The sequence below is a fragment of the Pinus tabuliformis genome, chromosome 6, assembly GCF_031772625.1.
Source record: "Pinus tabuliformis cultivar Carrire ecotype Pingquan chromosome 6, CPIR1, whole genome shotgun sequence".
NCBI lineage: Eukaryota > Viridiplantae > Streptophyta > Pinopsida > Pinales > Pinaceae > Pinus > Pinus tabuliformis.
The window spans coordinates 442,148,887-442,293,065 of NC_142292.1; positions in this window are offsets into that span (position 1 = coordinate 442,148,887).

Genomic DNA, 144,179 nt, shown 5'->3' on the forward strand with positions numbered 1-144,179 from the left:
ATTTTATCAGCAGTGGACTTCCAATATAGATGTCCTCCACAGTCACCTGCATGGAATTCTTTCATGACATTGTTAGTTTCACTCATGGTTAAACAATTAAGAAATATACCTTCATGATTTCTCCAAAATAATGCACCATCTATGACACAAAACTTTAAAGCTTTCATTTTCAAAAATCTTTTCTTGGTTCTAGAAAATCCTGGGGGAGCAAACAGGTTTAACAATACAAAACATATATCAGCATACCATGGGGATTGCAAAAAGGTCTCACTGATCTATGGAGTCACCAACTCCTGTTCATTGTCCAGTTGGTTAATGTCTAAGGCTTGAAAGTTTGTTTTGGACATCAGTTTGGCTAAAACTTGCCCCTTTATCAGCTTGGTTGGTTTTATTTCTATGTCATACTCAAGGATGTTTGCTATCCACTTGCCTCTTTTGCCTTCTAATCCCTCTTGGGTTAGTATGTCTTTTACAACAGCATTTGGGACATAGGCAATCACATGTGAATATAAAATGTACACTCTGAAATCCTTGATGGCCTTAACGAGCGCATAGGCCTGCTTTTCCATGATTGGGTACTTCAAAGGGGCGTCTCTTAAGGCTCGGTTGAAAAATGCAATCGGCTTTTCAACTCCCTGTTCATCCTTTTGCAAAAGGATAGCAGCTATAGTATGATCAGATGCAAAAGAAAAAATGATAAAATCTTTGTCAAATTGTGGGCTGGTGAGGACAGGGGTTTGGGTTAAGGCCGTTTTGATACTCTCAAATGCTTTCTTGGTTTCAAGAGTCCATTTTACCTTGGCATCCTTTTTTTACATATTGTTTAACAATCATATCAGTTCAGCTAGATTTGGGATAAATCTTCATAAGAAGTTGATTTTTCCAAGGAATGCTTGCAGCTCTTTTATGTTTCTGGGATATGGGATTTGGAGGATGGCTTGGATTCTTTCAGGATCTATTCTAATCCCATCTTTTGATATGATGTGGCCAAGTAGTTTGCCTTCTTCAAGGCCAAACAGGGACTTCTTTGGATTTAAGGAAATGCCATATTTCCTACATGTTATGAATATTTGCCTCAAGTGCTTGAGGTGTTCTTCATCAGATTTGGAAAATGGGGCGAGATCATCCAGATAGACAACTAGGAAGTCATGTATTTCTTTGGCAAAAGCAATATTCATTGCTCTTTGAAAGGTAGCACCAGCGTTTTTAAGTCCGAGTGGCATCTTAACATACTTAAATGTTCCCCACGGTGTGGTAAAGGCTGTCTTGTCTTGGTCATCCGGGTGAACAAGTATTTGATTGAAACCTGAAAAGCCATCTAGCAAAGAGATTCTAGATGACCCCACTACTCTTTGTAGGATGTGATCCATGTTGGGCAAAGGATAGTGGTCTTTTAGGGAGACTTGGTTTAAATTTCTCAGATCTACACAGAGTCTAATCTCACCTGTCTTCTTTCTTGTGGGAACCAGATTGGATACCCATTCAGAAAATCTGATGGCTGCTATTATGCCTGCTTCAAGCATCCTCTTTACTTCCTTCTCAATCATGGGAAGAAGCATAGGGTTAATTCTTCTAAGTTTCTATTTGAAAGGTTTCTGGTTTGGTTTTAAGGGAATGGTGTGTTGAATTATTGAAGTGTCATAGGACTTCAAGTCCTCATAACTCCGAGCAAATACATCTTGGAACTCTTTAAACAAATCAATGTACTTGGGCTTTTGATCGGGCGGTAAATTTTTGGAAAATTTGATCATTTTGGGATTCTCTGCTGTCCCAATGTTGTGTTCTTCTATAGCAGTGTTCAATGGTTGTAATTTTGGCTTTCTAGGAACATCATTAGCGTCAAACATGTCTTCTAATGGGGTTAGGCCAGCAGGCAGAAAATTGTCCTTTAAGTCAATGCTCTCTGCCTCTGTTTTGGCAATTTTTTCCAAATGCATTTGTTTTAGTCGTTCTATGTTTGTTTTGTCAAAAGCAGTCAGGTTTAGGATTTGTTTGGATGTTGCAGCTATTATAGCCTGTTGGTTTTCATTTGTTTGTTGTTGGACATCGTTCATAGCATCCATGTCAATGTTGATATTCGAAAACTCCTGCTCAAGGGTGAGGAAATTGTTGATCTGGGCATCATTTTCAAAAACCTGCCAGTCTTTAACGTTATTTGGGACAGCAGACCTATGTTTTATTTCAACAGTAAAGTGATGGTTTGGCTCCAAAGGAAGCTTACATGTACTAGCAAAGGTGGCTAGGCTGTGTGCATGAATGTTATGCTCTCTTGAAATCTTGGCCAGCTTGAATTCTGTGAACACATTAAGTATATTAGTTGCAGCAGTCCTATAGGCCCTCATTCTATTGTCATTGGTTACAAAATTACCTTTCATCTGCTGTATGATTAATTCAGAGTCCCCTAAAATAGACACTTTTCTAGCTCCTAGAGCTTTGAGCAGTTTAAGGCCTAAAAGCAGAGCCTCATATTCTGCCATGTTATTTGTGCATTTGAAATTCAGTCTGTAGGAATGACCTTCCGCATGATTGTTATATGTATTGTGAATCCATACGCCTGCCCCTGCTCCTAACTTGTTGACCAAACTCTAAATACCATGTGATTTCTTGCTTGTGTTTAGTACTGAGAGTTTCAGTCATTCTTGTAGCGGGCAGATTTGAAATTTCTATTTGGGGAGGTTGTTCTAGGGTGCTGGTTGCATTAACTGTTGTGACAGTCTCATGGGTATGTGCAACCGATTCTTCGTTGATTTGTGTTTGTTGTTCTAGAGCCAAAGGCTCATCATCAGTTGGAGAATTTGTATTGTCATTAAACAGAATAAAGGAATCCATATCAGAATGGATTGAGTAAATGGGAAAATTTTCAGGCTTACTCTCACTACTTACCACATATTTCATGAGTGTTTCTCTGTATAATCTCTTTGGTTGCCCAAAGACTGAAATAGTAGCATAGGAGAGGTCTAGTTGAAGGGATCCTTGGAGCTTTGCTCCCCATGATCTTGACAGGAGCATACCATATTTTGGTGGGATGTCAGCCACCACCACATCCATGAGGATGGTCTTATTGGGATATTGGACTAAGGAGACACACAAGTCTTTAATGAGGCCTAAACACTTGACTTGACTTGAGTCAAATGAGTACAAATCTTTGTAGGATCTTGTAATATCAAGGTTCAGCTTTTCCATCACTACTTTGGGCATCAGATTGTGTGATGCTCCTGAATCAAACATAGCATTGTGCAAAACTTTGTCATGTATATGCAAACTGACATAAAAGGGTGGAATAGGTCCATATGTTGTTTTTCCATTAACTTCTAGGCCAAACAACAGTTCAGGGGTATCATCCAGAACATTTACATCATCCTTATTCTCTGGTATTTGAAGTGATCTTTGAATTTGTTGCCTATATACATCGTGCTTAGCAAGTTCTAAGAGGGGGATGGATATCTTCAACTTAGCTATTTCTGCCTCTAAATTAAATGGCTTTTCCAATGGAGTCTTAGTGTTGATAATGGCAGTTTTTTCTGTTTCATTTGGATTATCTGCTATTTGCTCTTGTTCATCAGCGTTATGGGAATTGATTGCTTGCAGTTTTTCAACTTTAGGAGGGCTTTTTGGAACGCTGTTCAAGTTTTTCTCAGAGGAAGAAGGTGGTAAAAACTGATCTATAGAAGGCTGCGCTTCTGTAATGTCTTCTATAGTCACTTGATGTGGGTTTGGGACAATTGTATCAGCTGGTTCTGTTATGACAACCTTGCTCTTAGTCTTGTTGGGCTGTTTGCCATCCTTTGTTTTGCTAGGTTCAGAAATGTCAATGGTCCTAGTTCTCAGCTTGTATTGTTTGTGTACTTCATACACAGCAGTATCATAACCTTGTTTAAAATCAAAAGACTCACCAGATTTAGTCTGAAATTGACTTAGGTTATGCTCATCTTGGTCTTCTTGGCTTAGGAAAGTCTGATGCTCACCCTTTAGATCCATCAGATTCATGTGAGTGTCTTCTGTTTTCTCGTTGGATGTAGATCCTTCAACATAGTTATCTTGAAAAGGGGGTCTTATGTCATGGTCTGGGCTTGACCTACCAACATTTGTGTTTTGCGTTTTCCTAAAATTTGGGTTCCTTATGGTATTGGACTATTGTCCTTCCCATGATGATCTCCTCTCAATGCTTTCTACTCTTTCTCCCAGCCTTTGTAGGCCACTGATAATAGCATCAAGCTTTTGATCAAAGGCTGAGGGTTCTTCCTTAAAGGTGGTTCTTCTTTCCACTCTAGCTCTGTTTCTTTTGGCAATTAGGTTGGCCTCCATGCTAACAGCAACATTTTGCATATCTGCAAGGGTCTGAGGAGCTCTTTCTTTTAACTGGTATGCCATATCCAGGTCGAATCTGTTAGGGAATTTATACAAGGCAAGGTCAGGTGGGGGTCTTAAGTTCTGTGGTATTGCATTATAGACATTGTTGAACCTTGCACAATATTCCAAAATAATCTCCTGAGGACCTCTTTTAATTGTATCATATTCAGCTAGTATGTGCAAAGGATCTTTCTTTTTCTCCCATTTGTTGGTAAAGGATTGGTAAAGCTCATCCAGAGTAGTTATGGAATTTGTAGCAAGTAATCTAAACCAAGTTCTTACATCACCTGTTAAACTTTGAACAAAAATTCTCATTCTCACACTGTCATCATCTATTTCGTAGTTTTCAAAATAGTCTTGCATCTTTTTGGTATGCTAAAGGGCTGTGAAAGGACCGGTGTTGTCAAAATAGGTAATTTTAGATTGGTACTCCTGAGGTAAAGCCCTAGGATTAGCGGCTAGTTGCAGGGGTGCATATCTATTAGCCATATTGGCAGGGATAAGTGGGACAACGGGGATAACAAGAACAACAAAGATAACAGGGATAACAGAAGTAACTGGAACAACAGTTGTGGTATTTGTAGTATGTGCAGTGAATGGAGGTGTGGATGGAGTGCTTTGAGATGTGGATGATGAAAAAGGGGAAGTAGGGGTTGAACGAAATAAAACCTTAACAGGAGTTGGAACACAACTTGGGAGATCTGTTTCAGGACTCAACTCAGCAAAATCTTCTTGTCTTTCTTGCATCCTAAGAATCTTTGGGATTAAGTTCGGATTGTCCAAAGCAACTGGGGGATTTGGGTCTGGATTTGACCTTGTGTATCGTGGATTCTTCTTAGGAGCCAGCTTCTGAATTTGTTTTTTGGTATTTTTCTGGGAATGCTTTTAGAATCGGCAAGGGACTGATCAAATTTTCGAATGGCTGTGTATAGCTTAAAACTAGCATGAAGATTGATTGAAGCAGCTTTTTTCTACTTCTGTCAGTGCAAAGCGAAAACAGTTTCAAAGGCTACCTGGTTGACATTCAGGCTTCACCTGTAGTTTTAAGGAATATACAGCAATTAGAAAATTTATTTCTCAGTGGATCCTTCCAACCTGTTACGTGAATTTAACTGAGGAGTTCCCCAGTGGAGTCGCCCCATTATGTTATCACTCAAGTTGTCCCTCAGGTTGGAGTAAAGGGATACGGCCGAGGTAACCACAAACCAACTTTGGACTGCAGGTTCTAGCCCACCTGCAATCAGAGAGGGCTCTCTCTTCTGATTTAACTATGTTGATGATGATTTTAGGCTAGTTATTGAGTTTTGGGGTTTCGTTTGTGTTTTGGTGGGAAGATTGATGTTTTCAGGTAAAGAGGCAAGTATAGTGTGAAAGTTTCAAACCATTGGGCATGGAGTCGAGGTGTAAGACTGCTGGTGCGTTTTCTTGGTCACAAGAGGAATAAGGAGCAAGGTAGCTGCACACGGAACAATTTTCAAAGTCTAAAGGATGGAAAGAATTCTAAGGAAGGAGAGGCAATTAAGAATCTCTCAGTCAGCTTAACAGAGAAGGGCGGATGAGCTCTATCTAAGGGCAGTAAAGAATCCCTAGATAACTGTCAAACACATGTGAATTAGGGTAAATATGAGCCAGGGGGAATTCGTATTCATGTCCAATTCATTTTAGATGAAAACATAATGAAACAACAGAAATTGAGCCTAGGGTGTAGTTAAACAAGTTCTAAGATAATCTTTCTTTTAGATATTTAGATGGTGAAAAATGAAAGCAGAGGTAAGAGGCACTTATTGATTCATGTTGCAGCACAAGAATTCCATCATTCAGTCTCCAGAGACCATTAACAACACATCAGATAGTCATTCCTCCAATCTCCTCAGCAATCTTTGATTAAATAAAAAGTCTCAGACATACAGTGCGAGTCTCTAATGAAAAGTTATCAATCGACCAACCCTTGAAACAATACAGAGGGTGGTATATATAGGGAAAATTCTCCAAAAAAAAATTTCACAGCTGTGACCTAAACAGGTCTAAAAGTAAAAGATTACTTTAACCTAAACCTGTCAAAAATAAATGCAAGAAAATATCTCTGGGCTGCGCTGAGGGCAGCCGTATCAAAACTGAATTAATCCGTTGTCCTTGGTGGCTTGGTGCAATGCTTCTGCAATAACTGTGCATGGACTTCTGCTCCATTGTAGTTCGGTGGCTTTAAGTGCTTTGACTGTGATTTGAGAGCTGGGATGGGCTTCCACCTCCTAATTTGACTTTGTTGGAGGCCATTCAATGTTGACCTTCTTTGGGAATTGAAGATTTTCATTAAAAAATTTAACTGATACTCTTTGCCGCTTCATCCTTCCTCTGATACTCTTTGAAAAATGAATCGGGCCGGTTCTCTCGTTCGCTATGGGTCAAATCAAAACTTAATGGCTGCTATTCGGCCCTCTGTTTCCTTTAGAACTGTCTTTTGATCCTTTCTGCATGCCTCGCGAAGAAAAACGGGTCATTCGGCGCCTTTTGGGCTTGCTGGGGGCTACGCAATGAGGGGCTTTCCACTTCGGCCCTTTTCCCGTAGCCATGCGCGATTAGCGCTAGGCGCTAATCACGCATGAAAAACTGCCTCGGAATTTGAATCCGGGCTTCCTAAGCACGATTTTCGCCTTTCGCCTCAAAATTGATGATGACGTCAGCATGACGTCAGCAGGTGGGACCATGGTACGGTGGATGATGTGGCAGGATGACGTCAGCAGGGTGATGTCAGCATGTACGGCAGATGACATGGTAGGGGTGACTCGGCAGGAGGCTGATGTTGCGTAGATAACGTGGCGCGGTGACGAGGCAGACACGTAGAACTGGATAAGTGACGTGGGGCACGTATACCGAACGCGGAAAGCTGTTTCATCGGACCGCTTTCTGTACGGGAGCAGTATTTGTGAGAGCCCTCTCGATGCAATAGAAAGTGGACAGGTGTCTTTTGTATGGCGGAGAAACCGCCTCGCCATCGGAAGCTAACGGCCGAGCAGCGGAGCGCCTCCGAAATCGCCAAGAGCCGTCGGATGGGGAGGGCCCGATCCAACGATGGACAGAACAGGTGAATCGGCGGGGGAATAATGGACGGGCATGCAAATATTCGGATCTTCATAAACGCCGCGGGGAGGGTTTATATTTTGGTTTTGTGGGTTTATACAAGCGGGGCAGAACAAAATTTAATGTTTAATAACACTTTAAACATTATCTTTGCGCAAATGAATGTGGAGGGGTAAAGTTATAGGGTTTCGAGGACAACGAGGTGGGTAAAGGTTCTTGGTCTAACCAGAGGTTTAGATCAATCCCAGTTTCATGACACGGATGGGTTCACAATAGTCCCAGGTGGACTATCGTGTCCCAGAACTATAAAAATACATAGCTATAGTGCTATGAGGTGGGGTATGTACATAGGGGAGTTGTTAACATAGATTTAGTAGGGGAAGGGAAAAACAGATAGGGATTTACATAATAGAGTTAGTGGTTACTATGAAGATGATGAGAAAGCACTAAGGTAAGGAACCTTAGGCTATTTTGGGGAAATAGAACTTTGTAAAAGGAGAATGGAAATCCTTGAGTGAGGCAAATCTTCACCAAGGCCAATGTTATGGAACATGATGAGACTAAGAGGCTCAAGCAGATCTTGACCTCTTTGGGAAAATTAGTGAGTGATTTGGGGAATAAGAAGAGAGGGGAGTTAGTTATGTCTAGTTTGAGTTCCTCCAGATGAAAAACTGCATCCTGACTGTGATCTGAAAAGATATAACACTTAGAAATACAAAATTGATCATGGATCATCATTCTGCAACCTCGAAAACTGCCTATCCAGCCTACTTTCCTAACATTTTTCTTCTTTTGGTGAGTGCACTTAGACTTGCAGACCCAGCTTTACAATTTTTTCTTTTTTCTTGTCTCCTATCTAAGTCTATACTTATTTCTGCCAAGGGCCCAGATTAAGCAGTTGGGCTCCTTTGATTCTCTACCTATCTACAAATCTACCAAGATTAAGCTGTTTGGACAGATATCATTTTCTATTTTCTAAAACAGGAAATTGAAACCTATGGAGGCCAAGATTAAGCTATTTGGCCTTCCCTTTTATAGAAAATTCTTTTTAAAAATGTTTAAGTCACCAAAATTTGGGACTCAGCAGTGGCATTTGGACTAGCACACTTCATGGCTTCTTCTTTGGTCTCTTATGGAAATATGGAACATTGCAGTATGCAAAGTATGACATATTTGGCATGTAAAATGTCAATCATGAAAAATGAACACTTGTCGCAACAGGAGGCTAACATAATGCACAACAATAACTAGACCCTCGTCATTGACAATCGATGATTGCATGGGGAAGAAGAAGTAACTTATAAGTCCTTTTCCATTGATTTAAAAGGGAGAGAGAAGCTTATTTGGGAGTAGGTTATGATGGCTCAAGAAAAGGAAAGAAGGCCATTGGTCACTCATGAAAGGAGATGTGTGGAAGCATCATGAGAATTGGTGATCAATGTGGAGAAGTGATGATGTGTTACCATCAATGCCGAAGGGGGAGATTGTTGGATAGTTTCCACTACCTGAATGGTTGGTGGTAGCAAATGTGTTGGAACTGATGAAAACAGTAATGCTGGGAGATGTGTTGGAAAAGTTGGCATTGTTATATTTCTAGTGACAACAAGAGTGTTGGAATTGATTTCAACCAGACTCATGATGTCAGGAAAGACAACATTGATGTCAACTAGGCTAGTTGTGATATCAACAGATGATAGCATTGAAGTTCTTGGTGTATCAATATTAGGGGGAGTCCCATGGTTTTACAGTGCACCATAGAGAATCATCACAGTAGAAGGATTATTAGAGAACCCATAAAAAGATGACTATGATGGTTGGGAGTCCCATGATTTAGAAGATATTCTTCCTCAAGAAATCAACTTAGACATTATTATAGATAGCACAGTTAGTTATTTCTCAGAGAGAGCTTTCCAACGGTATGTGGAAGTCGATAAATGGATCTCGGGATCAAAAGTTATTGATAGCTAAAGTAAAGATCTTGAAGTCCTTAGAAGCGAGCTGAATTTAGGAACCAAGGAAGTAGGATGAATTTAAAAACCTCAGAATGAGGTGAGGAGGCTGAATTTCAGTGGGTCTTAGTCAAATAGAGGCGAGCCAAAATTTTTATCTTGAATTTTAGAACTTTGAGACCTCAGAAAGTTGGAGGCTTAGGACGCTGGAAGGTCAGAATATCGGAGCAAGTTAGATATTGGAACCAGGGTGGATATCGAAGCAGGCTGAATATTGGAAGCAGAGTAAATATTGGAACCCCAAATTTTGGAAGGAGGCTTGGGACATCGGAAGTCATGAATATCAGAGCCTTGGAGGTTCAGAACTTTGGAATCTCGGAACCTCAGAACCAGGGAAGGTTGTAACTTCGGAACTTCAGAGTTTCAGAATTTCATAACTCCTTATAAATTGAATTCATTTGAAAGCGCTAAGTGTTGTGGGGAGTAGAGATTACAAAGGAAATCATTTGCAAAACCAAGGATTGAGGGACCATTTCTCTCTCCTCGAACAAGACACATGGCAGTAATCGATTGGCCCTCAGGAGTGGATTGTGGAAGACTACATCAGCATGACATGGTTGTACAGAGGACATCTGGTGCTAAAATTCAACATTATTGAGTGGCCTAATGGGGAAAATCCTGGTGACACATGTCACCACTAAGATGTCATCCTGGAAGCATATCAGAGGTCGGGTATTTCGTAACTCTTCTATAATTACTTTTTTATAAAGTTCTGATATAGGGAGCTTTGATGTGTTTAGCACTTGGTCATGGGAGCCCAAAGAACCAAGGGCATAAACATTAGGGGAATTTTGAGGTGTAAAATGGGTCTCCTAAGAAAAATGTACAACTAAAATAAACGCTATAAGAACCAATAGGATTCAAGATGATGATGTCAACCATGGGGGGATGATTCACCATTTTTGGAGTAAAAAAAGTAACAATATTAAAAAATAATAAAATAATAAAACTACTTTTTCAACTCGTATTTTCAACTTATCTCCCTAAGTTTTTACTCAAATTTCAAGTGAGAGTACTTGTTGGATGAAAATTTTAATTCCTCATCCAAGGAGTACCCATGTTGCATACTTTCAATGGACCTTGCTACATGAAAAAGTAGAAATACATGAAAAATGTGATTTTGTAACTTCGAAACTTCAGAGTTTTAGAATTTCATAACTCCTTATAAATTGAATTCTTTTGAAAGTGCTAAGTGTTGTGGGGAGTAGAGATTACAAAGGAAATCATTTGCAAAACCAAGGATTGAGGGACCATTTCTCTCTCCTCGAACAGGACACATGGCAGTAATCGATTGGCCCTCAAGAGTGGATTGTGGAAGATTACTTCAGCATGACATGGTTGTACAGAGGACATATGGTGATAAAATTCAACATGATTGAGTGGCCTAATGGGGAAAATCCTGGTGACACATGTCACCACTAAGATGTCATCCTGGAAGCATATCAGAGGTCGGGTATTTCGTAACTCCTCTATAATTACTTTTTTATAAAGTTCTGATATAGGGAGCTTTGATGTGTTTAGCACTTGGTCATGGAAGCCCAAAGAACCAAGGGCATAAACATTAGGGGAATTTTGAGGTGTAAAATGGGTCTCCTAAGAAAAATGTACAACTAAAATAAACGCTATAAGAACCAATAGGATTCAAGATGATGATGTCAACCATGGGGGGATGATTCACCATTTTTGGAGTAAAAAAAGTAAAAATATTAAAAAATAATAAAATAATAAAACTACTTTTTCAACTCGTATTTTCAACTTATCTCCCTAAGTTTTTACTCAAATTTCAAGTGAGAGTACTCGTTGGATGAAAATTTTAATTCCTCATCCAAGGAGTACCCATGTTTCATACTTTCGATGGACCCTGCTACATGAAAAAGTAGAAATACATGAAAAATGTGATTGCAATCACATTTTTCATGTATTTCTACTTTTTCATGTAGCAGGGTCCATCGAAAGTATGAAACATGGGTACTCCTTGGATGAGGAATCAAATTCTTCATCCAACGAGTGTTTCCACTCGAAATTTTGGTAAACCCATAGGGAGATAAGTGTAAAATACGAGTTGAAAAAATATTTTTTTCTTTTCTTCCCTCTAAAATTTGATGATGTAATGTAATCTTATTTTATTATTTCCATTGTTATTTTATAAGTTCCTTAGGAGGCCCATTTTAGACCTAAAAATTCCCCTAATGGAAAGCGTTAGCACCTAAGTTCTATGAAGATGCCACATGGGTATTTTCGAAGTGAGATATTTCGAAACTCTGCTATAAATGCAATTTGAGAAAAGTTCTAATACAGGGAGCTCCAATGTTGAACGACACTTGGTCGTGGAGCCCAAAGAACTAATGGAATATAGCAAGAACATAAGGAGACAGGCCCTGAGCAGGATCTTGAAGGTATTACCACCTAAGTACTATGTCGCCGATCACAACACATGGTCTCATGGCGTAAAAAAAATAAGGGGCGAAGCAAAAGGGGCTAAAGGCCAATCAGAATCTCGCAATTTCATAACATCTCCTTAATAAAGGTATGAAATGATTGGGCTCTAAAATTGCAACATAGAGGTGTATGGTAGATGAATGAGTTGACAGATAAGTAGAATTTCTTACTAAGGTTGGTGTCGTAGGAGTTATGGTGATTGCATAGATTATTGTGTCAAGGTCCAAAGGACCACCATTGCACAAATTATTTGATGAATTCAATATCGATTGTCGTAGGAAAGAAATAGAGACAAAGAGGACCATGATTTGCAGAAGCAGAAGTTGACTCCATAATAACCATGCTTAAGATTTCTTGCACACTACAAGGAGTATGTCATGAATTGAGACAATTCATCCCTGATATTTCTTTCATGCTATGAGAAATTGAATGAAGATCAGAGCCTCAGGTATAAAGTATTTGTTCATATAAAGAACAAGAGTCTTGTTGGGTGTGCAGGATTGACTGAGGATTTATGTCTCAGCATGGGAATAGTATGGTGCCCATCCTCATGTTTATTGTAGCAACAATGGGTGAGAGAAAAATTCCCATTCTAAGTGGTTAATGAGGTTGCAATTCCTATCTATCAAACACAATAGCATGATGGAGTGCTAAGTGCAGTAGGACAATCAGGCAACATGAATGGTGAAATGATGGATAACAGAGAAAACATTGATCACAGTGGAAAAATTAAAACAATGAGACGCACCAACAAGATGGAGAAGCCATGCAGTGCCACACTCTAATAGTGTGAATGGCAGAGTGATGGCTGAAAGAGACAACATTGTTCACCGTGTTTGAGTGAAACAAAACCAAGAATTGTAGTTGAGCAATGTGCGGGGAAGCAACATTGTTCTGAGTGAGTTGTGTGGAGAGATCTATGGGTGTGTGTACACTGCTGAGGAGAGGCCAAGTCCATTGGTTTTGTAGAGGGGCTAAATGTGCCTATGCAGAGGAAAGAGACCTCAAGAGAGTTGGTGTTACTATGTGAGAGACCAAGAGAGCCTGTGCTATTGTGAGAGGTTGAGAGAGCCTGTGGAATAGAAGGGGCCGATTGTTGAATCGATGTTATTGAGAGTAGAGGTATGAGGATAATATGATGCAGTGGAATAATATGAGGCTAATAGTGACAAAGTAGAAGAAGAAGGCCGAGAGTTGAGTATATGCTATTGAGAGTAGAGGAATGAGAACAATGGATTGTTATAGAGCGAGAAGAGAATAGTAGATGGATGCATGGGTTGTATGTTAGTGAATGATGTTGATCAAAACAACAAGTTTCTACAGAGTGAGCAGAGGATAGAGTGCAACATGGGATGATTAGAGGAAACACCGTTGAGGATAGCAGAGAAAATATTAGGAAGAGTAGCTACCATCTATAAAGATCACTAGTTCCTTTTTTAGTGTGGGTTGGAACTTGCATACAAGAAGTTGGTACTTCCATCTCTAGTGGGTGTTTGAGAAGGATTTGGGGTTGGTGCCTTCTACAAGTTTGTTCTTGCATAAATACAAGGAACTACAAGTTGGTGCTTGACACAAATTCATGAATTTGGTGCTTCACATGGTGCTTCTAGTATGTTGATCAGGTGTCTACAAAATGAGGGAGTTGGTGCTTCCTACTAGTGGGTGCTAGCAAACAATACAAGGGAGTTGGTGCTTCCTGTGAGAGATGGCTCACAAATAGGTTGATGTAATAGAGTATATTGTCTTATTTTTACATCAATAACAACAAGAAGCTTTGGTGGTTTTTTCCCGGAAGGGTTTCCACATTAAACCTTTGTGTCTCATGTGTTCCTTGCTCATGATGTGTATGCTTGTATTGGTTGATATGATTGTTGTTATGTTTTTTTAATGGTTTCCATGATATAATGGATGCCAAATTTGCATGAGTAAAGATAAATTGGCATAAAAGTTAAAATTATCCTTAATACTAATTCACCCCCCCTCTTTGTATTAAAATTGTTTCCAACAAACAATCTTCCTCGCAATCCATACTTAAACATTGCTTCAACTTTAGAAAGAGGGTGATGGTTTTCTACAACAAATTCAATTATATAAACTTCCAAAGTCACTTGCACCCAAAATTCAACGTATTTGTTTAATTTAGTATCTAACTAATGCAATGCATCCAAATTAGTTGTAGTCCTGTTTCTAAATATTTGGCCATAACCTTCAAATCCTACATTGATCTGTAATATACTCAACCAATTATAGTTCCTCAAGAAGTTTACACCATAAAAACTCGTAATAATCACATGCAAGTTCTACAAATAATATTTCCTCGTTAAACTAATCTAAGTTCTTTTATCTCAACTAAGAAAGTCATAGGATAAATGAGTCATGTCTCTCATCCCACCATTCCTGAATGCTACCGTTGAGAATCCTCGAGACCATGATCTATATCCCCACTTGGTTTTCAAGGTCCCGACAATAGAACCATTGTGGTGAAATTTTTTATTATGAAGACCCAGGGTTCCACCAATAGTTTCCAACAAGTCTAGTGCAACACTAACATTTTCATTCCTTAATGAAGGAGAAAAGTATCACCTAAGGCATGCCAAGACTCTTAAATATTATAAGGGGGTCTTATATAATGACAAGATTCAAATTGTTACATAAGTAATACATTGATTTCTTAGTTATTTAGAGATCCTAAAATAGCCTTGCAAATGATGTATACATATATGGCAAACTACTTAATAAAGCATTATACAAATTTTGAAAGGGGATACATGACAACATTCAATAAAATAACTCACAACCTTTTTCATATATTATTGCTAAAGCTCAGACCATCACAATGAAAATATGAGAAGTTTTCGCAAGATCTATTTCAAAATTCCCTCAAAGTTAGATAGAAAAGGATTGGATTACACCACAATACATGCAGAAATATATCATATCTTATTTCGATAGCATGTCAACATAACTCTCTATCTCCTCTTTGTTCATCTCAATCAATTCATATTTTATATCTTTACTCCTTTTTCTTGTCTTGCGCTCACTTGATATGGTCCAACATGATCCATTTCACAAAATCCAATTGTTTTGGTCCAATTTCACTTGATTTTTCAAAACTAACATCTAGATCCTTCTTCCACAACTTTGGAAAGTCCTGAGGTAATTGATTCCTTTCTCCACTTGCCACTTTCTTCCTTTCTGGTCTTACTTTCTAGCTTGTTTTACCATTTAATTCCTTTTCTTTTGTTGGTCATCTCTATAGCCCATTTTTAGCAAAATTGATTAAAAAATCCTCTAGAAACGAAGGACCCAACATGTGGAAATGGTTTATAACTCCCTTGTCCTCTAGACAACTAAGATAGGATTTGTGAATAAGTTTCTCAACCCAATCATTAGCCAGTGTTCAGATTCCCAAGTGACCATTATTTAGGCTTTTCTTTTCAATAATTAGAATTGGGATTGCAAGATTACAATAGAGTTCGAGGAATTGAAATGATTTTGAAAGGATGAAAGTGTGAATTGAATAGCTTTGGTACCAAAATAGAGATTCATTTTTGTAGGCCTCTCTATTCTTATTTTGGCACATATTGTGTTGTGCCTCAAAGTATTTGATACTCCAAATTAACATGATAATGTTGGCTTATTAACTAACATATACTACAACCAACACAACTCGACTGACATTCACAAGTCGTATTCGAGATTTGCATGTCATAACTTTCCCTCCAACCATTTCATTGAAAAGCCCCTTTTGGGTATAACCGTAACCACACTAGAAGCAATAACTAGGAACCATATCAAGAGGTTTAATGAGCTCTAATATCACTTGACATCAAGGTCCCTACAACTACTAGACAATCACTACAACTATTTGGTCCTCTCCCATAAAGCACATATGATTATATTTCTAGTGTAACATAAATTAAAATGAACACATACAACAAGGAATTTTAGGAAATTCATAAGAGACGAGAGATCATTTTTTTCATTTCTTGTTCACATAAACAAAAAAAAGCAATTATGCATATCAAAGTACAATTCTATTTTTCATCATTTCTTAGCATATTCTCCATCCATTTCACACCATATTCAAGGATTTTTTCTCTCTCCTCTATTCCACCTATTACAGATTCAGAAGATCCTTTTGATATAGTTTCATAAGCTCCTCTTCTTTATACCACTCTTCTCTCTCTCTATCTTTGTGTCCTTCCTAGATTTCTCTTCTCCAATCACAACTACATAGTTCTAACCCTCTTCACATCCATTCATAGCTATTACATAATGGTTGGAAGGTCGAAGCATCTCTATGGTGTAGTTTTCTCAATAATTTCCATAGCCCCATCATAATGTATTCAAATGCTAAATAACTTTGCTTGACGAGTCATCACTTCTTTAGCCAATTTCTTAGCTAGTCAATGATTCTTTGTTACCTAATCATGTCTTCTATGTAGAGGTAGCGTGCCTTTCCATCACAAGACTCATGAGACATGTGGAATAATTACAAGTCATGCTTCAAAGAAGTTCAGTAAAAATGTAGCATAGAAAAACATTAGGTTGACAATAACATAAGCATAGAGTGGTGTTGCAACATCACAATAGTAGAATGGTTTCATAATGTGCTTATTTGATCTCATAAGCCACTAAATGAAATCGATTAATGCATATTACTTTTGGCCACATTTTCTCTTGCATTAATTAACAACCCCACCATGTCCCTACATCGACCATAACAACTTCTAGTATGTAGTTGCATGGAGGAACAAAAGGAATGCATGGGGATATTAAAATACATAAAGACAACAAGGAGCTAAAAGAACAACTATAATCAAGATCAAGGTTCAAGATATAAGTCGGAACAAATGTATACATTTTAGTAGGATGGATTGATGCTAGTGCTTCATAGTAGTTGGCTACTAAACAAATAATATTATATGTCTTACACACAAGTTCTAATATTGAAACATGTGACGAGGGATGAGACATAATGTACCTAGGGATAGTAATTAATGTAATATTAGGTGCATAGGGAGATATATAAGAGTGTAATGGATATAATGTGGTCATAATAATGTAATAAGGTACCTTAAGTAATTTTTGGGTAATGAATAGTCCCACTAAATAACTAGAAGGTAAGAAATATGCCCACTCGGTAGATGGACAACAATAAATTTAATAATGATGGGTAATTGGACTAAGTCCTTGTTAATACTCATGGGAGAGTATGTATACACATGAGTATCATTATATTGATATATATTGATGATTTTATTGTAACAATCATGGTTTATGGAGGTACTCCTTCCATAATGAGTAATTAATCGTGTTACCCTACCTTAAGGGTTTTCTGTATATTCTTATGTAGAAGTTTTTTGTTATTTTGAAGTTAAGTGTTTGTTTTTCATCTACTTGAGTTTAATATAAGATAATTTCTTTTATTTTGGCTATGATTCCTTTAACAAAAAATATCAAGAGGCTCCACTTGCTTCCCACCAGAAATGGAGAAGGCTCATGTTAATCGCCTCATTTTCTATCACCCTAAAGTATCTAAGGCCATAGAAAAAATGCATTTAGTCAAAATAAGATTGAGAAAGTCAGGATTCACCCCATAATATATCTAATTTGTGACTAGTTCCTCTCCTAATAGGGCACACCCTCTATTGGAGTAGTCACCTAATATTATTAACCTAGATATTATCCTTTTAATTCATGGTAGATATTTCATTGAATCAACATAGTGTAGAAATACCCCTCAACTTGATGGACACTAATGTTACCCTAACCTATAAGTGGATAGAATTTGTTTTTCACAACCATTAGAGATGCTTTGACCCTATTCTTCTTTCCTCTCTTCCATTGTTTAAGCCTCAACTTCCCTAACTCTCTCTCCCTCTTCCCTTTTCCATAACCTCTCCTCATAGACTCTAGATTTCCTTCATCGACGTCCTTAACGAATTCCCCAACAAAATGGATAAAATTATTAGGATCCTATTTTAATTCCTTCTAAATATAACTGAAGCTCAATTCCCGCCATCCAATTCACTTACTTTTCAATGCCCCTTTTGCTAAAAACATTAAAGGATAACATAGTCAACCCATTCTTTAATGCGATATTCGAAAATGACTTTATGAAAAAAAACTTATCCATAATGTCACATATACCCTTAATATCATAACAAATTCAATCTACCATTTTATTGGAACTTACTAATTAGTGTCACACTCCAACTGGTGGCAATTAATAATCAATTTCAATATTAATGAAAATAAAAAGTAACACAAGATAAATTATAAAGGTAAAATTGATATTAATAATAAGCTATATAAAATATAATAATATTTCCCAAATATACAAAATAATACTTAAATAATGCTATTGGTACTTACTAATTAATATCACACACCTAATGGTGTCAATTAATAATTAATTTCAATATTAATGGAAATAAAAAATAAGACAAACTAAATTCTAAAAGTAGAATTGATATAATTGATAAGCTATAGAAAATATCATAATATTTATCAAATATAAACAATAATATTAATATATATATTAATGGTTATGGATAAAGTTTTGGATTATGATATTATGTTATTTCCCATTTTCAATGAACCTCATTGTGACACCCCTTGATCAAATTCCCCTGTCATAAGCATTGTAACTATTTTTATTAAAAATTAAATGAATGAGAAATTTGGACACATATTCTAGAGCTTGGGGAAGGGAGATTACTTGAGGAAGATGGGATATTTAATTTTAGCACGGAGGTTGAACTTCCTGCTGCCTTAAATGGGTTGACCATGCAATTAATTGAGCTAGTAAAATAAGGATGAAGCCCATGTTTTTCTTTGGAAAAAAAATGCAAGAAAGGGGACAAAAATTTAATGCAAGAATGTGTTGTGCTAGTGGGTTGGCAGAGCATGATAAGGAGTGGCAAAGAGAGCTATCACAACAACATCCCCACAACCACACAGAAAAAAATCCCACCATCGCTGAACTAAAAAGATAGGCAATAAGACATGTATGCCCACACAAGCCAATAAAGTACAAAAAACTAATGAGTATGGGTTCCATTGTCCATGGAAGTCGGTCCACATACACCATGAGGGGAAGAGAATGGTTGGTCAGTTGTAATAGAAGGAAGTGGAGGACAAGAGGCCCAGGGGAGGGAGGGGGATTTTTCATTCACAAGTGACTCACTCATTGGGGAAATAAAAGGGAAATGGGAGGCTGAGAGGCTCCTATTTGGATTCATTCATTCATGAAGGGAAATAATTAGCAAGGGGGAAGAGGAAAATATTTCCTCACAAAGAGGAGGGGAAGAGGACAAAAAATTCTACAAGGAGCAACAACTCAGACTCAAAACAAACCAAATAAAGAAGTAAAATAGGGTTTACTAGTGGAGGATAGAGAGTAGTGGTTTTCTAAGGATTGATGAAGCCACTAAGAGTGGTTTTCCTTAGCAGTGAAGAACCCACTGGGAATTTTTTGGAATAACGAAGCTATTGGACATGAGACAAAGATACTTAGGTACTTGGGTTGGCTAAGGAAAAACTTGGTATGGCCCTAGGTAAGGATCATTACTACATGCAGTCTCTGAATAAATAACAAACAAGGGTGATCTTTGCACTTTCATGGTAGTTTGTCCAGTCAAGAAACCTTCCCATGTTGAACACTCCTCCTCCTATGGTTACCTGAGGACTGAAGAAACAACCAAGTTTGGATTTCCTGAAGAAACCATTGGATATCTTGTCATCTAAAGAACCTACTGATTTATTAGTATCTTGCCAGCTAAATAAACTCCCCATATTCTCATATTGATCTCTCCTCCTCTCGGGATTGAGAAGTGGCTTGCCTAAGGGCCGATGAGACCACCAAGAGTGGTTGTCTTAGGACTTAAGAAACCACTAGGAAGCTCATGGTCTGAAGAATCTATTTATTTATCAATAGGTTTCTAGCTAAAGAACCTTCCATTATTTGCATACTGAGCTCTCTTTCTCTCAAAATTGAGTAATGGATTGCTAAGGGATGATGAAACTGCCAAGAGTGGTTTTCCTTAGGATTGAAACCACTAGTAATATTATGGTATGAAGAAAATACTAATTCATTAGTAGCTTTTAAGTTGAGGAACCTTCCCATATATTAACAAAATTGTGCTTTTGAACTAGAGATGTCATTCTTTGTGGTTACAAAATACCCATGTGATGAAGATGACCAAGATTAGGCCCCGTGACATGACAGTGGAAATTTTTTTGAGAATAGTTGAGGGAAGTGGGTCCATGTGAATTTAATTATCTGATTGGCTATTGGGTAAATGTGGGTTACATTTGGAGGCCCTAATCTAGCTATAAGCATTGTTTTACTTCATTGAGCACTCCTCCTCAAGCTATGGAATATGGATGATGGGAGATAGCTATGAGAAAGACTTGGTTGCATCTTATCTAAGGTTGGGTGGAGAGTCAAAGAATTAATCTCAATTTCCTAATCCTTCAAATTATAAGATAAGAGTTTCTCATGCTTTATGTGCAAGCAGGTTCAATATGAATGCTTACTGTTCTATTTGAATTATAGTTAACATGTATGGAATGTGATACCATATAGGATAATGGTAAATGCATCTATCTAAGCTACAATTAAAGCAATTATGTTGATAATGAGGAACGAATGATTCCTAAATGAATGATATAACCATGCTTTCTTATGATGTATTGCATTGTCTATTATTCTATGATGGCATGGAGCTATTAATTGTTTGGATTTATGTCCAATGATGTGATTATGGCATGAAAAACATGTTGAATAAGTTGTGGTCGTTTCCTCAATAATTGGTTTATTTTGGACTCTACAATGAACTTGAAATCTGATCCCAATGGCCTAAGAATGGATAGATAGTCCTTCTCTATTGATTTAATCAATTGTTTATATTGAAATGAATTAGTTATTAGAAACTGTATTCTTGAGGTATTTAACTAGTTTGGGTCATACAACTGGTCCTATTAGTCAAGTCTATTGGTTTGGGTCATTCAATTCGTCCTATTAGTTGAGGTAAGTCTACTAATTTGGGTCGTTTGACTAGCACTATTAGTCAAATTATGTTGACTAGTTTGGCTTGTTTGACTGGTCTTCTTAGTCAAGGTAAGTCCACTAGTTTGGGTCATTTGATTGGTCTTGTTAGTTGAGGTAAGTTGACTTCTTTAGGTTAGTCATCGAAATGAATTTGACTAAGATGAGTTGGAAGGGTCGGTCATCGACCAAAATTAACAAAAATTGGTTGGTAGGGCTAGTCGATGAGTGAAGTTGACCAGAATGAGTCAGTAAGGTTGATCATCAAGTGAAACTAACCAAGATGAGTTAGTAATGTTTTTTTTTTAGTGAATTCAACTAGGATGAGTCGGCAGGGTTGGTCCTCGAGCGAATTTGACCAGGATCTAGTCGATAATGGTGTTAGAAAATTATATATTACAGAGAAATGGAACACATAAAATATTGCAGAAACACAAACACACAAAACACATAAAACAAGAGAGACACAGATATACGTGGTTCACCTATCCATAGAGAAAGAACTAGTCCTTCCTTTTATATTATCTAGCAAAATGAAGAGATACAACCTACAACATATCCGATGTAATTTCCCCTTCACTCTCACGGAATCTCCTATCTCTTTCTCACTCAGAATATACATATACACAGTCACAATACAATTCCCTCATATATTCGAAATTACAATAATTTACACGGAAATTTTACATCTATTTTTAGCTTCGGGGGAACTACTTTAGTGGAGGGGTGTATGGTCTTCCTAGGGTATACATCCGGCTGAAATAAGGACCTTTGAATCAAGAAGATAATTAGTCTCCACACGCAATAGATGGTGCACTTCATTTCTAAATAATGGTTGATTCCTATAATTTCCTAGTGAGCTCGAATATCCTTAATATATAATTGTGAGAATTAGTGAATATCTAGGTTCATTTCATTAAGATTGATTATTATGATTTCTATTATATACTTTTATTATTCTTCGATCAATGCTCTATGATATTGTGTTGTTATTAATGAGCATGATTATATCTCCTCATGTGCTTAGGAGTTGGTTGAGCTTCCTTGTAAATTGTGGTCATATTTCTAGGAATGATTCCTATGTATTTTAAGGAGCAAATCCTATAGTCTAGAGACTAGCCATAAATTAATGAAGTATTGGAAGTAAGAATTCCATGTGTGCTTTAGCAAGTGAGATTGATGGCTAAGCATGAGAAAATTAATTCTTTTGCATCTAAAGCAAGTCGGATGGGTCTGGTTGGGCATGGAACATGACCCATGAGTTCATCGTGGACAAATAAAGTTGGTTCTACAAATGGGACCTCAAGTTGGGGTTCGATAGTCACCCATAATGGTTAATCAGGTTCGATGGATGAGTTATAGCTAGTGGTATTGTTAGGAGCCAAATCGAGGTCAAGCTCAATAGACGAGTCGGTCCCAACGATATGGTCAGGTCAGTTAGCTAGATCGGGGTTGGGTCATTCGACCAAGTTAGGCTTGGGCTAGTCAACCAGATCGGGTCAATCATAGGCCAGTCATCTAGTTCTAGGTCATGAATCTAGTTAGAGTTGTGATGTGTATTTTTCATAAGAAAGCTAACCACTGACTATGAAGGAAGAACAAACTTTTCCATATGGACTTGTCCTCGATGGTAGAATAGCCACATAAGCACCACATAATGTGACATGTGGGTACTGTTTGCAATCCAAGAAGCTCTCCTAGGTCGTAGCTCGGAGATGCCTGGTAACATATAAATCTTCAATATCATTCTCAGAACTATTGGAATGGATGATGGTTTGGATCAAGTCAGATGACTGTTTCAACTCTGTTTTCACTCAAGACATGCATGAACACCCTTAGCTTTACAAGGCTTTAGACCACTAATGCTCAATATTTTATAGATTCAATGGATAGATGGAGAATACTGACTATACCAACAGATGCATACATAAACACATATGAATGGCTAGGTACAGAAAGTAAATGAAGCTTGAAAATCTAATTTATCAACGCAGAGATAAGATGATAGTTATCTGGCATTAGACACAAAAGAAAACATGAATAACCTATTTAAGTGTAAGCTTAAAACAAAGGAGAAAATGGGAATTGAACATGTAACAAAAAAATAAGCTTATATTGCTAGAATGAAGATGAGACGCTGAGAGGAGCAGAGTCTCCATAGTCTCCAAAAGTTGAACCCCTGATACTCTGAACTTTCAACCATTTATAGGCCTTTTACAATGCTCTCAAATCCTCTGAGGCTTGAGAGGTCTCAATCTATCCCCTCTGTCCTTTTAACGACTTGACACCATGACTAGACACACATGAGCTCGAAGGTCTCTTTTTCTAACAGTAGAATAACCAAATTCTGGTAATTTTGCCGCACTGTTAGGTAGCTCACTCGTGTCGGTGATGCTCCATGACCATTTCTATTGATTTGGCTATGTTGTGCTATTGTTTTTCCCCTTACGGCCATATATTCCGTTATTTCAGTTCACATGTTGACTATTAAAAAATATGAACAGAGCAAAAAATAGAGCTATCGGGTCTGCCCTCAATCGCTGTCGCATGTCGCGAATGGCCTATCCCTTTGTTCTTTTAGAAATACATTAAAACATTGGAAATACATTAAAAAATGGCTCATGATGGACTTCAAACATTATGTATTTTCATTCCCAAACCCCTTTGGGTCTAGGGTTGATCGCATCGGCGTTGTTTCATTGTATTTTGTTAAATAACGAAAATATGCAAAATACATAGGAAAATGCCTGTAGACGGATCTCAAATCTTATACAATAGCTTTAAGGAACCCTTTCGGGTCTGGTTTATCGCATCGGACATCTATATAGGTATAAACCCCGCTCCTCTATGAAGCTCTGATGCGATATCGCGATGTGATTGATCACAATCGCATATCACTATAACCCTGGGCCGTTTGGTGAGCACTCTGTTGTGTTGGCCGATTGTGATTCTATGATGCAACGTGGGTCTTCGATCTGCGCGCTTGATCAACGGTCCACATTGAATCTGCCGATCGCCTTCGCAAGTTCCACATAGTCTGTGCTGATATCCGCCGATTACCACTGCTGATTGCGATCTGCCGACTAGATCTGGACCGTTGATCAGCCAGATTTGACGGTTCCTATGCATTCACTATTGCCATCGCTGATAGCTCTATTTTTCTCTGTTTCCTTAGGTTTTTGCCTCTCGATAGTGCTTTTATTCCATTCTAAGGGCTCTTCTCATGCGGTTGTTTTGATCTTTTGAACAATCTTTAAGAAGGTTTTGAAGACTTCGAGAGTGTTTTGGATCCATTTTGGACCACATGCCAATAGGGCTAACACTGGCTCCTTCTGGGGATGAAAGCCCCCTGTGAGGTTTTAAGAACTACGAACTACTGCCTTTCCAATAACAATCAAAACAAAATTATCTCCTAGTGTTCCACTGGGCATGGAGTTTATTTGCATAGTAAACAAAAACTAAAAAAACCTATTACAATATTAAGGCCTTAAAGCCTCATATGAAGTAAAGTTTCAAAAACCGCCCATTGATTGGGCCATCAAAAACACCTCCCCCCTCCAAATTGTGTAGAATGAAAGTGTTGTTCATCTGAACTTGAGCAATGACAAACGGTCTTGTCCATAAGGCATCAAATTTACCATGGTTTCCCTTCTTTTCCTTCAACACATCGCATTTGAGAACCCAGTCACCAACCTGGAAATTGTCCCTTTTTGCCTTTCTATCAAAGGTTTCTTTGATCTTCTTCTGATGAATTCTTGACTTCTCAACCAGTTGTTCTCTGATCTACTGTAATTCAACCAAGTTATTCATTCTCATCACTATGTCATTCTCTTCATCCTGTTCTTCTTGTGAGAATTTGGCCACAGGGAGAATTAGCTGGATAGGAAAAACAACATCGGCACCATAAACCAGCTTAAATGGAGAATTTCCTATGGACTTCTTGTTGGTAACTCTGTTAGCCCATAGTGCAAACTTCAACTTGGAATCCCAGTTCTTTTTGTTGTCCTCCAATAGTTTTTTTATTATCCTTACAAGACTCTTTTTAGATGATTCTACCAGTCCATTTCCTTGAGGATAATATGAGGTAGAATGCACCAATTGAATTCCGATGGATTCACACATGCCCACCAATTCTTCTACCCTAAAAGCTGCTGCATTATTAGTGACTAGTTTGGTTGGGAAACCAAATCTAGTGAAAATATTCTCATTCAAGAACTTCATGATAACCTGATGATTAACATTTTTAGTGGGTATGACCTCAATCCATTTGGTGAAATAATCAGTGGCTACCAAGATCCATTTATGATGGTTGCTGGAATGTGGATTGATCTCACCTATGAAGTCCAAGCCCCATTGCTGGAAGGGACTGTTGACATGTACTGGCTTCAAAGGCAGAGATTGTAGATGTTGTCTTCCTGCAAACCTCTGACATTTGTCACAAGACTTCACAAAAGAAAAAACATCAGAGAACAGAGTAGGCCAATAATACCCAGCTCTTAGGATCTTGTCGGCTATGGTTTTCCAATAATGATGCCCTCCGCAGATGCTAGAATGGAACTGGTGCATGACTTCCATAGATTGTCCTTTGTCTAGACATCTTAGGAGGATCCCTGACGGTTCTTTCCAATAGAGCAGGTTTTCATTAATGCAAAATTTTGCTGATCTGAAATTAATGACCTGGGCTTGACTCGAGCTAAGCCCTGGAGGTACTTCTAGCTTTTGCAAAAAGTGAACTACACTGGAATACCATTCACAGGTGGCTAGATTTTTACCTAAAGACTGATTCAACTCTCGCTCTACTGCTGCTTCCTTTGTCCACTCACCACCTGAATTTGAACCCACACAATTTATGTCTAACAAACTGCAATTTTCCTCAGCCATAAGCTTAGCCAAGCCCTGGCCTTTGACAAGCTTGGTGGGCTTCACCTCTATGTTGAACTCTATGAATTTTGCAATCCATTTAGCTCTCTTTCCATCAATATCTGGCTGAGTTAGAACATCTTTTACTGAGGCTGACGGTACATATGCAGTCACTTTGGAATGCAGAATATAAATTCTGAATGCCTTTAAAGATTTTATGAGAGCATAAGCTTGCTTTTCAATAAGGTCATACCTTAGTTCAATGTCCCTCAGAGTTTTGCTGAAAAAGGCCACAAGGTGTTCTACGCCTTCATTGTTTTTATGCAATAGAACCACTGCAAGTGTATCATAAGAGGCAAAAGAGAAGATATAAAACTCTCTATTATAATATGGGCTGATTAGAGTGGGAGCTTCCATGATAACTTGTTTGATGGCTTCAAAAGAGCTTCTTGTACCTTCTGTCCATTTTTTTCTGATCCTTTTTTTAGCATGGAAGTGTTGTTCTTCACAAGCTCTGCAAAGTTTGGAATAAACCTCTTGAAAAAGTTAATATTACCCAAAAAATATTGAATGTCCCTTTTTGACCTTAGGATGGACAATGTCTGAATTTCTTGAACTCTTGCTCGATCGATCTTCACACCTTCAGCAGAAACAATATGTCCCAAAAGTTTGCCTTCTTCTAGAGAAAACTACAACTTCTTTGGGTTTACAGAAATTCCAAACCATCTGCACTTTAGAAACACCTTCTTCAAATGCTGCAAATGGTCCTCGTGACTATTAGAAAAGACTGTTATGTCATCAAGGTAAATAAGGACAAACTTGTCCTTCTTTCCTACAAAGGCTATGTCCATGGCCCTCTGAAAAGTAGCCCCAGCATTCATTAGTCCAAAAGGAACCTTGGAGTACATGAAAGTGCCCCAAGGAGTAGTGAAGGTGGTCTTTTCCTAATGTTCTGGATGTACAACAATCTAATTGTAACCTGGAAATCCATCTAAGAAAGACATGACTCTAGCCCCTAAAACGTTTTGCAGCAAGTGTTCCATCTTAGGCAGGGGGTAGTTATCTTTTTAAGAGCATTTATTAATATTCCTGAAGTCAACACAAAGCCTGATTTCTCCATTCTTCTTTCTTACTACCACAAGGTTAGCTATCCACTTTGAATACCTTAGGGGAACTATGATCTTAGCATCCAACAACTTCTTGTTTTCCTTTTCAATTAAAGGCACTAAGAGAGGGCTGATAGGTCTTAATTTCTGCTTAAAAGGGATGGTGTTCCTTTCCAGTAGATTCTTATGCTGAATGATGTTTATGTCATAGGTCTTAAGATCACTGTACTCCCAAGCAAAAATATCAGCAAATTGTTTCATGAGAGTGCATTACTTGGAACTATGGGCAGCAGACAAGTGAGTGGACAAATTTATGTACTTTGGATGGGATGGACTCCCTACATAATGTCTATGAACAATAGAATCATTTTCTTTTTTGGCAGGATTATAAGGTATATCATTATGATCAAAGAGCTTCTCTAGGGGCACCAATACTTTGCGTATATGGTTACTAGGCAACTGAATAATGTTGTCCTGACCAATCTCTTCCTTTAGCTTGGACTGGTTGCATTATTCAATGGTTTCGTTTTCTTGGTTGATGTGCATTTCAGAAAATTCATCAATGACTTGTAAAAACCTATTAATTTCATCATCATATTCAAAAACTTTCCAGTATTTGACATTGTCAGGTAGAGATGGTCTATATTTCACCTGAATTTCATAAGTCAATTTAGTAGGCAAAGGAGGAATAAACGTGCTAGAAGACATAGTAAGGGAATCAACAAGCTGGGTTTTCATTCTTGGGATGTAAGAAATGATAAAATATTAAAAAATTCCTTGAGCTTCCATACCTCATCTCACCCTTGGATACTTTGCTTGGAAATTTTTGTTGACCTTCTGAATAATAAGTTCTACATCTCCAAACACCTTCAGACCTTTGATGCCCATTTCTTTAGCAGCGTTTAAGCCCAGTATCAAAGCTTCATATTTTGCTATGTTATTTGTGACCTGAAAAGTTATCTTGAAAGATATATGAATGCATTCTTGTGTGGCGGACACAAGGACTAGACCCACCCCTACAGCTTCCTTAGAGCAAGCTCCATCAAAGAAAATGTCCCAAATTTGTGGGCCTTCTTCCTCTGTGATCTAGCAAACCAGTTTCTTAAGCTGCATGGAGGCGAACTGGGATTCTTCAATCTAAAGAATACAGGCTCCAAAATCAATGTTGACAACATAGATGGGATGATTAGTGGGATTCCTTTCATCACTGATGATATAAGCCAATTGAGCTTCTCTATATAATCTCCTGCTCTCACCTCCAAAAACTGGGACAATAGCATAGTATAGATCATTTTGCAATGTTCCACCTAATATCTTGATCCAACCTCTCAAGAGCAACATTCCAAACTTGGGAGGTACATCTGCTACCACAATATCCATCATCATGCTCTTCATGGGCAACTGAGACAAGGTGATGGCTAGGTCTTTGATTAATCCCGAACATTTCACTTTCCTAGAGTCAAAAGAAAAAAGGTCATGATAACACTTGGTAATGTCAAGACCCAACTCATCCATGATAGCTCTAGGCATTAGATTATGGCTGGCTCCTGTGTCCAGAAGGCAGTTGTGAAGGACTTTGTCATGAATAGTCAAAGAGACGTAGAATGATGGGGAGCTGTCATCACAATTTTCAATCATTGGGCTGAGAATGACGACTGGTTTGTCGTCTTGCAGATTTACATAGTCAGTGGAGGCTTGGATGGCTTTAGGCTCAAGGGCCTCGAGGATAGATCTCTTGAATGACTCATTCTTCACTAGTTTGATCAGAGGTATAGGTATGCTTAGCTTCTAAATTTTTGATTCAAAACTAAAAGGAGAAGGAGACTTGTCAAGGCCTCTTACCTTGTGAGCTAGAGCTTTGAGGATGATGGGATCAAGTACCAATCTTTTCTTCTTTTTAGATTGTTGTATTGCAGGAATATCAGCTCTTTGAATAGGAGTTTCCTTGGCATTATTCATCTTTGACCTTAGATCATATCTGTGCTGATCTTCAGTTTGTAAAACAACTTCACCATCCCACGCTTGGCTGATCTAGTCATTGAATAATGACTTTTCATAGGTAGCTGAGGTCAAAAAGGAGGCACTGCCTTTGTCTTCAAGATAATGGATCTCATCATCTTCTTCAAACTGCTCTTCTTCCATGACTACATTCTGGAAAGGGGTCTTTACCCTTTGGTCTTCATTGGCATCTTTGCTTCTTTGCATAATCTACAACTATTCATTAGCTCTTCTATATGGATTTGGGTTTCTAGGAGCAAAGGTATTAGGAACTCTTCCTTTCCCAAAGTGCTGCTCAACCTTTAATTTGGAGATTTCAGAGGCTAATGACTCTATCATCTTGGTCATTTTATATATCTTGGGATCTAAAGATGATGAAGATTCGCCCCTCTATCTCCTTCTATCAACATTCCCCTTGATCTTCTTTGCAGCCATGATGTTTGATTCCACTTCAAAGGCTGCATCCTGCATATCAGCCAAGGTAGCACATCGTCTCTCCCTCAACAGTAGACAGAAGTTAGAATCAAAGGCACTGGCATAGGTGAGTTTAGCAGAGGTAGTAGTGGGTTTTACTTCAGCTGGTATCTTGTTGTACATGCGGTTAAACCTCTTATTAAAATCAGACAACAAACTCACTATTTTCCCACTTTAAGTTCCCAAACTCAGTGTGGCAGTAGAGTAGATCCTTTTTATCCCCCTAATTCTTTAGGAATGCATCATCTAAAGCCTCAATATCTGTTATAGATCTTGGGGTCAGTTCTCTGAACCATTTTCTAGCCTCTCCATATAGACTTTGGAAAAAGATTCTCATCCATACATCATCTTCACTAATGTCCAGGTTATCAGCATCGCTATAGAATGATTCAAGATGTTCCTCAGTTGTAACACCCTCAGTCCCAGTGAACCTAGGCCTATATTTCTGATATTCTCTAGTAGGCATGGCATTTAAAGGAGTGTGCAGTACTAGAGTTCCATACCTAGTAGCTATGATTCTTTCCATTTTGGTTGGTGCTTGTGGTCCTGCCATAGCTGTGGTGGCTATATAGGTAATGGAAACTTGAATGACAGGGGGTTGAGGAGTGACTGATAAGACTAAAGGAGTATGAGGGATAGGAGGAGAGGTTTCCTTTGGGCTTGCAACAAAAGGAGAACCTAAAGAATAAGGAGCTATATAGATCTGTAAGATTTTTTCTTCACTGCTAGTATTAGATGCTATAATCTCAACATGTATTTGTTCTACTACAGGATTTTCTTGAAGCGATATAGAATATTGTTTAGAACTACCTGAACCTGATGTTCCTTTCTACAAAGTCTTTCTTTCTTTGATGATTCTTTCAGGGTCAAGTACTGGGTCAGCTTGTGGCTTCTGAGGATTTCTCTGTGTATGCCTCACAAACTAAGCCAACACTATGGAGTGGAGTCGCCAAGAGGTTCGTCCTTCAGTAGAGTCACCAAATAGATGATTACAACCGAAAAAGTGTCCAGACTTTGTCTATCATCAAAGCTGGATCTGTGTCGTCTCCTAGGGAAGCTGAGCTTCAGTCTCCTTTCCCCGGCAGTGACACCAATTATGTTATCACTCCAGGAAGCTCTCCTAGGTTGTAGCTCGGAGATGCCTGGTAACATATAAATCTTCAATATCGTTCTCAGAACTATTGGAATGGATGATGGTTTGGATCAAGTCAGATGACTGTTTCAACTCTGTTTTCACTCAAGACATGCATGAACACCTTCAGCTTTACAAGGCTTTAGATCAATAATGCTCAATAGTTTATAGATTCAATGGATAGATGGAGAATAATGACTATACCATCATATGCATACATAAACACATATGAATGGTTAGCTACAGAAAGTAAATGAAGCTTGCAAATCTAATGTATAAATGCAGAGATAAGATGATAGTTATTTGGAATTAGACACATAAGAAAATATGAATAACTTATTCAAGTGCAAGCTTAGAACAGAGGAGAAAATGGGAATTGAACATGTAACAACAAAAGAAGATTATATTGCCAGAATGAGGATGAGACGCTGAGAGGAGCAAAGTCTCCACAGTCTCCAAAAGTTGAATCCCTGATACTCTAAACTTTCAACCATTTATAGGCCTTTTACAATTCTCTCAAACCCTTTGAGGCTCAAGAGGTCTTAATCTATCCCCTCTGTCTTTTTAACAACTTGATGCCATGATTAGACACACATGAGCTCAGAGGTCTCTTTTTCTAACAACAGAATAACCAAATTCTGGTAATTTTGCCGCGCTGTCAGGTAGCTCGCTCGTGCCGGCGATGCTCCATGACCATTTCTATTAGTTCGGCTATGTTGTGCTATTTTTTCCCCTTACGGCCATATATTTCATTATTTCAATTCACCTATTGACTGTTAAAAAATACGAATAGAGCCAAAAATAGAGCTATCGTGTCTGTGCTCAATCGCTGTCGCATGTCGCGAATGGCCTGTCCCTTTGTTTTTTTAGAAATACATTAAAACATTGGAAATACATTAAAAAATGGCTCATGACGGACTTCAAATATTATGTATTTTCATTCCCAAACCCCTTCGGGTACGGGTTTAGTCGCATCGGCACTGTTTCATTGTATTTTATTAAATAATGAAAATATGAAAAATACATAGGAAAATGCCTTTAGGTGGATCACAAATCTTATACAATAGCTTTAAGGAACCCTTTTAGGTCCGATTTGTCGCATCTAACATCTATATAGGTATAAGCCCCACTCCTTTGTGAAGATATGATGTGATATTGCAACGTGATTGATCACAATCGCATATCGCTATACCTCAAGCCGTTTGGTGAGCGCTCTATTGTGTTGGCTGATTGCGATTCTACGATGCAGCATGGGCTGTTGATCTACGTGCTTGATCGATGGTCCACGTTGACTTCACCAATCACCATCGCAAGTTCCACATAGTCTGCACTGATATCCACTGATTGCCACTGCTGATTGAGATTCGCCGACTGGATTTGGACTGTTGATCGGCCAGATCCAACAACTCCTGTGCATTCACTGTTGCCACTGCCGATAGCTCTGTTTTTCTCTTTTTCCTTGGGTTTTTGCCTCCTGATAGTGCTTTTCTTCCATTCTAAGGGCTCTTCTCATGCGGTTGTTTTGATCTTTTGAATGATCTTTAAGAAGGTTTCGAAGATTTAGAGAGTTTTTTGGATCCATTTTGGACCACATGCCAACAAGGCTAACAGGTACCATGTGGGACCAAGGATGATGTGGTAAGATTTTATTGGACAAAGTTTAATTGGCCATATCTCATGATCCATAAGTTAGATCAAGGTGAAGCTTACATTTCCAGAGAGGTCTCAATGAGATGAACATGGTGGTGATGTATACCTTGGGTTTTGAGAAGTTTGAGAAAGGTCAAGAAACTTATGACCCCATTTCAATAACTAAACTTTGGAAGTTGGGTCATGATTTTAACAACCTTATTCTACCCTTGGTGTGGTATATGGGTGCTAATGGGTATGTCATAGAGTGGTATCGAAGATTCCAAGTTCAACACTTGGACTGGATGGGATCTATTATGATTGAAATAAAGATAAAGGTTCAACTCTTAACCTTTTTGTATAATTGAGTGCCCTATTATAAAGTTAACATAATAGAAGGTCAAGTGCTTGGACCTTTGGATATGAGTGGAGCTGAAGCTCTGAATACATTATGCTACTTACACCATCTTATTTTGGATTGCATGTTTTTTAAATGGTGTTTGAATTGTTTTGATAGATGCATTGACATTGCATGAATTGTTTGTATGCACTTTTTAAGGTCTAAACAACATTTTTCTATGAACTGGGACATTTGTCTTTGTTACATTGTTGTAGGCTACCTTCATGGCTATGTGTATGATTATTTGGAGAGTACCAGTAGTGTTGGTTAAGTGTTGTTCCCTTACATACTTGGAATGTGCATGTAAATGTTGATATGATAAGAGGGATTTGGGGAAACCTATGAGATTGGATGGTTATGTGTTGATTGCAAATTTCTTTCATACCCTTGCTGTGTTTTATAGTGCGCTATTTAAAAAGTATAAAGGTGGAAATTGTTGAAGTGTAGATTGCTTCTAATTGACCTTTTGAGATTGAAAATACCATGATTGCTAGCCTCGAAAAAGAGGATGAACTTGATGGCTATTACTGGCCTTAGAAAGAGGGTTAATCTTTAAAAATTGACAATGTCGGCTGATAACGAAAGCTAAATATTATTTCCTTTAAAATTTCCAGGATGATTTCGATTAATGCTGATAAGCCTTGGTAACAAATTGATTTTAAACTTGTGAAACCGAGATTATAAACACGCTTTCTATATACATGTGCATGTAAATTTTAATTTTTGCAAACTATGTTGAGATATAAATTTATGCTTAATTATGTCCTGGATTTGAGATATCTGACTAGAAAAATTTGAGATATATGTGTATTTGCAGGACAACACGCCTGATATAGCATGAAAACACAAAAACTATTGTGTAATTTTCATGGATGATGCTAATGGTTGAATGTATGTGGCAGCACATAAAGATACTTGATACAACAAGAAAAAGAGTAACTTGTAATAAATCTCAAAAACTCATGACAAAAATGTATAATGCTAGAAGAGAGGGAAGAAGAGGGGGATTCCCTCAAGACCCTCTAATAAACATTAGGGGAATTTATTTCAAGAGAAATTGGAGGGGTGCAACAAATTTAAAAGGTTGTCATGAAATATTGAAGAAAGCTTGGACTGAGTTTTATTCATGAAACATTAAAAATAATTGGAACCCTTTGGGTTGGGTTGTTGATATCGTTTAATAGTTTATGTTTTTTGTTTCTTGATTGGTTTTATATTTGATATACCATTTTGGTTGTTGACTTGTGCATGACTATGCTACCATGTTCATGGTTTTGTGTCATTATCATGATTTGTTGTGAATTTTTCCATTTTCTTATTTTTTCCTTCTATGTTTTGGGTCCTTGGAATCTTGTTGAGTGTGGAAGCAAGTGAATGGAGTTCTCGAAAAGATATGGGTGGAATCCAATGAGGATAGTAGACCTGAATGAATCAGTGTATAATTAAAGGGTAGATGAAGGAAGGAAGGAGGAGTATGACATCCAAGTGGGCTAGTTAAGTCCATAGGAGGAAATGGACAATAATGAAAAAGCAACCATGGAAATGGTATAAAAAGGAAATGCGTAGTAAATTCCTAGCTGAATTTGGAATAGCTCACCTCAACACCATACATGCCTTAAATGGATACAAGAGGTCCTCTCACCCTTGACCATATTGACATAAGTAATTATTTTATGAAGCATGTTGATGTATAAATAAACATGCGAAAGTCCAATGTGATTGATATGTCATTATCAATTATCATTCTTGTGAAAGAATGATTGATCATATGTCTAAGTCATATTGTAGGGATTGACTTAGTGGAGAGATGTACTCAAGAGGGTATGCTTAATTTCATTACAAATATCTTTATGAAAAAACTCATAATAGGTTGAATGATGTGATGCAGGACATTGGACTGCCCAGTTTGAGTGAATGATGTTTACTAGAAAGAGGAACAACAACTTGAAGATATAAGGTGTTATCACCCAAAAAATGATCACCTAGTCATTTCTAACTAGGTGGATCGAAATACACCAAGTAGGATTAATTTTACCATAGTAAAATCACTTTCACTATAGAAAATAATTTAGTAAATCACTTTTATTAAATTATTTTCTGATTTGAATAAAAAAACCCATGAGAATAATTAGATAAATCATTATTTATTTAATTTTCTTGAGGAATAATTATTAAATCATTATTTCAATAATTATTATTTGTCACATTTGACTAAATCCCCTAGGACTAATTAAATAAATCACTATTTATTTAATATTCCTTATTTCTATTATTGGAATAATTGTTAAATCACTATTTAATAATTATTTCAATTTTACACCATTTTTAATTCTCGCAAAATAATTAATAAATAATTTTATTTGTTAATTATTTTTAAATAAATATATTTAACCATTTTAAATGTATTTTCCCTCTCCAATAAATATAATAAAGTATTCAAAAGAGTTAGATATTGATTTGGTTAATATTATTTTATTATTCTCCATTTTTGAGATTAACTCAACACTTTGTTATAATTAAGAGGGTTTTTCATTCATTCTTCACCATGATCATAATCATCGTTACCATTATCTTTTTTTTTTTATTTCAATCTCCCATTTGAGTTCTCCACATTTTTTCTGGGTTTTTCAAATATTGAGAGAGAAAATAATTTTCTGAAGCGTCAAGGACATCAAAGGACCCATCCCATAGAGGGGGACTTACAGACCCTTTTTTATATCTCCTTCACCAAGTGTTTTTAATAAAGAATTTATTTAATTAAAGTCTTTCCATTTGGGTTATTGCGTTGGATATTTTTACTGTTGCTTTCTATTCATGATCGTCTATATGTTTGTTGCATGTTTTCAATTTTTATTTCAGATCTGAATCATAAGCAGCCATCAACTTGTTGCTAAGGTCATTTTTCACCTAGTGACTTAAGTGAAGTGTTTTTGGTAAACATTCCAATAAATTCCACACTAACAAATGATGACTCCAGTAGGTCTTTAGTTACATTTGTCGTCAACAAATGGTGACTCCACTAATGTACTAACAATGTTCTTGGGTGGCTGAAGTTTCAGTAAATTTTAGGGTTTTCTACAACTATTTTTAGCCTCTCAATTTCTATTTATAGAATTATTTCCTTTATTACCAAATATTCGGATTTTGGTAGTTTTCTGGTTCTTTCTGCACATCACAGATACTAGTTAAGTAGGATCTGGTAAAATATGTGTGACATCTGCCGACCGAGAGTCCCTAGAGAAAAATACACTTTTCAACCCCTAATATGCATTCTAGAGTGCACTATTTGGCCCAAAAACTATGTTTTCAACTGTTCCAGGTCAGTGCCTACGCTTTGGTATTTTTCTGGAAAAATTTCAGATATTTTTTTAGAATTATCAATAATGTTGTTTGCAGACTGGTTTGGGTAGTTCACCTCTATTTTCAGTCTCCCCTAGGCTTAGCTATACTTGATTTGTCTCTTTTAGGTAGGAAAAATCCCCATAGGCTTTAGAGTACACCTCCACATTGTTAGGAAGAGATTTGCTAAGTGAGGAGTCTAGGGTTTTCAACATTTTGAGCCACTGGTTTTTAGAGTTTGATCCATTACTTTTCAGCTCTTCTCGATAGGTTTCTTTTACCTTTTATCCCTTTAGAGTTTGGGTTTTTACTTTTCCCCTTAAGATCCTGTGGTGAAGTAAAATTATAGGTTCGGACACGAACGAAATCCTCTAGCCCGATAATGGGTCTAGCCACAACAGATACATTCTATGGAAGATTTCCTTAGGATAGAATCAATCAAGAGGGCCTACATCTTGGTTGCATATCCTACTTGATGATGTCCTCGCTTGCTTGCTCCAGGAATTTCTCGCTTCCTTCTTCAAGCTCCTAAAACAAGTAAACAACAACAACACACAAACATAATAATAGACAAATTGCAATTCAACCTACTCAACAAGTCAAGAAACAGTAAGCCATGAATATGTAATATTACAAAACATGTAGGAAATCAATCGATAGTTGCATATATTAATATCAAAGAGAGATGACAACCATTCATCTTAACGTCGCAATCTTCCTCTGACAAGACCAAGTTCCCACACACTTCTGCTAACATTCCATGATGGCTTCAAACAACAATAGTTTAAAGGCTCTTCCCTTTAGACTTCACTCCAAACCAAACACACTTCTCCCTCACATAACTAGATGGCTACAACTAGTAATAGCTTGCTTGTCTAATCAAAATAGTATACTCACACTTAGCCAACACTGTCACTAGCTTGTGCTTGGGAAGAAGGGAGGTTTATATAGGAAATATGGATGGGAGATGGATCCTCTTCTCATGGGAGGAGGACTTATCCCTTGAGGTAGTTCCATCATTATAGGGGAAAGGAACCCAAACTGTAATCCTCAACCCCATCCGGCGAAACCATTTACCAAACTTCCATTAAGAAGCTTCTAGAGCTGGAAGCTTTGGCTCTAATTTAAAAAAATTTCCATAACAGGACCAACTTGATTGGAACACAGCTCAGTCGCACCAATTAGCGCGGGGAATATTGCTAATCTATGCACATTGGTGCGGGGGAGACAAAGGCCATTAGCGCTGGTCTTGTAAACTAGGCAAAACAAAAGTTTTGGGGGAAATGGTGCAAAAGGGAAATGATCTTCTCAGGAAGAGGGACATAATGGGAGTTTCTTCATGAAGGCAAAGCACGTAGGATTCACTATAGAGGTCCTCCAGGATCAAGGAACGAGGAGTACAGGGACAGTGACAAAACGTTGTGTAACTGATCCCCTTGAGCATCCTAGGCTTTAGAGCTTCACTCCTATCCTTTACAACATTTTTCACCTCTAATTTTTTTTGCTTTTCTACACCATTTACAATAGATTAGAGCCTCTATATCTTAGTCCCTTAACATTATATCATTTAGGCCTTTTTATGTTTCTTTTAGTAACTTGTTTTCCCTCTCTTTATTAGCTTCTTAGTAACCCTTGTGGATGGGTTTTTGTGTGCTTGATTGGCTGTTTGGTTTCTTTCATTTTCATATTTATTTACAATATTTCAGAACTTTACTTTCAATAGCACATGGCATCATGAAACATTCTTAATTAACTCATCCGCTTGATACATTGTTTTCACACACTCACACCCTAAGAAAATGTGAGCTTGGTTAACACCACCAAGCCAAGACTTAAAACACTACACCTTAATAACTCAACAAACATATATTAGGCCCACCTAGGAACCAAGGCCAAACAATCTTTGTAGTTTTTGATGCCACGAAAATCGCTGCAACAACATCGGGGAAAACCACTCGGTCCGGACCTTAAAGGCAACTCCTTTTCCATTTGGTGTGGTGGCTCCGACTGGAAATAATGGGACCAGTTTCCCAATGATTGGTAAATAGGATGGATAAATGGTTGATTCTCTAATATCTAATGATAATGGATGAATGATTTAATCTAAAAGTAAAATTATAAACAACTACCCTATCCCAGGAAATTCTGCTTTAGTGTAACTTTTGATGATCTTTATACACAAATAGGCATATAGATGACTCTATTGGTAAACAAAGACATTTATTCATATGATAATTACTTTGTTCAAGTAGTTGAACAAAGTAATCAAGAAAACATTATTACACTATTCTTCATATATATCATAGACATAAATATGATTGAAAGAATAACAGTCCTTAGACATTCAATAGTGAAAAGTACAAGGATTGCTGTTAAAACAAATACATATATCCAATGATAGCAAGATTAAATAAATGTTGATTCACATGTAAGAATGAAACAAGAGCATAGATAATAGTACCATATGTTATTTGAATCACTCCCGATATCAATCGCATTCAAATTCCTTCTTCTAACTTAGAAACACTTCCACAACAAATCAATAGTGCACATGTCATCAAAGCTTTCTTCGTTAAAATTCAGAACACTGGCCTAGTCTTCATAAAAAATAGATCAGAAGCACAACAGTGTGACTTACTGATATGAGTTTATACAAAAACTAAGGACCCTTTCTAAATTCATGAAAGGGCCTATAAATACTAATTAGGCTAACTAATTACAAAATAAAAATGCTATTAATTGGTACAGCTACATTATGAGTATCTCCTCAAAATCGGCTTGTTCACAGTCAGCAGCATGATTCATTGTTTCGGATGATCTCCCTTTGGCTTGAGCTGGCAGATATCAAGAATTAGTTGCAATTATGGAGGACGAATTAGATGAGAATGGAGTTGGGCTGAGTATGTGGCATCATGGATTTAGGGAATCATACAACCGATTGCATCGGTTAAACATTTCAGTGCGGCCCTTTGACTGTATGGTTTAATTAAGAAAAACCAAAAGGTATCCCAAGTTAAACTTTGGATGACGACAATTAATCTCATTTTCAATAAGTTTGTGAGTGCAGGATTTCTTGAACAACTCACCTCAGCAGGTTCTGAGAAAGTAGTAGTCAACCCGAATTGCACGCAACCTGAAGTTCATGTTCAACCGAAATGCTCTCATTGTCAAAGAACCGGTCATATGGAAGATCAATGTTTTGATCTCCATCCGTGTTGCCATTGTGGCAAGCACAATCATTCCTTAGAAAAAAGTCGCAACCAACAAAAATTAGGCAGATTGAAGATACATTATGAATGGATCGATCCTTGGGAATGGTCATCCACAGTCAAACGGTTATCTCAGTTCTACAACCGACTACAATCACACATACTGCAGCCAGCAGTGAACAGATGATGCTACTCTCATGCAGTTGAATGAGGGAATACAACAGTGAAACTCTCCTACACCTGAAGGGGGGGAGTTCAAATATATTTTGGAGAAGATTGTCTCTCCTTTCAGCTGACAAAGGGGGGAAAATGTCAATGAAATTGACAAGTGGTTGTCAGACTGAAAGTCTCGACAACATCAGCGAAGTAGCCAGTGGGCATATTCATCAGCCAGTGGGCATTTGTCATCAGCAGTGAGCATCAGCAAATTCGCCAGTCGGCGATTGACAACCAAAACAGCAGTGAGCAGCTTTCATCATAGAAAAAGCAACATTGAGTTGTTTTTCGACATCTTCAGCCAGTGGGCGTTCATCAAATTGTGTCAGTGGACACCGGATGCTGTTTTCAAACAAAGGACAGTTGGATCCTTTTGTGGCTTGGCATGTGATGGAGTTGTCAAGCAACATTCAGAGATGAATCAGGCATGCAGCTGATTCATGTTCTCTTCAGATTTGAGTTTTTTCCAGCATCCAGTTTTGGCGGTTTTTTCAGGCAATGTTTTTGAGGATCAACATGAGAACTTGGAAGATGGTTCTCGTTCTTATTTTTGGATTTATCATTGATGGGGGGAATGTTAGACTCTCTCATAAAACAACAATAAATCCAAAAATAAATAAATTAATTAAATATTCCAAGTTAGGAATTTTTGCCTAACTCTTGGGTTGTTCCTCTAAGATAGGAGTTAGTTTAGGTAACTCCTATATTGGTGTGTGTCTGGTGAGAAATTATCTCAACCAAAGGAGAAATTATCTCAACCAAAGGTGTCTAAGATAGCACGCACTATCTTGAGAACACTGTCTCTCATCTATTTATTTGTAACACTATATTCAATTATTTTTGTAATGTGTAATGAGAGAGAACATGAGGCTGAAGCCTTTTTCCGCCAATATTGTGTGTCTGGTTTTTATGTCTGCTTTATCTATTTGTCTAAGTTAATCTCATTTTCAGTACATGTTTGTTCCAAGGCTTTGGCTGACGTAAATTTACCTGGAGTGCACTGTGAAATCATGTTAGACAGATAAAGAGTGTCATTGATTAACTCAATTAAATTACTGGTAGATACTCAGCATCTTGAGGTTTCTCTCTCTGCTTTCATAAGTTGTGACTGCCATTCTAGGAAAAGGATGTATTTGTGTGACTCTATAATTTTGGGCATATTCGTGGCTTGTCCTTCACTTGTGTCTTGCCAAGCAAGAAAGTTGGTTAAATTCTCATCAGCCTATTCTAAATCCTACCTGGCATCGACTGATTTATCAACTATTGATGCAGTAATCTCACAAAGGGGCTCAACCAGAGAAATGTTATGACATAGCAGTTTTAGCTGTGTAATCAATGCTTTATTGATTTGGAGAGCTTCAGTTCTAAACTCTGCTGGTTGAGGAAGACTCTTGAAATTTTCTACTTCTTATGACAGTTGAGTGATTTGGTCATCTTTCATCTTATTCATTTGTTCATTCATCGTCTTCAATATGGCCAATGCTTCGAACAATTCCTTTTTTTTTATGTGCTGCGCTTAAGTCTATCCTCTGCTTCTCCTTGAGCAATTGCTCATTTAATTAATTGTTTATTTGTTGTTGTGTTAATAGTTGCTGTTCTAACTATTCTATTTTCCATTGTGCTTTGGACACCTGTAACTGCAATGAAACAATCATTTGGTCTCTTTCCTTAAGTAGATTTCTTACTTCCAAGGCTTTATCCATGGTGGCTGCTGAATAGGCTCTTGCATACTGAGAAAGTTTTGTAAGGTCATCGGAAGGGTTAAATTCCTCCTTCCACACCACATTAGCCATCTCTGTTTGTTCTGGTAAAAGGGAAGATTGATCAAGTCTCCTCCTTTTCCTCTGTCTTTTCACCACAGCCCTGTGTTTGGGACTGTAAAAGACATCTAATGGTGGTATGTCTTCTATCTACAAAACAATCTGATTGGATGGATCTTTAGGAATTATTTCTGCATCTTTGTTGACGGATAGGCCGTTGGTCCCTTCAATTGGAACCATAGTTGTTGTTGTCTCTTGACTGACTGTTACTTGAGGTGTGCCGAACCCTTGTGAAGTCTCGGGATTGCTTATAATAGAGTCAAATTGTTGCCACTCTTTGAGGAGTTTGGGATCAATTTGAGTTTCTAGATCAATATATTCACTGTCCTGCTTCTTCTTTTTCTCCTGCTTTGTTTCTTGTTCTGGCTCTTTTCCCTTTTTGGGAATTTTCCCTGTAGCAGGAGATTTGTCAATAATTTTCAGTTCAGACTCGCTTTACTTAGTTGTTGGTGTAGTAGCTAATAAGTCTAGAGGCGGAGTTTTCAACCTCTGTTCTCCGAGTCTACTGAATTCTACCAGTCCTTCATCTTTATATTTCATTTTGGCTAATGTTTTCACCTGAAATAATGATTCTGCTGAAGAAAACAAGTCGTCAAATTCATCTTTTTCATGGTCAAATTTTGTAAGTTTGGCTTGTTCAAGCACATTATAGGCAACTTTTCTTGGATCGAATTCCCTGTTAGGAATGGTTGGAAGATTGAGCAAATTTATTTCTCCTGCCTCCTTTTTTGCATGCTTGTAATCATATAGAGTATAAACACCGCATCTCGAAGGAAATATAGGCCATGACTGCTTTTTAGAAGTCCTAAGAGTTTTGGATGTTCCTGCTATTGTTATTTGGTAGGCCAACTCTCGGGCTAATAGCTTATCAGGTATATACAAAGGAAGGACATGGGGTCTTGCAAGGCTACCAAAAACTCTTATATATGTGAACTTGTCCTCCCCGAACCAATTTCCTACAGCAGTCAAGTCAATCTCTGCCTCCTCGGAAATCTTTGGGGCAGGCTTATCAAAAATGGCATAATAGATAGGCAACATGAAACCATTACAGATTTGATACAAGTGGTCTTTATAGTGTGTCTTCCATAACATTTGATGATAAATGTGGATTGGCTTAGGGTCTTGTAGCATCCATATCCATCCAAGTACTGGGTATTCGGAATTAAAGCAAAGCATATCCATAACATAAGCACTGTAATAGAAAGGGGGAATGGTCTTGGTGGTTTTACGTGAATTTTATCTAAAATCAAGAATTGCAGAGGCTAATTTATCAGAAAATATGTTAGCCAAATCCATCACATAACTGTTAACAGCCACATCCATTAAAGGAACCATTTCAATAGTAAAATTTGCTGAATCATGCATTCCCCATATCCTACACATCATTGCCCCAGCGTAACAGTAAGGAGATGATAATGAATCCACGAAGTACTTACCCGATGATTCATGTTTGTGCTTTGTGGGATTCTGTCTCCATTGCTTAATCGGGGCCGATTCCATCTCATTCTTCGTTGTGATTTTCTCCAGAAAGGCTTTGTTGTATTTCTTTTTAGGTTCGGGCAAATGATACATCTTCCTTAAGTCATCAGGCTAAAATGAACCAAAAATTCTTCCGTCAACTGTGCAAAACATTCTGTTTGAAACTAGAATTTATTCAACCACCCATCTGACTACATCAGTGTATGGAAGAATTTTCTCCCAAGCTGCTATCCTGTGCAAATATGAGTCAGCTAAATCTTTCAGGGAGGCTTCTAATTGATTAGTTGAGTCTGCAGTGGCTTCTTCCGACACTTCCTCAAGCTCCTCTACTTCAATTAAATTATAGATGCTTTTCCAGCTTGTATTTCCAAGGCCAAGACATGTAGTGTCTGAGATTAGGGCTTTTTTACTTGGTCCTGGATCACTGGTCGGCTGCACTGTTACTGTAGGGGCCGCTGCTGCCATGGATCTCTTGGATTTCTTTCCCATTTGCTTAGAACTTGTTATTTCGGCGGAATACTGCACAAGGAATGAAAATAGCGTGATACAGGGAAATAGGTAGCATGCGCCAATATGAAAGAGTTATATATATTAACGAATAATCAAATATTATAGTGAAACTACCACAGATAGAATCTAAGTGGAACATTTTGGCATAACTGCTTCATTAATTGGCTGCTTCATCTGTCAATCATGATAAGGGAGCTTTTAAATACCCATCATAATGTTTATATGTTGAATTATTGATTCAATCGTGGCTTAGATTTTTTGGTGGATAATCGCATTTGATGAATGGTGACGTGAACGGGAAGGTTTTAATATTAGTCCAAAATATCCCTCATTCACCAAAAGGTGATACAATACATGCAAGCCTTTCAAATATGTTTCGAAACACGCGCCTTGATTTAATGTATCGCAATCGGGAATGGGCTCGGGTCATATTACTTATGCCATTGCGAAATTGCCAATCGCCGATGGCGATACGCCTTATTGCATCGGAAGATTTGAAGGTGTGACAATTCATATGCAAGGTTGTTAAGGCCAATTGCCGATGGTGATGCCTTCTATCACATCAGAGGAATGGGAGAGGTGCTTTATATATACGATGTGTTTTTGCCTTTCCCCGATATCCGATAGCGATCTCCTTTTTCGGATCGGAGTAGTTAATGGGTCTTTTATATATGTTTTTCTTATTATTACGATATGCGATCTTGCGATCGCTTTATCGTAATAATAAAGGACTTTGAAATTATTTAAAAGACATATTGTATTATTCTTCAAAAGGTTTATAATATATCATTTCCCTTAGACCTTTTGATGAGGATTTTCAAATGATGAGTTAATACCAATTTATTCACACATCTAAGTTTAAAAGGGACCCATTTCATATTATGATTTTCTAAGAAAATTTTATGAAATGGGGGGTTGTTGTATAGAACAACAATTGGCGATTCACTGGGGGAAACAGTTATCTCTGAGAAATGTTAAAATATTTAACTTTCTTAATCTGGAAACTTTAACTAGGAAAAATTCTAATATAACTACGTAATCATAAATTCTGAATATAATGATAACTCTTTCTGCTATTTTCTTCTCGTGTTAAAATTAAATACATTCTATGTTTTAAATTAGCCTTAATTGGTTGATAATAATAAAAAAAAAACTTTTCCAACTTAGCTTTATAATGACTCCTCTATCATAGGTAGAGCCTCTGCTGCCAGCAAACGTCTATAGTCTTGACAGGGATACCTTTTAACCATTTGATCATTCACTATCCCATCAATTTCAAAGTATAATTAAAAAGAATGAATCCATAAATATGTCTCCATATTTTGTATTACTTTTTCCTTTTTCCTTATTTTGTAAGATAAAAAGCCATTGTCTTGGTTTGGTGGCCAGCTGTTTGACAATGCCATTCACTGGTTGTAATTTAACTAAACAAGCTGGCTTGTGATGAGACCCCTTGTCTTATAATTATAAGCCATTACCATGTTTTGATATGCAGTATTGGTAATGTCAGTTAAACTATTCCCCTAATGATCATGGTAAGCAGGCTTGTAATAAGAAATCTTATCTTTTATATCATACATATTTTAGAATTACACTCTGAGTAATTATAACTTTGATGAATGGGATGAACAATTTTCTCCTTAAGAAAATATGGATGACAGGATAAGGGTTGAAGATGCTAAGATCGAATCAGTTTCTATTTTGTATTGATAACCATTTTTAGGCTACTTAAAAACATTAAAATGATTTACAGTAATTCTAAATCTTGAGAAGATTTCATAAAAATAAAATGGGGTTTCAGAATCTAAATCTACCTAATTTCCTAGAAAGTTTCCTTTCGTTTAAGGCTTCCATATTTAAAATCAAATATCAAAACTATTTCATTTAAGAAACTTTTTCAATATAGCAAAGACCAATGGAAAGCTTCTTACAACTTTATTTTCTAAAATCCTAAAAAGTATAAGCTATGTACATAAATTTTGCTGAAAATTGAATATTTACAAAGGGAGAAGGGGTTACCTCTTCAATTGAAGAATTTTTTCAAGATAAGGCCGTTAACAGGAAGAGAATATCTCTTCCCTGATAGATCTTGCAATATGAAAGTAGAAGGTCTTATCTTCTCATTGATTTGAAATGGTCCAAGCCACATTTTCTGGAACTTAGTGTGTTTTCCTTTATCCTCATGGGGTTTGTCCCATTTCAAAACTAGATCACCAACTTGTAATTGCTTTGAACTGGTTGAATTTGTATCAAAAGATGACTTGATAATTTGCTGATGTTTTACATGTATAATCCTAGCTTTTTCCCTTTCTTCTTCTAGTTTTAAAATCTGATCATGTCTTAGTTGAATAGAAGATGAGGGACTTTCTTTAATAAACTACACTAAAGCTAGAGATGGAAGTACTAAATTTTCTGGTATGATAGCTTCCTTTCCATACACTAGATTAAATGGAGAAGTTCCTATGGAGGCCTTTTGTGTTATTCTGTCAGCCCATAGAGCAAATATCAAAGATTTATGCCAGTTTTTATGATTCTTCTCAATAGTTCTCTTAGTAATTCTAATAAGGTTTTTATTGGTGGATTCTGCCAAACCATTACCATGGGGATAGTAATTTACAGAATACTTCAATTTAAATCCCCTTTTGATTGCAAACTCAAATATAGAATTTCCAGAGAAATAAGATGCATTATAAAAAACAAGAGCGTTTGGGACACCAAACTTGGTAATGATGAATTGATCTAAGAATTCCATGGTTGCCTCAGAGTTCGTTGTCTTCAAAGGAATTGCTTCAACCCACTTAGTAAAGTAATCAGTGGCAGTAAGGATATACTTATGCTGTTTGGAAGAATGGGGAGTGATTTCTCCAATGATGTCCAATCCCCATTGCTCAAAAGGTTGTTCAATGTTGACTGGTTGTAAAGGGAAAGCTAGCTTTCTTTGTCTTCCATTGGATGTTTGAAAACTTTGGCATTTCCTTACATATTCATGAGTATCTCTGAACAGGGTGGGCCAATAATATCCAGCATGAATGATTTTGTGAGCTGTTGTATCAGCTCCAAAATGTCCTCCTACTGGTCCATCATGTAGTTCCTGCAAAACTTTTTGTGCTTCAGGTTTTTCTAAGCATCTTAATAAAATTGAATCATAATTTCGCCTAAACAATACATCATCTATAATTATGAAGTTGTTTGATTTTAATCTAATGGCACGTTTGTTTTTATAGGAAAGTTTAGAAGGAGCGTATCCATTTTTTAAATAGAAAATCAGATCTACATATTGTGATTTAGGATCTGTGATACTTATCTAATTGATTTCTTAAATATCTTTTGTACCTTTAGGTTCTTGAATGTTGGATGCTCCTGCTAACAACCTGCAAAAACCTTGGCCTTTGAAAATCTTTGTTGGTTTTATTTCCAAGTCATATTCTTGTAATGCTGTGACCCAATTTTCTCTCTTTTCTCCTAATTCCCTTTGAACTAGTAATTGTCTTACTGCTGAAAAAGGAATTATAACTTTTGTGTGAGCTTTCAAGAGGAAGGGCCTGTAGTGTTTAATGGCTTTGTACATAGCAAAGGCTTGTTTTTCAACTTCCGAATAGTTTAGTTCAGCACCTTGGAGATTTGAGCTGTAAAATGAGATTGGTGCTTCCAAGTTTTGATCATTAATTTGAGTCAATACTGCCGCATAAGACGAAGCAGATGCGAGGGTATATAGTATGAAATGATTTGAAAAATTGGGAGTGCTTAAAGCAGGGGCATTTATGATTGATTGTTTGATAGAATCAAATGCCTCTTTTTCTACAGGTCCCCATTTGAACACCGAATTTTTCTTAATAATCATTTGCAATGGTAAAATAACTTGGGAAAAATCTGGAACAAATCTTTTGAAAAAGTTAATTTGACCCAAAAATGACTGCATGGATTTTTTATTATGAGGGAATGGAATTTCAGAAATCTCTTTAATTTTGTCTGGATCAATATAGATACCATCCTTTGAAACAATGAAGCCTAAAATATTTCCTTGATTAAGAGCAAAAAAGGACTTCTTTGGGTTAAGAGAGATACCATACCTTCTGCAACATTCAAAGATTTGTTTTAAATCATGTAAATGATTAGATCTTTTTTCAGAAAATATAGTAATATCATCTAAATAGACAACTACTGATTTATTGAGCAATCCTTTGAATGTTGTGTCCATTGCTCTCTGGAATGTAGCTCCTGCATTGATAAGTCCAAAAGGCATTTTTTGGTAAGAATAAGTTCCCCACTTAGTTCTGAAGGTAGTTTTAAGGATGTCATCGGGGTGGACCAAAATTTGGTTATAACCTGAAAAACCGTCTAAAAAAGATATTAATTCAGAACCAGCTACTGAATGGAGTGTCTATTCCATGGTAGGTAAAGGGAAGTTATCCTTTTGGCTTGCCTTATTAAGATTTCTGAAATCTATCCAAATTCTGATATCGCCATTCTTTTTTCTAACAGGCACCATATTGGACACCCAGTTTGAATGTTTGACAGGAAAAATTATCTTAGCCTTCAAGAGTTTATTTAATTTAGCCTTTATTTGACTCTCTAGAGATGAATTGTCCTTAACTTATGTTGCACTGGCTTTTGTTCGGAGAGCATTGGAATAGTATGCTGAATGATCGATGCATCGTATGTTTTTAAATCATCATATTTCCAAGCGAAGACATATTTGTTTTTTCGCAACAATCTAATGAATGTTGATCTTTCTTCTAAAGAAAGTCCTAATCCCAAATTGATGTTTTGAGGTTTTTCCTCAGTACCTAGGTTTATCAATTCAAATCTTAAAGTGGAACTCTGGAGTTTTGAATTAGTCACCTGTCTTTAATATCATAAAGATCCTCAAGTTTGACCATTGGTTTAGGTATTGAGTTTTCTTCTTGCTTTTCTTTCATTTGAAAGTCATGAGAACTTTCATCGATGATTTGATCATCATAAGACTTATCGGAAGTCAAGAAATTTAAAATGTCATCATCATGATTGAACACTCACCAATTGGTGACATTGTCAGGAATTGATGGTCTAAAAATTAATTCTACTGAAAATCTGTCCGGGCTATAATATTCAGATGGTAGGAGTTTGGAGGCCACGTTAGCTAGCAAGTCGGATGCTGCATTTTGGGACCTAGGGATGGGAGAAATGTTGAATGCTAAAAATTGAGATATGAGTTCCTGTACCAAAGACTGATAGTGTTTGAGATTACCAGAAAGGCAATGAATTGTATTTCTAACTTGTTTTATAACAATTTCTAAATCACCAAACACTTTTAAATATTGAACTTTAAGACCAATTGCTTTGTAAATTCCTTGAACTAAGGCCTCATAATCAACTGTATTGTTTGTGCATTCAAATTCCAATCTGCATGATAACATAGTTTTTCTCCCTCAGGACTAACTAAAATACATCCTGCTCCTACACCTTCACTAGATTTAGACCCATCAAATTATAGTGACCAAAATAAAGAATTATCAACAATTTTATTTACAGTTTCCTCAACAATATTAACACATCTTGACCTATCTGTTTGTGAGAAGTTTTCGATTTGAGATGTGAAATTATTAACTGGGAAAGGAGATGGTTGGGCAGTGAAATTGCCAAAGAATGATTCAGATGAATAATTCCCCAAAATATTTTTATTGAATGCTATTGGTTGATTTTCCTGTTCGAATTTGGTAACAGTATGGGTCATGTGTTTCTCCTGGTCAATTTTGATCTAATTTGGCTTTCCTTTATAAGGTAACCACATATGGGACCAATCGGTGGAAATATAACCATGGAGTTTTTCAGACCAATCTCTACTTAAAATAAACCCATAGAATTCAGGTATATTAGTGATTAAAATATCAATTCTTTGAACCACTCTTGGATGAGATGATAACCTGATAGTCACTGAGTTGATTTCCCCTAAAACATGGACCTTAGTTCTATCCAACTGTATAATATGAATTGCAGACTTTTGGGGTTCAATGTTTAGTTTGGAACAAATTGAAGCTGGCATTATATTAGAGGAAGCCCCCGAGTCAATCAAACAGTTGTGTAGATTTCTATTATAGATCTCATAGGTCAAGAGGAAAGGAGGAGTATGAGAATTTGATCTATCCCTAATTAAAACTGCATTAGTAGCTTCTACCCTACCAGGGGGTGGTTGACCTGAATCATTAGCAGCTTTGGACAACAAATCATTAGGAAGAGGTGAAGAAGGTACAACATTTAGCTCCTTAAGAAGTAATTTTTGTTGATGCTTGAGTTTGCTAAGTTCAAACATAGTAATATTTGCCTTAGTCTTCTTCATGTCTTCGATAATATTATAGTCCATAGAATCTGTAACTACTAATGTCTTAGATGTTGAAGGTGAATTTGAAGATGATGGCTGATTTTGGGATGGTATTGGTGTGGCTTTCTTTGTGGAAACCTTTTCTTTAGTAGTAGTGGTACCTGCATTCCTTTTCTTCGAAGTTGCCTGAATAGGTTCAGGAGTACCTTGACTTCTGGTAGTCACAGGAAAAGATTCTTGTTCATTTTCTGTATCGGAGTTAGGTAAAATAAAATCCCACATCCCATGGCATTCAATAGCCTCTTCTTCTTCCGGTTCCTCAGATGGTAGGACTGCTTCATCTTCTTCTTCCTCTTCAGGATCTAAGTGTGCGTTAGAGATGGCATTTGGCAGTTTTGATTCAGGTTTCTTAAAATTTCTAAATGGCCTTTTTGTTGAAGTTTCAGCTTCTTGTTTTTTGATTTCAACCATTTCATTTGACATAGTCTTGAGGAATTTTTGCAAACCTTCCATATCATATGGATCTTTAGGGGTTTTCTTCTTTGAATCATCTTTAAAAGAAACTTTTTTGGATTTCCTATCTTCAAGAGAAACTTTCTTTTCTAAAGCAATAATGTGTTTCTCTACAGCAAGTGCCTCTTTCATGTTCTCAATTAAAGTTGGTTTAGCAGCTCTGTCTACAAAAATAGCTATATTTGAAGGCAGGGATGTTATATACCATTCGCTTTTGATTTTCTCACTTGGTTTAGAGGCGGTTGGAATCTTATTCAAGAGTTTATTGAATCGTGAGTTGAATTCCTTAACAGGTTCTTTAGATTCTATCCTAAGATTTGAGAGATCATTAATTAACGTTGCTAAAAATCTATCATCGCCATACTTAGTCAAAAACTGTTCTTGGAAAATGTTCCAACTAGTAATGGATCCAGAGGGCAGGGAAAAATACCAAGACCCAGCTGATCCTTGTAATGTATAAGGGAATATCCTAACGACAACATCTTCCTCTGTCACTCCTTTCAAATTAACGGATAACATGAAATTGTTAATATGCTCCTTGGTTGGCGCCCCTGTATCTGGATTAAATTTCGGCAACCATTTTTTAGAAGAATCTGGCAATTGGTGTAGTGGTGTGGGCATATTGACCGCACCAGGACTACTCCATGGATTTTGAGCCATTTGAAAACTAATAGCAGATGATATTGCAGGTGAAGTTCCAGATGTTTGGGAAGGAGTTGATATTGAGGTTTGAGGTTGAGATGTTGAAGTTCCTGATCCCTGTTGAACAACAATATGTAATGGTGGGGTGGATGGCTGACTTTGCACTGGAGAAGATGAGATGGAGGATGATGATGAGAAAGTTTCACTGTCAGATCCTTCAGTGTTCTTTTTTTCCCTTTTCCTTTTAGGTAAAGGCAGCTCAGTAGGTTCAATACCGATCTTTCCACTTTGAAGTATGGTGAGAGGGTGAGGTAGATTGAATTGCGAAGTCTCACTGCCTTTAGATACCTCAGATTTCTGCAGTGATATCGAAAAGCCTTGAAGTTTAAGGATCAGAGACTGAACTTCAGGGGAATCAGGACTTAATCGTTTTGAAGAATTATGGGTTTGAGCAGTTGTGGTTGACTCCTCTTCTTCTTGTTTGAATATTGGTGTTCCAGTATGCAAATGGGAGGTCCGAGGTGAGGTGGAGGGAGATTTACTCTCAGAATGGGTTATAGGTTTGGGTTTGCTCTCCATTCACAGTTCATGCCCTCCTTCTAGCGCCAAAAATGTTGATGCTTCGAAAATCGCTACAACAACATCGGGGAAAACCACCCGGTCCAAACCTTAAATGCAACTCCTTTTCCGTTTGGTGTGGTGGCTCTGACTGGAAATAATGGGACCAGTTTCCCAATGATTAGTAAATAGGATGGATAAATGGTTGATTCTCTAATATCTAATGATAATGGATGAATGATTTAATCTAAAAGTAAAATTATAAACAACTATCCTATCCTGGGAAATTCTTCTTTAGTGTAACTTTTGATGATATTTATACACAAACAAGCATATAGATGACTCTATTGGTAAACAAAGACATTTATTCATATGATAATTACTTTGTTCAAGTAATTGAACAAAGTAATCAAGAAAACATTATTACACTATTCTTCATATATATCATAGACATAAATATGATTGAAAGAATAACAGTCCTTAGACATTCAATAGTGAAAAGTACAAGGATTGCTATTAAAACACATATATATATCCAATGATAGCAAGATTAAATAAATGTTGATTCACATGTAAGAATGAAACAAGAGCATAGATAATAGTACCATATGTTATTTGAATCACTCCCAATATCAATCGCATTCAAATTCCTTCTTCTAAATTAGAAACAATTCCACAATAAAGCAATAGTGCACATGTCATCAAAGCTTTCTTCATTAAGATTCAGAATACTGGCCCAGTCTTCACAAAAAATAGATCAGAAGCACAATAGTGTGACTTACTATTATAGACATTTTTGTGCCCTACAACTCCAAGCATGAAATGTCCATAAATCAAGGGCTCCTAAGTCCCTAAAATTGTTGTTCTAACCCCTAAAGGAACAAGGTCAACAGATTACAGCTTCTCCCAGAAGTTCTCCACCAGAAACTGCTCAGAATTGGTCAAAACAGGATCATTGCAGCTGCTCCACTGTCTAGGTGTGTTGCATCTCACACAAATGCACTGTGAGGGTGAGTTACATTGCAAAACTCCTTCTATGGGGTGTGATGGGCGAGAAATGACAAATGGCAGTGTCATTCCGCGAGGTGGAGAGGCAATGGAAGCTTCCAGAATCTTCTCCTGTGACACTTGCCTCACTGAATTCGACCAAGGATGAGTAAGAGGCCCTCAATCTCCAAGTGGAAGCAAGAACTGGCAGAGAGAAGACAATAATCAAATCACAAGCTGACTCATCCCCCTTACAGATATCTATATATGGATCCCTCATCCCAGAGATCAAGGAGGCTGGAATTTTGCATATTGTAAGCAATTGTTGTTGGTTTCTAGAGACAAACATCAAATTGTTGGGTGATCTATGCTTTGTTTGAGGTGAAGAGGGGCTTCTTTGCTGGGAGGTTGATGCTGGGTCAGAACCATTGGTTGTAACTCCTCCTGAATATTTTCTTGTTTATCAATAAAAGCTATTTGAGTTCTCCTCCACGCTTTTGTATCATTGATGCTTGTTACATTTGTATGGTCAATTTAAATCTGATCCTAAGTTGTTTATGAATATAGATCCATGTCTTTGTATAGTGCTATGCTTCTGTGATCTTGCAAGTACTTTGTGAAGCTGGGCATGCTAGGAAGAAGGTAGCTGGAGACTATCAAAGAAGAGAGGGATCAGATCAAAGGATTAGTGCAAGACACAGGTTGGTTCTTTCTATTCCTCTCTCTCTATAATTCATAAAGGAAATACAAAAGTAGCTTTTCTCTGTTTGTTTCTAAGGTAACTGTCACACCTTAGTGGGATAGAGCAGTTCTAAATAGACACTTTTCCCTGTAACAAAATGGCGACTCTGCTGGGGAGATAATTAGTTTGTTTGTTTATCATTCTTTGTTGTTTGTTTCATAAACTTATAAGTAGCATTCGAATTGCATTTGCCATAACAAATGCAAAGTAGATAACTGCTGCTTCAATCCATTCACTGGATCTGTTTATGATTTAAACAACTAATTCACAAACTATCTGATTGCCCTTGTGATAGCTCTTAGATCCTCCTTAGATCTACCCCTGATTGTTACATTACTGATTGCTTTTTACTCGGCCAAAAGCCAAGGACTAAACTGCAAACTGTGACCCGGAACCCGGACAGAGTCTCGTTTCTGGCCCAGCACAGGTACTGTTCAGAGATTCTGAATTTCAACGCACTTCCCGAAGGGACAACCTGCGCTGCATTTCATATTCTCTGTGTTACAGGTGCGCTGATCAGACTAGCTCTGTGCGGCTGTGGTTCCTGTGCTTCATTCTTTCTAGTTCTATCCCTGAATTTTGCTGCCTGTGATCAGTATATGTCTGTCTAAAACTCCTTTTCCTTGCTATTATTCCGCCTCCTTTGTACAAAAGAATTGTAGATGTTTTTGTGTGTTTGTTGAGTCGTTTACAGTTTTCCTTTGCAAAAGTAGAATAGTTGTACTTTCGTCCTTTGATTTGAATCTGTCGCAAGTGTCGATTTCGATCATAGGAGAAAGTTTGATTGCTGTTGATGGTCCATTATCCTGTTACTATTGCCTTTGGTCTGGATTTGTAATTTTCTAGTGTCAAGAACGAGTGTTCATTTCAAAATCGTAAGGTGTCGTAATCATCTCTATTTTTGATTTCGAAAAAGAGCTTGTTTATATTTGTCGCTTGAAAAGAAATTCAGATTTTTACATCAAATTTCTTTTTAGCATCAATACTAAGAAAGTCGAAAACAAATACATGCATGTGCATTTGCATATAGACAGTCTGTTTGGGCTTGATTTAGGAAAGTGCATTTACAGTGTGCTCTTTGCTCTTTGTGAAAAGATTCCGTCTTTCTTTTCCCTAGTAGCTAGGATTTTCATTGCACAAAAGAGATAAAAAGTTTGTTTATCATCTTTATATTGCATTTTAGGAATTACATCTACATCTCGTGGTGAACCCAAAAGGCAAACTTCATAAGCAAGATCAACTTAAAATAAATTCAATGAATCTAACAATGCTTTGGAACTTAACGCACAACATTTAGAGGTCTAGGCTAGAGACGTATTCCAGTGTCGTAAAGCTTGGTAACTGTTGTCCTCACTGATGGTTGGGTGATTCCTCCACTTTGAGACGATAAGTGCCAGTACGGACTTGTGCTCCCACGTACCGTCGAGTATATTTTGGGAGACCCCTATAGGCTTAAATCCTTTATCCATAGGAAGTCGTGTCTGCCGCCCTATCAATCGCAATGCACTGAACACAGCATTCGAGAAGATTGACTACCGTACCGTAAAAAGTATTCTACAGTTTTGCGATTGGTTTGGTACTCCCTCTACCTAGACTTCCAGCGTAGTCCCTTTCGTTCCTTTTTAGACTCCTTAACGGAAAAGGTCCATCTGAGCACTTGTCAATTCAGGCTCATTAAAAATCGAAGGAGACTAGAGTCATCTTTTGTTTTTTCTCGACTCTTAAAAACTGAAAAAACAAGTTGTGTCAAAGCGTCTAAAATTCATTTAATTCGGAAACATACTTCCCCTTTATTTTAGTTGATCGCGTAATCCACAATCGTGGAAGAAAGTCAATTGAAACCCCATCGTTCGCGGAGGCTTACGAGTCAACCGTCTTTGTCTCTGGAATCGAAGCCAGTATGGACAAAGCGAACTCATTTAACCGGTTCCAAATCTCCTATTAAAGTTAGAACAAGTGTTCCAACGACATCAGAGACTCCGGTTACTCCAAACATTTCTGGAATCCCTGCCTCTACAGAAGAAGTTCAGCAGCCACAGAAGGATAGTGATACTGATCCTAGTCTGAGAGTAAACACTTGTGTTACCGAACCAGTTCCATCTACAACCGGTTCGGAGAGTCTTGCTCTTCAAACATCTGTCGCTGCCGATTTCACACCTTCTTCGGCACCAGAAATATTTTACGGACCTGACGGTCTTCCCCTTCCACCTGGTCTGATTGCCATAGAAGAAATTGTAGAAGATCCTCAAACAAGCACTCCAACGCACTTTGGAGTCGGGATCACTCTATATCATTCTTCGTCAGAAGTTAGTCTACCACCAGCGGAAGCTCCTGTAGAATCGCTAGGTAATCTTTTGGATAGACTACAAATGTCTGAACAACCGTCAACATCTAGGACTGTGTCGTCTGACACAGCGACGACAAAACTCCCTGCTATCACTCCGACAATGTTCGCCGGTATACCATCTGTCCCGACTAGCTCTCAGCCGCTAGAAGGAGCCCACTCAGGGGCTATTTCGACAGTATGGTCCGTTCCTATTTGTTCATCCGGAATAATATCCGGAAACTCTTATGTTGAGTCTCAACAAATTGATCCATTTGGAGGTCAATTTGGGCAGTCCGGCCCCCAAGGGCAAACGATTCTATTGAGTTCTGGATTACCACCGTATGGGGGGCAGTATACCCTTTCATTATCCCCTCCGGGAGGATATCCATATGGGAGTTCACAACAACATTCAGTTTATACTGGAATTACCTCAAGTGGTTGGGTACCTATAGTACCTCAACAACCAAGAGTTGTATACTCAATGCAACAATGCGTACCTATGTCGAATATCCCGACTATGCCAGCTATTGTGACGGTGTCGCAAGTTCAAGCACTGCCTGTTGTATGCCAACCTCAGGTTTCTCAGGTTGTAATGCAACAGCCCCTTGACCCTGCGACTCAACCACAATCGCCGACTAGTGGAACGACACAGGTTCAAATGGGTACAATTACCCCTCATCTTGGTCAAACTATTAGTATAGGGCAACAACACATGGCTTCACAACCATGGCTGGTGCAATACCAACAACCGCAATTCCAACAAGTATACCAAGGTTCTGAGCAACAAATCTTTGCTAACAGTGGACAGTCGTACATTCAAAACGGTCAAAATCAACCATTTTACAATGGTCATGTCCACCAACCTTACCAAACATACCAACATCAAATGCATTATGCCGGTATGCAAAGACCAACTGCTTAGGCAATCCCATCTTACCCTGGGTATGCTTCACCTAACCTGAATCAGCAGTTACCATTTGTGGCAACTTTGGAGTTACCTGATTTAAACCGGTTAACCAACGATCCAATTGCTTACGCCCCTTGGTGGCCAACGATTCCGCATAAACTTCCATCATATATTCCTAAATTTAATGGAAATCTGGGTGAAGATCCATCGAATCATGTGATGACCTTTCATCTATGGTGTTCATCGAACACCTTAAATGATGATTCGATAAGACTTCGCCTCTTTCAGAGGACGTTAACGGGTCCGGCGGCAAAATGGTACATCGAATTGCCTAGAGCTTCGTTTGACAACTTCAGTACCTTAGCCACAACCTTTTTAACCCATTTTCAGTTACCAATAAGGTACGAAACGGGAACATAACTCCTCACCAATTTCAAACAAACAATGGCCACTCACATATTTGATCATATACATGAGTGGCGACATCATCGTAGAATGGTAAAAACGTATGTCCCCGATCAGCTATTAGCTGAATGGTTTATCAAGTCATTACTGCCTTCCATCACGGAAGATGTGGCAAAGGGGGGAGTCATAATAGAAGAGCAAGTTATCGCTCGTGCGCAATATCTGGACTTGATTTACACTCAGTCTGGCATGCTCTACGATAAAATACCTGACACCCCTAGACTGGAATTTTCAATTCCTCCTCCTCCTAAATCGAACAATGACTCTCATGTCGGCGATGGCATGATTGGCACAGCAGACACGAAATCAACAAAGGCTACATCCAAAAATGCCCGTAAGATTTCAGGTAAAAATGCAAAAGATGAACTTCTTGCTTCGGAATTAAATGTCGTATCGACAGATAAAGGCAAAGAAACCAAACAACCAGGGAGCAAGAAAAAAGGCAAAGGGAAGAAGAAGAAATAGGAGGAATCATCACCTAAAAAATCTTCTTCAAACCCTCCTGGAGATAGGAAACCAAAAAATCCATGCTTTATATGCGATGAGGATCATTGGACCGCGAATTGTCCACATAGGGCTGAGCTTAAGAAATTCTTCAAGAATTCGAAAACCTCCACAGTGTTAACTGATCTGTTTCCAAATCCAGGAACAAATCTGGTTGAAAGTGGAAATGCTTCCCCGTCTCAGGTGCTAATGTTGTCGGTTTCAAAACAGCAAAATGATGCTTTGATATCGACAAGGAACAAGGATTATGGGAATCCACAGCTGTCGAACAACAAGGATAAAGATCAACCAAGTAGTTCGACAATAACTTCGACAGAAGTTGTGCCACCCACCATTCCTGAATTTACGATCAAACTGCCAAAGGGAGTAGTACACAAGTCGACATTTAATCCCCGCGCTAGAGCGGCACAACATTATAATATAGTGGAATATTTTTCCCAATCGCCATCCGCTATGTCGACTCTTGAAGTACTACAAAATTTCCCATCCCAAAGGCAGGCTTTATTATCATCCATTGGTGGGATAGACCCAAAGGATTCCAATCTAGTATCCTTCGACCATAAAGGATACGATCCTCAATTGCCAGCTCAACTAGCTTTCCTTGTTCAAGTGAAAGCCCTCAACAGAACTGTTCATCGAACGATTATTGATGAGGGGGCATCCACATGCATTATGTCGATGAGTTGCTAGAAAACTTTAGGATCTCCAACCTTGTTGCGATCTTCGACGACATTAAAAGCATTCGACGGAAGGACATATACCCCATATGGTATCCTAAGTAACCTAAAATTTGAACTAGGAGGGAAAACGGTAGAAATAGATGTTGAAGTCATCGATGGGAATCTTGATTACAACATCCTACTAGGAGGACCATGGATATATGCCATGGCAGCTGTTGTGTCGACCTATTTTAGGAAGTTTGCATTTCCCTTTCAAGGAGGGATTACAATCGTCGATCAACAAAACTTCCTCCCCAATGGTTCTCAAGTTACTGGAAGCATTCCCATGATCCATGGAAGCCCCCATTCGCTTTAGAATATCGGAGTAGGCCTACTAAAAGATCCTATACTAATGGGAACTTTCGCTCTTCCACCTCCAATCAATCTGGCGGAAGTAGCATCGATAGGAACCTGCAACATGATATCTTCTAAAAAGATCTCAGAAAACGATATCGACATGGATCATGCAGTGGTTTTGCCCCCAAACCCAATGGAAATATTGTAGCAATCAATGTTCCTAGCGTGGGAGGCAAACCCAAATCAACGCTCATCAAGCGTTTGGGTAGATAGGTCTAGAGAATATGGTACCCCCTCAGATCCTTGGTCGCGAGTGCATGTCACCGACGAAGGAATTGTCCAATCTATGGTAATTGAAGGGACACCATGGAATGATTCCCACCATCGTTCCCTTCTTCCGGATTGTGGAGAAGATAATTAAGATGACCTGTATCATCCTTCAGTTTTTGAATTCCTATCAAATACTGTAAACACGGTGGATTCCGAGCGAAACTTGTCCAATATTGAAGAGACTATCGCCATAAATATCTCGACCAAAACAGATGTTGTAGAGAATATTTATGTCGGCAAATGTTGTTCTCCTTCAGAACTAGAGATATATAACGCTCTTTTTCATGAATTCAGAGATGTCTTTGCTTGGTCATATGATGAAATGCTAGGCATTGACTCGAGTATCGTTGAACACGAAATTAAGATGTATCCAGATGTCAAACCAGTACGACAACGGCTATGGCAGGTACACCCCAAGAAAGCCGCTACCATTAAGGCAGAAGTTGAAAAACTTCTCCATGCTGGTTTCATCTACCCGGTTCCTCTAACCGATTGGGTATCGAATATTGTCCCTATTATGAAAAAACAAGGAACAATAAGAGTGTGCGTCGATTATAGGGATGTAAATCAAGCTTGTCCAAAGGACAACTACCCTACACCCTTCATTGACCAGATAATTGATGAATGCGCCAGATGCGAAATCTTTCCATTCATGGATGGATTCTCTGGGTATAATCAAATAAATATCCACCCACAGGACCAGTCAAAGACTGCATTTATTTGTCCATGGGGCACATTCGCATATCGAAAATTACCCTTTGGTTAAAGAACACAAGGGCGACGTTTCAGAGGGCAATGAATTATGCCTTCCATGACATCAAAAGCATCGTTCAACCATACCTCAACGACCTTCTGGCTCATTCGCGAAAGCAGACTGATCACCCGCAGCATTTAAGAGCGATATTTCTACGTTACCGACACTACAAGATACGACTCAATCCACACAAATGTGTATTTTGCATCAGTTCTGGTCGATTACTTGGCTTTGTAGTCTCAAAGGACGGGATTCGTATCGACCCATGTAAGGTCCAGGCAATCATAAATTTTCCTCCACCTTCGAATTTGCTTCAGATTCAGAAACTCCAAGGGAAAGTGAACTTTCTGAGGAGATTCATTCCAAATTGCGCCGAACTTGCTAAAGGTTATACACGTCTTTTGAAAAAGGAAGTACCCTTTGTCTGGGATCAGGTTGCGCAAGCTTCCTTTGATGCTTTAAAATATTCCCTAATGAAAGCATCATTAATGTATGCTCTTGATTATCAAAAAGATTTTAACCTGTATCTGGTTGCAGCGGATACGACCATCGCAATGGTTTTAGTTCAAGAAGTCGATGGAATTGAACATCCTATATATTATTTAAGTAAAAACTTAAATGATACAAAAAGCAAATATTCTTACATTGAAAAGCTAGCACTCGCAGCTGTTCAAGCGATACAGAGATTTCGACACTATGTCCTCTTTCAGAAAACTACCATTCTGTCAGATTGGAACCCCATGACTTATATATTGTCGCGACAGTTGCTGGGGGGCAAATATTCAAAATGGATAGCAATCCTACAAGAGTTTGATATGGAATTTGTAAAATCCAAGTCAAAGAAAGCTCTAGTTTTCGCAGAATTATTGTGCGATCTCCCATCGTCGTCCAACGATGACACATCCGAAGAAACAATCGTGGATGAAAGTTTGTTTCTGATATCTGCAAGCAATGAGTGGTATGGGGATATAATCATTTATCTCCAAACCCAAAAATACAGGCCAAACACCTCCCACTCCGAACAAAAATGTATTCGATACCAAGCAAAAGACTACATGACCATCGGTGATACACTTTACCGTCGTAGTATCGATATAGTTCTGAGAAGGTGCCTCACCCATGAGGAGGCCGAAAAAGTCCTGAATGATTTTCATTCAAGCGCGTGTGGGGGGCATCAATCTGGATATGCTACAGCACAAAAAATCTTACGAGCAGGATACTTCTGGCCAACAATGTTCAAAGATTGCATAACCGCAGTTAGAAGTTGCCATGCTTGTCAAATTTTTGATAGCAAAACCAGAAGACCACCTGCACCTCTGCAACCAATAGTTGTTGTTGGGCCATTCGCCAAATGGGGCATCGATTTCATGACATGTAACCCCACCTCGACCGGGGGGCATGGGTACATCATAGTCGTAGTTGACTATTTTACCAAATGGGCCAAGGCAATGCCTACATTAGATAATACTGGTGAAACAGCTGCCCTCTTCTTTTTCAACCATGTAGTCGCCAGATTCGGAGGCGGTAGGGCAAAAGTACCCATTAAGGCAGGGTCTTTTAGGAGACCTACTCCGATATTTTGAAGCGAATGATTACTTCGATGGATCATTGGAATGCTTCCCGTTACAGGGAAAAGTCGCCAGATTCGGCGTGCCGCAGGCTATAGTCACAGATCATGGATCGCATTTTCGCAATCACATGATGGTCAAATTAGCTGCCAAACTAGGGTTGTCTCACGACAGCTCTACTCCATATTATCCGCAAGCCAACGGACAAGTTGAAGCAATCAACAAGGTCCTCAAACGCATGCTGCAAAGGATGATTGGAGTTCACTAAAGAAGATGGCACCTAATCCTGTACTCAGCTTTGTGGGCTTACCGAACATCGGTAAGGAATGCAACCGGGTTCACACCTTTCCAAGTGGTATATGGCCTGGAAGCAGTCTTACCAATCCAGTGTGAAATCTCGTCTCTCAAACTCGCAATTGATCTCCTCCCCAGAACTTCAGAAGAAGAATCTCGTTTCTTGGAATTAATCCAATTGGATGAAACCCGTCGTGATGCCGCTTTGGCTAACGAAGCCCATAAGAAACGAGTCAAGGCGCAGTTCGACAAAAATGTCAAACCCCGTGCCTTCTCAGAAGGTGACTTGGTCTTGCTTTACGACCAAGAATCCGATAAATTGGGAGCAGGTAAATTTAAGTCTTTATGGATGGGCCCCTATATTGTTAAACGAGTGTTAGCAAAAGGAGCCTACGAGTTAATGGATTATGACGGAATTCCATTGGCACAACCTCGTAATGGGTTGTACCTCAAGCGTTACTATGCGTAATGGTAACCTATGTGCTTTTGTTATGTTTTTGTTTTCGCTAAAGTGTTTATTTTGGTCAAGTAATCCACTTTTTACATTTGTTGCAGATGTCAAACCTATTAGAGTCATGTGTTGGATATGCTGACGGAGCGAGTCGTAGTTTGCGGAACCTATCCTCCGCAGCTTGGGCCATTTTTGATCCAAGCGGTGAGTTAGTAAGTTTCAGAGGTGTATGTATTGGTCGATCAACAAATAACATCGCTGAATATAGCGCGTTGATAGAACTTCTCTCTGATGCCATCACACATGGTATACGCCGACTAATTGTCAGGCTGGACTCACAACTCGTAATACTACAACTCAATGGTATATATTCTGTATGAAACCCAGCTATTTATCGCATGTTCCTAAGGGTTAAGATTTTGGAAAGACAATTTGATTTTATTCAATATCAACATATTTCCAAAAACTTAAACACATTAACTAACTCATTAGCAAACTATGTGTTAGATAGACATTTGCAACATTTATAAAAAGAAACACACCATCAATGTTTGCATGTGGATCATATAGATTAACCAAAATAAAACTTCGAAAATCAAAAATATATATAACTATTTATGGTTTACACATAATGTTCTGTAACCAAGACAAAATCGGTCAAATGACCCAAAAACTCAAAATGCTAGGGGGCACCCTAGTCTAATGATGCTCGTGATAGCAAGTCACAGCCTATGCGATCATGCGTAAGAGACAAGTCCATCGTCTGGGCACACCAGTAGTATGCCGCTGTAACCGCAAAGGTAGCTCGTCAGTCCTCACATCTGGAATACCAAGAGTGAGGCCCTCAACCTGCTCCTGTAATGCTGTGAGAGTCTCGGCCACATCGAGGTCACGAAGAATAGCCCTTCCGACGGCCTCTCCTGCTGGGGCAGTAGCTGGTACTCTCAGGTGAACTACTGGATGAACAGGACCAACATCTGCATGTACACATGAGTTTGATTAAAGTCTTGATAGAATAAAGCACAAGGACATTATAAACAAAAAATGATAAACAGGAATATGGTCAAAGATTTTACCAATGGCGCCCCACTGCTCGCCATCCGGCAGTACTAAATCTGGATCACCCCGAAAGTCCATGCCAGCATATGGATACTCAGAATAAACCATCTCCTGACGATCAAACCACCTGAAGAAGGTATCAGAAAATGAAATCTGAGACTGGCCAGCATGCCTAGACATATGGTCAACCCATCCCTGCATATGTGGTTCAGTAGGAGAAGGTAAATCGAGTGCAATGTACTGCGGCTGCATCAGTGGTATCTTCTCCAAGGCAAAGGCGGTCAAAATAGAACCATACCCAAAGTTCTTCAACCTCCCGCTCTTTATCTTGGTCAACTGTTCCTTCAACACAAGAAGTACTACGTCGCACCAGTTGAACACCTTCGGTTGGAGGCATTCCAAGGCATGCTGCATGTAAGATCGGTTGGCTACATGAAGAGCCGCACCACCGGCCATCCTACCAAAAGTAAATAGAATAGTCCTAAGGGACCTGTCAGTGACATCACGGATGATGATATTGCCGTCTTTACTCGGCTGAGATCCTTCTCTGCAGTACCGGCGGACATAATCTCTCACAGAGTCGCCTCCTCGAGCCGAACCTGACAAAGAGATGGGGGCTCCCCGCCTCGACAAGCCAGTCAAGAAATAGATGTCTACTATAGTCAAGGGGATAGATTTGCCCCTGATCTGGAAAACCTGATTGGTAGGATCCCAAGCATCGAGCAAATACTGCAGTAAGTTGATCTGCTGTCTCATGCTAGAAATGCGGAAGAACTTCAGCAAGCCACAGTTCCGCAGCGCGTTCACTGTAACTGGATCATGTAGGGCAAGCATGTCCTCTTCTTCATGCTCATGTTCTCACCATGTAATGGTCATCTTACTCCAAAGATCTCTAAAAAAAAAACAAGAGAGGAGTTAGATCCCAATTTTGGTAAGAAACAGGCAAAATTTCCATCAAAAATTGTGCATCAAATTCCCTTTTTGCGCCCAACGCACCTACAGTAGTGTTCTAGGTGCGTTGAATGTCAGATAGCCTTTAGATAGGCCAACATTCAATGCAGTTTTCGATACACTGGGGGTGCGCTGATGGCAGAACGAGTTCTTTAAACCCCAGGGACTCAGAAAAGCTAGGAATCAAGTTCAAAGTGCAAAATGGAAACCATGAAATGAAAGAGCTCAAGTTTAGCTCCTACCTGGTCCAGACGGTGCCGAGAATCATCCACAGAATCTCCCGAAATTAGCTGATGAAAATCGAGGGGGAAAAGCACCTCCAAAGCTCCAACAAACCAAGTTCAAATGAAATGGTAAAATGAGAGGTAAAAACACTTTTTCATTACTTTTACGTAGTTCAAAGTAAAATATTAGTGTTCTAACTCGTTTTCAAGCATATATTGTTCATTTCTGACTAGTTTGATGAAGCAGTTGAAAATACAGTACGATCTTTGAAAGGACAAAGCTATTTATGGTAAAATCAAAACAAGACCATCTAATCGAGCAGTGTTACTGCAAGGTTCAAGCTCGTTAAAAAATAAACCCGCATCGAGCAGTTTTAGCACATAGTTCAAGCTCGTTTAAAAATAAACATAAGACATGAGCAAATGCTTCCCCCCGTGTTTAAGCTCGTTAAAAAATGAACTATTCCCTGGTAAATAACCATCGTGAATGTAGTACTTCAGCCGTTAAAGCCTTGGTCGTGTTTGCACCGTTACCTCCACTTTTTCGTTGGCCGATCATTCACCTCCATCTGATTGTTTACCCATTTTGAGGAACAGCTGCAAAGAGTGATTTCACTAGCCATCCTTGTGACACTGCCGTGATTGGAAAATTCCAAAACTTACCTGGAATCAGCTGCTACCTGTTTTATCACTTGTTCCTCAAAAGACGAGTCTCCTTTAAGCTCTTTTCAATTGACTCGTAAAATATGAAAAGATTGCCGAGCCATTGGCCTCTCTAGCTCCTTAAAGGGACAAGAAGTGCTATCCCTCCTCTAGATTTTAATCTTTTTGGACCTGAGGGATTATTACACAAAAAGTTCGAGCGCTTGTTTTGTTCGGCTCGTTAAAACTATTGAAAATTCATCCCTTCTGTATTGTTTTATACTTTTTCGGACTTAAGCGATTAGATGACGAAAAAGGAATTTTGGAGTTATCTTTACGTTCCTTTTCAGACTCTCTAAAATTGAAAAGGACCGAGTTATCTTTGTCGTTAAACTCGTTAAAAAGATTAATAGCGACAAACTTGTCTTTATATGAGAACGAGTTTCACTATCGCTAGGCTCGTTAAAACATACCGATGGGTTTGCCCGAAGGGCAAGTTATAGAACAAGCATATGTTATCCTCCTCAAGCTTGACAAAAATAAAGAGGTACTGGTCAGCAATGACTAGGGAAAAATTGGGAAGAAAACTCAAAGAAACTTTGTTGGTAGCAAGTCGCTCTTGAACATGACACTTCCACTCCGTGTCCGAGTCGGATTGGGTTGTTTCATTCACCGGTCACATCACCATGGTCATGCCATACCATCCACATTTGGGGTTAATGGTACCATTCCATCACATCAATGTCACCGATATGTTTAAGAGAAGTCATCCAGAGAAGTCACCTGTGTCTCACCCACTACCATACATTATACTCCATTCTTTCATGACCGCCACCCTGAACCTTATATCACCAGATCGTTTTCACCTCCATCAAAATCATTTGCTCCGTTCCATGTCATTGATGTGGGATTCATTAAGGCCCTCCTGTGACGGATCACTTCTTGTCGACATCAGCTCATTATCCAAGAAGTTGATCTAGGAACACCCCATTCAGTACTTTGAAGCTTGCATGCCTAAATGGCAAGTTTCTCACTTCCGGCGACAGGTTTACATCAATGGCCTTCAACCGAAAGATTTTGCGTGGTGTTCGACGCCAAGTCCTTTATTCACACCACGTCAATTGTACTGCAGTACCTTGAGGGTCATTATCATTATCGGTGATTCCTCTCGCGCTTGTTAACAGTTTACATCATTGACTGGTAATCAAGCGATGTCTTTCCATGTTCGACTTCAGAACATTTCTCACATGGATCGACTTGTACTTCGAGTGAAGATCGGATGAGATTGAAGACCCTGGATCTAGTTTCATCCATCTGGGCTGCGATATATATTCAGGGAAATAAAGACATTAAATGTACAACATTGCAGCACAGATAATCATCCTACCAAAAGGATGATGGCTCTATCAGAATCATCAGTCTACACTCAGACGGTTGTCTGTCCTATGTACATCAAAATGAATTTATAATGCTGAGCATGGGAATTCCCGCCTCAGCTAGATCATGAAAAAATTATGAAGATAATGTATTGTATTGTATCTTATTACAGGTCTCCTCCCAGCATTGAAAGAACTTTGGATCCTCATAATAAAGCATTTCACCCGACACCAAAAGGTTAACGGCCTCATACTTTAAGGGGCAACTGTTATAGACATTTTTGTGCCCTACAACTCCAAGCATGAAATGTCCATAAATCAAGGGCTCCTAAGTCCCTAAAAGTGTTGTTCTAACCCCTAAAGGAACAAGGTCAACAGATTACAGCTTCTCCCAGAAGTTCTCCACCAGAAACTGCTCAGAATTGGTCAAAATAGGATCATTGCAGCTGCTCCACTGGCTAGGTGCATTGCATCTCACCCAAATGCACTGTGAGGGTGCGTTGCATTGCAAAAATCCCTTCTGTGGGGTGTGATGGGCGAGAAATGATAAATGGCAGTGTCATTCGGCGAGGTGGAGAGGCAATGGAAGCTTCCAGAATCTTCTCCTGTGACAATTGCCTCACTGAATTCGACCAAGGATTAGTAAGAGGCCCTCAGTCTCCAAGTGGAAGCAAGAACTAGCAGAGAGAAGACACTAATAAAATCACAAGCCGACTCATCCCCCTTACAAATATCTATATATGGATCCCTCATCCCAGAGATCAAGGAGGCTGGAATTTTGCATATTGTAAGGAATTGTTGTTGGTTTCTAGAGACAAACATCAAATTTTTGGGTGATCTATGCTTTGTTTGAGGTAAAGAGGGGCTTCTTTGCTGGGAGGTTGATGCTAGGTCGGAACCACTGGTTGTAACTCCTCTTGGATCTTTTCTTGTTTATCAATAAAAGCTATTTGAGTTCTCCTCCATGCTTTTGTATCATTGATGCTTGTTACATTTGTATGGTCAATTTAAATCTGATCCTAAGTTGTTTATGAATATAGATCCATGTATTTGTATAGTGCTATGCTTCTGTGATCTTGCAGGTACTTTGTGAAGCTAGGCATGCTAGGAAGCAGGTAGCTGGAGACTATCAAAGAAGAGAGGGATCGGATCAAAGGATTAGCGCAAGACACAGGTTGGTTCTTTCTATTCCTCTCTATCTATAATTCATAAAGGAAATACAAAAGTAGCTTTTCTCTGTTTGTTTCTAAGGTAACTGTCACACCTTAGTGGGATAGAGCAGTTCTAAATAGACACTTTTCCCTGTAACACTTACTGATATGAGTTTATACAAAAACTGAGGACCCTTTCAAAATGCATGAAAGGGCCTATAAATACTAATTAGGCTAACTAATTACAAAATAAAAATGCTATTAATTGGTACAACTACATTATGAGTATCTCCTCAAAATCGGCTTGTTCGCAGTCGGCAGCATGATTCATTGTTTTGGATGATCTCCCTTTAGCTTGAGCTGGCAGATATGAAGCATCGGTTGAAATTTCGGAGGATGAATTAGATGAGAATGCAGTTGGGCTAAGTATGTGGCATCATGGATTTCAGGAATCATACAACCGATCGCATAGGTTAAAAATTTGAGGCCAGCCCTTTGACTGTATGGTTTAATTAAGAAAAACCAAAAGGTATCCCAAGTTAAACTTTGGATGTTGGCAATTAATGTTCCATTCTTTTCCAATTCTTGATTGCATGTTTGTTCCAAGGCTTTGGCTAACGTCAATTTACCTGGAGTGCACTATGAAATCATGTTAGACAGATAAAGAGTGTCATTGATTAACTCAATTAAATTATTGGTAGATACTCAACACCTTGAGGTTTCTCTCTCTTCTTTCATCAATTGTGACTACTATTCTAGGAAAAGGATGTCTTTGTGTGACTCTAGAATTTTGGGCAGATTCGCGGCTTGTCCTTCACTTGTGTCTTGCCAAGCAAGAAAGTTATTTAAAGTCTCATCAGACTATTCTAAATCCTACCTGGAATCGATGATTTATCAACTATTGATGCAGTAATCTCACAAAGGGGCTCAACCAGAGAAATGTTATGACATAGCAGTTTTAGCTGTGTAATCAATGCTTTATTGATTTTGAGAGCTTTGGTTCTGAACTCTGCTGGTTGAGGAAGACTCTTGAACTTTTCTACTTCTTGTGACAATTGAGCAATTTTCTCATCTTTCGTCTTATTCATTCGTTCATTCATCGTCTTCAATCTGGCCAATGCTTCAGATAATTCCTTTTGTTTCTATACTGCGCTTAAGTCTATCCTCTGCTTCTCCTTGAGCAATTGCTCATTTAATTGATTGTTTATCTGCTGCTGTGTTGATAGTTTCTGTTCTAACTGTTCTATTTTCCGCTTTGCTTTGGATACTTGTGACTGCAATGAAACAATTGTTTGGTCTCTTTCCTTAAGTAGATTGCTTACTTCTGAGGCTTTATCCATGGTGGCTGCTGAATAGGCTCCTGCATACTAAGAAAGTTTTGTAAGGTCATTGGAAGGGTTAAATTCCTCCTTCCACACCACATTATCCATCTCTGTTTGTTCTGGTAAAAGGGAAGATTAATCAAGTCTCCTCCTTTTCCTCTGTCTTTTCACCATAGCCCTATGTTTGGGACTGTAAAAGACATCTAATGGTGGTATGTCTTCTATCTGAAAAACAATCTGATCGGATGGATCTTTAGGAATTATTTCTGCATCTTTGTTGATGGATAGGCCGCTGGTCCCTTCAATTGGAACCGTAGTTGTTATTGTCTCTTGACTGGCTGTTACTTGAGGTATACCGAACCCTTGTGAAGTCTCAGGATTGCTTGTAATAGAGTCAAATTGTTGCCACTCTTTGAGGAGTTTTGGATCAATTTGAGTTTCTAGATCAATATATTCACTATCCTACTTCTTCTCTTTCTCCTGCTTTGTTTCTTGTTCCGCCTCTTTTCCCTTTTCGGGAATTTTCTCTGTAGTAGGAGATTTGTCAATAATTTTCGGTTCAGGCTCGCTTGACTTAGTTTTTGGTGTAGTAGCTAATAAGTCCAAAGGCAGAGTTTGCAACCTTTGTTCTCTGAGTCTATTGAATTCTACCAATCCTTCATCTTTATATTTCATTTTGGCCAATGTTTTCACATGAAATAATGATTCTGCTGAAGAAAATAGGTCGTCAAATTCATCTTTTCATGGTCAAACATTGTAAGTTTGGCTTGTTCAAGCACATTATTGGCAACTTTTATTGGATCGAATTGCCTGTTAGGAATGGTTGGAAGATTGAGAAAATTTATTTTTCCTGCCTCCTTTTCGGCATGCTTGTAATCATGTAGATTATAAACACTACATCTCAAAGGAAATATAGGCCATGATTGCTTTTTAGAAGTCCTAAGAGTTTTGGATGTTCCCGCTGTTGTTATTTGGTAGGCCAACTCTCAGGAAAATAGCTTATCAGGTATATACAAAGGAAGGACATGGGGTCTTGCAAGGCTACCAAAAAGTCTTATATATGTGAACTTGTCCTCCCCGAACCAATTTCCTACAACAGTCAAGTCAATCTCTACCTCCTCAGAAATCTTTGGGGTAGGCTTATCAAAAATGGTATAATAGATAGGCAACATGAAACCATTACAGATTTGATACAAGTGGTCTTTATAGTGTGCCTTCCATAACATTTGATGATAAATGTGGATTGGCTTATGGTCTTGTGGTGTCCATCTCCATCCAAGTACTTCGTATTCAGAATTAAAGCAAAGCATATCCATAACATAAGCACTGTAATAGAAAGGGGGAATGGTCCTAGTGGTTTTACGTGAATTTGATCTAAAATCAAGAATTGCAGAGGCTAATTTATCGGACAATATGTTAGCCCAATCCATCACATAACTATTAACAGCCACTTCCATTAAAGGAACCATTTCAATAGTAAACTTTGCTGAATCATGCATTCCCCATATCCTACACATCATTGCCCCAGCATAACAGTAAGGAGATGATAATGAATCCACAGAGTACCTACTCGATGATTCATGTTTGTGCTTTGTGGGATTCTGTCTCCATCGCTTAATCGGGGCCGATTCCATCTCGTTCTCTGCTGCGAATTTCTCTAGAAAGGCTTTGTTGTATTTCTTTTCAGATTTGGGCAAATGATACATCTTCCTTAAGTCATCAGGCTGAAATGAACCAAAAATTCTTCCGTCAACTGTGCAAAATGATCTGTTTGAAACTAGAATTTCTTCAACCACCCATCTGACTACATCAGTGTATGGAAGAATTTTCTCCCGAGCTGCTATCCTGTGCAAATATGAGTCAGCTAAATCTTTTAGGGAGGCTTCTGATTTATTAGTTGAGTCTGCAGTGGCTTCTTCCAACACTTCCTCGGGCTCCTTTGCTTCAATTAAATTATAGATGCTTTACCAGCTTGTATTTCCAAGGCCGAGACATGTAGTGTCTGAGATCAGGCCTTTTTTACTTGGTCCTAGATCACTGGTCAGCTGCACTGTTACTGTAGGGGCCGCTGCTGCCGCAGATCTCTTGGATTTCTTTCCCATTTGCTTAAAACTTGTTATTTCGGTGGAATACTGCACAAGGAATGAAACCAGCGTGATACAGGGAAATAGGTAGCATGAGCCAATATGAAAGAGTTATATCTATTAGAGAATAATCAAAGATTATAGTGAAACTGCCGCAGATAGAATCTAAGTGACACATTTCGACAGAACTGCTTGTGAAACTGCCGTAGATAGAATCTAAGTGACACATTTCGACATAACTGCTTCATTAATTAGCTGCTTCACCTGTCAATCATGATAAGGGAGCTTTTAAATACCCATCATAATGTTTATATGGTGAATGATCGATTCAAGCATGGCTTAGATTTTTTGGCAGATAATCGCATTTGATGATTGGTGACGTGAACAGGAAGGTTTTAATAATAGTCCAAAATATCCCTCATTCACCAAAAGGTGATACAATACATGCAAGCCTTTCAAATATATTTCGAAACACACACCTTGATTTAATGTATCGCAATTGGGAATGGGCTCGGGTCATATTACTTGTGCCATTGTGAAATCGCCGATCGCCAATGGCGATATGCCTTATCACATCGGAAGATTTGAAGGTGTGACAATTCATATGTAGGGTTGTTAAGGCCGATTGCCGACGGTAATGCCTTTTATCGCATCGGAGGAATGGGAGAGGTGCTTTATATATACAATGTCTTTTTGCCTTTCCCCGATATCTGATAGCGATCTCCTTTTTCGGATCGGAGTAGTTAATGGGTCTTTTATATACGTTTTTCTTATTATTACGATATGTGATCTTGCGATCGCTTTATCGTAATAATAAAGGACTTTGCAATTATTTAAAAGACCTATTGTATTATTCTTCAAAAGGTTTATAATATATCATTTCCCTTAGACCTTTTGATGAGGATTTTCAAATGATGAGTTAATACTAATTTATTCACACATCTAAGTTTAAAAGGGACCCATTTCATATTATGATTTTTCAAGAAAATTTTATGAAATGGGGGGTTGTTGTACAACACTACAATAGTGTAGATGTAATATTGGTGGGATAGGCTTCCAATAACACCCATCGATCACTTTCATTGAGACATATAATTTGACATATTAGGGAGCTTAAAATCTTTCACCATCCCACGGTCCAAAGCCGGAGTGCATCAAAAACCTGATTCACAAGGGGTTATTCTAGGTCATCGTGTGAGAGGTTCTCCTCAAGGCTATCCAACCCGTGGTAGGGAATACCATGCGTTGGATGACTACCAAGAAGCTCAATACTTGACCACCCCCGTTGGATGAAGGTACCTGTAGTGAAAAATCTTAGGAAAACACCCTATAGGACTGGTTGTGGGAAGTAGTTGGTTCTCTACCCCATGTTTCTCTTGACAACTCTACTTGTGGGGTTCAGATTCTGTCAAGTAAGAATTTCTTTGGAAGGCCATATGAAACAATAGATCTAGGATTGTTTGAGGATTTAGATCACCTAGAGGCTAGAGGTATTTTTCTTGTGTAGTAGGTGTTTTCTTGTATTAGAGTAAGATAATTAAAATAGTTAGTTTACACTTAACACCACTGCACTAGGTGTTTGCTTGTTGTTTGTTGCTCTTTTATTCTTATCATCACCATTTATCTCTTAGATCATTATAGTATTGACATCATTGTGCCCCCTAGGAATTTGTCACGTCGAATTCGAAGTCTTCACCCTTAGTTCCCATTAGGATGTATTACTCCTCCCTGTCGGGTAAGAGTTCATCCTCCTAGTCATCCATCGAGTCATCATTCTGATTCTGATTCTGCTAATTCATCTAGTTCCTCCTTTTATTCTGTGTCTTCTCAACCCCATATCACCACCATGCCAGGCACCAATGCAGGTGCAAAAAACCAGGGTGGCTACCCAGGTACCAACTAGGGTACTCCCACTAGCATAACCCCTACTGGTGTGGTCACTCCTGCTCCCTTGCTTCCTTTTATGGCTAGTTTGAGTCTCCCCAATTTCAGCCAACTTATCAATGGTTCTCTTCTCCATGATCCCACTTGGCCAACTATGCCGACTAGAATCCCTTCAGACATCCCAAAGTTTGAAGGTAATCCTGGAGAATGTCCAACTAATCATGTTCACTCATTCCACATGTGGTGTTCATCAAATTCCATTACTGAAGACTCCATCCGTCTTCATCTGTTCCAATGCATGGTTATTGGAGTTTCTACTAAGTGGTATGTCGATCAACTTAGAGCCACTCATTCCACTTTTATGAGTCTTCCACAACTTTTATTTCATATTTCCAGTTACCTCTTTGATATGACACTGGTACCCAACTTTTGACTTCTTTCCATCAAAATTATGCTACCCACATTTCCTACCATCTTCAAGAATGGTGAAGAAGGAGGAGCATCTGTAGAGCTCCTGAAATTGAAGACTAAGTCTATATGGATTGATTCCCTATATCTTTTTTGGCTTGCATTGCTAAAGATGTCGTGTCACACTTCCCCTAGTATAAGGAAGATGCACTCCAGGTAGCCTTAAAATTCGATCTGATTTATGCCCAGTTAGGTTATGTTTACATTTTCATCCCTAATGGGCTTGGACCTAGCGCCACTAATGCACCGAGGAATCTCATGTCGTAGATGGCATAGTTGGAACCATTTCACACCCTCAACCATACACTCCACCTTAGGCTAGTTATGGTCCACCTGAGGGAGGGGCCAGTTCCACTTACAATTATCCCTCCCCTAATCCTCCACAAGGAAACCCTTATCCAGGTCCCAACATGCCATATGGATATCCCTATTTGCATCAACATGTGTCAGGGCTAGCTATTGCACTACCTATTTATCCCAATGTTTCTCCATCTCCTTATTATCAGTATGCATCACTTATCATTCCAACCCCTCCAGTACTAGCGCCTGAGCCTCCCATGCCTGCTCCCCATCTACCACAACAACCACCTCTTCCACAAGGTCAATTGTATGCTCAATAGAGGGGACCCAATTCCCCTACCCCAAGAACAGGAATGAGGGGAAGGGTAATTAGAACCAATAGTATCAAGTTAATCAACACAATCAGGGTCCTCCACCCAATTCCCCTCCGGGTCCTCAACCTAATCCCGCAGCCCAACAACAGGGTGATGAGCCCAAGAAAAGCAAGGTTCTTTGTATGAACAAACCTTCTGCCTGTTCTGAGGTATATGGTCATTAAACCCATGAGTGTCCTATTTTACCTTAGATGCATAAGGTATGGGAAGCTCAAGCAACTTCTTGAGGATTGCACCCCACCGATCCTCCTCCCTGTCTTGCTTCATCTCATCCCGTAGTGCCTACCAATCCTTTCCCTCACCAAGGATATATAGCTACATAGCCTACATGAGGTCAAACAACTCAACCAACTCCACCATATTGTCACCATGATTATCAGATTCTTATGATGAATTTTGATGAGTTTAATATCGAGCAAGTCAACCTTTAGACTCAATCATGCCAATATAGAAAGCCATCCCATAAGTCTATGACTGAGTCCCAACCCGAAGTTTCCACTAAGCCTCTGTCATCATCCAATGGTACCTTATAGATCCCTGAGCCTAAGGTTGAGGTTATTTGAAAGATCCCCAAAGGTCCATTACATCAAAATGTTTCTTCTACCAAAGCTGCTCATACATATAACATAGTAGATGACTTGGCACCGTCTCCTACTTCCATGTCAACGCTCGAAGTCCTCCAGATGTGCCCATCCTAATGGAATGCTCTACTATCCACTTTGGGTGTCGTAGATCCTCAAGATGATCATATAATTTTATTTCATGTTGATAAGTTAGAAAATCCTCGCCTACCTTCATCCGTTGCATTTCAAATACCAGTCTCCATTAGAAACACCAAAGTTTAGTGGTGTATCATCAACAAAGGCGCCTCCACCTATGTGATGGTTGCCATGTTTTGGAGGAAACTTGGTTGCCCTGACATATCCTCATCCACCATCACTCTTTGTGCATGGGATGGTCATCCTTTGTGTTGGGCATGGAATCCCCCCACAACATGTTTTGGGGCTCAAAGCCCAAGTTTTGGTCAAATGTATTGTAAGACTCTGCGTATTACGGGTGCAGAGTGCGAAGCATAGGATGAGTCATAGGGTTGTCCGCCCTAAGTATTGTAAAGTAACGTAATGTCATGTAGGCCTACCCATGGTCTGCGTACCATGGGATTGTATAAATAGAGCCGAGGCTCTAAGTTGTAAAGAGAGCGAATGCGAGAGATAGATGAGTACGCATGGTTCGAGAATAGAGTAAGAGTCTAAATGTATTGGGTCATAGTAGTAGGAAGAGGCTCTGCAGCTAAGTGCACAGAGGCCTAGTAGAGTCCGCAGCTGAGTGCGTAGACCCCTGCAACTGAGTGTGTAGGGCGGTGCCGAGACTGTAATCTTGATCAAAGAATAATAAAGAGAAGTTGATTCTAAATTTATATGTATTTGCTTGTGTATTGCCTTCTTTAGATTTATATTGTTTTGTTTATCACGCGCACTAATATTATTAGTAGATAAGCTATTAATTATCACTAGTCTTACACAAATAAGTTACGTAATCGGGTAATAATAGATTAAATAGCAAGGAACTTGGGTATAATATGGGTCGTGCCCCGAGTAGGGATGCATGGAAGGAGCATCACAGGTTGCTAAGGACTACCAGGTGCGCATAGGGCCAAACCGCGGACCTCCAGAAGCTCATTGGACATCCCCAGGGTGTGGAAACCCATACTACTTCGGGTGAGACCTCAATCCACGCTCCATGGACTATTGTCGAAAGGGCCAGTAGTACTGGGGTTTGCTTGGCTAAATCACCCATGAACCTAGGTCAAGTCCATACAAGCCAACAAATGGTTCCATTACTAGGACCGAGATCTGCATAAGGGATGTTTGATGTCGTGCCATTGGAATCCAATAAAGAAATAAATTGAAGAGTGGTTGGATAAGAAGATTCACGAGTTCGCGGCGCAGGAAAACATAAATCCATGAGTGACTAAGGAATAGTGATTGGAGCGCTACTTGTGTATGGAAATCCATGAAACGTTTTTTGCATCCTTTCCTTCTAAGCTATATGAGTGGATCACGAAGCTAGCAGAGAGTCAGGGAAGGTGTAGGCTCGACAAACCAATCGTGTGGACTCCGGAATTAGTGCGCAGACTAGAAGCATCAAGAGATAAAATCGCGCAAGATGTGGACCATTGGCTCGACCAAATTATAAGAGGATTTATCACTAAGTTCACGGTAGATACGACTATCAGCTACAGTGAGGCAGAGTGATGTTTCCTCAAGGGACCGTGAGGTAAGTATATTAAATATTTGAACACTTGGATTAAGATGCTATTGTGTGAAAAGCAGGTTATGTGAATAAATTAATGTTTGGGACTACATGAAGTGGGAAGATCTACAAAAGAAGTAGTGAAGAATTGGAAACGAATCCTTTAATTTCCCCCTTGCGGGAGAGCGAGGAAGAGCTCGCGAAAGTTTATGCGAGAAGCGCGGTCAGTTTGATAAGGTGGCACATTCCGTGTTTACCACCTCCACCCACACTGCCACCCATCTCACCCTCCTCACCTCATCTCCACCCACCCCACCTCCGCCATCACCACAGTTCAGTATGGTAAGTGTGATCAAACTACCAGTATTCAGGGGAGTAGGGAATGAAGATTCGGATCAATTCTGGTTCGTGGTAAGATCAGTATGGGAATCATAAGGCGTTGTGGATGACAATATCATGAAGGCTACGCTGGTGAGTGCATTGCAGGATCACGCATTAACATGGTACATTAATCATTCTAATTACCATCCAAACTCAGGAATCAAAGATATCTAAGCCGTGCTAAACAGGGAATTTAGCAGGCCAAATTTGGAAACACAATCAATCAACAGGTTTAAGGAGATCACGATGCTCTTGGGCGAGACCCCCTTGGGATCTAGACCAAAGACTGAAGGGTATGATTCGCCAAGCCAACATGACGTTGATAGATGGACAACACCACGCATGGTTTGTAGCATCACTAACACTGCACTTAAGGATGGTGCTGTCACAGCAAAAACTTTCCACCTAGGCCGAAGCTTTAGAAATGGTGATGAGATTGCATGAGGCCCCTATATAGGACCCTCGTCTGGGAGTCCAAAAAATCCATGTGCAATTTCAAAATCTGTGTCTAGAAATGCAAAGTTTGAAACATGACAGGACACCTCAGCTGGAGGCACGTGAGGAGGTATGGTGCATAAAATGCAAAGGCCAGGGGCATGACAAGGACCATTGTCCAGTGTTCATGAACTACTTGGTAGGAGGATGGCCGATGCCGTTAAGACTTGAGGCACAGACAAAACAGAGTGTGGTGCCTGCATTATGGTGTGCAATCTATCAAATAAGAGGAATACACACTACGAACTATTTTAATCTATTGCAAAAGTATACACAGACGTCCCAGCAACTGTTTTGTAACTTCTGCAAGTCGGTAGGCCATGATGAGTGCACTTGCAGAAGCTATGAACTAATGATGGATCAGACCCCTACCTATAGGGTGTAGATCGAAACATGAGCCCTCGACCCAAATGTAGGAATGGCATGTGCTGGATTTCAGGGGCGCGGTCAAGGTCAAGGTGGAATGGGATAGGGAAAGGGTCACGGACAGTTAATTTTTTATAATTGCGGAGGGCCAGGGCACTATGTCCACGATTGTACAAACCTGAAGAGGACATCATGTTTGTACTGTACTCAGTTTTATCAAGAGGTAGAAGACTTCCCTACACTAGTAAGTGAGACTGCGTGAAAAAGGGGTACTTCAGCCCCCTCCGACTCAGAACTTGCAGATGATGAGGTCTGAACCACGCGAAGAAGACCCGAATGTAAAAATGATGCTCAGGAGCAGTGTGAACACTGGCGATGATAAAGGGAAGTAGCCAGAAGAAAGTGTGTGGGTTTGCAACGCTCCTACAAAGGAACCCGAATTTGATTTAGAATGCGCAAAGGAGACATTCATGGAAGCTAAGAATAACTTCATGGGGGCCTCCACTTTAGGTAGTAAGGATCAGTTAGAACCAGAAATGGATCCTTCAATGCTCACTACATTTCTGCAGACATGCATGAAACTTATGCACTATAGCAAGGTGGTAAAGGGGCTACAAGAACTTATCACTAGGTGCGCGGGTTTAGGAGAACTGCACGTGGTCTAAAAACTTGGAAAGCATGCATTGCACACGGAAGGGAAATGAGGTTGATTGTGTAAATCGATGAATATGAAATGGATCAGGTAATCCTGCATATGGTATTGGACGTGAATGAACTACCAAAACAAACATGGGAATGCATGGGCAGACCCACGCTACAGTGGTCTCCTATTCAGTTATGAATGGTGAACCAACAAAAGATCTTTCCCATGGGAAGATTGCAAGGGGTGACGGTAGATATTTAAGGTGCAAGTGCACAGGCAGATTTTGAGGTGATAGAGATTGTCGATGACAGTAATCCCTATCCTGCACTACTAGGAATAGACTGAGCTACCAATATCAACGGAGTTATAAATCTGAAGAAGCACAAAATGATATTTGAGAAAATGTCACTACGCGTTGTAGTACCGCTAGATCCAGCCGAAGGAGCACGCTACACTGAACCGGTGTGTGACGATGATAGTGATGACGATCTTGATTTTATTTACAAGATAATTGTGTGAGAAGAGGATTGGGTGAATTTGACTACAGATGGAAGGATTTCATGGGAGCGGGAAAGCTCCTACATCTCAGATTCAAACGAAGAGATAGAACGATGGCAGAATCGGTTGCACGAAGTAACAATGCTTAATTGCAACATGATGGTTAGATCACTACAATGCGTCACAACAGAATTAAGGGATATGCTGACATATGATGAGTTGACAGTGGTGGATGAATTCCTGAGAAAATTTGAAAGTGAAATACTAGAACAACATTGGTTCAATGCGTTGAAGTGGGCAATACAAGTGACACCTACACAATGGTGGGGTACACATCAAGGAAATTTTCAGGATTCGCACAGATGCAGAAGAATGATGCACCTACGATTTTGGAAACCGCAGATACAGCTAGTAGACAAATATGATGGATGGGATGATCCACACACACACCTCGTGAAATGGACAAACGTCTACAAGGAAGAGCCACATCATGAATGGGTACACTTATTCTATCATACCCTAGATGTCTTACCCATGAATTGGTATACTGAGACTGAGCTACGCTATGGAACAAGCGAATGGGATGTCTTGCGTGAGGGATTTATGTTAACCTTCATGTTTGAATATCGTTGGTTAGATACTATGGACAATGCGCTATAGGTAGTAAAAGCAGCTATCTACAAAATACCCCAGAAGCCAATGGAAGTACTTCAGCCAGAATGGGCGACACAGTTGAGTTGCGCACTAGAGTGTTATAACGTAAATGTTGAGGAGGATAATGAGGACCCATGAAACATTAACATTTCAGAAATGGAGGGTTGTCACAAGATTCGTGGACCATCAGTTGAAGACCCTAACATCACCGTGTCACTAAAGATGAAGCAGGTAAACATTAGAACGGAGGTGGAGCCGAAGTACACAATGCTTGGGGACTATTGGGATGATGCCCTAGTGGATAAGGTCATTGAGTTACTTCGTGAATACAAAGACTTGTTCCCGACCAAAATTATGGACTTAAAAGGTATCGTTAGTGATTTAGGGATGATGAAGATCACCCTGAAACCCAATGCAAAGCCAGTTAAGCAGTGGCCTTACCGCTTGAATCCAAAGTATAAAGAAAAGGTTCGCAAAGAACTAGACAAAATGCTTGCAATCGGAATTATTGAACCAGTGGAAGAATCTGACTGGGTGAGTCCTATGGTAGTACAGGAGAAAAACAGAAGGGTGAAATAAGAATATTTGTAGACCTTTGGAAGCTGAATGACGCCTGTGTACACGATCCATTCTTGACACCATTCACAGATGAAGTACTGGAGAATTTTGGTGGTCAAGAAGCATACTTGTTCATAGATGGGTTCTCAAGGTACCATCAGATCAAGATCACACCAGAAGATAGGAGAAAAATGACCTTCGCAACAGAATGGGGCTACTCTCAATACACCGTTATGCTGTTTGGATTGAAGAACACGCCAGCTATATTTTCGTGCATCGTGGTGGCCGTGTTCAAAGAATACATCCACAAGTTCTTGGAGGTCTATCTGGATGATTGGACTATCTTTGGATTAGTTAAGCACCATGTAGCAAGCTTACACTTGATGCTGGATACTTGCTGCTGACACCAGATTGCACTGAACCTTAAGAAGTGCACATTCCTTGTTCCCTTTGCAAACCTACTGGGACATGTGGTTTGCAAACAAGGACTAATGGTGGACCTTGTGAAGATTGATATTATCCTAAATTTGGAAGCACCGCGAAGTGTTAAACAACTGTGCGATACCTTGGGACACACTAGATACTATAGGAATTTCATCAAAAGTTATGCCCGAATAATTCTGCCAATGGAAAAGCTATTGAAAAAAGATGTTACATATTGCTGGAATGATGATTGCATGAAGAGTTTGGATGTCATGAAGGGGAAACTGGCCTCCGCTCCAATTCTGGTCTTCCCAAAATGGGATGTGGAATTTCATGTACATGTTGATGCATTGTGTATCGCATTGGGAGCCGTATGTTGGAAATAATACTGAGAGGGGGGGTGAATCAGTATTATCAGATTAATCAAACTTTTTTAAATGCTCAGAAACATATACGCTACTTCAGTTAAGTGAACCAGCGTGTACACGCTACTGTAACGAAGTAAAACAACGTATAAGAAGAAAACCCACAATTTAGTTAGCTTATTCTTCAATTAAGTGCATCAGGACATTATTCACCACATTAACAGTAAGCAAGTGCAGTATAACAGAACAGATAAAAAGCCACACACATGAACACCAAGATATAAGGTGGAAACCCAATGTGGGTGAAAACCACCTGCTGCAAGTTGTCTCTATCTTTCTTTAATATGAAACTTCAGTTTACAATCTTTTGTACTGGTGCAGCCTTATACCAGTACGCAGGCTACAACCTGCAGAAGGCTACAACCTTCTCTCGTTCTCCAAACTTCCTTGGAAGGGAGCTCCAACCCCCTTTGTTCTTGTACTAGCCAAGATACTAGTACGTAGGTGCTGACCTACAATCTTCCTTCTTTCAGGTATCACTTTTCATACATTTTCAGACTTGGATATTCCTGAAGCACAACATTACAATCTGAAGACCACAATTCATTCAATTTCCACAACAGATCATTGAAGCATAAAACAACCAAACTTTGAATCACTGAACCACTGAACCCTGTCAATCACCAGTTACCAGAACACAGAGCAGACTACAGAACTCTGCAATAACAGTCAGACCCCACTGTAAACCCAAAGTCAAGCTTCAAAAGATATACGCTACTTCAATGAGCAAAACCCGCGTATACACGCGCTTTTACCGAATCCAACCTGCGTACAGATCTAAAAATAAACTTTCTCAATTTGCAGCTGTACTAGACATTAGTTAGACCCAGAACGTAACATTGCGACAATATGCAGATCTAGAAATACGCATAATCATCCATATCATGATAGTGCATTTCAAACCATTAGATCCCGATCTATCCTTAGATCTAGTCTTCCATCAACCGATGTGATCTCTCCTTAGCTCATATCAAGCAACCCGAACCCTGCATATCAGATCTCTTTCTCTCTTAGATATTCAAGCCTTGTCAAAAGATAAGATTGCCTAATGATCTTCTTCTCCTTATATACTCTTAGGCCTAGCTTAATACCAAGAGCCAAAACCATAGTAACACAATACCATCAACTTTAAAACTAGGGATCGACACGCCCGTCGAGACATAATGGTCCGAAATCATAGGCACAACTTCCAAGGACTAACCACCATGGACCAAAGGAACCTTTCCACATACACGCGCTTTTTCTTAATCTAACTAGCATGTACACGCGACTTGGGCTTAACGAAACGGCGTGTATGAGCTTCCTTGGCATGCTGTACAGAGATCTGTCTTCTGATTAAGTTGCCATCACCTGTACCAACCTCTGAGCACCTGTACCAACCTCTGAGTGAGTTGCCATCAAGGACAATACTTGAATCATAATGCCAACAATCTCCCCCTTTGGACTTGATGGCAACCACCACACCAAGTCACCAAGTCATTCTCCCCCTTTGACATCAAGGGCAAAGGGTGGACCAAGATATTCTCTTCCTTTGCTGAATCACACTGTCCATACTCCCCCTGAGTACCTGTTGAAATCTCTGAATGATCTCCCCCTTTGTATATGCCAAGGTATACCAATCTGTCCATGCTCCCTCTGAGTACATGCTGAATCTCTGTACCGCTGAGGTGTGTTGTACATGCTCTTCCTGACTGTAGGCAAGATCTGCAAAAGATGTTCTTCAAGAAGAACATGACTCTATACATCATAAAGGACCTTCCTATCACTTAGGACTCATACATACATCCATCTCTCAACTAAGTGAGGATATACAAAAAAAATTGACTCATTCACCCAACCAAGTGGGTATACATCAAAAATTTATAGATGACAACCAATCACATTGCATCAATCATCCCAGGCATAGTGGGGAAACCAAAAATAGGCCGTTACATGACCTTGACACCATGAAAGAGATACCACAAAAGCGATATATGACATAGAGACGAAATAACTAGACCAAGACTTATGAAAGTCACCAGCAGCATCTGATAATCACCATTCAGATCAGCAACCAAGAGATCCTTCTGTTCTCCTTTCGCCTTTGTTCCTCCTGAAATCAACACCAAATGTGAACTAGAACCAAAAGCTTTAAGATAATGCCAACAATGCATCATTGGAAGATTATCTGCTCCCCCTGAACCTGTGCCTGTTGCACTCCCTGAAACTGTGCCTGAAGAATTCTGACATTCCCATTGCTGTTCAAAACTTCATATACGCGATTTTTCCTGTATAGAACAGCGTATGTACGCGGATATACTTTCTGCAACAAGCGTCCAACATATACGTGACTTACCCATCATGAAACCGCGTGTATACGCGCATATTCCTTCCGTAACCTGCGTATACCAACTTTTCTGTAGAACAAACAAACTTCAACAACAGGATGAAGCATCAACTACTCCCAGCTTTTGTCTGAGATATTCAAAAGTTTCCCTGGGCAGTGGTTTTGTGAGAATATCAGCAACTTGCTCCTTAGAAGGAACATACTCCAACTTGACCTTCTGCTCAAGCACTTGTTCCCGAAGAAAATGGTACTTGATTGGTATGTGCTTGGTCTTTGAGTGCATGACTGGATTCTTTGAAATGCTGATTGCACTTGTATTATCACATAAGATAGAGACAGGTGGAGTGCAAGTGATTTGAAAGTCCTGCAAGGTCTGCATCATCCAAAGAAGTTGTGTGCAACAAGATGCTGCAGCCACATATTCTGCTTCAGCTGTAGATAAGGCAATCGAACTTTGTTTCTTGCTGAACCAAGATACTAATCTGGAACCCATGAAGAAAGCACCTCCACTTGTGCTTTTCCTATCATCCACACTTCCAGCCCAATCTGCATCTGTGTAAGCATGAAGAGTGAGATCTGTATTTCTAGGATACCATAAGCCATAGTTTTGGGTCCCTTGAAGATATTTGAAGATTCTTTTGACTGCCTGAAGATGAGTTTCCTTTGGGTTGGCTTGGAATCTTCCAACCATTCCTACTGCATGTGTAATATCTGGTCGAGTACCTGTCAAATAAAGCAAACTCCCAATCATGGATCTATAAGTGGGTTGGTGAACTGCTGCTGATTCATCATTTGCACTGAGGCTGCATCCTGTAACCATGGGTGTACATATTGGCTTTGACTCTTCCATGCCATACTTCTTCAAGATCTGCTTGAGGTATTTGGTTTGAGACAAGAAGATACCTCCTTCATTTTGTTGGATTTGCAATCCAAGAAAATATGTCAATTCTCCAAGAAGTGACATTTCGAATTCTTTCTGCATAACCAAGGCAAAGTTTTGACTCATGGTCTCTTCATTGCTGCCAAAAATAATATCATCTACATAAACAACAAGAATTAGCAATTTGTTATTTTCAACTTTTATATAGAGATTGCTATCTGCTGATCCTTTTGAAAAGCCTTGTTGGTGAAGATATTTGTCCAACCGATAGTACCAAGCCCTTGGAGCTTGTTTGAGCCCATAGAGTGCCTTTTTCAATCTGCATACAAGGTTTGGATCATTCCCAAGAATGAACCCATCTGGCTGCTCAATATATACTTCTTCTTCTAAGTCTCCATTCAGGAAGGCTGATTTCACGTCCATTTGAAATACCTTGAAGTTTTGAAAGCTTGAGAGAGCAAGGAACATTCGGATGGCCTCTAGTCTTGCCACAGGAGCAAAGGTCTCTTCAAAATCTATTCCTTCTTGCTGTGCATACCCTTTACAAACAAGTCTGGCCTTGTTTCTAATTACTTCTCCATTTTCATTTAACTTATTCTTGAAGACCCATTTTGTTCCTATTACATTCTTATCTTTTGGTCTAGGAACTAATTCCCAAGTGTTGTTCTTTTCGATTTGCTCAAGTTCTTCATCCATTGCTTTGACCCAACATTCATCTTTGCATGCTTCTTTCACATTTTGTGGTTCAATGGAGGAGAGTAGAGCCAAGTAGCTTGAAGCTTCTGCAAGTGTCCTTCTTGTTTGTACTCCTGCTTCTTTCTGCCCCACAATCTGAGTTTTTGGATGATTCTTTTGGACATATCTGGATGGAGTCTTCTCTTCTATTCTTGTCTGCTCCTCTGGTTCTTCTTGAGATTCTTCTTCTTCTTGAGGTTCTTCTTCTTCATCATTTCGCCTTTGAGAGTAACCTTCATCTTCTTCAATGTCTTCATGATGAACTTGCCTAGGAATATATCCCTTCTCATCAACCACTATATCAATACTGTCAACAATTCTGCCAAGTCTTTTATTGTAGCACTTGTATGCTTTGCTATGTGGAGAATAACCAAGAAGAATGCCCTCATCTGCTCTAGGTTCAAGTTTGCCAAGTTGCTCATCAGTATTCTTAATATAACATTTGCTCCCAAAGATTTTGAAATGCTTCACGGAAGGAGTTTTACCACTCCAAAGCTCATGAGGTGTTTGAGTGCTGTTTACTCGGACATTTGTTTTGTTAAGAATGATAACAGCAGCATGTGCAGCTTCACCCCAGAAGGTTGCAGGAGTACCTGATTCATCGAGCATAGCACGAGCCATTTGTTGGATAGTTCTGTTCATTCTTTCCACAACCCCATTTTGCTGAGGAGTTCTAGCTGTAGAGAATTCTCTTCTTATCCCATGTTCATCGCAGAAATCAAAAAATTCATTTGATGTGAACTCCCCACCTCTGTCAGATCTGAGGCACTTAATTTTGTGTCCTGATTCATTTTCAGCCAATGCTTTGAAGGATTTGAATTTTTCGAATGCTTCATCTTTGTGCTTCATAAGCCCTAACCAAACAAACCTTGAGAAATCATCAATGAATAATATCAGATATTCTTCTCCTCGAGGTGTCCTTTTCCTAAATGGACCACATACATCTGTATGGACTAGCTCAAGAGGCAAGCTAGCTGATCCTTCCTTCTCTGGAAAGTTAGTTCTGGTTTGCTTTCCAAACTGACAAGATTTGCATATGGTGTTGTCTGGAATTTTGATATCTGGAAGATCGCGAACTGCCTGATATTTGCATGCTTTCCTTATTTGTGAGAAGCTTAGATGTCCCAACCTTCGATGCCATAACCAGTGCTCTTCATCCTTGCTAAGATAGCATTGTTGTTGTCCTTCTTCAAATATGTACAGATTATTTGGAGTTCTTTTGCCTTTGAGAACTGTTTTACCTGTATCAAGATCACGAACAAGACATCCATTCGATCTGAAAATAACCTCGGTTTTTTGATCACACATCTGGCTGACACTTAGAAGATTATGCTTCAATCCATCAACATACAAAACATTTCCAGCCTTGACCTTTTCTTTCAAAGGAGCAATACCTTTTCCTTTTATAGTTGCAGGAGTATCATTTCCAAAAGAAACTTTCTTTCCCTTTTCTAAAGTAGAATAAGATTCAAGTTTTTCTTTATCACCTGTCATATGTTTCGAACATCCACTGTCAATGTACCATAGATTTTCCTGTCCTTCTGCATAAAACGCTATCCCACATCTTTCTGTCTGAGGTTCTTTTATTCTCCATTTTTTGGTGTTCGTGGCTTGTTCCTTTTTCTCCTGAAACCTGCTCCTGCATTCAGATTCTTTATGACCAAAATTATTGCAAATAGAACATTCAACTTCATTTTCAAGAACCGAAAAGTTGTTATAGGTCCTCTTTGTAATCCCTGTCATACTTCTTTGTTTTTGAGCTTCCCTAGTCATGATTGTTTTATATGCAACACATTGAGCTGCTTTGTGACCAAAGTTATGGCAAGAGAAGCATTGCCCATTGAAGAAGCTTCTGTGGTTATTGAATCTACCAGCCAACTGATTGTAATTTCTATTTTCATCTATTCTTGTGCCAAACTGAGAAGATTTTACCTGTGGTTGGTTGTAGCTTTTGTTCACCCTTAAGAAGGATTGTCCCTAATAGTTTCTGTTTGTAATTCGTCCCTGCTTTACCTGATTATCTTCATTGTTCTTCTGCTCATTTCTTCTTGCTGCATCAAGATAACTTTTTGAGGTGGATGCTTGAGAGGTTTCTCCATTATAGCCCAAACCTGTCTTGTTTAGAGGAGACCGCTGCACATTGATAATCTCATCCAAAGTTTCAGATCCTTTGACAAACTTAAGATTAATAGCTTTTGTTTTCTCAATTTCTTTTCTGAGACCAACAATTTCACCTTCTAGTTTTTCAAGATGTTTTTCCTTTTCATCAATTTGAAATTGCAAAGTATCAATGATCACACTCTTTTCTTCTATGCATCTCTTGAGTCTAGTAATTTCATTATAGAGATTATCCACATCTACAGCATCCTCATAATCATCATCTTCAAATGCCATTAATAGCTTATATTTATTACCTTGTTCATCTTCATCACTGTTTGATAAGCCATCACTATCTTCATGGGTGTAGTAGCTTTTCTTATTTGCACTTTGTTTCTTATTCCATCTAGCAGGTTCTTTTCCTTTATCCTTATTAGGACATTTTGCAGCATAATGACCTACTCTTCCACAAGCAAAGCATTTGAAAGGTAGCTTACCTCTGAACCTTCCAGCACCCCTTTGAAGATTTCTGACAAAATTTGATTCTTCTTCCTCTTCTTCTGGAACATGGCTTGCTTCATAGTAATCTTCTTTTCTTGATGCCTTAAAAGCAGCTTCCCTTCTGTCTGATGGACCTCCCTTTCTCATTTCATAAGCAGTTAGAATTCCATGTAGCTGAGACATAGTGAGAACTTTGAGATTTTCCTTTTCTTCTATTGCAGATACTTTAGATTCAAACTTGGGGGATAATGATCTTAGAATCTTTTGAACTACTATAGTCTCTTTTATTTCTTCACCCAAATTTTTCATACAATTAACAATCTCATCTACCCGAAGAAAATAATTAGCCACACTTTCATCATTATACATCTTGAGGGTCTCATATTGAATCCTGAGAGTTTGAAGTTTAGCTTGCTTTACCTGTTCATCTCCTTCATAGCTAGTGATCATTTTGTCCCATATCTCTTTTGCTGATTTGAAGTGCATGACCTTCATGAATTCTGTTTGAGATATACTTCCTAATAGAGTACTGACTGCTTTTGCATTTGTTTCATATGCCTTTTTCTCAGCTGGATCTGTAGGAGTAGCTGAAGGAAAAGCATAGCCTGTTTCTACAATGTCCCAAACTTCTGTACCAAGAGATTGAAGATATGCAGTAACTCTTACCTTCCAATAATTGAAATTTGTTCCATCAAAAACTGGTGGCCTGATTGATGCTTCTTTCTCGTAGTTGCTCATGATGAATGATCTTCCTTCAAGCGATCAAGCTTCTCTGAAGGACCTGCTCTGATTCCAATTGTTGGAAATAATACTGAGAGGGGGGGTGAATCAGTATTATCAGATTAATCAAACTTTTTTAAATGCTCAGAAACATATACGCTACTTCAGTTAAGTGAACCAGCGTGTACACGCTACTGTAACGAAGTAAAACAGCGTATAAGAAGAAAACCCACAATTTAGTTAGCTTATTCTTCAATTAAGTGCATCAGGACATTATTCACCACATTAACAGTAAGCAAGTGCAGTATAACAGAACAGATAAAAAGCCACACACATGAACACCAAGATATAAGGTGGAAACCCAATGTGGGTGAAAACCACCTGCTGCAAGTTGTCTCTATCTTTCTTTAATATGAAACTTCAGTTTACAATCTTTTGTACTGGTGCAGCCTTATACCAGTACGCAGGCTACAACCTGCAGAAGGCTACAACCTTCTCTCGTTCTCCAAACTTCCTTGGAAGGGAGCTCCAACCCCCTTTGTTCTTGTACTAGCCAAGATACTAGTACGTAGGTGCTGACCTACAATCTTCCTTCTTTCAGGTATCACTTTTCATACATTTTCAGACTTGGATATTCCTAAAGCACAACATTACAATCTGAAGACCACAATTCATTCAATTTCCACAACAGATCATTGAAGCATAAAACAACCAAACTTTGAATCACTGAACCACTGAACCCTGTCAATCACCAGTTACCAGAACACAGAGCAGACTACAGAACTCTGCAATAACAGTCAGACCCCACTGTAAACCCAAAGTCAAGCTTCAAAAGATATACGCTACTTCAATGAGCAAAACCCGCGTATACACGCGCTTTTACCGAATCCAACCTGCGTACAGATCTAAAAATAAACTTTCTCAATTTGCAGCTGTACCAGACATTAGTTAGACCCAGAACGTAACATTGCGACAATATGCAGATCTAGAAATACGCATAATCATCCATATCATGATAGTGCATTTCAAACCATTAGATCCCGATCTATCCTTAGATCTAGTCTTCCATCAACCGATGTGATCTCTCCTTAGCTCATATCAAGCAACCCGAACCCTGCATATCAGATCTCTTTCTCTCTTAGATATTCAAGCCTTGTCAAAAGATAAGATTGCCTAATGATCTTCTTCTCCTTATATACTCTTAGGCCTAGCTTAATACTAAGAGCCAAAACCATAGTAACACAATACCATCAACTTTAAAACTAGGGATCGACACGCCCGTCGAGACATAATGGTCCGAAATCATAGGCACAACTTCCAAGGACTAACCACCATGGACCAAAGGAACCTTTCCACATACATGCGCTTTTTCTTAATCTAACTAGCGTGTACACGCGACTTGGGCTTAACGAAACGGCGTGTATGAGCTTCCTTGGCATGCTGTACAGAGATCTGTCTTCTGATTAAGTTGCCATCACCTGTACCAACCTCTGAGCACCTGTACCAACCTCTGAGTGAGTTGCCATCAAGGACAATACTTGAATCATAATGCCAACACCGTACTCACATAGGAGGGCATAGAGGGTGTGGATCACCTAATTGCGTTTGCGAGTCAGAGATTGTCCAAAGCCAAAAATAACTATTCCACCACCGAGTGCAAGGGATTGGCAATGGTGTACGCGCTCCAAAAATACCGACACTATTTACTCAGGGGACATTTCAAGATGTACACCGACCATTCCGTGTTGAAATACCTGGTGAACAAGCTTGTGTTGGGGGGCTACATATGCAAATGGCTCTTACTATTTCAAGAGTATGATTTTGAGGTCATAGTCAAGCCAGGACACCTAAATACAGGGCTGGATCACTTGTCATGAATTGAGATGGGCAAGGAACCCACGAAATTGATAGGACAGATACCTTTTTGGTTAGTCTATGGCACAAAAGCTGTCATGCAGATGGAATACATTGTACCTAGTCTGTGAATAGCTGCACTCATAGGCATGACGGACCACGAAGCTCTGAAAGAAAGGCTAACGTAATTAGAAGAACTCAAGGAAGAATGGTTTCTGGCTAGATTTCATCAGTAGGTAAAAAAGTAGTGAGAAAAGGCCTGGCACGACCACCATATCAAGTTGCGCACCTTCAAGGTAAATGACTTAGTGCTACTGTATGACAGCAAGTTTAAAAAAATTCCGAGAAAATTTAGAAAGTACTGGCTAGGACCATGTGTGGTTAAGGAGGTCACAGACGGAGGCTCGGTCTAGCTAGTCAAACTAAATGGAGAACCCTTCCCAGGAAAAGTAAACGACAATCACTTGAAACCCTACACGGGTGGGCTGACTCTCTGACTAACTAGCTGAAGTCCAGTCTTTGCGACCTAAGGAGCCGGACAAGGGTGCGGGACTATAAACACATGCAACAGATGCCGGTACCAAGGTAAGGACACAATTTAGACGCGGATGATTCAGAAGCAAGAATGCAGTAGGTATAGCAGGCAGTGGCTCAGTGCGTTGTCGACATTCAGGCTATCGGGACCAGTTGGAGGGACTTCGTGCCAAGATCGCCGCACCAACCGAGTGACTCAAGACGAGTCACGATGATTCTGTTAGGGGCCTGTTGGGCATGGAATCCCTGCAAAACATGTTTTGGGGCTCAAAGCCCAAGTTTTGGTCAAATGTATTGTAAGACTCCGTGAATTACGGGCATAGAGTGCGAAGTATAGGATGAGTCATAGGGTTGTCTACCCTAATTATTGTAAAGTAATGTAATGTCATGTCGGCTTACCCATGGTCCACAGACCATGGGATTGTATAAATAGAGCGAGGCTCTAAGTTGTAAAGAGAGTGAATAGGAGAGATAGATGAGTATGCATGGTTCGAGAATAGAGAAAGAGTCTAAGTGTATTGGGTCATAGTAGTAGGAAGAGGCTTTGCAGCTGAGTGTGCGGACCCCTGCAGTTGAGTGTGCAGGGTAGTGTCGAGTCTGTAATCCTGATTGAAGAATAATAAGGAGAAATTGATTCCAATTTCTGTGTATCTGCTTATGTATTTCCTTCTTTACATTTATACTATTTTTTTTTATCACGCACACTGATATGATTACTGGATAAGCTATTAATTATCACTTGTCTTACACAAATAAGTTGAGTAATTAGGTAATAATAGACTAAATAGCAAGGAACTTGGGTATAATATGGGTCGCACCTTGAGTAGGGCTGTGTGGAAGCAGCATCGTAGGTTGCAAAGGAATACCAGGTGCGCATAGTGACGTGCACGTAGGTCAAACTATGGACCTCCAAAAGCTCATCAGACATCCCCAGGGTGCAGAAACCTAGTTCTAGCACCCTCCCATACTACTTCAGGTCAGACCCCAGTCTGCACTCTATGGACTATTGCCAAAAGGGCTATTAGTACCGAGGATTTCTTGGCTAAATCACCCTTGAACCTGGGTCAGGCCCATACAAGCCAAAACTTCATAGCCCCTTGGCTTATATCGCAATTGCCCAGATACAATTGTCGGAAAGACTGTTCCTATTGACATTGAAGTCATCGATTCTCCATTAGACTATAACATCCTTTTGTGTCGTAGTTATACTTAGGCCATGTTAGCTATCATATTTATGGTTCGCCATAAGATGTGCTTTCCCCACAATGGAAAGATTATCATCATTGATCAATTGATGTATTATGACCCCAAAGCCCAAACTTCACCTCAATCCAACATTTATTCTATCACTGACAATACGACTGTCTCATCCTTCACCAATGTCTCTCCAGGAGTCTACAAAGAATCCACCTTGCTTGGTTCTTACTATGGTCCACTGCCTACCCCTTCTGAGCCTAGACAATCTAGTGTTTGCATGCTCCAAGCATCACGGGATGCCCACAAATGGTCTGGTATGCCTTCACATCAAACCACACGTCTGCAACCTGCTATTCCTAACTCAACCTGACCTCTCGGTACTACTCCTTAAGGATCATTTCCTTTTGCTAGTGTCTCTCCTAATCCATTTCCACTCAGAGTCGTTCCCCCAAACCTTAACCACCTTAGAGTAGCTCCTCTAGGCCATTATCCTTCTGGTCAGATATCATTCTTCTTTCCATCTCCTGGAGTTTATTCTATACTTTTCATGGCTACATTGAGTCTACCCAACATTACCTTGGGGATCCTAGTCTGGTACATTGATCCACTTGAAAATACTCCATCCAATCAACTTAAATCTTACAATCATTTGACCCCTATCCAACCTATTATTCCTAGACCTGCCTTTCCTTACATTCCACAACAACCTCAACAGGAGCCTACTCCTATTGCAAAAGTGTCTAGTGAGGGGGGAAAAGCCTAGAAAATGGAACTAAAGGCTAGGCATCCCCAGCAACTCTGACTCCTCCTAAGTTGCCAATGTCTATTTCTCCATGTTCATTGTGTGATGTCATTGGTCATGCCACCAATAATTGTCCTGAACTCCCTCATGTTAAGGATGTGGTCACTGATACCTTCGCTAATTCTAACATTCCTGTTGGGATGGGGTCCCCTGGGTCAGTTTTGGGGAAAAAGACCAAGTTTTGGGGTAAAAGTCCAAGTTTTGATGTAAAAATATGTAAAGTCTCCGCAAATTGTGGTCGCAGAGCGTGTAGCTAGTCAAGAGTCAAAAAGGGTTTTTACCCTCCTTTATGTAAAATTGAGTCGGTTTTTGAAGATGTACGCATGGTCTATGGACCATGGGATTGTATAAATATGTGTCTTAGAGAGTCTAAGGCATAATCAGATAAAGATGATAATGTAATGGGTCGCTAGAAGATAGTTGAGATAGAAGTCTTAGAGGAGGAAAAGTCTCTACAACTGAGTACGCAGAGGCCTAAAGTAGCATTAGCAATTGAGTGTGTTGGGAAGCTTTGAGTCTATAAACCTTTACTGAGGATTAATAAAGAAGATTGTTGCATAAATTCTCGTGTCTTATCCCTTTACTTATGTTATACATGAATGAAATATATGTTGTGATGAATTGATGTCTTTATAAAATAATGATGTATTGATGAGAAAAATTACTTGATCTGTCTTATTATATGAACGCAATTAATGTTAAGTGATTACATGAAGATCATAACACTTTATGTTAAAGTTATTGAACACTTAGGTAGATCTAAGTAAATACTGATCTAAGGGCAATCTAAGGTGCACGTAAATAGCTAATCGCTTTGTTTAGGGTCCGCAAAAGCTAGTCATAAATATTCATAGAGGTCTAGAGGCCGATTAAAGGAAGTTACATCAATAAGCCGTAAAGGCTTATAGATCTGCATAGAGGTAGATCTAGGTCACAAAAGCACATCACACTGATCTTTGGGTGCGTAAAATTGGTTCCACCACCCCCCCATACTACTTTGGCTGAGACTTCAGTTCGCACTTCATGGATTGATGCCAAAAGGGCCAGTAGTGTAGGGATTTGTTTGGTGCAACTAACTATGCACGTGGATCAAGACCCACTTGTTATAGATTCATTTGGGCACATCAATCCCATCATCCAGATTAGTGTTTTAGGGCTCATCAAACCCTAATTTCATTTTCTACATGCCCTAAACAAGTCGCCCCTTTGAATGCCTCCTTCCTAGACAGTTTCATGAATTGAAGACATCTAGAAATAGCCTCTAGAGGGACTAGCATAGGTAAGCCCTTGTAAGGGTGCGCTGCAGAGCAGTTGAGTCCATTGCCAGGGTGCTCTGTAGAGCACTTAGGCTTCCTTTCACCTACGTTGGGCGATATTGAGCGAAATTCACATAGGGTTTGGGGAATATTCTTATCTCATCTAGAAGATTCCCTCACTTATCAACTCCTATGAGCTCGAAAATGGATGAGGGATTAGTTAAGGTGCATCCTATCCTCTAATCCCTTCCTCCATGGAGCTAATTCTAAGTATGGAAGGCCCTTTAATGCCACCATTTATGACAAAACCTCCTTCATCTTCCTATAAATTGACCACTCATCTAAGTGATCAGGGGCTGGATTATGTTGAATTGTAAGGAGATAATGTTGCTATGAGATTTGACTTTGAAGAAATTATTGTAATGCTACAAGTTTGTCATGCTTTTGATGTGTCATGGATGGGATCCAAGCTAGAGGAATGGCTTTGAATCAGACACCAATGGTTGTAATTCCTTCTTCTATTCAATAAAGTGTTTGAACCATTCTCCCATATGGTTGTATTGTTTCATAATGCTTATATGTGTGAATTGTATCTGATTCCTTTCACTTATATTCAATAGATCATGTGCTTTGATCGATTCGTTGTTTTCTGTTGTGTTTACAGATACTTGCCAAGAGTATTAAGTACAGGAAGGAGTGATAGGATCGATACAAGGGAGATGAGAGGAAAGCGAAACTACAAGTAGGTCTTATCATCTTCTCATCTTATATATTTCCTATACGAAAAGACTAAAACACTTTAAACTATTGTTCTAGATACAACTACTTATCTAGGGAATTAGTATTTATTCTTAGATACCAAATTATCCAAAACAAATTGGTGAATCTGCTGGGGAAGATCCTCTTTCCCAGTAGCTTATCCACCTCCTAGGACATCCTTGTAGACCTTATTTATGTCCATATATTGTAATTCAGCCCTTTGCATTGAAACATTGGTCAAAATTTTGTCAAATTGCCTCTTGAAATGACTCACTATCACCAGTGCAGGCTTGTGAGGGACACAATGCACTGTAGAGCACCCCTGGCTTAGGGACAGTGCTCTAAAGTGCATTGTCTCCCATTGAGGGTTGCACTAATCCTCCTAGGGTTAGTTTCCCACCTTTGGAAAGTGTTTTTTCCAACCTTTCTCTATTTGTTTGTTTGTTGATTGATCAATGAATGTTATGTCTTAGAGAACAAGTTTCTATCTCCTTGTCTAGCCCAACTTTGATTTGATTGATTAATGTTTCTTTTAAGTTTTCTTTGTCATTATCGATCTATAGTCAAAGTTATAATATAGTTGATTAATCTTCATTTGAAAGAAAATGTCGTAAAGTCTTCTCTTCCTTCGAATTAGAACTGTCATAAAAGTCTTTGTTCTTATGAAAGATTTATTGATTATATGTGCATATTTCTTGTTGTTCATATTCACATTAAGGAAATCAAAAAGAAATACATGCATGTTGCATTGAAAAAAAAATTGTGTGCTCATAGGAATAGTGTAGGAAAATTGCATTAGATTGTGCACTTTGCTCTTTGATCAAAAGAAATATGATTGCTCTATCCCTACGTAGCTAGGATTTTCATCGTTAAATTGAATGGAAAGAATGCTTATCATGATAGTTTCATTCCTAGGAATTTCAGAATACATCACGTGGTGAACTTGAAAGGAAAATTCCTAAGCAAGATCAACTTAAAATTAACATGAATTTACCTAATGGAGCATTGTCATTAACGAGAACATTTAGTGGTTCTAGGCCAGAGACGTGTTACGATGTCGTAAAACAAAGCAGTTGTCGCTAACTTTTCTGTAATACATCTTGAGTGTGAGAAAAGAATGCTTATCATGATAGTTGCATTCCTAGGAATTTCAAAATACATCACATGGTGAATTTGAAAGGAAAAATCCTAAGCAAGATCAACTTAAAGTTAACATCAATTTACCTAATCGAGCATTGTCATTAACGAGAACATTTAGTGCTTCTAGGCTCTAGATGTGTTCCGACGTCGTAAAACAAAGCAGTTGTCGCTAACTTGTCTGCAATACATCCTGAGTGTGATACCTCATTCCACGTACATGAGTATATTGTAGCTTGTCCATGTACCTTCGGGTATATAGGGCGGTGTTACAGTACATAAAGTATATGGGAATACTCTCCCTGTGCGATTTTTCATTAGACAACACTTACACAGATTGGGCCTCCACATACCTTCAGGTACATATGGGAGGACAAAACTAGGTTGCTATCCATCCTTAATTAATCAAGTCAGCCACCTTGTGCACTATGATACACCAAACACAACATTCGGGGAGATTGCCTGCCTGTACTTCTTGGTTCCCCAGGAGGTATTATGCAGTTCAAAGTTTCTTGCTAGACCTTTTCCCTAGCTTACCCCTTTTTGTTTATTTCTTTTTTGATAATAAAATTAATCAGCAATTGTGGAGGAACATCAACCCTTACCCCATCATTCGTGGAGAGCAGCGAGCAAACCACCTTTTCCACTCGAAGCTACACCTATTCGGTCAAAGCAGTCTCACTTAACTGAGTCAAGTACATCAAGAACTCCTAGTTCTTCATCTGAATTACCTAAATCATCTATTTCGGTAAGTAATGAGACTCCAGTTACTCCAACCATTTCTGGTACATCTGTTTCTGAAGGAGAAGTTTCACAATTACCTAAGGACATTAGCACTGATCCTAGTGAAATAATAACCAAAGTTTTTCAACAACAAGTTGATCCTCAACTTGAAGTTGCTCAACAAGAAATTACTTCTGAACTTGAATCAGTTCAACCAGAAGTTAATCCAGAACCTATCACAGTTCAAATAGAAGTTACATATGAACTTGAAGTTGCTCAAGAACCTCTTTCTGAAACTATTGTTCTTTTACCTGAACATTTGGACTTCGAATTTGAACATTCAGAAGTTGTTACTTTACTGGAAGATGATCAACCGGTTACCCCTCAGACATCAGTAACTACTGAAACTTCAACTTTATCAACACCAAAAATATTTTATGGACTAGACAGTGAAGTTCTTCCACCTGGTTTAATTGCTATAGAGGAAGAATTGGAAGAAGATTCTACACCTGGAACCCCATTCCACTTTGGAGTTGGGCTTTATCTTTACCCTCATACTCCTCATTTTACTGCTCCATTTGATCTTGCTTATTTTCAAGTACCCGTCGATTCTTTAGGACAACTTTTGGGTCAGTTAACTATGGCTGAACAACCATAAACATCATAGACTATATCATCTAATGTAGCAGCGGAAAAATCTTCTGTTGCAACTTCTTCAATGTTTTCTACCACACCTGAGTCACACCTATATGGAGAATCGTTCGTCTCAGTTGGTCACCAATCTTTTCCTGGAACCCGCTCAGGGGTTGCTTCTACACCATGGTCATCACCCATGTCCTCAACTAAAATTCTACCTGGTTCTTCCTTAACGGGAACTCAACAGTTTGATCATGCATATCAATATCAAGCTGGGAAATCTAGTCAACAAAGACCTATGTATCCATTAAATACTGGATTACCACCATATGGAGAGCAATATGCTTATTCACCTTATCCTCCCTATCCTAGAGGACCATCATATGGTAATATCCAAAAGTATTCAGGTCAACCTGGAATTCGAGTTTGTCAATGGCAACCAACAATGACAGTTCAACCAAGACTTGTGTATCTAACACAACCAATGCAAACTATGTCAGCTATTCCTATTACACCTGTTGTTACTATTGTACCACAGTCACAAGTTCAAACTGTTGTATCTCAACCAGTACAAACTAGTCCTTCTACCTCTCAATGACAAGTTTTGGGTCAAGAAGTTCAAGTTTCTCAGGTTGTTTTACAACAACCACTTGTTTCCAAGGTTCAACAACAACCTCAGGTTAGTATACCCTTATCTGGATTGACCCAAGCTTACATTGGTATAGTTTATTCACAACCTAGCCAACCTTTCATTGCTAGGCAACAACAACCGTTAAATCAACAATAGTTGTACCAACAACAACAACAGTTGATTCAACAACCGTGGCAACCTCAATTTCAACAACCTCAATTCTAGCAATTCCAACCCCAATTTGGACTTGCCCAACAGGCTCAACTTGGGTTTGGATAGTATCAAGCTTACCAAGGTCCTGGTCAACAAGGCTTTGCAGGTTATGGACAACCACAAATTCAACCTGGTTATCAACAACCACCTTATGTTGGATTTGTTCAACAACAACCTTATCAAGGTTACCAAATGCAGATGCCCTATGTTGGTATGCAAAGACCTATTTCTTAGGAAATTCCATCATATCCTGGGTATGCTCAACCTGACCTGAATCAATAGTTGCCATTTGTAGCAACTTTAAAATTACTAGATTTAAATCGGCTCACTAATGATCCAATCTTATATGCACCTTGGTTGTTGGTGATTCCGCATAATTTACCTTCTAACATTCTGAAATTCAATGGAAATCCTAGAGAAGACCCATCAAATCATGTCATGACCTTTCATTTGTGGTGTTCATCAAACTCCTTAAATTATGATTTGGTTAGACTCCATCTTTTGCAAAGAACACTTACTAGTCTGGATGCTAAATTTTATATTGAGTTACCAAGAGATTCTTTTGACAACTTTATGACTTTAGCCACCACATTTTTTGTCCACTTCCAGTTACCCATCAGATATGAGACTAGAACGTAACTCCTAACCAACTTTAAATAGACTACCACTACACATATATCAAATCATATTCATGAGTGGTGGCGTCATCATCAAATGGTTAAGACATATGTTCCTGATCAGCTTTTGGCTGAGTGGTTCATAAAATCCTTGTTGCCATCAATCACCGAGGATGTGGAAAAAGGTGGATTTGTCACAGAAGAGCAAGTAATTTCTCGTGCCCAATACTTGGATTTGATTTACACACAATCTGGCACACTCTACGACAAAATCCCCAATGAACCCCAACTAGCTTTCAGTGTTCCTCCTCCTCCACAATCGAGTAAGGACTCTCATGCCGACGATGGTGTGATCGGTTCTTCCAGCATTCAAATGGCAAGAAGACTATCTGGTCAAAATATTTCCATTACCAATCAAGCTACCAATGCATCAAAAAGCACTCTTTCTTCCGAAGTTAATGGTGTGTCATCTCACAAAGGAAAAAATCAAAAGCAACTAGGAGGAAAGAAAAAGGGGAAAAAAAGAAGAAAAAAGATAATTCCCCTAAAGAGAAATCATTTGATAACTCTACTTCGGCAAGGAAACCTAGTTATCCATGTCTAATCTATAATGACGAGCATTTTACAAGAGATTGTCCACACCACTTAGAGGTCTCTAAACTTTTAAAGACTTCAAACACATCTGCAGTGTTGAATGATCCGTTTGCAAACTTGGAGACAGATTTGGTTGTGACAGACCATGTTTCCACATCCCAAGTACTCATGTTATCCATCACAAAGCCACAAAATGAAGTTTTGGTGTCAATGAGAAACAAAGATTATGGAAATCCATCGTCATCATCAAATAATCAGGCCACTAATCAACCTAATCCTTCGACTTTGACTTCATCTGAAAATATTCCACCTACTGTACCAGAATTGACAATAAAACCACCAAAGGGATTTGTGCATAAACATAGTGGAAGATCTTGCTCAATCACTTTCAGCTATGTTGACACTCGAGGTGTTACAAAACTGTCCCTCCCAGAAGCAGGCTTTACTATCAGTAATTGGTGGAATAGACCCTACAGATTCCAATCTCGTGGTCTTTAACCATGCGGGATATATACCACAATTACCAGCGCAATTAGCTTTCCTAATTCAAGTAAAAGCTCTGAATAAGAATGTTCACCGAACTATTATTGATGAGGGGTCATCTACTTGAATTATGTCAATGAGCTATTGGAAAACACTTGGTTCACCGCCGTTGTCATGATCACCAACCACATTAAAATCTTTTGACGGATGAACATATACTCCTTGTGGGATTTTGAGTAACCTACAAATCAAACTAGGTGGAATAACAATTACTGTTGAAGTTGAGGTAGTTGATGGACCCCTCGATTACAACATTTTACTGGGAAGGCCATGGGTATATGCTATGGCTGTTGTGGTTTCCATGTAATTTCGTACTATTGTATTCCCTGATAAGGGTGGAATCATAGTCATTGATCAACTTTCCTTCTTTTCTAATAGTTCACAGGCTACGGGAAGAATTCCATTGGTACACGGACCTTTGCTATCACTTAAAAATGTTGGAGTAGGTCTCTTTAAAGATCCTTCCCTAATGGGTACTTTTACACTACCGACACCATCTGATTTGGTGGAAGTGGCAAGGGTAGAGACTTGCAACATGATTTCCTCCACCTCATCTGATTCAGGGAGGATTACCAGCAAGTTTGAAGTTGATAGTAATATTGAGGTAATGTCGCTAAGCCCCATTGAACTAGCATAGCAATCAATTTTTCGGGCTTGTGTGGAAAACCCAAATCCGCATTCACCAATTGTATGGGTAGACCATTCATTAGAATATGGTATTTATTCAAATCCTTTCTCACATATACATTATACAGATGAAGGAATGGTCCAATCAATGATGATAGGAGAAGAACCTTGAGAAGATTATCATCATTGTTCCCATTTTCCGGATGACATCAAAGATTATTCAAACGAACTAAACCACCCTTCAGTTGTTGATACACGCTGTGGTTGCATCAATGGGATTCTCTTTAAGGTAAAAATGATTAAGATCAAACCATAGCAGAAATTCTTCATCTTACCACTTTTTACCTTGGTCAGATGTTCTTTTAGTGAGAAAAGCACAACCTCACACTAGTTGAAAACTTTTGGCTCTAGACACTCCAGTGCATACTGCATATAAGATCTGTTCGCCAGATGTAGTGTCACACTGCCAGCCAATTTTGCGATTGTGAAGAGGATCATTATCAAAGGAAAATCACCTACATCCATGATGTTTATTTTCCCATCCTTGCTAGGTTGTGTACCTAGCTGAAAAAACTATATAATATAATCTCTCACCGATTCACCTCCATGGGCAAATCCATAAAGTGAGATGGGTGCACCTCGCCTGGATAGTCTGGTAAGAAAGTAAATATCATCAATGGTAATAGGGACCATCTTGTCCCTAATGTGAAAAGTCTAATCTGTCGGATCCCATGCATGAACAAGGAACTATAATAGTTCTATTTTTTTCCTCATTCCGCACAACTTTAAGTATTTGAGTAACTCGCAGTTTTTGAGGGCCTCAATTGTACTCAGATTGTTTAGGGAAACCATGTATTTTTCTTCATGTCTCTTTCTTGCCATGTAATCGACATTTTGATCTAATGAAATCCTGAAACACAATCATAATCTTAGTTAGGATCATTTCCATGCAAAAAACAGGACAAATTTTGGAGCAAACAGCTAAATCAAACTTGGGAAACTCGCCCAGCACAGCCCAGGAATAGAGACAGTGCGCTGCAAAGCACGTAGGCTTTTATCTGGGTGCTCTTCAGCAAAATTTTCGATGTGAAAGCCTACACTGATCCCAGAGCGAAAAAAAAGAAACCCCAAGGGCCCCAAAAAACCCTAAAACTTGCATGAAATGAAAAAAGAATGACCTGAAAAGAAAGAAGAGAGGTTTAGCTCCATAGCCTGGACAGCTCGAGAAATGGTTCACAGAATCTCTCACAATCAGCTGGTGAAGATTGAGGTAAAAAACTAGCTAAGAGCACAAAACTGAATGGTAAGTTCAAAATGGTAAAAATTTCATGGTAAAAACTTGTTTTATGTTTATTTCATGTTAATTAATCTAGTAAACATTAGTATTTACCTATTTTTTTCCTATGAAACAAGCATTTTTAATCCATTTGGTGGTGTTTTGAGCAGGTTTTGCAACTGACTTACAAAATTTGACGTGCTTGATTGTAAATTGTATCTTTGACCACAGAGCCACTTTTATCTCCTTTTCGAGCTCTGATAAAAATGAAAAAGGAACCCCCTTGGAGTCCTCTTTAAGCTCTTTTCATACTCTCTAAATATGAAAAGATTGTTGAGCACTTGTCCTTCCCAGCTCATTAACGGATTGGAAACAACATCTCCCTTGTATTATTTTACGCTTTTTTGGGCTTGAGAGATTAATTTATGAAAAAGAACTTGTGGATTTTTCTTTTTGTACCTTTTCAAACTCTCTAAACATGAAAAGGACCGAGTTATCTTTGTCGTTAAACTCGTTAAAACATCAAATAGCAACAAACTTGTCCATCTAGACAAGACTAAATTTCACCTTCGCTAGACTCATTAAAACATCAAATAGTGATGGATTCACCCAAAGGGTGAAATTTGACAACAAGTATATGTTATCCTCCTCAATCTTGATAAAAATAGAGAGGTACTAGTCAGAAATGACTGGGGAAAATGGGAAAAAGGGGAAAACCACTTTATGGTAGTAGGTTGCTCTTGAACATGACACTTTCACTCCATCACCGTGACTATCTGGGCTGGGTTATTAGCTTCATGGTTATCACACCATTGTTATATCATACCATCCATCATTTTGTTTTGGGTCAATGCTACCAATTCATTTTAGTGTCGCGACATGTTCAAGAGAAGTCATTCAATCAAAATTCATCCTTTGCAATACCATAAACCTTCATTTTCATAACCGCCATTCCTGAACCTTGTGTCGTTAGTCAAATTCCATCTCTAAAATCACTACACTCATTTTGTGTCGTTGATATGGGATACATCAAGGCCCTCCTGCGACGAGTCACTTCTTGTCGAAATCACCACATTATCCAAGAAGTTGACTTAGAAACACCCTTCCAGTACCTTGAGGCTTGCATGCATTAATGGCAGGTTTCTCGCTTCCGGTGATAGGCATACATCAATGGCCTTTAACCAAAAGACTTTGTATGGTGTTCGACATCAAATCATCCATTCACACCATGTACAATGTACTATAGTACCTTGATGATCATTATCGTTATCAGTGATTTCCCTCACATCTGTTAACAACTTACATCATTGGCTGGTAATCAGATGGTGTATTCCCATGTTCAACTTCAGATCACATATTCAAATGGTTAGAATCATACTTGAGTGAACAATTGAATGAGATAGAAGACCCTGGATCTAGTTTCATCCATCCAAGCTGCGATTTCAGGAGTACTAGCTCATATGTATAATGGCTTTACATCGATAGTAATTTTGATCATGGGTTTATATCTGTAGACAACTGTTTATGCACATGTAATGAAAGTTTATAAGTTGAGCATGGGTATGCCTTACCTCAGCAATTTATGTAAAATCAAATATCATGATATATATATTGTAATTGATGCAGGTCACCTTTCACTTCGATACCTCCTCATCACATTGTAAAGAATTTCATTTGACATTGGCAATTTTCCAACTTCATGCTTTAGGGGGAAGCTGTTACAAATCCATTTGGGCACATTAATCCCATCATCCAGATTAGTGTTTTAGGGCTCATCAAACCCTAATTTCAGTTGCTACATGCCCTAAACAAATCACCCCTTTGAATGCTTCCTTCCCAGACAGTTTCATGACTTGAAGACATCCAGAAATAGCCTCTAGAGGGACCAACGCAAGTAATCCCTTGTAAGGGTGTGTTGCAGAGTAGTTGAGTCCATTACCAGGGTGCTTTGCATATCACTTAGGCTTCCTTTCACCTATGTTGGGCGATATTGAGTGAAATTCACATAGGGTTTGGGTAATATTCTTATCTTTTGGAGTCATCTAGAAGGTTCCCTCACTTATCAACTCCTATGAGCTCGAAAATGGATGAGGAATGAGTTAAGGTGCATCTTATCCTCTCATCCCTTCCTCCATGGAACTAATTCTAATTATGGAAGGCCATTCATTGCCACCATTTATGACAAAACCTCCTTCATCTTCCTATAAATTGACCACTCATCTAAGTGATCAGGGGTTGGATTATGTTGAATTGTAAGGAGATAATGTTGCTATGAGATTTGACTTTGAAGCAAGTATTGTAATGCTACACGTTTGTCATGATTTTGATGTGATGTGGATGGGATCCAAGCTAGAGGAATGGCTTTGAATCAGACACCAATGGTTGTAGTTCCTGCTTCTATTTAATAAAGTGTTTGAACCTTTCTCTCATATGTTTGTATTGTTTCATAATGCTTATATGTGTGAATTGTATCTGATTCCTTTCACTTATATTCAATAGATCATGTCCTTTGATTGATTCTTTGTTTTTTGTTGTGTTTACAGGTACTTCTCAAGTGTATTAAGTACGGGAAGGAGTGACAGGATCGATACAAGGGAGACCAGAGGAAAGCGGAACTACAGGTAGGTCTTCTCATCTTCTCATCTTATCTATTGCTTATAGGAAAAGACTAAAACACTTTAAACTGTTGTTCTAGATACAACTACTTATCCAGGGAATTAGTATTTATCTGTAGATACCAAATTATCCAAAGCACCACTACGGCAAAACATGTTTCCATTGCGGAGACCTAGATCTGCATAAAGAGATGTGTGATGTCACATCACTGGAATCCGACCAAGAAGGAAATTGGGAAGTGGTTGGATAGGAAGATCCACGAATTCACGGTGTAAGAGAACATGAATTCACACCTATCCAAAGAATAGTGGTTGGACAAATATTTATACACTAAGATACACAAATTTTTCTTCTGCGCCTTCCCAGTTGAGTTGTACGAAGGGATAGCTAAATTGGCAGATGACCAAGGAAGGTGGAGGCTTGACAGTCCAATAGTGTGGACCCTGGAGCTTGTGTGGTGGTTGGAAGCTTCTAAAGATAAGGTCACACATGTTATTGATGATTGGATTGATCGCATCATAGGAGGATTTGTGACAGAGTTCACGGTTGACACCTCAGTCAGTTACAATGAAGCATAGCGACACTTCTTCAAGGAATCGCACGGTAAGTATTTGATATATTTGAGTAATTGGATTAATATTCTTTTGTGTGAAAAGCTGGTTATGTCATTGCCTTGATGATTGGATCAACGGGAAGTGGACGAAGCTTTATAAATCAAGAAAAAGGAGGTCCCAAATATATTCCATTGATCGGACCTCATTTGAGTGATGACGGGGGAGCAGTACTAGCATCAACGCAGAGCACTGTATAGTTGATAAGGCAGGGTTTTCCATGAATACATCATCCTTCCATGCCACCTCCACATTCACCTCCATAACACACACCTTCGTCCACACCACCACCACCACCATCGTTGTTCAACATGTTGAATATGATGAAGTTGCAAGTTTTTAAGGGCTTAGGAAGTGAGGATTCGGATCTGTTTTGGTTTGTTGCAAAGGCTATGTGGATAGCACAACAAACTACGGATGATAATATAAAAAATGTGGAGTTGGTAGCTATAGGGATTAATGCATGGGTGTTTGGTGATGTAGAAAACCCTCAAGGATCTTCCTGGGATCCTTGGCAGACAGTCATATTAGCTGCAGTTGTCACAAATATACATGCATATCTATGTTTAACAAATGAATATCAAAGGGAGAAGGAATTATTACCTTGAGTATTAGTGTGGTGTTGCTAGAGAGCACAATGCAGCTAGGAAGAAGACCCCTGAGTTGGCTCCAGATCAAAACCTACTCATAGAAAAGACAAGCGTAATATCAAAGCATAAAACCTTGATAAACAAATGCATGAACATATAAAAGATATCTAATTGCATATAACTAAGCCACTCATGCTAAAAGTTATTGAATAAACATATAAACAAGTTATACTACCAATATGATGGAGTGGACAACACAACTACAGTTCTATATTGATGTAGAAAGATTGATTACAACCATCAGTTGCATCAGCCTTCCGCTACCCCTCCAACTCCTCTCTCTCTCTCCCTTATTAAACTCTTCTGATGCCTTAGTCTGAGACTCTGCTCAATAGTCAAATAGGAATTCCTTTCAAATGTTTTGACCCCTTTCACAATGACCCAAGCCTTGCATATATATCATGTAGGGTTAGGGTTGCCAAGTCCTTCATGAGTTCCATTAGGCAAAAGCGGTGATTTTTCCATGCTTAAATGCTCTTTCCCATTTTCATACTCCATTAGGAATTAGTAATTCCCCCAAATAGGTTGATTTCTGATGTTTCCCTTCTTTTATGAGATGACATAGGAGAGAATATAGGGATATTTTCTCAGTCAATTCGCTCCTTTGACCCATAGAAACTAATGTAGGGTCACTAACGTTGTTCCCGAGGTAGCGAGTAGAGTTACCCTAGGCACTAACACACCCTTAGGCTTGATGAGAAGCTTTATAAAGCAGGTTGATAGTGTCTAGACATCGTTAGCTTAACATTTGGGCCTGTGAACTTGGTCAGTCCTTTAGCCATCATGTCTTTGCCTACTGAGTTAATCAGGAGGTCATTTTCTTGTATAACAGATTCCCCTTAAAGTGTCAGATTAGAGGCTGTGACAATAGCCGAAATACTTCATATTTAACTGTCCTTTTCTTTGGAAAAGAGAGAGAGAGAGGATCGGAGCTTTAGATGGTACGGGAAACTTGATACAACACATATATATAAAACAACTAAAATCATGTCCTGAGTTGGGCATTCCCACGCTCAGTAGCTATGTCATAGTGATTTTCTCAGAAAAGAGATATGACGATGCTGGCCACCGATAAGAACAATGCAGGACTTGTGTCATAATAGGATAATTATGATGAGTTGTCTCCAAGAAACAATAACTGCAACTTGGGAGAGGAAAAAAGGTTGTGATGCAAGCCTCTGCCCAAGGTCTTGATTTCCGCTACATCGAACAACATATGTGTTGACGTCGAACATGCACAAAATCTTCTGATTATCAGTTTATAATGGAGACCTTTAATAGATGCAAGGATGGCCACCAATAATGGTGATGGTCTCCAAGATGAACAATACAATATAATGAGTGCAAAAAATGTTTTTTTGTCAAACACTCGTAGAATCGTTTAACCAGGAGCCAATAATGAAAACCCCTGATCAAACACAAGGTGACCTACCATTGATGTCTGCAAGTACCAAGGCACTGATGTGTTTCTAGGTCTTCTTGCTAGATAGAGTGTTGAAGTCGATAGGAAGAGACCTGTTGAAAGGTAGGCAATAAGGTGTCCTACATCAGTCGACACGAAACAGGACAAGAATGATTGTTTTTTTCTTTACGAATCTTTTTAGCATTGGGTCAAAGCGACAGAGGGAATGATGGTAGGATATGCTTGATGGGTTGATGGATGAAATAGAAGATAAATGTTTTCCCTTGAACAATAGAAGGCGTGACAATGGTTTTAACCATGTAGCACTAGAATCATGAACACCAAAGAATGTTAGGATATAGAGATGCAAGAACATCAGGGTATATAGGCTAAACTCATAGGATGGTAAGATTCATATTGAGAGGCAACCACAAGGAAGGTTTATCTAAGGGAGTGATTGCTCCCAAAAAACTCTTTCAAAATATGAAACATAACGCAGTTGTATTGTCCACTTTGCCCATCTGATTAGTTTATTTAGTCTAGACGGGTAAACTCATCAATCTTTTCATGTTTTAAGACTCTGAAAAGGACCATAAAAGGAGAGACTCTATGCCCTATCTAATTAGTTTAATGAGTCCAGACAGGAAAACTCATCGATCTTTTCATGTTTTAAGAGTCTGAAAAGGACTATAAAAAGAGCAAATCTATGCCCTATCTAATTAGATTAATGAGTCCAGACAGGAAAACTCGTTGATCTTTTCATGTTTTAAGAGTCTGAAAAGGACCATAAAAAGAGAGACTATGTGCCCTATCTAATTAGTTTAATGAGTCCAGACAGGAAAATTCATCGATCTTTTCATGTTTTAAGAGTCTGAAAAGGATTGTAAAAAGAGACACTCTATGCCCTATCTGATTAGTTTAATGAGTCCAGACATGAAAACTCGTCGATCTTTTCATGTTTTAAGAGTCTGAAAAGGATCGTAAAAAGAGCAACTCGATACCTTGTCTGTGTAATTTAATGAGTCCAGACAAGACAAATCAGTGGTCTTTTCATATTTAGAGAGTCTGAAAAGATCATAAAGAACGACTCCAGGGTGGTCCCTTTGTCATAGGTTTTAACCAGGTGTGACAAAAGTTTAATAGTATACCCAAAATGGTTCCTTTTTCGTGAGTTAATCTACCAAGTCTGGATAAAGAGCAACCTATGCTCAATAGATGTTTACCTCTTTTTGTTACGAGTACGAGGAGATGAAGTAAACTTGATTTTCATCATGAAATTTTAGTGAGTCACGCAATGACAAACTCAATACCTTCAACGAATTTTAATGAGTCAAATGAAGAAAACTCAAGGTATATTTTTTAGTTTAGTGAGCGAGGAAAAACTAGTAAAAGAAATGCTCACTCCTTCTTCGTAGATTTGATGAGCCAGTTGGGCCCGGGATCCCCCAAGGGTAGTTTTTAGGCTTAAAGCCCATATTTTGGTCCAATTTTGTAGTCCAAGTGTAAAGACTCTACATTTTGTGGTCGCAGACTGCGTAGATGTTAATGAGTCATAGGGTTGTCCGCCCTTATTTTGATAATGTAATGTTAGTTGTAAAAATATTTACCCAGGTCCGTGGACCATGGATTGTATAAATAGAGCTAAGCTCTAAGTAGTTTAGGGCATAATAAAAAAAAAAGAAATCAATGATGAATAATTGAGTCATATCTTTGGATCAAAAGTGTAGGTTGTGGGGTAGCATAGGTAGAGGCTCTGCAGCTGAGCGCACAGAGGCCTAGGAGTATGCAGATAAGTGTGCAGACCCCTGCAATTGAGTGTGCAAGGTGAGTCGAGTCTGTAATCATTTGGGATTATCAATAAAGATAAGTATTCTATAATTTCTATGTCTTTATTTCCTGTTTATGCATCTATTATATTGGGTATTAATTTCACTTCTAATGCTTATATCATACGCGAATGTATATAACTATATTGGTTAAGTGCATGCCAGTAATAACATCTATTTATGAAAATACAAATAAGATTTGTTCAATAAGTAATTAAGATACTTAGCGTAGTTTTGGAGATATCGTAATTCTCTTCCCTAGTAGCATGAAAGGACTTCAGCCCCTAATTAGGGTTGTGCGAAACTGATTGTAACATTTCGCGAAGGTACTAAAGGGTAGAGTAGAGGGATAAGCAACATATGCGAAGGCAGGTATAATTGGAATAAACCGACATCACAACCATCTCAAGGGTGCAGAAACATGGTTCCAACATCCCCCCATACTGCTTCAGGTGAGACTTCAGTATGCGCTCCACGGGTTGATGCTGAAAGGGCCAGTAGTGTAGGGATTTGTTTGGCTAACTAACACTGAACCTAGGACAAGCCCCCACAAGCCAAAAAATGGTTTTGTTTCTGGGACTGGAATCTGCATAAAGATGTGTGATGTCATATCACTGGAATCCAACTAAAAAAGAAATCGAAGGTTGGTTGGACAAAAGGATTCACGAGTTCGTGGTGTAGGAGAACATAAACTCGCAACTGTCAAAAGAATAGTGCTTGGAGAAATACCTATATATGGAGATCCACGATATATTTTTTGCCTATTTCCCCACTAAGCTATACGAGTGGATTGCAAAGCTAGCAGATAGCCAAGGAAGGTGGAAAATTGATGGTCCTATTGTGTGGACCCCAAAGCTAGGATGAAGGTTGGAAGCATTGTAGGATAAGATCACGCAAATCGTCGATCATTGGCTCGATCACATTGCAGGAGGATTTGTTACTGAATTCGTGGTTGACACCTCAGTCAACTATAGCGAGGCAGAGTGATGCTTCTTCAAAGGACCGCGAGGTAAGTATGTGAAATCTTTGAATACTTGGATTAAAATGATGTGCAAAAAGCGGGTTATGCAGCTACCTTGATGTTTGGGTCTACATGAAGCGAAAGAATTTACAGAAACGAAGGAAATAAGGGTCCAGAGCATATCCCCTTGACTTCACCTCTACGAGGAGACGAAGAAGGGATCGCGAAGATCTCTCCACGAAGTGATATTCAGTTGATAAGACAAGGATTTCTATGAATTCCACCTCCGCACACACCACTGCCAGCTTCACTGCCATCACCTCCAACTTTACCCATACCACCTCCACCTCCACCGCAATTCAGTATCGAAAACACAATGAAGTTTCCTTTGTTCAAATGCTTGGGACATGAGGACCCAGACGAATTCTGATTCATTGTAAGGGTTGTATGGGAAGCTCAATGTGTTACAGATGATGACATAAAGAAGGCAACACTGGTTAGTGCTCTGCAAGATCATGCACTAACCTGGTATATTAATTACTCTAGCGATAACGCGAATGGTAGAGTAGCAGACATCCAAGTAGCACTGAATAGGGAATTTAGCAGGCCTAAATCTGAAGCACAATCGATTGTTGGATTCAAAGGGATCACGATGCTACTAGGCGAGATGCCTTGGGAACTAAATCAGAGGCTAAAATGTACGATCTGTGAAGCCAACATGAACTTGACAGATGGACAACATCATGAGTGGTTTGTGGCTTAGATACTACCACATTTAAGGAGTGTGTTATCGCAACAGAAGATAACAACTCTAGTAGAGGCCTTGGATATTTCCATGAGACTACATGAGACCTTGATCTAAGATCCTAATCTAGGAGTTCAGCAGATCCACGTGCAGCTAAAGAATCTGTTCCTTGAGAGGCAAAGCTTGAAGTAGGATAGGACAGTTCAGCTAGAGGTACACGAAGAAGTATGGTGTGTGAAATGCAAGATTCAGGGTCATGACAAAGATCACTGGCCGGTATTTACAAATTACCTTGTAGGAGGAGGATCGATGCCTTTAAGGCCGAAAGCTCAAGCAGGACCTAGCACAGCACCTACTTTGTGGTGCGATATCTGTCAAATATCTGGAAAGCATGCCACAGATAACTGCCACGTGTTATAGAAGTATACGCAAACTCCACAACAATTATTCTGTAACTTTTGTAGGTCAGTGGGACATGATGAGCATACTTGCAGGAGCTATGAATTGATGATGGATAGAACTCCTGCCTACGGGGTTCAGGCTAAAACTCGGCCCCTTGACCAGAATGCAGGGATGGTGCGGAAAATATTTCAGGGGCACGGACGAGGCCCAGGTGGAGGATGACTTGGTAGAGGTCACGGACAGTTGAATTGCTACAATTGCGGAGGGCCAAGACACTATGCCCATGATTTCACTAATCCAACGTGCACATCGTGAAAGTATTGCATGTTGTTTGATCATGAAACTGAATATTGTCCTATGCTGATATCTAGGATATGTGACAAAGGAGTGCTACCGCCTCTCTCAACTCAGAACCTGTAGAGGATGAGGTTTGAGCCACGCGAGGAAGATCCGAATGTAATATAGTTCTTTGAAGTGGAATTGCGATGGGAGATGATAAGGGGAACAACCAAAAGATAGCACCTGGGTTCACAAAGCCCCAATGAAAGAGGCTGAGTTTGATTTGCAACGTGCTAGGGAAACCTTCATGGAAGCTAAGAAGAGCTTCACTGAAGCCTCCACTTCAGGAAGCAAAGATAAGCCTAAGCTGGAGATGGACCCCTCTATGCTGACAAATTTCCTCGAAACTTATATGAAGTTACTGCGTGATGGTAAGGCTATGAAAGGGTTATAGGAACTCATCAACTGATGTGCTGGGACCATACCAGGAGAACCATGCATAGTCTGAAAGATCGGAAAGCATAAAACAACGACGGGGCATGAAATGAGACTTACTGTGGAAATTTGAGAATACGAGATGGATCAAGTCATTCTGGATTTGGGATCAAATGTAAATGTTTTACCGAAATAGACATGGTAGAATTTAGTTGAGGATGGTGAATCAACAGAAAATCATACCCATGGGGCGACTACAGGGAGTAACTATGGATATTGAGGGAGCGAGCACGCTCGCAAATTTTGAAGTAATAGAGATTGTTGATGACAACAATCCCTACCCTGCGCTCTTGGGAATTGACTAGGCTACTGATATGAATAGGGTAATCAATCTGAAGAAGCAAAAGTTGATCTTTGAGAAGAAATCCCTGCGCGCAATAATACCCCTGGATCTTGCTGAAGGATCACACTATACGGAACCAGTCTGCGACTATGAAAGTGATGATGATCTGGACTGCATATATAAGATAATAGCACGAGGCCAAGACTGGGTGAATCCCACTGCAGATGGGTGGATTACATGGGAGTGTGAAAGTTCATGTACTTCGGATTCCAATGAAGAAATAGAATGTTGGAAGAATCAATTACACGAAGTAACTATGTTGAATTGCAATATGATGACCTGATCACTACATTGTGTGTCGTCAGAAGAAAGAAATTTTCCTACTTATGATGGTCTAAATGAGGTAGATGCCTTCTTAGATGCATTTGAAAGGGAGGTTCCAGAAAAGCAATGCTTCCAAGCCTTGGACTAGGTACTGTGCGCTATGCCCGCAAGATGGTGGGGTACGCATAAAGGAAGCTTTGATGATTGGTGTGAATGTAGGAGAATGATGCAAGCATAATTTGGGAAGCCTAATATGTGACTCACAGACAAGTATGATGGGCAGGATGATCCACATGTGCATCTAGCCAAGTGGACACAGGCTTATGGAGAAAAGCCCCAACCTGAGCAGGTGCACCTGTACTCTACGCTCAAGTACTTGGTCAATAAGCCTGTGTTGGGGGGCGAATATACAGATGGATCTTATTGTTCCAAGAATATGATTTTGAAATTGTTGTAAATCTTGGACGATTGAATGTGGGACCTAACCACTTGTCGCGCATTGAGATAGGGGAGGAACCCACTAATTTGGAGGAAGGATTACCTGACACGCGAATTTTTGTTGTGCGGGTCGTGGATGGACATTTTGAGGATATAATACGCTTTCTAACAAATGGAACTGCACCAAAAGGATACTCTCTCTAGCAAAAGAAGGAATTAGTGATGTGTGCAATAGATTTCTTTGTCATTACTAGGCATCTATACAAGATGGGGACTGATGAGATACTGCGAAGGTATGTACCTGAGTTTGAATGAAGTAGCATCCTCGCGGACGCTCATGGGGGTGCAGCAGGAGGAAATTATGCAGGGAGAGCAACCGTGCAAAAGATTCTATGTGTAGGGTTGTGGTGGCCAACCCTTCATCAGGATTCAAAAGCATATTGCAAGGCGTGCAATGTATTTCAAAGAACAGGTAAGCCATTGTGGAGGGATGAAATGCCTTTGAATCCACAAGTAACGTTGCAACCCTTCGAAAAGTGGGCAATAGGTTTTGTAGGACCTATTCAGCCCCAAGGAAAGACAGGCACAAGGTACATTATCACTGTGACAAAGTACTTGACTCATTGGGAAGAAGCGTAGCCGGTGAAGGATTGCACGGGCGCAACTATCGCGAAGTTTCTATTTGAGCATGTGCTAACACGATTTGGTTGTCCAAAGATCTTGATGAGTGATTGTGGTACACACTTCCTGAATGAGACAATTAGTGCACCAACGAAGGAATTTTAGGTGTATCATCAAAAGAGCACACCTTATCACTCGCAGGCTAATGGGACAGTGGAGGCATTCAACAAAGTGTTTGAAAACATGCTGAGCAAGGTATGCAATGCTCAGTGAAGTGATTGGGACCTATGCATTCCTACAGTGTTATGGGCTTATCGGACGACATATAAAAAGTTGACAGGACAGACACCCTTTAGGTTGGTATATGGGTTTGAAGCGGTGATGCCTATGGAATACATCATGACTAGTCTACGCATAGTAGTGCTCATAGGTATTACGGATCATGGAGCCCTGGAAGAGAGGCTCGCGCAGTTGGATGAACTGGAAGAAGCGATATTTTTGGTTGGATTTCACCAGCAAGTCCAAAAGCAGCGTGAAAAGGTGTGGCATGATTGACATATTAAGATGTGCACCTTTAAGGTGAATGACTTGGTGTTGTTGTATGATAGTAATTTTGATAAATTTCTAGGGAAACTCAGAATGCATTGGCTAGGGCCATATGTTATTAAGGAGATTATCGATGGTGGCGCGGTCCAATTCGTTAAGTTGAATGGAGATCCCTTCCTAGGAAAAGTGAATGGCAGTCATTTGAAGCCATACGCAAGTGGCCTAACCATCTGACTATCCAACAGAAGCATAGTCTTAGCACTCTAGGTAGCTGAAAGGAGGCATGGGACTATAAACTACACTACCTGGGAACTGTGAAATGTCAAGACTACACATAGTAGCGAAGTGTCATAGGGTCCATGACAGTGTGAAGACAATTACGCTAGCGTGCAGGTCTACCAGAATGTGACCGTTAAAGTCACTATTCATGATTGGATGGTTGGTTTGAGGTCAAAAGGAGCAAGCAGCAGGAATTTAAGGTGAACATTATGGGTTAGATTCTTGAAAATCTTCCACCAATCTAGCATTAATGAGCTGAATGTGGGGGGAACGGTCGAATTCAAATTCAAAAGGCCCTATAAATTACAAGTGGCTATCTAGCTAAAAAAACTTGGCATTTTGAGATCTGAGTTGTTGCGCTATTAAGTGTGTATGGACCTTTCGAACTTTGAAGCTTTGAGAGCAAGTTCCATGTTTGAAACATTGTCGAAGGAGACGCAAGACCTCCTAACTAGAATGATGTCAAAACCCGAGGAAGCCGCACAGGAAATTGTGGAAGTGGAAGCCCCAGAGAGCACCAGAGGGATAGTTGAGGTTCCTAAATCACCAAACACACCACAACCTAAGAAGGATAAGCAGGCTATGATCCCGGTGCACGTCTCACCGAGAAATCCACAGAGGACCAAGCTCACCTTGTAACAAAAGGGGAAGGCCATTAATCTGGAGGTCGAGGAGGAAGAATTTGAAGAAATCCTGGTATATGAGGAGGACGTAGAGATGGAACTTGAAACCCAGTGTGTGAACCCTATTGCCCAGTTACGTGAATATGTTCCTCCATGAAAGGACAAAGCTAAATTGCCAAAGGACATAGATGAGAGCAAGATCTCTCTGCAAACTTCGCTATGATATTGTTTTTTAGGGACCGCACTTGGGGCAAGTTCCTATGTTGAAGTTTGAAGATTGGGACCTCGCAGACCATGAGAAGTTCCCACATTTAGCGATTGAGAAGCTAATGCACCAGAGGATTGACATGGCTACTGGAATAATTCAATTAGAGCCACAGACATGCCTTAGAGGTGTAGAGAAAGTCGAGTTGCTTAACCTGTGCTGGGTGTCACATTACCACCGTGCCCCAATGATTGTCTTCATCCTCAGGCAACTGCTCTACTTGGTGCATGATGGGTGTTTGTGGCTGGAGGAGCCCATCCCCATCACAAACCATCTGATTCACCAAACTACATGGCTGCCTTACCCAGGGGAGGATCCAACCAACATTTCAGAGGGAAAAGGTGGCGAGTTAGCCCTTGCGAAAGTGATGATGAAGAAGTTCAAGATGGAGAAGAAGAAGCGAGGATATGCCATCTCCATCATTAATGTTGGCTACGTGGGGCCTGACCCAGGTTCAGTAGTGAGTTTAGCCAAGCAAATCCTTGTACTATCGGCCCTTTCGACAAAAATCTGTGGTGTGCACATTGAGGTCTCACCTGAGGTAGTATGGGAGGGTGCTGGAACCAGGTTTCCACACCCTAGGGATGTCTTGATGAAGTTTTCAAACCAATCTTGCGCACTTGCGCTGCTCTGCACAACTGTCTGTCCTTCACAACTTGTGAAACTGCTTCTGCGTAGCTCTGTAAAAGGGTGCGAAGAGGTGTTGTCTAGATCCTTTATCTTTACTGTGCTTTTATTATAGATCTTAACCTAATTATGTAGGCCCAATATTCTCATTAATCATTCAACATTTATAACTAGTGCGCACAATCATAAACTGTAAAGAGATGCATAAATATCACAGAAGCAATAAACACATAGTACTCAAGAACCCACTTATGTTTTATTAATCCTTTGTTCAAGTACAATCCCAACTCTGCCATGTGCACTCAGCTGTAGGGGTCCGCACACACAGTTGCGGACTCTACCAGGCCTCTACGCACACAGCTGCAGAGCCTATTCCTACTACTACAACCCAAGACTCGGATTTACAGACTCAGAGCCAATTCATCATCCAAAAGAATATATGACTTAAGACTAAGACTAAATTTTACACTTAGAGCCTCGCTCTATATATACATTCCCATGGTCTGTGGACCATGGGTAGGTTGACACATTCTATTTTAAATTACATTATTTTACGGCAGACAACCCTAGACTCTTGCACTCTGTGCCCACATTTTGTGGGGTATTTACATTACATTGACCAAAACTCGGGCTTTAAGCCCCAAAACTTGTTATGGGGGGATCCACTGCCCAACAAGCCCCCAACACAATCATCGTGACTCATCCTGAGTCACTCGGCTGGTGCGGTGATCTTTGCGTGGAGTCCATCCAATAACTTCTGTGCTTCGCTTATGTCTGCAACAAATTCTTCCACTTTTCGTTGTATTAGTTGTGCGTGAATCTCTGATGCATCATTGTTAGGGGCACCTTCTTGCCTTAGCACATATGTATCCTACATCTGTGCCAACTTTCCCTCAATCCTTGTGGTGACCGTGAATGCTTCCTCGAGCCAAGGCTGGATGTGCACTTTAAGCATTGCTTCTTTCTAGCACGCACCATCCACTTGTTCCTTTAGAGCTTGGGCCTCCTTCATCTTGGCAAGTCACTAAGTAAGGGTGATCATCTGTGCGGTCCCCTTGATATTATCATATGCCTACTATAACTAACATGCTTCTGTCTCCAAACGCTATATGTTTGGATCTTCCTGCAGTGAGGCAAGCATGAAGAGGGACTGATCCAACAATCTCGTGCAGTCCTGTACAGTGTGTTCTATTGCTTCCAGCCCCAATTGAATGGCGTGGTGGCACTGCTCTCTGACTTCCAAGGGTGTTGAGGGCTACACCTTCAGCCGTAGCTCAACAATCTGCAGGTTCAGAACCAACTGAACCTTCGCAGCTTCTTCCTGGGCCTTGTGGGCTCCATCCACTAGCTGGTGAATATTTTCTGCTGTTGGGAGTACCACCAACACAACCAACTATGGTATGCTACTATAGGGCTCCTCCACGGTCTGTTCCAATCCCTGGGTTTGTTCGACCAGGTTGTCGCGCTGCAGGTTGAGCTGTTCTAAATTTAACTTTTGCTTGCTCAAGACCTAGAGGGTGTGGCCCTCCATGCCGCGAAGGGTGACCAAATTCAACCCCTAGCCCTTCATTTTACTTGTTGTGGCCCCTTCGCCCTTGGGGGCTGCTAAGATTGTGCCTTCTAGTAATACAAAATTATTTGTAGTGTGGGCGCTCAACATTAGCTCAGCTTCAGATGTACTTGACACAACATGTGGTGCCATAATTCCTGGGGTCGCACCTGTAATGCCTGCAACTACGCTCTGAGTGCCCCCAACATAGTCGTCTGGTCCATCATTAATTCTTCAAAAGCATCCTTAGTGACATCGCAAACTGTTTCGCCAATGTCAAGAAGGTCTCCCTTGGTGAGATGGGTTGGGTCAGCGAAGGTCTTTGTTGCCTTTGTATTTTTCCATGAGGCTGGATTCTCATGGACACACGACCTCTTGAGTTGGGTCAATTTTGGTGCAGGGTCTGTGTGTTCCTCTGTCTCAACCTCCGCCTGTATGTCCTGCTTTGTGTACATCTCCTGGCCTTCCTCAGTCTCTTTGGTGGGCGCGGTTTTGGTCTCTGCCATCTGTGTTGTTGCTGCTGCCTCAACCACCTTCTGCTGCATGGCCTCTTCTTCTTCCTGGTGCCTTCTCTTTGCCAATTGTGTGATGCGCAGGTTGGTATCCTTCTTTCGCTGTTGTGCTATGATCTTTTCCATTTCTACCAATTTCGGGGTGAGCCACTCTGGAGGCTAGGATTCCATTACCAAAAGGATTGTATCATCCATTGAAATGAATGAGAGATTCGCCCATGTTCATGTGGGATCCTTGCGCGCCTGGATATACAGGTTATGCATATCCGCCTTGAACTCTGCTGTGCTCTGTAAGCTGTTATGGACTGTAGGGGACAAGTGCAGCCTGCGGTTGATCCATGTTCATATGGTCACCTCTATGAACAACCAAAACATCTTTGTTGTGGAGGTAAATCCTCTCTGCGGACAGAGACAATCCCTACTAGCCCAAACCGGGTCTAACAACAATCACACAATGCTATCACGCAAGTTCCTAATTGCAAATAAAAAGTGGATGGTGAGAACCTACTTGGATTCCAATGCTAGTGTTCGTAGGAGAGATGTCTCCCTCGTTCCTTTGCCTCGGCCGGTCACGATCCCCATGATCTCCATGATTGGACACATGCACATGCAAAGAACAACACGAATACAAGCATAAAATCTAGTAGATGCAATTATATATCAGTCAGAAAAGATATAACTCAACATCAAACATAAGATAATGAGAGTGGAACCATAATGATAGTCATCTATTATTAATAAACAATAAAGAAGACTACAACCATTATTCTGACGTCAAATCCTCCTTTGGCTGGGTAGTCAGCTACACAAGTCTTGCAAAGCTTGTTGGGATGAGGAACAAGCCTCTCTCTCTTTGGGTGACAAGAATCTCCTTACTTAGATTTGGCCTTATGGGTGAAAACAAGGCTCTTGCAGCTTCAAACTCTCTATCACTATACTAGAATTGCTGGCTAGAACTGCTGTCACTAGCTTGCTCAAGGCATAGAGGCAAGCTTTTATAGATAGAGAGGAAAGAGATAGGATCAACCACATTATTCATGGGATTGGCTTTATCACTTAGAAACTTCCATGAAAGGTGGCAAACCACTTCCCTTCTATGGAGATTCGAAGCCAAACCATCCTAGCTCAACATAGATTCAGTTGGTGAATGGCTTGAAGAGAACCTTCGGGAGCTTGTTGGTTAAAAACTTTACTCAATTCAGTTGCCGCGAGTGCGACTCTGAGGCAGAGCGCCAATGGCACGCCCTTTTTAGAGGATTTCCCTCATTGGCGCGGGCAGTGAACTGTGGACCCGCGCTAATGCAAAAAGAGCTGTTTTCATGGGTATTTTATAGGAGATGTCTTCAGGGCACATAAAGCTCATACTTAGAGGAATATGATGCAAGTGGTTTCAGGTCATGTCACTTTTCACAGGTCCCGGAATGAGTCCTCCAGTGTGCGGGTGAGGGGTAACAAGGACGATGACAAACGGTGACAAATTGTTGTGTAACAGATGCCCCCTAAAGCATGAGGCCCGAGAGAGAGAGGGGTGAAATGCTTTACAAGACCATGCGTAACTGAAAACACTGCCGCCGGAGAACCTGCGTAAAGAAGTACAACTGATATCTCAAGTACATGATATATGTGGTATGGGTGCAGCCATCCATAACAGAGCACATAATAATCTAGATCCAAGGTATGGACGCAGCCATCCAGTGAGGATCGATAAATAGACTCAGGCATGGTCGCAGCCATCCAGTGAATGAGTCATGTAATGATCATAATAAGCCACAAATCGCAGCCTGGATTCCAATAGACAAAATCCAGGGTCTTGCGCTCCATCTCGACCCGAACGGAGTACAAGTCCAAGCATGTGAATACATGGGTTGAAGTCGAACATGCATGAACATCGTCTGATTACCAGTCAATAGTGAAAACTGTTAACAGACGCGAGAGGTACCACCAATAATGACGATGGTCCTCAAGGTACTATAGGTACAATCTACGGTGTGCGAATAAGTGAGTTGGCGTTGAACACCCGTAGAATCATTCGATCGGAGGCCAATGATGAAAACCTCTCGTCGAATACGAAGAACCTGCCATTGAGGCATGCAGGCTCCAAGGCACCGGAAGGGAGTCTCTAGATCAGCTTCCTGGATAATGAGCTGAAGTCGACAGGAAGTGACCTTGATCAAAGGTGGGCCATAATGTTTCCCACATCATTGACACGAGACAGAGGAAGAATGTTGTGGTGAATTAGAATTATGTGAGGTATCAGAGGGAGGTTGTAATCCTGCAGAGGTCAACTTCTCTTGAACAGATCGGCGGCACGACAGTGGAATTGGCAGTATTTGACATCAAATGAGCAAAGGTCATGGTGACAAGGCAATGAGCAGATGAGAGGTCAAATAGGATAACCCAAACCCATGGAGGCTAACGTAAAACAAGATGAGATGTCCCCACCCAGACACGAATGCAGACTAGTGCCATGTTCAAGAGCGACATACTGCCGACACGACAATAATTGTGGTTCCATTTTCCCCACCATTGCTGGCGAGTACCCCAGTTATTTTTAACAAGGTTGATGGGGATAGCATATGCTTGTGAGCGTCATTTCGACGGAATCCAATGTCATTAAGTTTTAACGAGTCTGACAAAGGAAGAACTCGGCGTCTTTTCATGTTTAGAGAGTTTGAAAAGATAGCAGAAAAGAGAACTCCATGGGGGTCCTTTTTCGTAAAGTTGTGTCTCCCGAGCCCGAAAAAGTATAAAACAATGCTCGAAAGAACCGCCCGACCATTACAATCGAGGAGTAGTTTTCATTTATAGTGACATCGACCTGAAAAAGTAAAAAACGATCAACATCACATCGTTTCGTAACCATTAATGAACCTGAAACGACAAGGGTCCGACGATCTTTTCGTTTTTACACGGTCAGAAAAGGGTTTAAAGACGACCACCTCTTATTTACGTTTAATGAGTCAAGAGGAAAAACTCGGCAATCGTTTCGTCTTTAAACGGTCGGAAAAGAGCTGAAAGAAGACCTCCATTTTTATTCTCTTTAACGAGTCAAAAAAGGAAAATACTCGGCAATCTTTTCATATTTTACGAGTCAGAAAAGAGCTTAAAGGTGACTCATCCTAGAGGAACAAGTGGTATAAAGGGTAGCAACTGGTTCCGGCAATGGTGGAACTACTCAAAACATGTAATGGTCAAGAGGCTGGTTAAGAAAACCACTCATCGCTGCGGTTCCTCAGGAAAGGAAAAACAACCAAGTGAAAGCATATGATCGGCCAAAGAGATGGTGGCGATGGAATGAAACAACCAAGGCTCATCTAGCAGAATTCAGAAGATAAAAATGGCAATCATGAGATGTAAATCGGGTATGGGTTCATTTTTACACAAGCTTGAACCATGGAGAACTTTGCTTGGATTTGGTTTCATGTTTACACAAGCTTGGAATGAAAAACTATGCTTGTTATGAGTTCGCATGCCCCCAGCATAATAACGCAAATCGAGGTACATGCCCCCCAAGCTTCATTGCATTCAACAAAGTGGATGGAATGAAGGTTCACTTTCGAGATCTTGGAAAGACTCGACTTGGATTTTACGAGATCTTAATCAAAGACTCGATTGGGAAAAGGGGTTGTTTCAGTTTTTAATGAGGTTGACACAATAAAAGAACTATCCTCATAACCCTTGTTTCATTTTTTAATGAGCTTGACACAAGATCAGGAATGATGCTCGACTCCTTGTTTCATTTTTTAACGAGGTCAACACAAGATCAGAACTATCCTCGTGACACCTGGCTTCATTTTTTAACGAGGTTGACACAGGAACAAACTATCCTTAGACCAAACCTAGTTTCATTTGTTAAGGAGCTTGACATAGGAAAGTGAACTATGCTCCGACCAAACCCAGTTTCATTTTTTAAGGAGCTTGACATAGGACAACGAACTATGCTCCGTCAGACCTAGTTTCATTTTTTAAGGAGCTTGACATAGGACAACGAACTATGCTCCGTCAGACCTAGTTTCATTTTTTAAGGAGCTTGACACCGGAAAGGAACTATGCTCCACCCGAACTTCATCATAATGAATAGAAAGTCGGGGCTTCCAAGATTGCCACTCCCGGTGGAAGGGAAACATCTTGGAAGTCAGGGCCCAATGCCCCCAGGACACTATGCACGATGGTGGCATCACTGGATCTAGGCATGGGATAGGTGGCCACGTAGTTGATCTGTGGTGGGGTAGATGCAACTGGTGGATGAAAACTAGGAGGGGACGACAACGGCGCAGGAGGCATCAGGGGACCAATGAATGACACTTGATCGATAGTCACAATTCTTCCACCGTGCGGAAAACAAACCACACGGAAAAGCAAAGAAACGAGGGCCCCCATGGCGTAAAAATAGTCGCGACAAAGGAGAAGACTAAAGTCTAAAACATCTTGGGTAACCAAGACGTCTATATAGATGGTTTTGCCTCCCAAAGTAATAGGGAACTTCGGGAGAACTCCTAGAGATGGACAGGCTCCTCCGTCGAAGGCCAACAGATTCTGAGTGACTGGCCCAAGCTGCGAGGAACCTAAAGCTTGCCAAGTAGTGTACGGCATAAGACTGACAGACGCCCCTTCATCCAAAACAGTGCCAGCTACTGCCTTAGCACAGGCATGTACTGTGATTTGGAAAGGCATATGGGATGGAAGGCGACCGACGATCAGGCGATTCCAATCAAAGGAAGTGACTAGACTACTTGGTGGGGGAATCGTATGATTGCCCCCATGTGCTAAAGGAACCGAAGGAGAACCTTCGGGAGCAGCTGGGTTAGGAGAGTCATTTCGGGACTCAGGAGAATCTGAAGAGACGAGAAGAACATGGGTGTGATTCTCTTCTGAAACAGAGTGAGCGACGGGTAGTGAACTCGAATCGACACTCTTTCCGACCAATGGTTGGTCTGGAACAGGCTGGGTACAGCTAGGTTCGGGAAGAGGGGCTTGGACAAGAGAAGAATTTGAAGCAATCTCTTTGTCAGTAGGGGGACGATCGGCAGCTACAAAGAGACGTTGATAACCAACGGGAAGTTGGGGTGAAGGCGCTGTAAGACTTTCCAAGACAACGGAGGCTTTATCCATGAGTGGACAAAGGTGAAGGGGATGATTGCCTTCACAAAGTCTACAGGGGATTCGAATCTTCCCTTTTCCCTTACCATTCCCGACTGATAAGGTAGCATCGCCGTGAGCTTCACAGGACGATGAGGGGCGAGCCAGATCGCGAGACCATACTTCTAGTGCCCTAGGAATGCCAAGACAATCGCGAAGAAGATGGTCCTCCTTGCATAATCGACAAGGAAACTTGACCTTCCGTGGAGGAGCGGAAGGGGGCCCAACTTCAGGTGTACTCGAGGGGGTAGCTGCACTTGTAACCTCTCCCTTAGGAGCCTTCTTCTTCTTCGTCTTCTTCTTCTTCTTCTTCTTAGCCACCTGGTTACTCAAATCTAGACTTTCACCAGGTGAAGTAGAAGATGAGGACGTAGAAGTGGGCGTAGAAGGGGAGAGATCCACCTTAGAATCAACATGATGTTGTTCAGGTGGAGGGATGGATTGACTAGATGGTGAGACAGCAGGGACCAAAGAGGTTGAGAACAACCAAACCGGCAACCCAACAGTTAACCCTGGGAGGGACAACGTTGCCATATAAGGAGCACCAACATTTCCAAAAGGAGCGAAATGACCAGGGTTCCCGTCAGAGGGGGTCCTTGGGTTGGTGAACCCCGGAAAAGTTGCCATCGAAAACGAAAAGAAGCCTACTCAAGCTAATGCAAAAAAGATCTAACTGGGTAAATTTGAATGCGGCCGAATAAGTTTTAAGACAAAGGAACTGAACTTGACCTTTTCATGTTTTAAGAGTTGAGAAAAGGACAAAAAGGTGACTCTAGTTGCCTTCGAATGTTTTGTGAGCCCGAAGTGACAAACTGCTCAAGTGAGCCTTTTCTTTTAAGGAGTCTGAAAAGGATCAAAAGTGACTACTCTGGAGAAACTAGGCAAGGGTTTACCAAACAAATCCGTAAAACTGCATATACACCTTGGCAATCATATGAAAACCAAGGACTTTCCGTACGGCAGTCAATCTTCCCGAATGTTGTGTTCGGTGCATTACGGCTTGTAAGGTGGCAGACACAGCTTCCTGTGGATAAAGGATGATAACCTAGTGGGGTCTCCCCATATACTCGACGGTACGTGGGAGCTCAAGTCCGTGCTAGACCACTTGTTGCGTCACGGAAGGAGGAATCACCCAACCTTAAGTGAAACAAAAGTGACTAGGTTTAACGACGCTGGAGCACGTCCCTAGCCTAGACCTCTAGATGTTTGCATTATGTTCCAATGCATTTTTAAGTTCATTCAGTTCATTTTATGGTTGATCTTTAGTTAAGTTTCAATTTCCAGGTCCTACCGTATGTAATCTCTCACAATTCCCTAAATGCAAACTATATGCCAAATAATATCATTTCATTCGATGAATACTAACTACGAGAGAGTTGAGAATTTTTCAAACAAAATGACCACAAACAATCAAGAACCACTCTAATGCAGCTAATGACAAATAAACGAAACTTTTTTTTTTTTTAAATCACTAATCAATGAAAAGCTTCTAATTTCAATTAACTAATTCAACGCAAAAGAGATTGTTTGTTTTCTTTCAATGGCAAAGCGCACTAAACAAATTTTGAGAGATAGTAACACCGAGCAAAAGAGACAAATTTCACTCAATGAGAACACAATCGAATCCCCAAAACACCAAAACAGTCCTTCAGATCAAGAAGAGAACACAAAGACCTCTACGAGCTATGTAATCTAAGCCCAAACGAAGTCAAGCGACATCCAAGCGGAAAAGGAGCAAATCACTTGAATATCAATAAAAGGCTTTGACAACTACTGATCAAGCACAAAAAGGTAATCACAAAGTCGACTGGACAATCAAAGAACCCAAGACTCCTACGGAAGGCTCGATGCACAAAGCCACTAGATGCCCTAGGGCTAAAATGTGAAATCGATAGAAAAAAGCAAACACCCGAAGGATGGAGGTCTAAAACTAGTCAAACAAGGATCAAACACACTCCAGTAATCGAAAAAGACGTGGCAAGATAAAAATCCAAGCTCAGAGGGCTTGAAAACAAGCAAACTAGAAAAGTTGACAGGCCTGGCGCGACTGTCAGGCTGCAACTCGCGCTTTTATGGGATTGGCGCGGGTTGTCTTTGAGCAACTTGCGCCAATTGGCGCGACTGTAAGGCTAAAAAGCGCGCTAATCGAGTTTGCTAAGTCAAAAACAAAAACAAGCAACCCAGGGCTTGAAAACAGTATCTAGGCAAACCAGGAAGCAAGAGACAGCAAGAAATCCAACCCAGAAAGCTATCTAAGCAATCAAAACGAGAAAAACCAAAGAGACAAGACAAACTCCAAGTTGTTTAGTCCGTAAACCAAACCGGAGATTGACTGAAGTGGCGTTGATCTACTTCGCTAATGCACAACAATAGCGTTTCGAAGGCTACCTGGCCGTACTTCAGGCTCCGTCTAAAGTTTACAAATCAAACAACAAGGTTCCCCAGTGGAGTCGCCAAATTGTTGTGGAGGTAAATCCTCTCTGTGGACAGAGACGATCCCTACTAGCCCAGACCGGGTCTAGCAACAATCACACAATGCTATCACGCAAGTTCCTAATTGCAAATAAAAAGTGGATGGTGAGAACCTACTTGGATTCCAATGCTAGTGTTCGTAGGAGAGATGTCGCCCTCATTCCTTTGCCTCGGCCGGTCACGATCCCCACGATCTCCGTGATTGGACACCTGCACATGCAAAGAACAACACGAATACAAGCATAAAATCTAGTAGATGCAATTATATATCAGTCAGAAAAGATATAACTCAACATCAAACATAAGATAATGAGAGTGGAACCATAATGATAGTCATCTATTATTAATAAACAACAAAGAAGAATACAACCATTGTTCTGACGTCAAATCCTCCTTTGGCTGGGTAGTCAGCTACACAAGTCTTGCAAAGCTTGTTGGGATGAGGAACAAGCCTCTCTCTCTTTGGGTGACAAGAATCTCCTTACTTAGATTTGGCCTTATGGGTGCAAAGAAGGCTCTTGCAGCTTCAAACTCTCTATCACTATACTGGAATTGCTGGCTAGAACTGCTGTCACTAGCTTGCTCAAGGCATAGAGGCAAGATTTTATAGATAGAGAGGAAAGAGATAGGATCAACCACATTATTCATGGGATTGGCTTTATCACTTAGAAACTTCCATGAAAGGTGGCAAACCACTTCCCTTCTATGGAGATTCGAAGCCAAACCATCCTAGCTCAACATAGATTCAGTTGGTGAATGGGTTGAAGAGAACCTTCGGGAGCTTGTTGGTTAAAAACATTACTCAATTTGGTTGGCGCGAGTGCGACTCTGAGGCAGAGCGCCAATGGTGCGCCCTTTTTAGAGGATTTCCCTCATTGGTGCGGGCAGTGAACTGTGGACCTGCGCTAATGCAAAAAGAGTTGTTTTCATGGGTATTTTGCAGGAGATGTCTTCAGGGCACATAAAGCTCATACTTAGAGGAATATGATGCAAGTGGTTTCAGGTAATGTCACTTTTCACAGGTCCCAGAATGAGTCCTCCAGTGTGCGGGTGAGGGGTAACAGGGACGGTGACAAACGGTGACAAATTGCTGTGTAACAATCTTTATCTCATGAATCCTCGTCGCGTCTTTCGTTGCCCAGAGCAAGGTGTACCTTGCAGCTTTAGGTAGGTCACCTTCAATCCTAGGAAACTAGTTGTCTTTCGGCAACTCTGCTACAACCAACAGGATGGATAAGAGAAACCACACATAGTGAAAGGTCTTACCCTCCTCCTAGGCCTCTCTACAGTTTGTCAAAAACTCGTCACAGAGGAACTGTGCCCAATTGAACTGGATCCCCTTTGTGCACTGCTCTACCAATGCAACTATAGATGCTGGCACTTCGTCGGCACGACATTTCCTCATTAGCTTGTCGGCCAGCAGTTAGGTGGCTACGTGCACCCCTTGGTCCTTGATGCTTGCTATTACTTACCCTCGCTTCCTCTTATCCATCTTATATTTGGCCTTCATAGCTTTTGCGAGGGCTAAGTTGCTGCTCTTTCCTACTATGGTTGCGGGGTCGTTTCCTTTGATGGGAAGCCAAGAAATCCAGTGAATAAAATCGATCGTGATGGGAATTGGCTCCTCTAGCCAGAGATACCTATCATGTACTAGGCACAACAGCTGTCGGATGAAAAAAATTGTGATGGGCACACGGTTGTAGTGGGGTATCCATCGCAAATGGAGTAACCCTACCCACTCCACACCATGTAACCATCTCTGCTTCAGTAATTTCTCTGCGGCCAACTGTGGGAACTTCTCGTTGTTCGTGAGGTCCCAGTCTTCAAACTTCATATTAGGTACCCATCCCATCGGTGGACCTTCAAACCTTATTTCATTCGGAAGGAGTGGGGTCTAGAGCGCACTCTTTGTGGCCTCCAGGTCCTTCGGTATCTTGGCTTTCCCCTTCCATGTGGGGATGTAGGGGGGTAATTTATCACCAAAGGCACTTGGGAAACATTCTCTGCCTCATTGTCCTAAGCTTTAGTTTGGGCGATTAAAGCTTGAAAATCTTCCTCCTCCTCCTTTGTTTCAAGGATGATGGCTTTTCCCTTCTCTGCCATTGACAATTTACTAAGCCGAGGGTTCCGTGGTGATACCCGGACTGACCCCATTGTTTGCTTATCTTTCTATGGTCGCAGCGTACATGGTGACTTAGGAACTTCTGGTGCAACTGTCACCTCTCTAGGCTCCTCTTGGACCATACGGGGCTCTGGGGTAACTTTCGCGAATCACACTCTTGTTCTTATAGCTGTCATTGTGTCTGCAGTTGAGGGTGGTAAGAGTACACGACGCTTAGTGCTATGTACTTGCTCAATTCTCAAACAACCAAGTGTTGCCCTGTGGCTAGCCCTGATGGTTTTGTAGCAGCTTTTGAATTTGAATTCAACCCATCCCCCCACTTCTAAGTCATTAATTCCTTTTTGGCGGTAGATCATCCCAAATCTAGCTCTTAATTCATATCTTAATTGTCCACCACCCACTCCTTTTTGTCTTAAATTGGACCTCTTGTCATGAACAGTGACACCAACGGTCACCTCCTAGCCTATCCACGTAGCAACATGGCTCCCTATGCGCTGCCACGACCCCTATGATATACTGATCCTGCACGCAACCTCCTTGTCACGCAGCTCCCATACAGACTCTTTTATAGTCCCGCACTCTCTTTCAACTGCTTGGAACGCTGAGACTATGCTTCCTACAAATAGTCAGGTGGTTGCACCCATGGTGCGTGGCTTCAAGTCACCTTTTAACCTAGTCCATGGGCCTCCCTTATTTACCCTTGCGCCAGTCAGCGCCTCGCGTTCTTCTTTATGCGGTGTGCTCCCCTGGATACTTTGTTTTAGAAGGTGCGGTTGCAGCCATGATAGTAGAGCCAGAAATTCTCGGCGACACTCTTCTAATCTGGTGGTATGGTTGCCTGTATCTTGTCCTGTCTTTCTATCAACGTGACATGTTTGCACGATTTCGGTCTCTGGTTTTCTGATATCTGCATCCATTAATATGTTTTCTTGCTTCAGTCATACCTGATCTTCTTCAATTTTGTGAAGCTCAACATTCCCTCATCGAATGGCTTCTTGAATCTGCATATGTTCGTCATCGCATGGCTACATACTTTCTTCACTCTGGTCCTCGCGTGCTATGCCAATCATGGGAGTTATTGGGTGAGGATTCTTTCCCAAAGCTATGGCCTCGACTTTGCTCATCGTTTCCGGAATCATTCCCATGCTCAAGTTCTTCTGCATGGCCCCATAGGCCCATCGGACCACTAGCACATGCACGTCCCAATCAGTTCGTTCCACCTAGTAAACTCTGTTCATGATTCCTCATAGCTTTGTAAATGCCTCGATGTGGACTATTTGTGGCATGCATTGCTTTTCCTTCTGCCACGTCGAGTTTTGATTTTCGATCCTTAGTCTGGGATGTGCTTGCACAGCACACGTATGCACCCATCAACACAGGTGGGCACACAAGCTGCTTCATCCTAGCTGCTTGACTCTCGTTTGACGTTGGGGACATCCAAACCATAAGCACATCCATCTTCAACATTCGTGCCAGTTTCCAATAGTCTTCTGATGTGTAGTCCACCATCATGCAGGTGTTATGCGCAATGTTCATTCCAACGCATTGATGAGCCCCAATTTTGGTACAATTTGGGCTCATCTTGGCCTATTCTACTTGCTCAAACCATTCATCTTTTATTGCTTATGCATGCATTTCTTAGTTTATTCATGTTGTTTGTAGGAAGAAGGGTAGGCACTCTATCCACGTGACTAATGCATTATGATTTCAGGTTTTTGCATTAAAAGGGAGAAAAGACCACGTGAAAAGGAGACAAGGAGACAATGAGGTGGCACTGCTGGTTTTTAGGAGAGGATGTCCACAGTCTTGGGACCCTCCTCGTGATTCCCACCATAGCTCCGAGCTCCAATCCATCTCCCCACCGAGCTTAGAAGCAGCCAGCTGTTCTACAGGAACAGCAGTTATAACTGTTCTACAGGAACAACAATTATGACTGTCCTACAGGATCAGCAGTTTAAACTTCAGTTGGACAGCCGAGCTCCTAAAATCAAGGACACCTGTTGGATGATCGTTTTTGCATAAGTATAGAGGCCGTAGCCTTTGATAGGTTGTTGAAACTTTCGCATTACTATTGTAATTCTTGAGCATAGCTCTGTGTTTTTGTTCCTTTTGTAAGCCAGTTTGGCATGACATCAGATTATGAATAAAGAAGGCAGATTTTGATCTAGTTCTGAGTTTTCTCAAGGAGCTATAGCTCTCAGGTTAGGGCCCAACCTGAGAGCAATAGATCTCCTCGGTGTTGTAATGTGTTTGCATTTCGTTTCAGCAATTCGAATTTACAGTTTGTTAACTTAGTCTTTTTCATGAGCTTAGATAGGATTAGTTTATGGTGCATTTGTTTCAGTTGCTTAAGTTCAATAGGAGGATAGTTATAAATCATTGGAGCTCCAGCAAAAAAAGGTTGTAAAGGCCCACTGCCATCTCTGTTAGAGATTGGGGTGCAGTCCATAACCAACCACCAAAAATACGCATTTCTTTACTTCATGATTGCTGCAACATAGTCACGGTTATGTTAGATGCTTCCATGTAATTCACACCTGCACCACACACCTTCATCACAGCTTCATGCACATTCCTCTTCGCGTTTTGGATTGCTGTTCATTGAATTCATAGCACAGGTAGTCTAGGTGAATGCATTTTCGTCTTGGTGACAGTCATAAGCATTTGTTTCATTTACACTGCTCTCCCTCGCTCCATTACCTCCTCCTTCATCTTGATCACGCATGCAACCACATCCTTGACCACTGCTCCGCTCTGTTATCTCCCAAATTCTCCCACTCCTCACGTAACTCCATTCTCTAGCCCTTTCGTTGACATAGCCCTCTATCTTCCAACCTACTCCCTACACTCATTCCCCATCCTACTCCTCCACTCCTGAGCCATCACCAGCCTTATTCCTACCTTACATATCTCCCGCTACCATTCCATCACTCCTCCATCACTTCAAACACCCACGGTAGGTCATCCTGTAGCAATTTGTAGACTTCCTGTAGAAACCTCTGAGTTTCCTGTAGGATCCCCTGCAGACATCCTGTAGGAGGCCACTCACTCGGTTGCTGAGCTTCTGAACGTGAGGAACCTCTGTGGACGGATGCTAAGGATCCCTGGGGACCTCTCCTAGCCTCCCCAACCTTTCCCACGCTTTCCTTCCTTCTCCATCCCATCTGCACAACCAAACCCTAATAAGCACAAAATCACAATCATTCCATCCACTTAAAGAAAAAATACAAAAACATGTCTTTTAAGATGCAAGCAGCTTAGATTCATGCATTTTCACTTATTAGAGGTAATGACAGCATTGGTAGAAGTTCCATTCACATTCTTTGCATTATAGAGGTTAGACTAGTCAAATTAGGGTTTCCTAGGTTTACATGCTTTGATTTGCTTTCAGTCCATTTTTGTCAAGTAAAGTAGCTTTCCTTTGAGAATAGCTTTCGTCCATCAATTAGCAAGCTTCTTCTGAGAGCCTATAGAAGTTGGCTTGAGCCCTAGCGGACTTGTGCCAGCTGACCAAGTGACAGCTGCGACAAGAGCTAGTACTTGTGCATATAGCACCGTCACTTCCAAGTTTATACGAACTACCGGGTTGATAAAATTAAGAGACAGGAAGCCCCAGGAGTTGTAGCATTATTGCTACAATACTGGAGCTCACCATCTTTTTGGCGCCGTTGCCGGGGAAGCGTCAGAGTATTAGTAATTGTTGCTTTTCTTCTACTTTCGTACTCTTACTTCTGCTTAGTAGTTTATTTCATTTCCATTCTGCAAAAGTAGCTTAGCATTTCCTGCTTTCATAGACTAGCATTTCCTGCTTTCATAGACTAGCATTTCCTGCTTTCATAGATTAGCATTTCCTGCTTTCATAGATTAGCATTTCCTGCTTTCATAGATTAGTATTTCTTGCTTTCCTAGATTAGCTTTCCAATTCCGCAATTTCATTTGAGCAATATAGTTAGTTGTAGATCACTCTGTTTCAGTTTTGCAGGTACCAAAGAAAAAAGCAAAAGCAATCAAAAAGGAAAAGTCCTTTCCATTTCATGCCTCGTAGGAACCGAGATAAATCAGGCAAATTCCTACCCAACACCCCCACCACATCACTAAGTCACCCTTCTCTCTTCTTTGGTGACAGTGACCCAGAGGAACCTATAGGTGAACAACCTGAGATATACCAAGACCCTATAGAAGAAGAAGAGGTAGAAACCACTCCATCTGAAGCCATGGCTGATAATAGAAGAGAGGATGAGAGAATAGAAGGTGCCTTCCCCATCCGAGAGACCAATGGAGAGATGAGAATGAAGAACATTAGCCCCTCCGCCTTGCCTCACTTCCATGGACTGACCACTGAGGATCCTGATACCTTCTTGTTTGAGTTTGCTGTCCTTTGTAGAACCTATGACTATACTGAAGATGAGCAAAAGCTGAAGCTTTTCCCTTCAACTCTCAAGGATGCAACCCTACGCTGCTTCATGGGATTACCTGGGAATAGTATCACTACTTGGGCTCAGATGCAGCAAGCCTTCAATACCAAGTATAGGGATTACTGTAGGCCTAAGGAAACCAAGGGAGAGATCTTTTGGATGACCATGGGAAATGATGAGTCCTTAGAGGATTATGAGGAGAGGTTCCAACTTAGCTATAAGCGGGCCAGGTGCACACTTGACCCTGAATCCCTCAAGTTGGTTCTACTCCGAGGAGTCCCTGAAGATCTCTTAGACACCCTTCACATGTTAGCTGGGGGGGACATTTACCAACTGCCTTATGAGGACATCAAGACTGTGTTTAGAAATCATTCCAGGGCAGCTAGGAAACGAGGTAGAGGAAATCTCCTCTCCACTGGTGTCCCTTTCTCCAAACATGAGTTTACAAACCAACTAGAAGATCTTAAGAGTGAGGTGAGACAGACCATTGCCATGCAGCTGGACACATTCAGGATCTAGCAGAAGAAGGAAGAAGCTGAGAGAGCCTTGGCTGTCTTCTGCCCTAGGTGCACCAGAAGACACCCTAAGAACGAATGCCCATTGCACTCGGTTGAAGTGTGTTTTGTTTGTGAGGAGGACCATCCAACAAATCAGTGTCCAACCTTACCTGGGTTTAAAGCCATGTACCAAGGGACCGAAGCCCCCACTGAACCTCTCTACTTCATCAACCAAAGGAGGCCACAAGGATCTATACCTTATCAGCAGGGAATGCAAGGGGCACCACAAGCTTATTATAACCCCAACCAATCGACTCCCATGCCTTCTTGGGGTCCCCCTGCTCATCCTTCTTGGTCCATGCCTCCTCCATGGTCTTATCCACCTCAGTACCCTACTCAACCTACTTCTCATTCATATCATTCACACGCCCAGTCACAGCCTCAGTGGAGTACACCTCAGTCGGGGTGGAGGCCCCAATACAACACTCCTCCTGCCATTTTGCCTCCACCACCAGTTCAACCTCAGCCTTTACCTCCTGCTCCTCCAAGGCAACCTCAAATGCCTGCTCAACCGAACCCGAACCCCAACAATAGACAGGCTCAGCAGGTATACACTGGGGAAACATCATGTCCTACCTATGCTGCGGAGATCCAGGAGATCAATCTTAGATCTGGAAAGACTCTTCCAGATTGCCAACCTCCTCCCCCAGAGGATGAGGAAGACCATCAGGAGAGTGAACCAAAGCCTATTCCACCCTTTCCTGAGAGACTTGCAACCACCACACAACCCAACCCGGAAGAAGATGAGCTTCTGGGAGAGCTCAAGCAGTTGTGTGTGAAGATACCACTTCTCCAAGCCATCAAGGATGTGCCCATATACAACAAACTGGTTAAGGAGAAGTGTTTCAAACACCCAGGCAGGAGAAAGAAAGATGCCTCAACTATCAATGTCATAGGACAACTGTCCGACCTTATGCTAGGACAAGTCATCTGCCCAAAGTACCTAGATCCTGGAAGTCCTGTAGTAGATGTCCACATCAATGGCACCATTATACCTCACACCTTGATTGATCTGGGAGCTGCCATTAATGTGATGACCAGAGATACTATGCTTAAACTCAATCTTCAGGGTTCCTTAAGGAAGACCTCGACAGTACTGCAATTAGCAGATCACTCCACCGTGACTCCCGAAGGGATTGTGGAGGATGTCTCGGTCTCTATTGATTCTTGGGAATACCCTGCAGACTTCCTGGTTGTGCAACCAAAGGCCAAGCTTACTGGATATCCTCTCATTTTGGGAAGGCCTTGGTTAGCTACTGCAGATGCTTACATAAGTTGTCGTGCAGGAAACATGACCATCAAGAATGGTCCCATGTCCAAGCAACTAGTCCTATACCCTCCTGCCCAACCCTCCTTAGAGCATGATTTACCACTCTGGTTAGAAGAAGGAGAAGAAGATGAGGTGTACTCAGCACCTCTGTGTACCCTAGATACCACTAGAAGAGATCCTCCAACCGAGGATGACTTGATTGAGACTCTGATCCAGAATCCACCTTCTAGTGCATTATCCTTAGAGAAGTTGGTGGAGGATGCCCAAGCTAGCTCCTTGGTGGATCTGTGTACAACCAACCCTGTCACTCCCAGAGTCAAGAATGTCGAGTTCGGCCCTGAGAGAGCATTAAAGATCAGCTCCTCCCTATCTCCTTCCCAGGAAAAGGAGCTGTGTAGTCTGTTGGCCAACCACCTAGATGCTTTTGCTTGGAGCTATAAGGAGATGAAAGGAGTCCATCCCTTGGTCTGTACCCATCATATATACATCAAAGAGGATTGTAAACCAGTTAGGCAACCCCAGAGGAGAATGAATCCAGCCCTTAAGGACATTGTCAAGGAAGAATTGCAGAAACTGTTGGATGCCGGATTCATCTACCCCATCTCAGATAGTGAATGGGTGTCCCCTCTGGTCTTGGTTCCCAAGAAAAATGGGAAATGGAGAATCTATGTGGACTACCGAGAACTGAACAAAGCTACCAAGAAAGACCATTTCCCTCTACCTTTCATAGATCAAGTGTTGGATGGACTGGCAGGAAAGAAGTTCTTCTCTTTCCTAGATGGGTTCAGCGGGTACAACCAGATTCAAATCAGCCCGGAAGACCAAGATAAGACCACCTTCACTTGTCCTTGGGGTACCTTTGCCTACCGTGTCCTTCCCTTTGGGCTATGCAATGCTCCTGCTACCTTCCAGAGAGCTGTCTTGAGCATCTTCTCGGAGTTAGTCCATGATGCAGTAGAAATCTATATGGATGACTTTACTCCTTATGGGGCCAACTTCCAGGAAGCATTGTCCAATTTGGGAAAAGTCCTAACCAAGTGCATCGAGATGAACTTGTCCCTTAGCCCTGAAAAATGTGAATTCCTAATGACTGAAGGGACCGTGCTAGGCCATACCATCTCTCGCCAAGGGTTACAGGTGGATCCTAACAAAATCGCTCTAATCAAGAAGGTTCCACCTCCACAGAAGGTAAGGGATGTTAGGAGTTTCTTGGGATTAGTAGGATATTACCGAAGATTCATTAAAGACTTCAGCAAGCTAGCCTCGCCATTGTTTGGCCTTTTGGCAAAAGATGTGGAGTTTAATTGGACTGATGATTGTCAGAAGAGTTTGAATGAATTAAAAGACAAGTTAGTGTCAGCACCAATCCTGAGAGGTCCAAACTGGGCCCTACCTTTCCACATCCACACTGATGCCTCGAACAAAGCCATAGGTGCAGCCTTAGGACAAGTTGAGCAAAAACTTCCATATGCCATTTACTTCGTTAGCAAAAACTTGTCCAAAGCTGAGCTGAATTACACTATAACCGAGAAAGAATTCTTAGCTGTGGTCCATGAACTGAACAAATTCCGACATTACATCACTGGCTATCAAACATTTGTACATACTGACCATGCTACAATCCGATATTTAATGAATAAACCAGATGTGAATGCTCGTATTATTAGATGGTTACTTTTATTGCAGCAGTTTGACTTAACCATTGTTGACAAACCAGGTAGAGAAAATGTTGTTGCTGACTTTTTATCTAGATTGGATTTATCTACAGGTGAGGATGGAATAGTGGATGACCAAATGCCCGATGAACATCTGTTTTCTATCTCAGTACTCTCTCCATGGTTTGCTGATATAGAAAACTACCTTGTTTCAGCACAGTTCCCTCCGCATCTCTCTTCGAGAGAAAAGAGCAGAATCATCAGAAAGAGTGCCTCATTTACCTGGATCGGGGGCAATCTGTTCAAGCTTGGCCCCGATGAGATCTTAAGGCGTTGTGTAAGGGAAGAGGAAGTCTTTGACTTCCTCCTCACCTGTCATGATGGGCCTTGTGGAGGACATTTTGCAGCAAAGAGAACTGCCTTCAAGATCCTGCAGGCAGGCTACTATTGGCCCACACTTCATCAAGATGTCAGAAGATATGTCAGTCAGTGTGACCAATGCCAAAGAATGGGGAAACCGACCCAAAGGGATGAGATGCCTCTCCAACCTCAAGTGACTCTTGAACCATTTGAGAAGTGGGGTATGGACTTTGTGGGCCCAATCAACCCTCCTTCAAGGCAAAGGTCTTACATCATTGTGTGCACTGACTAGTTGACAAAGTGGGCAGAGACCAAAGCAATCAAAGCAGCAACAGAAGAAAGGGTGGTCGAGTTCTTAAGAGAGAACATCTTCTATAAGTTTGGCTATCCAAGAGAGCTGGTCACCGATCAAGGGAGCCAGTTCACCTCCAACCTGGTTGAAGATCTACTAGCTCATCACAAGATCAAGCATAGGACTTCCACCCCCTATCATCCTCAAGCAAACGGGCAGGTGGAAGTCACCAATAGAGCATTAGAAGGGATCTTGACCAAGGTGGTGAGCAGCAGTAGAAAGGACTGGGCAGATCGCCTGGTTGAAGCCACATGGGCTTACAACACCACTTGGAAGACCACCACCGGCTTCACACCTTATGAGCTGGTCTATCGGAAGAAGGCTTTGCTGTCCATTGAGTTCGAATACAACACTTTGAGGATGGCAGCTCAGCTGGATCTAGATCTCAGCCATGCACAACAAGAAAGGCTATTGCAGCTGAATGGACTGGATGAGCACCGCATGCAGGCCCTCCTTCACTCAGAAGTGGTCCAACTTCAGAGAAAGGTGTGGCATGACCAACATCTCCATGACAAGCAATTTCAGCCGGGAGATTGGGCTTTGTTGTATGATTCCAGATACAAAGATTTCAAGGGAAAGCTGAGAACCAGATGGCTCGGGCCATATTCAGTGGAAAAATTTCATGACAATGGATTTGTTCTTATTCGGACCATTGATGAGGAAGCCATCCCCATGCTTGTCAATGGGCATCGATTGAAGATCTACAGGAAGCCTCCATCAAGACAAGAGTTCATCAAAACTATGGAGAAGGCAGTATTGGTCATAGAGAAGGGTTCTGCCCCTGCTTTGGGCACACCCTGAAGAATCTAAAAAAAAATAATAATAATAATAATAATAATAATAAAGATCCTTGGGTGAAAACCTTTCTGAGGCGCCCAAGGCAGGTGGTAGGGGTGAAAACCTCATTGAGGCGCCCCTGCTATCTTTCAAAAAAAAGAAAAAAGAAAAAAGAAAAAGGAGATAAAGATCCTTGAGTGAAAACCTCTCTGAGGCGCTTAAGGCAGGTGGTAAGGGTGAAAACCTCATTGAGGCGCCCCTGCTATCTTTCAAAAAAAAAGGAAAAAAAAACAAAAAGGAAAAAAACAAGATCAACAAGTTTATTATGCGAAATTTGCATGCAGATTGCAGGTGTTCTATGGAGGAGAGGAAGCCTCTCAACTCAAGGCCAAAAGTCCTTATCATGCAGCCAGGACACCTCACCAGCACCTCCTCCAAGAATGCTTATGTTCTTCAAGGTATGTGCACTTTCATTATAGATTGAGTCTCCTATAGGAAGACGTAGATTTTCTACAGGAAGGTGCGATTTTCTACAGGAAGGTGCAAATTTCTACAGGAAGGTGCAAATTTCTACAGGAAGAGCTGTCTGTCTACAGGAAGATCTGTATTTCTACAGGAAACTTCCTGTAGAAGCTCAGAACAGCCCAGAATGCATTTCATGAATAGATCTGATGACTACGGGTTGGTTTGGATGCATGCAAGCCTCTTTTGGGCCCATGCACGACGCTGTTACCTTGCTCCACCATCCTCGTCGCCATGCAACCAAGATCCCTGCACCAGCAAACCAGATCAATGAGTTCTTGTGGTAAAGCCATTTGTCAAAGAAAAACAAGCACCGAGAGCTCATACCACATCCATGTCGAGCATCAGAAGCTCCGGGAGCGTGATCAGAAGATTCTATCCATCGTCGTGCAGCATGCACCCAAGGAGGCGAGACTGTTACAAGGCACCCCGCGGGAATCCTGTAACAGTCAAACCTGGATGAGTGGATACCATTCACAGCACCGCCATCTACAAACAACACACGGGCGCAGGCAACCAGAGCATCCACTCCATCGCCAGAATCCTGTAACCATGAGCCTCCGGGACTGTGTAAGCCGCATGCAGCAGGTAGATCCGCTCCCCGTCGTCCAAAAACCAAAAAATCGTGTGCAGCCGCGCGCAGGTAAGTGTCTCAACCCTTCCTTCCACCAAATCGCATGAGTATTACTTTGATTTGTTTGCATGGCATCGAAATGAATGGTTGAGCGGCCGTATGGCCAGTTGACTGGCCACGTCGGCTAGTTATGGTATAGTCGGATAATTGGGTGGTAGCCACGACAAAGAAAATACGCAGCACGCACGTGAGGATAGTCCCGTTAACCGAGAAACGAGTTTAACCGAAAAGGGCGGCGGCAGATCTGTGGGAATGAATGCGGCAGCGAGCGAATATGCAGGCGAATGATGGGTGACGTCACCCAATGGTCCGGCGGGGACAGCTCACTCCCTGCGCCACGAGCTGCGCCGATTCAAAATCTAACTGGCTAGATTATGCGCATGTATTCATCAATCTCCACTTCAAAAATCGAGTGGCTCTTCTGATTTCCTCTGCACGTTGATACGCTGAGCTTTCGGCTACCAGAACGTCGGTGAAGCACATCTCGACCGCTCGCCAACTACAGTCCTCCCCGAAGTTTGCACACTGCTCCTACAGGAACAGCTCCTACAGGAACACAGTTCTACGGGAACGCAGTTCTACAGGAACGCAGTCTTCTATAGGAACGCGGGTGCTCACGTAAAAAAGGTGGCCGAGTAACGAGGTAACCCTGGACTTCTCATGCAAATGGTCATTAAAGGTGGTAGGATTGTCAGTCACTGTCTGGGTATAGAGAAAGTGGTGAAATTGCTGTCTGTGTGCCTATACTGTCATTCTATAGGATTGTTGAGTAATTAGAATGTGTTGAAAATTTTGTGGGTTATGCGCATTGTTCTACACTCTGTCCCCGAAACTAAACTCTCTGCCACCATCACCACCTCCGGTTAAGAAAATTGTGCCATCATGCCGGGTGGATTTATCAGGCGAGAACCCATGGATTCAGATAAATTGAGGAGAAACCCAGCAGTGGTAGAGCTCTTCACCAGAGCACAATGGATGACTTTTTGTGATAAGCTGCAGGGCTACGATGATGAAGTAGCTGAAGAATTCTTGCAGGCTCTGAAGCCTAAATCCCAGACACTGGCCACAGTGAACTTCAGAGGTCTGAGCCTCAAGCTCACCCCAGAACATATCAGTCGGATCACAGAACTCCCTATGGGTCTGCCATGGGACAAGGACGAAAGAAAGCTAAGCCAGCAAGCCAAGAAAGAGTTCTTCCCACCTGAAGAAGCATTCACGGAGGACAAAAATGGGGTGAGAAGGACAAGCCTGTTGCCACCATGGAACGAAGTCAGCTTGCAAATCATGAAATATATCACCTGTGAAGGTCGTTTTAGCATCGTGTATGCATATCACTTCAGGCTGCTCAATGAACTAAGACACCGGATTGATCTTCCTGCAGAGCAGAGACTGAGCATTCCTTACTTTTTGCTACAGTCCTTGATGGAGTGCGCTACAAAGCTCAAGGACGGCATCCCGGATCAGCTAGCCCACCATGGGTTAATCAAGCTTCTTGTGGAGGATGCTCTCCACTCATACAAGGTCCCCCTCTCATGGGAATCATTTAGAAATTTAACAAGAGAAGGGGACATAAAGATGTTGCTTGAAGAAACGGGGTCCTCTAGCGGTGAGGAAGAAGAGCCAGTAGCCGAGAGTAAGAAAGGGAAAAGCCAAAAGATCCCGACTCCAACACAAAAGAAAGAACGAAAGGAGAAGGAGGAGGGAAAGGATGACAGAGCAAAAGAGGACACCCCCATCCTGTCAGCAAGAGAAAAGAGGTTGAAAAGTAGGACGGTCAAAACTGAGGTGGTCCCCATCAGCCCAAGCACCTCGTCAGCTCCTGCAGCCAAAGCCAAAAGCAAAATCCATGCAGCCAAGCAAGAGAAGGTGGTGACAGTTGCATCTGCAGGAAAACAAAAGCAGGCTTCTACAGGAAGCCCGGAAGCAGTCCCTACAGGAAAACAAAAGCAGGCTTCTACAGGAAGCCCCAGAACAACGCCTATAGGAAAGCAGAGGAAGGCTTCTACAGGAAGCCCGAAAACAGAGAAGGGGTTTTCTACAGGAAGCCCGGCAGTGGTCAAAACTGGGTCTTCTACAGGAAGCCCACAGCTCGTAAAGAAAGGGTCTTCTACAGGAGGGCTGAAAGTGGATAAAGTCGGGTCTTCTACAGGAAGCCCGAAAATAGAAAGGGAAGGGCCTTCCACAAGGAGCACCGGGAAAGTAAAAAGCAAGGGAGAGAAGGCTGATCTTCTCGAGAAGGAGGCGGCAGCTGCACTGGCCGCCCTTAGCACACCTGCAAAACCAAAAGAAAAGAGAGAGAGGGAGATCCCTCTACCTTCCGAAACTAGGAGAAGTCAGAGAATGAAAGCAGACAAGTCGCAGCCTCCTCCCAGCAGCCAAACCACTTTAGGGAGTGTTCCTACTTCACCCAGTGAGAAATCTCCCTCTAAGACACCGGCCACCCCCGAGAAGGGAAGCCCGAAGGTCACCTCCTGGACACGAAATATAGGCCAATCGCCCTCCGAAGCCCGGCTCAAAGAAACAGGAAAGAGGGAAGAAGTTCCACCCTCGTCACCACCAGGGGCAGAGAAGGCAGGGCCATCAAAAGTGGGAAAGAAAGAGCCTGTTTCGGTCCCGAGTCCTCGGCCAAGGACAAGGAGCAGGAGCAAGGTTGCTCAAGGATGAGCAAATGGTTCAGCTGGGGGGTGATGATGAGCCCCAATTTTGGTACAATTTGGGCTCATCTTGGCCTATTCTACTTGCTCAAACCATTCATCTTTTATTGCTTATGCATGCATTTCTTAGTTTATTCATGTTGTTTGTAGGAAGAAGGGTAGGCACTCTATCCACGTGACTAATGCATTATGATTTCAGGGTTTTGCATTAAAAGGGAGAAAAGACCACGTGAAAAGGAGACAAGGAGACAATGAGGTGACACTGCTGGTTTTTAGGAGAGGATGTCCACAGTCTTGGGACCCTCCTCGTGATTCCCACCATAGCTCCGAGCTCCAATCCATCTCCCCACCGAGCTTAGAAGCAGCCAGCTGTTCTACAGGAACAGCAGTTATAACTGTTCTACAGGAACAACAATTATGACTGTCCTACAGGATCAGCAGTTTAAACTTCAGTTAGACAGCCGAGCTCCTAAAATCAAGGACACCTATTGGATGATCGTTTTTGCATAAGTATAGAGGTCGTAGCCTTTGATAGGTTGTTGAAACTTTCGCATTACTATTGTAATTCTTGAGCACAGCTCTGTGTTTTTGTTCCTTTTGTAAGCCAGTTTGGCATGACATCAGATTATGAATAAAGAAGGCAGATTTTGATCTAGTTCTGAGTTTTCTCAAGGAGCTATAGCTCTCAGGTTAGGGCCCAACCTGAGAGCAATAGATCTCCTCGGTGTTGTAATGTGTTTGCATTTCGTTTCAGCACTTTGAGTTTGTTTACTTTCACATGCAATTCGAATTTACAGTTTGTTAACTTAGTCTTTTTCATGAGCTTAGATAGGATTAGTTTATGGTGCATTTGTTTCAGTTGCTTAAGTTCAATAGGAGGATAGTTATAAATCATTGGAGCTCCAGCAAAAAAGGTTGTAAAGGCCCACTGCCATCTCTGTTAGAGATTGGGGTGCAGTCCATAACCAACCACCAAAAATACGCATTTCTTTACTTCATGATTGCTGCAACACAGTCACGGTTATGTTAGATGCTTCCATGTAATTCACACCTGCACCACACACCTTCATCACAGCTTCATGCACATTCCTCTTCGCGTTTTGGATTGCTGTTCATTGAATTCATAGCACAGGTAGTCTAGGTGAATGCATTTTCGTCTTGGTGACAGTCATAAGCATTTGTTTCATTTACACTGCTCTCCCTCGCTCCATTACCTCCTCCTTTGTCTTGATCACGCATGCAACCACATCCTTGACCACTGCTCCGCTCTGTTATCTCCCAAATTCTCCCACTCCTCACGTAACTCCATTCTCTAGCCCTTTCATTGACATAGCCCTCTATCTTCCAACCTACTCCCTACACTCATTCCCCATCCTACTCCTCCACTCCTGAGCCATCACCAGCCTTATTCCTACCTTACATATCTCCCCCTACCATTCCATCACTCCTCCATCACTTCAAACACCCACGGTAGGTCATCCTGTAGCAATTTGTAGACTTCCTGTAGAAACCTCTGAGTTTCCTGTAGGATCCCCTGCAGACATCCTGTAGGAGGCCACTCACTCGGTTGCTGAGCTTCTGAATGTGAGGAACCTCTGTGGACGGATACTAAGGATCCCTGGGGACCTCTCCTAGCCTCCCCAACCTTTCCCATGCTTTCCTTCCTTCTCCATCCCATCTGCACAACCAAACCCTAATAAGCACAAAATCACAATCATTCCATCCACTTAAAGAAAAAATACAAAAACATGTCTTTTAAGATGCAAGCAGCTTAGATTCATGCATTTTCACTTATTAGAGGTAATGACAGCATTGGTAGAAGTTCCATTCACATTCTTTGCATTATAGAGGTTAGACTAGTCAAATTAGGGTTTCCTAGGTTTACATGCTTTGATTTGCTTTCAGTCCATTTTTGTCAAGTAAAGTAGCTTTCCTTTGAGAATAGCTTTCGTCCATCAATTAGCAAGCTTCTTCTGAGAGCCTATAGAAGTTGGCTTGAGCCCTAGCGGACTTGTGCCAGCTGACCAAGTGACAGCTGCGACAAGAGCTAGTACTTGTGCATATAGCACCGTCGCTTCCAAGTTTGTACGAACTACCGGGTTGATAAAATTAAGAGACAGGAAGCCCCAGGAGTTGTAGCATTATTGCTACAATACTGGAGCTCACCACGCATCATACCACTACTATTCTAGTACTGTGCTTTCAAATTTTTCCAAGAATTCATCCACCACTATTACTCCATCATACGTCGATATTTCCCTCACCTCAGTTGTCACGCAATGCAAGGATCTTGCCATCATGTTGCAATTCAACGTTGTCACTTCGTGCAACCAGTTCTGCGAGCGTTCTACTTCTTCATCTGAATCTGAAGTATAGGAACTGTCACATTCCCAAGAGATTCTCCCATCTGCAGTCGAGTGAACCCGATCCTGGTCTTGCGCCGTTATCTTGTAAATTCAATCTAGCTCATCGTCATTGTCATCATCATGCACAGGTTCAGTGTAGCATGCCCCTTCGGCTAGATCTAGCAGAACTACTACACGTAGGGACTTTTTCTCGAATATCATCTTCTACTTCTTCAGGTTGATGACGCCATTCATATCAGTGGCCCAGTCTATTCCTAGCAACGTGGGATAAGGATTGCTGTCATCAACAATCTCTATTACTTCAAAGTCCATCTACGTGCTTGCGCCTTTGATATCAATTGTTACCCCTTGCAACCTCCCCATGGGCAAAATCTTCTGTTGGTTCGCCATTCGTAATTGATTAGAAGACCATTGTAATGCAGGCCTGCCCATGTGTTCCCATGTCTGCTTTGGTAACACATTCATGTACGAACCTAGGTCTAGGATTACCTGATCCATTTCATATTTGCCAATCTGTGCTATCAATCTCATTTCCCTCTCAGTGCGCAATGCATGCTTCCCTAATTTCCAGACTACGCACGGTTCCCTTGACCCTACGCACCTGGTGATTAAATCCTGTAGTCCCTTGACTACCTTATTGTCGCATAGAAGCTTCATGCATGTCTCTAAAAAGGTAGTAAGCATAGAAGGATCCATTCCTAGCTCTGGTTGATCCTTACTACTTGAAGTAGAGGCCTCCACAAAGCTCTTCTTAGCTTCCATAAATGTCTCCTTTTCACGTTCTAAGTCAAACTCAGGTTCCTTTGTAGGAGCCTTGCAAACCCATGTATCTTCCTCAGGCCACTTCCCCTTATCTTCCCCTATGGTCATGCCACTTTCGAGCATCATTTTCACATTGGGGTCTTCTTGACGAGGTTCAGATCTCATCATTTGGATATTCTGAGTCGGAGGAGGTTGGAGTACTCCTTTCTCGTGCATCTGTGTAATCAACGTAGGACAATCCACTGGTTCATGATCAAACTGAGCATAGTATGAACAAGATATTCTCATTGGGTTGGTACAATCGTGAGCATATTTCCCTGGTCCTCCGCAATTGTAATAGATTAACTATCTGTTGCTCCTTCCTGACCCCATTCCTCCTCATCCTTGACCTTGGCCTTGAAATCCAGAGCACACCATCCCCGTGGCTGGGTCGAGGCCTCACATTTTTGTCTGCATTCTGTAGGCGGGGGTCCACTCCATCATCAACTCGTATCTATGACATGTATGCTCGTCATGGCCCGCCGATCTACAAAAATTACAAAACAGTTGTTGGGGAGTCTGTGTATACTTCTGCAACAAATGATAGTTATCCATCATGTGCTTTCCCCCTATCTGACAGATCGCACACCATAGCGTAGGTGCCGTACTTGGCCCTGCTTATGCCTTTGGCCTCAATTCCATCCGTCCCCTTCCTACCAAGTAGTTTGCAAATACTAGACAGTGATCCTTGTCATGGACCTAACCTTTGGATTTTATACACCATACTTCATTGTGTGCCTCTGGCTGCAGTGCCCTATTTTGCTTCAAACTCTGCATCTCCAAGCATAGATTTTGTAGTTGCACGTGGATTTGTTGAACTCCCAACCCAGGGTCTTGTATTGGGGTCTCATGCAACCTCATCGACATTTCCAATGCTTCAGCGTGGGTTGAAAGCCTCTGTTGTGATAGCGCCATCCTCAGGTGTGGTGTCAAGGATGCCACAAACAATGGGTGGTGTTGCACATCTGTGAGCATCATATTAGCCTCGCGTATCGTACTCTTCAGTCATTGATCCAAATCCTAGGGGGTCTCACCCGGGAGCATCGCAATCTCTTTAAACCTAATGATTGACTGTGTTTCAGACTTCGGTCAGCTAAATTCTCTATTCAACGCATTCTGGATTTATGCTATTCTTGCATTTGGGTGATCATTGGAATGCTTGATATACCATGTCAATGCGCGATCCTGCAGTACACTCACCAATGTAGCCTTCTTAATTTTTTCGTTCATGACCCCTTGTGCTTCCCACATTGCTCTTACCACGAACCAGAACTGATCAGGATCCTCATTTCCTACTCCTATGAATACAGGTAGCTTGATCGCGCTCGCCATGCTAAACTGCAGTGTTGGTGGTGGTGGGGTGGGTGAAGATGTTGGTG